The 144,179-nt window shown below is 35.0% G+C and overlaps 1 protein-coding gene across 1 annotated transcript; it reads right to left on the minus strand.

Moving 5' to 3' along the window:
• Positions 1–19,885: 19,885 nt before the first annotated feature.
• TNFRSF11B (TNF receptor superfamily member 11b) lies at positions 19,886–64,070 on the minus strand. The gene is made up of 5 exons (XM_051971017.1): positions 63,896–64,070; positions 31,743–32,112; positions 26,237–26,428; positions 24,344–24,568; positions 19,886–21,075 (listed from the first exon to the last, which is right to left on the minus strand). The coding sequence occupies exons 1-5, from the start codon at positions 63,923–63,925 to the stop codon at positions 20,687–20,689; spliced, it is 1,206 nt and encodes a 401-aa protein (XP_051826977.1). The 5' UTR covers positions 63,926–64,070; the 3' UTR covers positions 19,886–20,686.
• Between the last annotated feature and the right edge of the window lie 80,109 nt (positions 64,071–144,179).

Here is a 144,179-nt window from a genome sequence, read left to right on the forward strand (position 1 = left end):
GGCAATTCATTGATTCAATAAATAGAATGAAGGCAGATCTAAGTTCAAATCCTGACTCAGATATTGCTAGCTATGTAACTCTGGATAAGTCTTTTCAGTTTTTCCTCAGTTTTTCCCTCTGTAAAATGGGAACATTAATAGCACTTAGCTTGCAAAGTTGTGAGAACCAAGAAAAAAATCATATGTAAGGCTTTGCAGATCTCAAAGTACTAGATAAATTTTGGCCATTATATGACCTGGAGTAGCTCATGTAGTTCCAGGTACTATGTTTTAAGAAAGACACTGATAAATTAGAGAACATCTAGAGGAAGGCAAATTATGTGATAAAGGTGATCAAGATGACTTTGTATAAGGTTAGATTGAAAGATGTTTTTAAAATAAATCAGAATTTAAGAAAACCTTGAAACCACTATGACAATTGGTGCCATACAATTTTTAATAACCATAAGGCAAAATAGGCATAAAATAGTGAGATGATTGCTTTAATGTGAAACTATAATATATGTTTATAATTATTTCTATTTAAAGTGCATTTTCATACCATAGGAGAAAGAGAATATTTATTATCAAATATAGTTCCTTGTTAATTTATGTAGCTAAACCTTTTAGTGGGAACATGGAGATAAGAATTCTTAATTGACTCAAGACTTGAAAAGCTGAGAAGTAGAAAATTGTAAAACTTGTTTTAATTACTCAGAAAAAAAACAGAAGTAGAAATATGCAGAAGAAACTTTAAATAAGATTTCAAATTGAAATAAGGAAAAGTTTAATAGTTAAAGCTGTCCCAAAGCTGAGTAGCTAAAAATCCAAATAGAAAAAGAATAAAGATTTTCCCTGATCTCAAGGAGCATATGGAAGGTGTGGGAAGAGAGAAACAATATATAGAAGGAAGGTAAAAGTAGATTGGGGGAAGATATCCTGTGTGGGATCGTGGTAAAGAAAGTCCTGTTGAGGTGAGCAAATAATTTAGTCTCCAGAAGAATGTAGACATGTTTGGTCTCAATTTCCTTCAATTGTAAATTCTACAAAGAATCAGCCAAATAGGGACAGAAGTGAGAAAGATAATATAGTTTCCATAGGAATAATCCATGTGTAGAATGAACTTCCAAAATGAAGAATTTTCTTTCTTTTTTTTTTTATTAAAGCTTTTTATTTTTCAAAACATATGCATGGACAATTCTTTAACATCAGCCCTTGCAAAATATTGTGTTTCAATTTTCTCTTTCTTCCCCCATGCCCTCCCCATGTGGTAAGTAGTCCAATATATGTTAAACCTGGTAGAAATATATGTTAAATCTACTATATGTATACATATTTATACAATTATTGTGCTGTACAAGAAAAATTTAATCAAACCAATAAAAGAAGAAGAAGAAGAAGAAGAAGAAGAAGAAGAAGAAGAAGAAGAAGAAGAAGAAGAAGAAAGCAACAACAAAAAGAGTGACAATGCTCTGTTGTGAACTACATTCAATTCCCATGGTCCTCTCTCTGGATATAGATGACTCTCTTCATCATTGAACAATTGGGACTGGTTAGAATCATGTCATTGTTGAAGAGAGCCAGTTCATCAGAATTGATCATTGTATAGTCTTATTCTTGCCATGTATAAAGATCTCCTGGTTCTGGTCATTTCTTCAGCCTCTAATTCAGCTCCAAGTTGAATCTGTCTTGCCTCCAAGAGAGGGCTTCTGGCTCTCAATCTCCCAGAGTGCTCTGTGTCTGCACTAGAGTGCTCCTCTCCAATCTAATTCAGCTGAACTCTCTTGACTGGGTCTCTGCTTTCTTCTTTTATCTGAGAGAGTGGGATTATGGGTTTTCTACAAAGAAAACCCATATGGGATATGAGCCTAGGAGAAACACTGCTGGATCAAAGGGTATACATAGTTTGATAACTTTTTGAGCAAAGTTCCAAATTGCTCTCCAGAATGGTTGGATCTGTTCACAGTTCCATCGACAATGTATCAGTGTCCCGATTTTCCCACATCCCCTCCAACATTTGTCATTATCTTTTCCTGTCATCTTAGCCAATCTGAGAATGTAGTGGTATCTCAGAATTGTCTTAATTTGCATTTCTCTGATCAATAATGATTTGGAACACCTTTTCATGACTAGAAATAGTTTTGATTTCTTCATCTGAAAATTGTCTCTTCATATCCTTTGACCATTTACCAATTGGAGAATGGCTTGAGTTCTTATAATTTTGAGCTAATTGTCTACATATTTTAGAAATGAGGACTTTATCAGAACCTTTGAATCTAAAAATGTTCCTAGTTTATTGCTTCCCTTCTAATCTTGCGTGCATTAGTTTTGTTTATACAAAAACTTAACTTAATATAATGAAAATTATCTATTTTGTGATCAATAATGATATCTAGTTTTTATTTGGTCACAAATTCCTTTCTCCTCCACAGATTTAAGAGGTAAACTATCCTATGTTCTTCTAATTGCTTATAATATCATTTTTTTTATCTCTAGATTATGAACCCATTTCAACCTTGTCTTGGTATACGGTGTTAGGTGTGGATCAATGTTGGAAACTTTACAAATTGTTAAGTCATTAGAGTTGATAGAGACAATAATTATCTAATTTAGCATGGTTCAGTATCATTGATCTGATCTTACAAGGAGAGCTGAAACAAGGTACTAAGTAGAACTAATTGATACAATGCTTTTGTTCACACCTTTACTCATTGGAGTTCACACGTTTGGGAGATTTCAGGGTTTAGTATGAGATATCTGAATTCACACCTCCCTTGAAGTTCTTAGGGCCAGAAAGCACTATGGGAGAAAGCCCATAATCCCACTCTCTCAGATAAAAGAAGAAAGCAGAGACCCAGTCAAGAGAATTCAGCTGAATTAGATTGGAGAGGAGCACTCTAGTGCAGACACAGAGCACTCTGGGAGATTGAGAGCCAGAAGCCCTCTCTTGGAGGCAAGACAGATTCAACTTGGAGCTGAATTGGAGGCTGAAGAAAGCAGAGGCAGAAGAAAAGGACAAAGCTGCAAGAACCCTTGGAATCAAGCAGAGAGATAGGCCTCTAAGAAAAAGTAACCAGGCTATACTGGAAGGAGAAAATAAACATTTGCATTTTATCAGCAGGCTGCATTTTGGGTGATTATTTACTCTTAACTGAAACTAAGGCTGCCTCCAGAAAACCTCCCCAAGAAACCTTCTCCCAGAGAGAACCATTATTATTTTAAAGAAGAAAAACACCACAGGACAATGCCTAGTTTCCACCATACTAATTTCCAATTTTCCAAACAGTTTTTGTCAAATAGTGAATTCTTATCCCAAAAGCTGGGGTCTTTGGATGTGTCAATACTAGATTATTATAGTCATTAACTATTTTGTCCTGTGAACCTCAACTATTCCACTAATTAACTACTCTATTTTTTAGCCAGTACCAAATGGTTTTGAAGACTGCTGCTTTATAATATAGTTTTAGATCTGGTATAGCTAGGCCATCTTCATTTGATTTTTTTTTTTCATGAATCCCTTGAAATTCTTGACCTTTTGTTCTTCCAGATGAATTTTGTTGTTATTTTTTCTAGGTCAGTAAAATAGTTTCTTGGGAGTTTGATTAGTATAGCACTAAATAAATAGATTAGTTTGGATAGTATTGTCATCTTTATTGTATTTGCTAGATCTATCCAAGAGCACTTGATATTTTTCCAATTGTTTAGATTTTACTTTATTTGTGTGTAAAGTGTTTTGTAGTTTTTCTCATATAGCTCTTGACTTTCCCTTGGCAGATAGATTCCCAAATATTTTATCCTATCAACAATTATTTTAAATGGAATATCTCTTTGTATCTCTTGCTGTGGATTTTGTTAGTGATATGTAAAAATGCTGATGATTTATGTGGATTTACTTTATTAAGTATATCATCATATCATCTGCAAAGAGTTGTAATTTGGTTTCTTCATTATTTACTCTAATTACTTTAATCTCCTTTTCTTCTCTTATTGCCAAAGCTAACATATCTAATACAATATTGAATAGTAATGGTGATAGTGGGCAATCTTGTTTTACCCCTGATCTTATTGGGAATGGTTCCAGATTGTCCCTATTGCATAAGATACTTGTTATGGTTTTAAATAGATGCTACTGACTATTTTAAGGAAAAGTCCTTTTATTCCTATACTCTCTAATGTTTTTAATAGGGATGGATGTTGGATTTTATCAAATGCTTTTTCTACATCTATTGAGATAATCATATGATCTTTGTTAATTTGTTTATTGATATAGTCAATTATGCTAGTATTTTTCTAATATAGAACCAGCCTTGCATTCCTGGTATAAATCCTACTTGGTTATGGTGTATTACACTAGGGATGAGTTTCTGTAATCTCTTTGCTAAAAATCATATATATATATATATATATAATATATATATATATATATATATATATATATATATATGATTTTTGCATCAATATCCATTAGGGAGATTGTTCTATAATTTTTTCTCTCTGTTTTCATCCTATCTGGTTTAGGTATCAGTATCATGTCTGTGTCATAAAAGGAATTTGATGGGAGTTCTTCTTTCCCTATTTTTTCAAATAGTTTATATAGTATTGAAACTAATTGTTCTTTAAATATTTGATAGGATTCATATGTAAATCCATCTGGTGCTGGAGATTTTTTTCTTATGGAGTTGATTAATAGTTTGTTTTAGTTCTTTTTCTAAAATGAGACTACTTAAGTAATTTATTTCCTCTTCTGTTAATCTAGGAAATCTATATTATTTGTAGGTATTCCTCCATTTCACTTAGGTTATCAAATTTATTGGCATAAAATTGGGCAAAGTAACTCCTAATTATTGCTCTAGTTTCCTCTTCATTGGTGCAAAGATATCCCTTTTTATTTTTGAGACTAACAATTTGATTTTCCTCTTTCCTTTTTCTAGTAAAATTAACTAAAAGTTTATCTATTTTGTTGGTTTTTTCATAAAAGCAATTCTTAGTTTTATTAATTAATTCAATTTTTTTTTTTACTTTCAATGTTATTTATCTCTCCTTTTATTTTTATAATTTCAAGTTTGGTATTTGATTGGAGGTTTTTAATTTGTTTTTTTTTTTCTAGATTTTTTAGTTCCAGGCCCAATTCATTAATCTTTTCTTTTTCTATTTTATGCAAATAAGCATCTAGAGATATAAAATTTCCCCTGATTACTGATTTGGCTACATCTCACAAATTTTGATGTGTTGTCTCATTATTGTCATTCTCTTGGATAAAATTATTAATTATGTCTAGGATTTGCTGTTTCACCCATTAATTCTTTAGGGAGAGATTATTTAGTTTCTGATTACTTTTTGGTCTATTTTTCCCTGTCCTTTTATTGAATATAATTATTATTGCATTGTGATTTGAAAAAAAATGAATTTACTATTTCTGCCTTTTTGCATTTGATTTTGAAGTTTTTATGTCCTAAAATATGGTCATTTTTTTTTTTAGAATCCATGAATTGCCAAAAAGAAAGTATACTCCTTTCTTTCTCCATACAATTTTCTCCAAAGATCTATCATACCTAACTTTTCTAGTATTCTATTTGCTTCCTGTTTAACTTCTTTCTTACAAAATCAAGAATTTTTTATGGCAGAGTAGAAAAAGTCCTATGGAGATGCAGCCTGAAGAGAGATAAACTTTTCCTCACAACAGAGTGGGATCCTTCTTACAAAGATCTTTAATCAAAGTCTTAATAATCACTTATCAGTTGTATTTTAAAGGAAATGCTTGATCATTCAGGGTTTGCAGTAGATGGCCTCTGAGATGTTTTGTACCTCTGACATTCTGTGATTCTACAAGTTAGATGAAGCCTCTCTAGCAGAAAGGGCTAGGACTGAAATGTAAGGTCTTCAAATCACAGAAATCCACATTTTTTTCTAAACAATCTTATTGAATTTATCTGTGTGCTACTTCCTTTTTCTTTTCCCCATCCCTATTTCATTAACTCATCCCTGGATTAATCAGTCAGTCAAAATAGAAGTCTTTTATGAAGGAACAAAGCCTTTTTGTATATCTTTGACTATGGCAGATACACAATAGAAGAGGTAAAAATGAAATAGAAGACTCAATCCCCATTTACAGGAACATACAATTTTACTAGACTAAAGGCTGTACATGAAGGAGGAGGACATACAGGTTGACTCAGATTACAAACCTAATGACTGGAAATATGAGCATATCCTTGTTTGGAGGAGAAGTTCGGGGAAAGAATGAGTTTATTTTTGATATGTTAATGAAATTGTTAAGTGGAAATACCAACCAGAAATTAGAAAGACAGAACTGGAATTAAGAGGAGAGACTAAAGCTTCATATACATATAAACTTTTTAGTTTGTCTACATAGAGATGAAAATAGAAGTGGATAATATCATCAAAGAAAAAGGCAGAGATTAAGGAAGGAAAAGAGTCCATGATAGAACCTTGAGAAACACACACTTTTAATAAGTGGGAAATGTATATTAAACCAGCAATATTATAATATGCAGTGGACTAATATCCATCTATGGTGATATTTCCTTCAAGGATACATATCAAGACTGAACTATAACTGTCAATGCTATTTGACTTTTTGATACTACCCCCTCATAAATTAATAATAAATCATTAACCCAATGTGTTATGGGCTTTCCTAGAATTATTTTGTATCCCAAGGGTTGAAGTAGAGTGCCATTAATTGCTATTCCTTCTAAGAAAATAAGATCATATAATAAATAGGTAATCATAAAGTATAAGAAAATAAGTGTGAAATAAGCAAGAAAAGGAAGAGGCTATTGTTGACGGGGATTCATAAGAAAAGTATTGTGGAAAAGATACGTTGATGTCTAGGGTAGAACATAAATACGCGAATGGGAGGGAAAATTTGTGGGGAGAGGTACAAGAAAGGACAGAGACTGCACTGATTATTTCAGAGGATTTTTAGGGGATAGTGGAAGAAGCAAGATGATTGGTAGGGGGATGACATGATAAAATCTATATTCTCAAGAGATGAAAAAATAATCATTTTCCAGTATTACATTCAATTTTTCCTCCTCTACTTATACATGTTCAAAGGCTTACTTGGAGTTGACTCACTGGAGAGAGTAGTATCATTATTTTGTTACTAATAAAACTTTTGCAGCTATTTTTACCAACTTTTGAAATGACAACCTTTTCTTTTTCTTTTTTTTTTTTCACTTCAAAATTTATTTGTGAAAGAGGACACTGGAGTTAAAGAGAAATTTCTCTTCATCAGAAAATGAGTATTTTGCTTTTTCAGATGTATGGTTCTGTCCACCAAACCAATAATTTTTTTCCAAAGCAAAAAGAGTAATGATAAGTGGTTGGTACAAATTCCAAATTGTGTTTCCATCCCACATGGAAGACACCTTAATTGTCATCAAGTTCAATACACACAAATAATGACAACCTTTTCAAATCCTCTCCCTTGCTCAGTGATGGGATTTTAAGTGAACTGTTATACACACATATACATATAATATTTTCCTTGAATGGGGTCTCCAGCTTATAATAAGGTTGAGTGACTTAAACTTGTCCAAGATGACAGAAAGTTAAGGGCTGAGCCAGGAACAAAATTCACTCTACTAGCTCCACCAATTTTCTCTTGGCTTCTCCAGGGAGCTATCATAGCTCTGCTTTCACAACAGGTCATCTTTTGAGAAAACAGAGACTATGGCATTGAATCAAATATTTATCTTAGATGATGAAAATATACCTGAGAAAGTGTATGCCATCTGCTCTCTGAGAATACTCAAATGTTGCACATGAAATACAGTTGTACTGTACTTAATTAAATCTGGTGAAGTGAGAAATATAGAAGGCCGTTATTTCATATCTTCACCAATGTAACTTCATTGCATAATTATATTTTTGTCTGATCTTTCTTTGACTCCCTCCCATGTTAGCCTGTGCCCACAGGCAAAAAAAGACTTGCAAACATTGGAATATGCATAATATCCCAGAATGTGTTTCCAGAGTGATTCTTCTTTCTCTCCTCGTTCTTTCCTGGATATGTCAGTTTTCATTTTCTGCAGAATGACATTTCTACCTCCAAAAATGTGGGCTTGGTCATCACAGAATATTTTCCTCATATTGAGAAAGAATATAGTGGTCTGTCACACCCTCTTCTTCTCAATTTCAAATGACTTCACTTTCCTATCCCTGGCCTCAGATGCAAAACTGGGGTTTTAGGAAGAAATACATCCTGCTAGCTTTAGCTGAATTTGCTTCACTTGTGGTCTACATTAAGTCCTACAACTTACTGGCCTCTCTCTGGGTTGGGCATGCCTAATGGCAAAGCAATATCAAACTTTATTGGGCATGACAGAACTGATTTCCTCTTGATTAGAAGAAGGCCTTATACAGGCCCCACAAGTAGCAGGTAAAGTTTTCCACTGAGAGTCATTTCTGTCTTTGGTGTAATCAGAATTGAAGGAAAATTAGGGGGAAAAAGATGGCATTAGAGGGAAAACCATTGGCTACCTGAAGCATTTTATACGTGATACAAATAGTCATAGATTTGCCTATTTGAAGGAGTCTTCTTTTGAATGAAGAGGCTCTCTTATGACTGCTGGAAAAATCTGGGCCCTCTCTTGTACCCCTACTCCTGGAAAGAGGGAAACAAACTCTATTGTGTTTCACAGAGGCTCTTGAAAAAGAGGAAAAATTCCACCTTCCACAATAGCCAGGATTAAGTGAAAAATATGCTTTCATTTAATAGCTCCTGGTAAAGGAAAAATATGTATTTCCTTGGCTAAATAACTAGCATTTTATTTAAAAAGGAATACTAAGACTGAGTAGTTGTATTGAAGGATTATTATCATTACAATTGTCTCTCTTCATTCCAATCCATCCACCACTTAGCTTCCAAAGTGGCTTTGGAAATTTCAGAACTAACCATGTCAACAACACACTCATTAAATTCCACTGGCTCCCTATTGCCTCCAGGATTAAATAAAAACCCTTTGTTTGCCATTTAAATCCCTTCCCAAATGAATCCTTTCCTACCTACCAGCCTTTTTATACTTTATTCTTCTGCATTATCCAGTTAAGCTGGACTTCTCAATGCTAGTTGAAACCTCCATCTACATCATTAGTTCTTCTTCCTACATATAATAATTCTCCTCTTCAGCTTTGCTTCTTGGTCCCTGTTTTTCCAATGCCTTTCTTCTGAGGTTACCTCCCTTTTACACGAACTATATCTTGCATGCTCATAGTTATTTGCATGTTGTCCCTCGACAATAGAATACGGACTTCTTCAGGACAAGAACTATGTTTTTGCCTTTCTTTGTATCCCTACTACTTAGTACATAATAGGTGACTAATAAATGCTTTTTACCTGACTAGTGTGAAGTCCTGACTGGCTCCCTGGAGGCCTCAGAATCAGCCAGAGTCAGGATAAGCAAAAATCCTTGGTCTTTAGGGAGAGAAGTGAAGGAGATGGACAAAACTGCCAAGAGTTTTGCCAAGGATCCTTCCTTGATTCTAAAGTTCAGAATTTCCACGAATCTCCACACTTTTCTCCTCCTCCTCCTGAGGCCAAGTGAAGTTCTCTCGCCTCTCTCACTCCATCCCCTAATCCTTCCCTACAATTCTCTTAACCCCAAGCATTGAACTAGCATCAACTGTGAGAAGAGAAATTCCAAACATGCTAATAGAGTTGTTGTCCAATAGGTAATTAGCCTTAAGTGCTCGGTTGTCTGATTCAAGTGCACCTATTCAGAGTTTCAGCCCTTTATAGACTAGGTCATCGCTCAGAAAACCTATAAATTACACAAGGTTTGCTTGAGGAGTTCAAAGCTTCTTTTGACCTTCACACAAATATTCTTCATCATTTTTCCCTACTCTTGTTTCCTAGATTTCCTTATACCTTGTTAATATTCCATGAATATTTGTCAACCTCATCACAATCAACTTTACCTTTCCTGTTTATTTTGAATAAGATATATCTATCAAAAGCCATGGTCTATTCATCTGTTCGATTCTACCAAGTTTCAGTAATATCTATGAAATAAAATTTTCTCTCATATCCCATCTCTATGTGACAAAACCTTTTGTTTCTCTTTTTTCTTAGCTAAAATTTGAATACTTATATACTGACACTTGAGGTCCTGGGTTTTACTAATATTGCTTTAGTTTTGACTTCTTTGAATTTCAGGTGTCACATCCCAAGATATCATCCATATAATGTAATAACATTACTTTTGGAAATGCTTTTCTTACTGGAGTAAGAGCAGCATCAACATACATTTGACACATAGTAGGGCTATTTTTCATTCCCTGTGGCAAAAACAGTCCATTCATATCTTTTATAAGGCTCAGCTAAATTAATGCTGTACTGAAAAAGCAAATCTTTTCATATCCTCCTTATTTAGAGGGATAGAATAGAAACAATCCTTAATGTCCATAACCCAATGAGGCCATTCTTTAGGCAATTGAGTAGGAGATGGAATTCCAGGCTGAAAAGTCCCCATAGTTTCCATCTGTTCATTTACTTTTCTTAAACCAGTTAACATCCTCCATTTTCCCAATTTCTTTTTTACAATAAATACACTGAAATTCCAAGGACTTAGAGAAAGTTATAAGAGTTCTTGGTCAAGTTGCTCCTGTACTATATCTAATAAGGCCTGAATTCTATCATTCTCTAAGGGCCACTGTTGTATCCACACTGGTTATCAGTTTTCCATTGAATGGGAACAGGTGAGAGTGTTGGCAGGCCTTCAACAGCAGCCCTGTCTAAAAAGCCGAAGTACTCAATTGTAATTCTCACTGTTGTAAGATGTCTCTTCCCCACAGACTGATGGGGATTTTTTCAATTACAAAAGGAGAAAAAACTTCTGTTTCACCTTCAAATATCCATCTCAAAAGGGTGGCACTAATTGCAGCTGCTATTTATTCTCCCACCCCAGACATGTAGGTGTCTGCCTTAATCTTTGGCCAGTGACTGGACCAGTTGGCACCTCTAATGACTGTATGATATGTACTCGTGTCTATCAACCCTTCCAGTGGTAGGCCATTTATATAAACGATGAGGTCATAAGTAACATCTGCAGTCCAAGACCTTCCTGAATTCTGTTGTTGGGAGTCAAAATCTGGACAAATATCACCAAATTGTCTATTAGGAATCTGTATCAGTAAACCTGATGCTACTACTTCTTCTTGGTGATGTCACATATTGTCTACTTGTATTAGTGACTGGGATATTAGCTATGCATTCCCCAGTTTCCAAAATCAGTGTATGGATGGACACTGTTTTATAAGCACTCTCAGGAGGTGAAATGGTCAAGCCTACTGTGCCTGGAGACAAAGGATCCATAGGCTGGACAGGGACAGATTTCACTTCTCCAAGGGATGTCTCAGCAGTCCCAGCTGTAAACAACTCTATTCTCCCCAACTGTAATCCCTTTCTCCCATCAGGTTGGTTAGATTTACAAGATACTGGAAAATACATTTTTACAAGGATACTCCTTCTCTGGATAAGAATGAGGGATCATATATTCTACATTCTAAATAGAAATGCAAACCTTCTTAGATACCATAGTTTAAAATATCCATTTCCTAAATTAATTTTTATTCTCTGAGAAAAGATATCCCTTGCCATCAATGGGCAAGAATAGGAAAATACAACCTGTTGCCTATAATCTACACTTTCTTAATCAAGATTTTGTAATCATTGGTAATAATCATTAAGGCCTCTTCCTGTAACATAATTTGTTTCTGTATATATCAAGTCAACCATTTTGATACATTGTGTAAGGCTATATGTTACATCTTAGAGGCATAGTTCAAAGAGGATAATAGAAATTTTTATTATTTTTATCAGGGTGATAAATGGCTGCCTCAGTATGCTTGAACAGGAAATCACCAGGGATGCCAACTCTCTCTTAAAGGATGACCCTTCATGAATAGCTTCATTACAATAGTTTTAAGAGGATGATCTTCTTCAGATTATCACTTTCTTTACAAAAAAAGTTTTAAATTTCCTTAAAACTCTAATAATTGTATATATCTGCTTTTTTCTTGCTTTTCTTCTGCATGTAAATTTTTTTCTTGCTCACTATCCTCACAGAGATCATTTCTTCTTCTTTACCTCAGACTTCTGGGTTTTTTTCTCCCTTCTTTTCCTTTAGGAAGTTTTCATCCTTCTTAACAACTTGGAGTATGAAGAGCAGTTATTTGATTCCTTTAACTTTTGGTTGGACAAAAATCAGTGTCTCTACTTATAACACAGATAATAGTCACTCAGCTACAGGAAAAACATCTCGCTCAATAAAAGTTACTCAACAATTTCCCCTATTAATGACTAAGATTTCCAGGGGTTTTTTTCTTGTGTGATAATGCCCATGTGTAGAGTGCCTAGGTGGGGCACTGAATGTACTATGATTGCATATAATGCAGAGACATTAATTTTCCCAGGCTTAACATTTTTCTTTAGTGATTTCATCAGAAATACTAATGTAAATGACTCCATTTTCTCTAATTATTGGATCCTAAAATGTTTCCTCCTGTGATGTTTTTATATCTTATTCCAAATGTTTAAACTACCAATAAGAGCCAAACTATGAAGTCAACCCTTAAGAAAAATGACCCAGGATAAAGTGTTAGCATCTTCTGACAAATAATTGACTGTGAAACTTTAATTTAGCACAAATTTTTAGGTCCTGAGTTGAGTGTGGCTACTGTTCACAGTAGAATATTTTTTCCTTTGTTGAGCTTAGAAAATTACATGGCCTTGAACATCATGATCACCAAATAAACAATTTTCTGAATTCATTGAGTAGAAACAATGAAAAGAAATTCATAAATTAGATTGTCAGTCTTTGATATCACTTATTCTTAATTTTTATGATTTTTATTTTATTTTATTTTTTAAGCTGTCTTGTTTTCATAGTTGTTATTATTTTATATATATATGTGTGTATATATATATATATATATATATATATATATATATATACATATATTATTTTATAACTTTTTATTTACAAATTATATGCATGGGCAATTTTACAGTATTGACAATTGCCAAACCTTTTATTCCACTTTTTCCACTCATTCCCCCCATCCCCTCCCCCGATAGCAGGTTGACCAATATATGTTAAATTATAAATTAAATACAATATAAGTATACATGTCTTAACAGTTATTTTGCTGTACAGAAAGAATCAGACTTTGAAATAGTGTACTATTAGTCTGTGAAGGAAATCAAAAATGCAGGAGGACAAAAATATAGGCATTGGGAATTCTATGTAATGGTTCATAGTCATCTCTCAGGGTTCTTTCGCTGGGTGTCGCTGGTTCAGTTCATTACTTTCTATTGGAACTGATTTGGTTCATCTCATTGTTGAAGAGGGCCACATCCAAACTTTGATGATTTTTAACTTTAAAAAATATTTTTTCAATTACCAAACTTTTTTTCCTCCCTCCATAAAAAAAGAAAAACAAAAGAGCATTGTAGCAATATTTATGTAGCAAATGTAGCAAAATGTCTTTTCCATTTTACCAAAAAAAAAAAAAAAGTATTCTCTTGATATTCTTGACCTTTTGTTGCTCCAGATGAATTTTACAAATGAGCACATCAAGTAAATGTATGTCTCATTTGCCAAATGTAAGTTTCATTTGGGGTATTTAGTCCATCAGCACTTTTTGGAACTAAAATGAGGTAAAATTCTTAATCACTGGTCCAATCATAATTAGTCATTATATTGAGCAGAGTTTTAAAGTAATTTTAAAAAATAACATGTATAAAATACTCTATGCCAGGCACTTTTTTCTCATAGCAACCCTGAAAGACAGATGTTATTATTATTCCCATGTTACTGATGGGGAAACTGAGGCAAACAGGGATTAAGTGACTTACTCATGGTCACATAGTTATCTGAGTATGTGAGGCAATTTTAGAACTCAGCACTTCCTAACTCCAGGTCCAGCATTGTGCCATCTAACTGCAGTTTTTCAACATTGTATAAAATTTTCACCCTGCATCAGTTTGTATAAATCGTACCAGATTTGTTTCTCTCTTTGATAACTTCTTATGGGACAAAAATATTCCTTTTCAGTCATATGTTATAGTTTATACAACCATTCCCTAATAGATGGGAATCTTCTTTGTTTTTAGTTAATTGCCAATTCAAAAGAGATGTACAAAGAGAACTTTTTATTTATGTAGTTATTTTTTTGTTTATTTATTTATTTATTGTTTCTTTTAGGAATAGACCTGATAGGAGTGTTACTGGATTAATGAGTATGCCCAGGGTTTATTCAGATCAACTCCATGTGGTTTGTCTATAACTCTGGAAACATTCTAAGACAGTCAAAATTGACTTTCTAGGGGACTTTTACTGTGGGTTATTTTTATTAACAGGACTATGTACTGTGACTTTTAATGTTTTTTTTTCCTTCTAAAATATTTTTACAAAGTTTCAGGAGATGAGAGTTATTGTTTTATTTTAAAATGATTATGTAAATTAGAGGTACATAGGACAGTTTACCTCTCAGACTTGTGGAGGAGGAAGGAATTTGTGGCCAAAGAAGAACTAGAGATCCTTACTGATCACAAAATAGAAAATTTTGATTACATCAAATTAAAAAGCCTTTGTACAAACAAAACTAATGCAAACAAAATTAGGAGGGAAACAACAAACTGAGAAAACATTTTTACAGTCAAAGGTTCTGATAAAGGCCTCATTTCCAAAATATATAGAGAATTGGAAATGGAAATCAAGCCATTCTCCAATTGATAAATGTTCAAAGGATATGAACAGACAATTTTCAGATGATGAAATTGAAACTATTTCCACTCATATGAAAGAGTGTTCCAAATCATTATTGATCAGAGAAATGCAAATTAAGACAATTCTGAAATACTACTACACACCAGTCAGATTGGCTAAGATGACAGGAAGAAAAAGAATAATGAATGTTGGAGAGGATGCAGGAAAATTGGGACATTGATGCATTGTTGGTGGAGTTGTGAATTAATCTAACCATTCTGGAGAGCAATCTGGAATTATGCCCCCAAAGTTATCAAACTGTGCATACCTTTTGATCCAGCAGTGCTTCTACTGGGCTTATATCCCAAAGAAATACTAAAGAAGGGAAAGGGACCTGTATATATCAAAATGTTTGTAGCAGCCCTTTTTGTAGTGGCTAGAAACTGGAAAATGAATAAATGCCCATCAATTGGAGAATGGCTGGGTAAATTGTGGTATATGAATGTCATGGAATATTATTGTTCTATAAGAAATGGCCAGCAGGATGAATACAGAGAGGCTTGGAGAGACTTACATGAACTGATGCTAAGTGAAATGAGCAGAACCAGGTGATCATTATACACTTCGACAATGATATTGTATGAGGACATATTTTGATGGAAGTGGATTTCTTTGACAAAGAGACCTAACTCAGTTTCAATTGATAAATGACAGACAGAAGCAGCTACATCCAAAGAAAGAACACTGGGAAATGAATGTGAACTATATGAATCTTTGTTTTTTTCCAGGTTATTTTTACCTTCTGAATCCAATTCTCCCTGTGCAACAAGAGAACTGTTCAGTTCTGCAAACATATATTGTATCTTGGATATACTGCAACATATCTAACATATATAGGACTGCTTGCCATCTAGGGGAGGGGATGGAGGAAGGGAGGGGAAAAATCGGAACAGAAGAGAGTGCAAGGGATAATATTGTAAAAAAAAATTACCCTGGCAAGGATTCTGTCAATATAAAGTTATTATAAAAAAAAAAAAAAAAGAAATGACTAGCAGGATGAATACACACAGGCTTGGAGAGACCTACATGAACTGATGCTGAGTGAAATGAGCAGGACCAGAAGATCATTATACACTTCAACAACAATACTGTATTGAGGATGTGTTCTGATGGAAATGGATATCTTCGACAAAGAGAAGATTTAATTCACTTCCAATTGATCAATGATGGACAGAATCAGCTATGCCCAGAGAAGGAACGCTGGGAAATGAGTGTAAACTGTTTGCATTTTTGTTTTACTTCCCAGGTTATTTTTACCTTCTGAATCCAATTCTTCTTTTATAACAAGAGAACTATTTGGTTCTGCACACATATATTGTATCTAGGATATACTATAATATATTTAACATGTATAAGACTCCTTGCCATCTAAGGGAGGGAGTAGAGGGAGGGAAGGGAAAAATCGGAACAGAAGTGAGTGCAAGGGATAGTGTTGTAAAAAATTACCCATGCATATGTACTGTCAATAAAAAGTTATAATTATTTAAAAAAATAAAAAAATTATGATATAAAAACAAGAGACATCAATAAAAATAAAATTAAAACAACAAAAACACAAAATTACACTAAAATTTTTTTCCCTCATAAATTTCCTTGGCTTTCTTTAAATGTTACCTAACACTGAATTTTTGCAATAAGCCTCCCTGGTCCTCCATAACATTAGTCTCTTCCTTCTGAGATTATTATCCTATATGAATCCAGTTTATATGTTTTTATTCACTTCTTTCAGTTATATCTCATTCTTCATGGCCCTATTTAGGATTTTCTTGTTAAAGATAGTGTAGTAATTTGCCATTTCTGTCTCTAGCTCATTTTACAGGTGAGGAAACTGAGGCAAGCAGGGTTAAGTGTTAGAATCCTTACAAAGTGTTAAATCATTAGAATTGATAGAGACAATAATTATCTAATTTAGCATGGTTCAATATGATTGATCTGATCTTACAGTTATGAGCCAGGACTTGAAACAAGGTGATAACTCAGTAGAAGCAATTCTTGTGTGCTTGGGTTTGCACCTTTGAGAGTTCACACATTAGCTCATACAAATTAGTTCACAAGTTTGGAAAATTCACAAGTGTTCACAATTATGGGAGATACACAAAGTTAGCTTTGTAACTTTGTGAATTCACACTTCCCATAATCCCACTCTCGGAAGAGGAGCCAACCTTTGAAAGAGCATAAAAAGGAGCTGAGTCAGTGAATTCAGTTAGTTCGTAAGAATGACAAACTAGAGACTGCAGTCGGGCAGAACAAAAGAATTGGAGGACTTGGAAGGAGAAAATAAACGTTTGGATTTTATCAGCTGGCTGCATTTGGGGTGATTATTACTTGGAACTGAAACTAAGGTTAGCTCCGGAAAACTTCCCCAAGAAACCTGCTCCCAGAGAACCATCATATATTATACAAAAGAAGAGAACACCACAGTTAAGTGACTTGCTCTGCTTACTAGTTACTAATTGTCTGAGGCCAGAATGTTTTCTCTCCCTTTAAACTCTAAGCATCTTGAAATTAAGGATTGTTTGGTTTTTCTCCTACCTTAGAGAGATAATGGTAGCTCTACAGTACTCTTTGAATGTTCTATTTAGATAAATAGAAAGAGTATGAGGTCTGAGTATCATATTTGAAGGAAGGACATTGAGAAGCTGTAGCACCTCTACAAGATGACAAAGAAGATGATGAGAGGTTATTTAAAGGCCAAAGTTCCTTACCTTATGGAAGAGAGTATCTGTTTAGAACAGGAATTCTTAACCATTTCTGAATCATGAATCCTTTGGTTCACTCTGGTGAATCTATGGAGCTTTTCTTAGAACAATGCTTTTAAATGCAAAAAATAAAGTGCATTGGAGAAAAAAAAAACCCAAATATGATGAAATAAAGTTATTAAAATGTAAAAATTAAAATTAACAGATTAAGAGCCCTTGGTTTAAGAGGAACATAATAGTCATGTCTATATATTGGAGAAATCATCAGATGAAGGAGGGAATAGTCTGATTATCCTTTGTTCCAGTAGCCAGAACTAAAGACAAAAGGTAAGTATTATAGGAGGAAAAGAAATTACCTTGATATGAGAAAGAATCTTTATAACAATTAAAGATTTCCAAAATGTAATTGGCTGGCAAGAGAGGTTGTATTTTCTCTGTGTCTTTGGAGCAGAGGTGGGATGACTAGTTGTCTGTAAATATTATAGAGAAGATTCATGCTCTAAGTAAAATTTAGAGAATGTGACCACAAAAGTAATTTTTTACCTTTTTAAAAATACTTTAAATACTGAATACAAGTCATTGTAAATGTATGTATTTTGAGAAACCAATAGGATAATGGAGAGTGAGGCAACAGATAATTATAGCTCTAATCTGTGTTATAGTAGTTTTTTCCTCTAATATTTAATTGGATCTGTGATCTCATGAATTTGGGAGTTCCCTCCAGTAATACAGACTGAAATCAATATGTGTTTGCTCATACTGTGAGACTTGTCCATGTTTTTCCCAAAATTGGCCACAGAAGATCTCCCCTCCCAAATGAGGTGGAAACTTTGTTTCCACCTCCTGCAATTATGAGGTTTCAAGTGGGGTACTCAATCTTTGCTGTCCACCTGTCATTAATGTCTTGGCTGCAGAGTACTGAAGCATCACTGAAGAAGAAGAAAAGTACTTCATTTTACTGGCACTTCTGGTTTGCTTCTTAGGGTTGGTTTTTCAACAAATATTTGGAAATATTTACCAGCAGTTTCTGAAAGAAAAATAGTGTTAATTTTAAGAACTTGGAAAATGGAAATTAAGTGTCTCAGTGAGAGACAAAGTATAATTAATGTAAATAGAGATATCACTGTGTTTTGTTCATGAGGAAGAAATAATGATTGTCAATTATTTTATTAAAAAATCTACACACTTTCTTCACTTCCATCTCTTGAAATCTGTGGTTTCTTTTAAGATTCAGTTTAAGTTCTATCTTCTGTATAAAACCTTTCTTGATTCTTTCAGCTGATATTGATCAGCAATACTAGAATATTCTAGAGAGTAAGGTGTAAGGAGACTAGAGAGGTAAAAGGGACCTAGTTTATAAAAGACTTTAAATGCCAAATAGATCATTTTGTATTTGCTCTTGGAAGCAATAGGAAGTCATTAGAGTTTATTGAATAAGGGGAGCAACATGATTGGACATTCATATTAAGAAAATCACTTATTGACCAAATGGAATATAAAATAAGTGAGATGAAAGAGTAGAACTTGGAATTTGCTCAGGTGAAACTGAATCTTTTGCTAGAGCTGCTGAATAAATAATTTTTTAAAAAAGTTTATTGGTTTGATTTTTTTCCAGTCCTCTTATTACCCTTGATAGAACTGCTCAAGAAGGAATATTAAAGAGACTAGCCTAATCAGCTCCAGAAATTGAGAACTGACACAACCCTTTCCAATTTAATTGAGTATAGTACATCTAATCCAATGTGATGCAGTAAAAATATCATTGTGTAATTGGACATAGGTTTGATTTGTAAGTTTATCATTTGTTAGTTATTCAACCTTTAGGGACTTCTTTTTGGAAACTTAGTTTCATGCTGTGTATGTGTGTGTGTGTGTGTGTGTGTGTGTGTGTGTGTGTAGTTTGCATGGGGAGAAAAAGGGAATTTTCATCTAATATTCTCTAAGGTTCCTTCTGATTGATTATTTTGTCATTTATTTTGATGTAATAAAAGTTCAAAGAAGAAACAGAAAAATAAGCAAGGAAAGAATAGCCTGCTAATTGAGACCTTCTCCATCTGCTCATGAACCTCAGAATTTAATTTCCATCCTGGCTTCTATATCAAGTAATGTGTCTGCTCCTCTTGCCTTCCAAGCTTTGAGAATTTTGATCTCATCTTTGCTTGTTTTTGTGAATAAAATTGTTTGCCATCTCCGAATATTTGTGGATCCCTTGAAATAGCTGTATCTTCTATAATTGCTGAAATTATAGATTGTTATAAGTACTTTGATCAGTCTGGATCCTGGGCTCCTAAACAGTGGAAGATGAGATACAGTGGGTAGCGAAAGTAGAGGGAGCACAAATCCCAAATTGTCCTTTTTAGGCAGAAACAAAAAAAAAAGTGAAACATTGAAAAGTCCACTGAAAAAAAATTTAATGTAAGATTTATCAAGAAAAATCATAAAATCTTTTAAATAAGATACATTCACTTTCTCAGAGCAGATAATTTACATATCACACATTTTTCCCACATTAAAAACTCAGCTAAATTATACATTTTGCCTACTCATAGATATTATAGCTTATACAGTGAAAATTACATTATAAACAACACTCCATTGAAGGAGAATGGCAGGACCTATTAGGAAATGCTACATAATCTCCATTGAAAAAATATATACTTTATCACTTTCATTTGTCATAATAATAAACAGAATATAAATTTCTCTTTCTAAAATTAAGTCTTATACAATTCCCATTTAAGATGATAAATATATACAAATCTCCTATCTGAATGAATATAAATAGCAAATACTGCATTAGTGTTATCAGCACATTTGGACCTTTTATATATAATGGCCTTTGGATAAAAGCATCCAAGACTGCTGAAAACTCCAAGTTCTCCCAGTTAGACATTCCCATACATAGTAAGGCATGATGAAGTAAAAACACTTTCTTTCCGTGTTATTGTTTCCAGTTGAGTTACTTCTAGCAGTAAAAGGGAAAACAGAATTGATAAGTTGGGGTGCATTGAACTTAGGGGGTATACTGTCTCTTGCACATTATCAGGGTAGTCACTTATTCACCAGTTGGTCACATCTTGGCCCAACACAAGAGAATGCATCCCCAAGCACCCATCCAGATGTGCCTCATTGAAGAGAGAGGAAAAGTTTTACTCACATGTTCCATCATCTCATTGTATACATGAACTCTACCCTGAAGATCATGGCTGGTTATAAGCAGCTTATTTTACCTGACTGGACTTGGTTCCCTATCATTTCTAGAAATAACTTCTGGTATAATCTGTACATGGTGAAACTGTGCAGAAACTTGACTGTCTTCCTTAGACTCTGAAGGATTGCTTTGGGGAAATGGTACGTTTTTAAGTGTTTCAGTCCATGTGCCAAGCCCTTCAGAGTATCTTGATCACCATTTTTTATTCTCCACAAACTAAGCAACTTTAGGATCTGATCAGTCGATTTGCATAACTTCATAGTTTTTTCAACATCTTCCATTGCTACTTTCTTCCCTGGTAAGCTTTCCATCAGACTATGGAGATGTTCCAAGGTGAGGTTCCAGCGCCCAATATGTTTCACCACACTGTTTTCACAGAGGTCAATATCTGTGAATTAGAAATTAGAAATCAAAAAGAGATGCTATTGCGATTTACATTCCCTTATTCATCTCTTAAGACAATATGTGATGGTTTTGTTCTAAGGATAGCCTTTCTTTTCCTGCCATAAGTAGATATAATACAATATTATAAATATAATAATATATCATGTTATGTTAATTATTGTTTATGTTACACTAATGTAATATAAAGTATAAAAATTTAAAATAATGTGCAAATGATGCATAATAGTTGTAATTAATAAATAACAGATAAAAATGAAATAATGAAATGACTCAAATATAAAATATCATAAATATAAATACAAAAATAATAGTAACTGAGAGAAGTTAGTATTTTAGTCTGAAAAGAAGAATAAAAACACAGTGGAATTGTCTGATAGTCTAAATAATAGTTATTTATATTATTTAAGATTATTGGAATGTTGTGTTGTTTGGGGTAGGAGGTAGGAAGGACAGAGATATTATTTCTATAACATCATCAATGATTTAATAATATCACAATCTATAAAACACAATTATGAAAAACAAAACAGTTCTGAAAACCAATAGGACCCAAATACAGGAGTGCCATCATCACCAGGTATAAATTTGATGAATTTAGCCAAGGCAAAAAATAATGACAATATCGATCAGTGAGTAGTGTAATGTTCAAGAGTAGTCAAGTAACACTTTTCTAGTCTTTTTGATACTTAATCGTTCAAACAAAAATTAATTTCTATGGTATCATCAGTTCTCATGAGAACTCCCTAGTGAGAATAATCCCTGAAAGCATACAGAGAAATAAACAAGTAAAAGAGAAGACTTTAGAGAACAACTATGATATATCAATGGGGTAGAGAAGCTGCCCTATTTAAATAGAACATTGGTTTTTCACTTTTGGGGAGGCAATTATTCTTTTGAAAAGAATTTTTAATCTTCCTCTTCTGTCTTCACAAGAAATCTGCTATCTGCTTCAAATGAAAACAACCCATTGTTGTGTTGTCTGAGGCCATTAAGAAAGAAATTATCTTTAAGTCATTTGTTACTAATAACTTGTCTATAGACAAAATATATTCAGAAAACTTTTTTCTGAATTTTCCTTTTCAGAATGGATGCCCTTGGGGGCATCTAAGGGATGCAGTGTTTAGAATACCAGCCCTGAAGTCAGGAGGAACTGAGTTCAAATCTGGTGTCAGACATTTAATACTTCCTAGATGTGTGAACCTAGGCAAGTCACTTAACTCCAATTGCCTCAGCAAAAATAAAAGGTAATTTCAGAATAAATGCTCAATATCTGCTGGCCCAGAACCTCTGAACTCCATTTTTTAATCTATATTTCCCAAGGCCTAGAACTCACTTTGGATGCAATTTGACTTCTCCTTTAAAAAAAAAAAGATTGGGGGGATTGTATTGGGGTTTTCCTAGCATGAGCAAAGGGAAAAACATTACTCTCTCTATATTTTTAAATTCCTTATGCTGTTCATGAATATCTAATTTCAAAAAAACATCATTCATAGAATCATCAGTTGATAGTCAAAGAATATGAACAATTTTCAGATGAAGAAATTAATGCCATCTAAAATTACATGAAAAAAATTATCTAAATCAATATTGATTAGAAAAATGCAAATAACAACAACTCTCAAGTACCATTTCACACCACTCTGATTGGCTAAGATGACAGGAAAAGATAATGATAAATGTTGGAGGGGATGTGGGAAAACTGAAACAATTATGCATAGTTGGTAGAGTTGTGAAATGATCCAAACATTTTGGAGAGCAATTTGTAATTACACCCAAAGAGCTGTCAAATTGTACAAATCCTTTGATCTAGGAATGATTCTTTCAGGTCTGTATCTCAAGGAAATCATAAAAGAGGGAAAAGGACCTACATGTGCAAAAATATTTGTAGCAATTCCTTTTGAGGTAGCAAAAAATTGGAAAATGAATAGATGCCTATCAATTAAGAAATGGCTGAATAAGTCATGATATATGAAAGTAATGGAATATTATCGTTTACAAAAAAATGATGAATAATCTGATTTTAGAAAGCTCTGGAAAGATTTACATAAACTGATGTTGAGTGAAACAAGTAGAACCAGGAATATATTGTACACAATAACAGCAAAATTGTGCCATGATCAACTATCAAAGACTTAGTTCTTCGCAGTTATTCAGTTATGCAAGGCAATACCAATAAACCTTGAATGGAAAATGCCATCTGCGTTCAGAGAGAAAACTATGGAGACTGAACGTAAATCAGCACATGCAGTGTTCACTTTTTTCTTTTTCTTTTTTCCTCTCATGATTTTCCCTTTTGTTCTGCTTTTTCTTTAACAACATGATTCATAAGGAAATATGTTTTTTAAAAAATGAATGTACATGTATGACCAGAAAATAAAGAAAACAAACTCTTCAGCAATAATATCAACAAAAAGAATCATCAATTATATCCATTCATTTTACAGATTAAAAAAAACTGAGGCCCAGAGATACTAAGTGACTTGCCTAGGATTATACAGGTACTGTGTGTATGACAAGGGACTTCAACCTAAACAGTCTTTATGTAATATTGCTACCATATATTCCACTATATCATATTGGTTTCAACTGTCCTTGCTTTTAATTCCAACAAATTCCAACCATGGCATTCCTATGAATGTCAATACTAGAAAGGTTTTATTGAATTCTGAATTTAAACTGAAGAAATCATAATTTCAGATGTTGTCTTCTTAATTCTTACAACATAAATTCTTAAAATTCTGTCTTCAAAAACAGGTTTCATTATGAGGATTACTGAGATTATTCCTGTAAACTTTGCCTGATAAATGTGAGGTACTTTAACAAATAAATTCAACATTTTTCCTTGAGTAAAGTAGAAATGGAGGCTCATAGTGATTACATGACTTTTCTTTGCTAGTCAAATAAAAAAGCTAGTAATAAGTCACATTCCAGATTTTGGGAGGCAGGCTCTGAAATCTATTTGGGCTTTACCAGACTCTGAGAATTGGATATGGCTTTTTTGTATATTGTATTTGGCTTCTAAAAGAAACAACAGGAAAGCGAGTTGATCTGCTTACTTTTGGGAGAAATATTATCTTATATTACATTATTACAATATTATATATTGACCACATTATTTGGAAGTGAGAAAGGATTTAAGATGAAGGACCATTATTTCTTTACTACTCAACAGGGAAGCTGATTATTTCTCATTTCTCAATGAAAGTATTTATGTGGGATACCTGCCTAGGTGATGATTTGGAATACCATACCTTGAATAATTTTCTTGACCATATCTTGATCTTTATTTTGATGTTTCCATAACTTGAGCAGCTGGAAGGTTTGTTCTTGAGAGCTATGTCGTCGTTTTATCCTTTCTATGGTTTCTGCATTTACCTTGGTACCAGGTAAACTGTCCACCAGGACACTGAGCCAATTAGGGGTAAACTTTGTGGGAACAGCAAACCTGAAGAATGCCTCTTCACATAGAGTAACATCTAAGTGGAATAAAAGAGTTAAATTAGTATAACAGTGTTCTTAAACTCTTTGGTTCTTGAGAAACAATTGAATTCTGGAAACTATAGTTTTCTGTGACAAATTGTGTCAAAATTCAGTTGTACCCAACCATTATTTTAGCTGAAATTCTTTATTTAATGTCACACTGGTTAAAAGGACCAGTAGATGTAGTAGAACATAAAAGCTCCTTGAGAGAACATTTTGTTTTACTTGTGTCCTTGAAGAGAGTGAGCACTTAATTGTTGGTGAGGTAAATTAAATTTCCAAGTTTTCCAGGACACTTAATTTTTTTTAGTTAATTTTGAAAAATAATGATAATATCAACATGACTAAATCTTTGCCTCAAACTATTTTTCTAATTTAATTTAAATAACTAAATTCAATTAATGCTTATCTAGTATCCAGAGGGCACAAAATACACACACAGTTACAATGTGACTTAGACAGAACAAGTATATCAAGGTCCTACATGATTTATATGCAGAAATACATATCATATAGAGGACAAGTAAAAGGACTTATTGCTCTGAATAGGATCCCACATTCTATTTCTCTGTAAACTACTCATCTTCAGTTTTCTGAAAGAGCTGAGTTTTAGAGGGAACATGTGACAACATCTGACAGATCACGGTTATGATCTTCCTAAGTGTGGTACCAAGGGTCTGAGGTAATCCTTGGGAAAAAAAAAAATTATGTGAGGATCAGTTAAAAGTCTAGAATGTGATTCAAGTAGGAACATAAAACTCACAAATTCAAAATTAATTCATACATGGAGTAAGATCAAGGAATAACCAATTACCCATGTATTCTATTGATATGAATGCAATGTTAAGGGATGAAGAACAAGTCTCCCAGAATACTGAGTGGACTGTTATGCAGAATTTTGGGGGCCAAATGAGCATGATTTGAACAAAATGAGAAAGTGTGGATGCATCATGGTCTGCCCCACCTGCCCTGCATCATGAATGAGATAACATAGCCAACAAAAATTGAAGTCTATATCTGACTTTTATTGAGTAAAATATTTGGAAAAAATAAAAGATCTTAGGATTTAAGTATTATGAATATTTGAGCCTCTTTAGGCTATTACGAATTATAATTTTTCATTAGCTGACCTCATTTCATCTGTTAGCATCTAATTTATCAATAACATGCATATTAATTGAATGTGATACCAACTATCTTTAAAAATATTCCACTGTTTTAATTTTTTTTCCTTTTTTGAACTACCCATTCTATATCTTTCTTACTTCCTTTCTTCCCAACATATTTCCTTCCCTCTCTACCATCTAATGAATGATACTTGACTATAAGGCACAAATGGGAGAAGAATATAGCATAAGAGCAAATGAAGATGGAAAAAATTTGTCACTTAGGCCACAGGAATGCATGAGACAATAGTGATTTTTGAAGTTTTCTTCTTAAATTGGAGATGTGACATGAAAGATCAGAACCATAAAAACAATATTGAGGAATGACTATTGAATAACCTGAGGCAGGGAGGTTCTAAATGATATTGAATGAATCATGGAAAACCATAGTAGATGAAGACAAATGACTCAATAGGTAGAGAGCAAGAGATTTTAGGGCAGGCCTTATCATCCAAGATAATGCCATTGTACCAGAAAAGGTTTTTGCAACATAATTACCTATTCCACATTTTGGAGTTGCTTCTATGTTTCCAATACAGAGATTGTCATGAGTTGCATTTCCTTTTGATGCCATTTGGAGACCAAGGGCACTGCAATTTGTGTGTTTCCTGCATGCTGCTTTAGAGGAAGTCTCATTTGAGAAAAATCCATCTGGGCACCTTTTGCAAATGGTATTTCGCTCTGGGGTTCCTTCAGGAAAGATAACAGCCATTTTAGCACTTCAAAATCAAAAACTCTCACAGCAGGCATGGCATTAGTATAGTTCTGAAAAACCCCTAAAAAGTCCTCTGGTAAATTCTTCCCAATGCTGTATATCACATTATCCTTTAGACTGACTTTCTATGTTCACTTATACCACAGACAGAATGGTCAAGAAAGAATAGATGTCAACTGAATTCTTTAAACTATTGTTCTTGAAAAATCATGGACATGTTCTACCATTCCTAAGAATTAGTGTAATCTAAATGTCATGTCTTTAAATTCTTCCCAGACCCTACTGATGTTTTCTTTTGCTTGGAACATCAGCATATACACTGGCTAATAAATGTGTTAACCTCAGGAAGTAAAATTTTACACTATAATAAAGTGTTGAATAAAGGAAGGAAAATGGAGTTTCCTCTGAAATGCAAACCTGCCATTGAACAACATAATAGATGTTCAATGATATCCTATTTTGCTTTAGCTGTTGTGTTCATGACAACAGTCATTATAACTTAGAGGAAGTATGATTATATGCGCATTTCACTGCACTGTGGGAAGATTTGATATGTTTGGAGAAAACATTAATAGGAAGAACTTGAAACAACAACAAATAAAGATGCTATTAAAATAAATAATGTCAATACTGTCTTTTATGCATGGATATGTTACACATTGCACAATATATTTGCATATGAAAATATCTCCATCTAGTGTGGGTTAGCAGTATATAAACTATATTTTGCAATAATAGATCATTGAAATACATCAATAGCAACATGCTATACAATGATGACTTCTAGAAATATGTGAATGGGAAGAATTGTGTGATTGTCTTCCCAGTTAGAGACAGCTAGATGACGCTGTATAGAGAGATAACAGAGTTGTCTGGAAGAGCCGAGTTCCAATATTGACTGTGATACCTATCAGCTTTGTGATTTTTGGGAAAGCGACTTAAGTTATCTGTGATCCTCAGATAACTCTCTAGGAATAAATTACCAGTTATAGATTGTTGGCTCAAAGAGTCATTGGTGGGATTAGTGTTGGTAGAAAGAGCTTCCACAGAAGTACATCATTTTTCTATGATTTGTGCATAAATCTAAGTAATTAACACTTTTTCCTACCTCATTTTAAGCAGAAATACAAAGAATAATTCTTAGCATCACCAGAATGTGCAGAAATAGGCCTGTAATACATTTGGAGGAGACCACAATTCTGGTATAAGAAATTCCATGTGGCTTAGAAGTGTAGTAGGGTCAGGAGAAGAAAACAAGGTGCAAAAGCATTTCATTGAAAAGGGGATAGGAGTTGGGGGGAATTAATATTTTGGAAACTGGCATCCCATATCCTTCCTTCTGCTTATGTTGGAAAACATTTTCCAGTTGAGAGGATAGCCTGTGTGTTCAGGAAAAAGGGGTGGGATGGGGAGGGAGACAGAAGTAAATGAGGCCTTCTGTGGTGGGACCAAGTAGAATGGCTGCCTTTGTCCTGAGAATTCTGACCCAACATTTCTCTTTGCAAACATGGTTTCATGCTTCCTTTAAGTGCACAAACTTCATTATTCTGCAAATTTCTTCATTGAAATTTAAAATGTCCGTTTCTGCTGCAATCTAGATTAAATTATTTGTAGTACTTCTATGCTCAATACAAGATGGAGAAAGTTGGGTCAATATAATTCCTCCATCAAGTGTCCCCCAAAAACTCATTTTAGAGCCCTCATTAGAGAAAGAGAGAGAAGCAGAAAGACAGAAACAGAGATAGAGAACCAAAGATAGAGTCAGAGAAAGTGACAGAGACAGAAAGAGAGAGAGGAGAGAGAGAGAGAGAGAGAGAGAGAGAGAGAGAGAGAGAGAGAGAGAGAGAGAGAGAGAGAGAGAGAGAGAGAGAGAAATAACAGAGAGACTGAGAGGGATGAAGGGAAAGGGAGAGATGATGATGATGATGATGATGATGATGAAATAATATCATGTATGTTGAAAAAAAAAAGAAGATTCTTTTTCAGGGATGTGTTGAACTATGTAATCAATAAGGTGGTACATTCTACCTTTGAAATTCTGTGATTCTGTGCAAGTCATTCCCCAATTGATAAATGGTCAAAACATATGAACTGACAATTTTCAGATAAGGTAATTAAAGATATGTATAATCATATGAAAAAATTTTTCTAAATCACTATTGATCAAAGAAATACAAATTAAAATACCTCTAAAGTACCATCTTACAACAATCCAGATGGCAGGAAAATATGATGCTAAATGTTGAAGGGAATGTGAAAAAACTGGGACACTGATGCATTGTTGGTGGAATTATGACCTGATCCAGTCATTCTGCAAAGCAATTTATAAAACTGTGCATACCCTTTAATCTAATAGTCATAGGATTCCTATCCCCAAAAAAATCATAAAAGAGGGAAAAGGATTCACATATGCAATAATGTTTATAGCATCTACACCTACAGAGAGGACTGTGGGACTTGAGTGTGGTTCATATCACAGCATTTTCACTTTTTGTTGTTATTTGCTTGGATTTTATTATCCTTCTCATTTTTTTCCTATTTGATTTCTTGTGCAGCAAGATAACTGTATAAATATGTATGTGCATATTGGATTCAACATAATTCTCCATGTTTAACATATACTGGAATACTTTCCATTTAGGGGGAGGGATGGGGGAATTGGAACACAAGGTTTTGCAAGGGTTAATGTTGAAAAGTTATTCATGCATATGTTTTGAAAGTAAAATGCTTTAAAATAAAAAGATAAAATAAAATGTCTTTAGCAGCTATTTTTGTGATGGCAAAGAATTCCCCATCAATTGGGGAATGGCTGAATAATTAGGGTATATGAATATAATGAAAAATTATTGTGCTATCAGAAATTATAAGTAAACTGATTTCACAAAAACCTGGAAAGACTTGCATGAATTAATGCTGAGTGAAGTGAGCAGGACCTGGAAAATATTTACACAGTAACAGCAAGATTATGTGATGATCCATTATGATAAAGTTGGCTCTTAGCAATACAGTGATCCAAGACAATTTCAATAGATTTAGGATGGAAAATACAATCCATATCCAGAGAGAGACTTATGGAGTGTTAATGTGGATTGAAGCAGACTATTTTCACTTTTTTTGTTTGCTTTTTCTTTTTCATGTTTTTCCTCTTTTGTTCTCAGTTTTCTTTCACAACATGACAATATAAAAATATTTTTTAAATGATTGTACATGTATAAGTCATATACAGAAGTACAGGAGAGGAAAGGAAGGGAGGAAGAAAAAATCTGGAACTCAAAATCTCACAAGAATGAATGCTGAAAACTATCTTTATATTAAATTGGAAAAATAAAATAACTATTGAGAAAAAAAGAAAACTGTCCAAAAAAAATTCTGTGATTGTGGTAGACCAATTCTACAGGGACAGAAGTGGTACAGACAGATAAATGGTGTAGTGGATAGGGCACTAGAATCAAGGAGAACTCAGTTTAATCATCTACAAAATAGGAATAATAATAACACTTTCCCCTAGGCTGAATTTGAACTCAGTTCTTCCTCACAGCAGCTAGGTGATAGAATGATAGAGTACCAAGCCTAAGAGTTAGAAAGACCCATTTTCATGAGTTCAGATTCAGCTTCAGATATTTTTTTACTAGCTGTCTGACCCTAAACAAGTTACTTAATCCTGTTTGCCTCAGTTTTCTCATCAGTATAAGAAACTGGAGAAGGAAATGACAAACCACTTCAGTCTCTGCCAAGGAAACCCCAAAAGGGGTCACAGAGAGTCAGATGTGATTTCAAAAACAACTAAAAAACTTATTGATTCCATGTCCAGAACTCTATACATTGGAGCTATTTGGCTAAATATCAATTGTCTCTCATTTTCCCTTACTAGAGATATGATCTTAGGCATATCTCCATTAAATTTTATTGATCTTAGTTGGACTAGATAATTTCTGAAGGCTAAACTTAATTCTAGAATGCTATGATTCTCTAAAATTTTCCAAATTTTCAAGTGTTGTATGAACTATGTTGGAATTTCATAAATGTAGTAAGCAAAAAATTAACTTGTTCAAGGATTCCCATAGTATTTTATCCAAACAGATGTTCTTGAAATGAAGGATAAAAGAAATAGGGTTAGAACCTGTGCTTTAATTAATGTAGGAAATTCCAAGGTGAAGAAATTCCCCCTACCAATACAAGTGGATAACATTGCAATTTTCAATCTTACAGAAATACATATAAGCAGAGGTAGCAAACATTGTTCAGTAGGCAATGCCTTCAGCAACACTCCTAAGTACTGTGTAGGGGGAGAACAGAGGTGGGAGGGATGTGTGAAGGGGTAGATAAAATAACAAAATAAATTAAAAAATGATAAAACATGGATAATGTTAATATGTGGCTTTCTAAGTCAATTATGTGGCCTGCAAGGATTCTTACATACAATTTAGTGGTCTCCATTTCTACTTGAGGTTGATGCCACTAGTCTAGAGCACTGAAAAGTTCCATAATTTCCCTGGGGAACCTAGCCAATGTGTGTCAGATGAATCTAGCTTTTTATGTCTGTAAGGGCACTTCTCTAACCATTATACCACTGTTTTTCAGATTGATTTGATTTTTCAAAGAAAGGAAATACTTTGTTTATAGATAAACATTTATGTTTGAGTTTAACAAATTGTTTCATCTAAAAAGAAAAATAAAACTATTGAAGACACATTGCTCTAGCCTTTATCCTTTTCAGACACACACTATATGTTTGAATTCCCTGCCAAAGGAAGAACCAGCTTTCTTTTTAATAATAAAAATATGCACTCCCAAACGGCTCTCATTTTTTTGACATAATTTATTATAACTGTGCATTGTTACAGCTCTAGTGCCTCATTAATATTGGTATAATTACTCTCTTGGTATCAATTAACATTTCTGATGTTTGTCAAAAAGCACTGTAGCTTGAAGCAGCCAGCTTTCAAATAAAAAACGAAGTATTTATCAGGTATAAACAGTGTAACCCAGAGTGGGCTCCTTTGAAAAAAGGGCAATTCATCATGTTTCTCATTAGAGGGCAATTTGCTACATTTGAGACTTGTCACTAAATTGCATTTTATTACCACAGGATTCCTTAGAGAACTGCTCTTTTGGCAACAATCCATAGCAGAGGTATAGCCCAAGAAGCTTCTGCCATCCATTGTCTTTGCAGTTTGCTATCCTGTAATGTCATCAGAACAAGTTTGTTTCTTTATCTTTCACTGATGATTCTCCTATACTATGTACAACATTAATTAATTTTGCTGGGGATGGAAATCAGCCACCTACCTGCTTGTACTACACCAAATCCTGGGGGACAGCTGGTATGTCGTAGACAAAACTCTAGTTCCAGATACCGTCCTTCCACACATTCACATACACGGTTGTGAGTGCTGTTACACTCCTGTTTCACATATTGCAACTCTTTGCACATTCCACTGCAGTATAGACACTCCTCGTTAAAATGCCAGCTATTGGTATAGTAGTGATGGGGGCAGGGTTCACACTGGGTCTTTCTCCTTGTTGTACAATGCTGTTTCAGGTAAGTTCCTGGGGGACATTGGTCACACAACAGCTGACGAGATGTTTCAGGGTCATAATGAAGGTATTTTGGAGGAAAGGTTTCCTGTGTGGTCCACTTAACTGAGATGTCCAAGAACTAGCATAAAGGAAGGAAATAAATGTAGTTAAGCATCAAAGTTTGATTTTTCTTCTGGGTCAGTACCATTTTGGCTCAAATTTCCCCACCTCAGCCTAGTACTTAGCTCCATACCTCAAGGATCTGAAATCTCCTTAAGGTCATACATGTGACCTTATTATGAATATGACCTATATGTATGAATAGGGAGTTCAGAAGACAATCCTTTCATTTTTCAGATAAGGAAGTGAGGTTTAAAGAAATGATCATTTCTCTCCTATATTAATAGTCAATTATTGAATTACGATTGAGGTTATTTTTCCCTTCCTTTCTTCATGTAGAAATTAGTCCCTGTAGATTATTAAGGCAATCTTTAAAGCAGAGGGTTCATAATGAGATAAAATCTTGAGCAAAACTGACCTAATTGGAAAACTCAGATCTGTTGAAAAGGTAAAGAAATTTTAGTTTAGGTGAATTAATGGATTCTTCCCTATTGTGTTTTATTCACACAGGTATGGGTAGAAGCAGATTCCCTTTTTGTCTAGATTACCCTACGTGGAGTGATATTGATATCAATAATTCTCTTTGACTAAGAATGAGTAATGAGAGACACATTCCCAAGAATAAGCTCATCTCTCATACTATTCATACTCTCATGACTTTCTAACCAATCAGAGCTGATTGCTCAGGAGAAAGCTTTTCCAAGGGTATATAAGTGCTGAGTGAGTTCTATGAGGGGTCTTTGGCATTCAACAATGTCACTGACCCTTTTGTTAATTATATACTAGCATGATTAATAATATAATTATTTAATCAGAAACTATATCTCTTGTACTTTTTCTATATCACAGGCTCATAGAAATTAAATGACTCACACAAAATAAGATTAATAAATTTAAACCCAAGTTATCTGGCTGCAAAACCAATGCTTTTCCCTGTACTACCACATTACTTCTTCATGACTATAGCATTGCATTTCCTTACTTGATAGTCTCTATGAGTTTCTCTGCCTTTACAGTTTGATCACTTGGTGGCCAATCATTTGTTGATGGGCTTTTCCAAAGTGGGATGTTTGCTCTCCAACAAGAGATATTATTTCATTGCTAGGCTTGTACTTAGAACTCATCCAGCTGAGTAGGATCTTCCAAGGACTTTTTCTAAACTAGCATTTTTGATAACCAAAAATCACCTCCACAGCATGTTGAGGTAACTAGGTAACTGCATACTGGACTAGGAAATCAGAAATTTTTGTTTAAATTCTGCTTTGAACACTACCTATGCAGTGTTGGAAAAGTCATTTAACTTTCCTCAGCATCAATTTTCTCATCCATAAAATGGAGTTAGTAACAACATCTACCTTATAGGGTTATTATGAAGATTAGACAATTTAATAATTACAAAGCATTTTACAAATCTTAAAGTGCTTGATATGCAACTTATGTGTCATAAGAGTTAGGAAAAAATCATAGTAGCACTCTGATGGAAGAACCAGCCAACCAAATACTGTAAATATACCTATCCTTCAGAAAAGTTTGGGGGGTCTGTGGACTTAGGCATTTAAATATATATGTGATATAGTATTTAAATGGAGATGATTTTTTTAATCCCCATGCATTTTGTTTTATGTATTTAAAAACATTATTTTGAGGAGTCCATAGGTTTCAGCAAGCTTCCAAAGAGGATTATGACATCCTCCTTAAGGGATTACCATGTAGCATGCCAAACACTGACTTTACCCAACGTGTAATGAACATGGAGAAAACAACAGAATTTAGAACATTATGATGGAAACTTGCTTCTAGTCTGGATTTGCCTTGGACAGGTTAATTGTTCCTTTAGTTCCTCATTTTCTCATCTACAAAAAAAGGGGTTTGACTTAGATGATTGTTTAAGGCTCCTTCTAATTCCTATGGTCAACAGCTCTATGATTGCAACTAAAGCAAATAAGTAAATTAGTATTTGCAGTTTGTACAAACAATGGGGCAGTTCAATTTAGGAATGGGAAAGAAAGTTAGAGTCAGAGAAGAAATGTATGTTTATGCAGTCAGAACCATGCACAAAATCATCTCCAACGATGGGGAGGAGGAGATGAAACTCTACAACAATCAAAAGATATTTGTTAAGAGCCAACTACGTGCACTAGACATTATACTAGACAATGGAGATATAAAGACAAAAAAACAAGTTCTGAGCTTATGAGGCTTGCTTTCTACTTTCTACCAGGGTGGAGAGAATTGGAAGAGGAAGAAAAGATGATGGAGAAATAATAGAGAAATATAGAGAAATAGACCCACACATAAAGAGAGACAAAGATACAGAGATGCAGAAACAGAGAGAGATAGAGAGACACAGAGAGGGACAAAGAAAGAAAGGCAGGGATGGAGATATGGAGACAGAGACAGAGAAAGAATAATGTCTGCACAGATAAGTAAATTTTAAGCATATACAAAATAAGTTCAAGAAGAGAAAGCATTAACACCTGATAGACTTGCAAAAGTTTGCTATAAAAGACCTGAATTGTTTGACAGAAGCTAGGAATTTTAAGAGTCAGTTGTAGAGAGGGAGTGATCATTTATAAAGACATGGAGGTGAGAGATGGAATGTCTCATAACTGATTCAAGTCAACAAGTATTTATTAAGCACCTGCTATGTTCCAGAGAATGAGCTAAAGGCTGGTGCTCCCAAGAAAAACAAAACACAGTTCCTTTTCTCAAGTTGCTCACAGTCTAATGACTGCAAGTTAGTAGCAGTGCATAACTTAATGATGACAGTAATGGAAACTCTTGAGCTGGGAGAGAATGAGTTTGCTCAGGAGATGGGGACTGTCTGACATAAGTTGGATGGGGGTGGGTTGGGAGGAAGATGATGATAGGTTATGTGCAACTTCCTGTGAATAACAACTACAATTCAAACCAGTCAGCCTTATGGTTATGAAAATGTATATAAGAAAATAAACTAAAGACCCAGTTTTGAATCAGGCAACATTTTTTTCCTTAATAAATTTTAAAAAGTCTTCAAGGAAGTACTGGTATTGTTATTTATTTAAATGATAGAAGATGTGTATTTTGGTTAAAGAATACAGACATTAACTGCTTCAGGGAAGCAAAAGGCAAGAATATATCATTATTTTTTCCAGCTTCATATACTGGTTTGTTGAATCTCAAAATCTCACTGACATTACAATATGACATCTATCCAAAAAGAGATAAGATGTACTGTCTTCAGTATGGGACGAAATTATAAGCATGCTCATAAACATGTGGATGTTTCCAAATGAGTAACTTCATTCTCTTCTTTCTAGAAGACCACAAACTTCAAAATTCCAAAAAGGTATCATTACAGACATTACAGCAGAAAGGGTCTGCTATCAGATGCCTGACAATTACCCATTTTTCTTTAGTTTGACATCTGCATCGAACTCTGCATCATCAAAGAACATCATAGCCTGATAGTCTGATAATTCCCATCAGAACCTTGGACTCTGCCCCTTCTTGCCTAGATTTTTTTCCTTTATCACACTTTCAGTCCATTTATATGCCATCCTACCCCACATATTATTATTGTTATCCCTTTCCAGTTTCCATATATCAGTTTCCTTCCCACATTAGAATATAAGCTTCTTCAGACAGGCATTTTCTTGCTTGCCTCTATTTGTATCCTCAAAGCAAAGTGCTTGATATATAGTAAACTAGTAAATGTTTAATAGACTCTCCCTCCCTCCTTCTTTGCCTCTGTTCCTCCCACCTTAAGATGTTGAGGTTACTCTAAGTTCTAAAAGGGGATGAAATTTACTTTATATTGTGTGTGTGTGTGTGTGTGTGTGTGTGTATGTGTAGGTTTGCACTGTTAAGGAGAACCCTGAACTTGTCTTTTTGAGTTGCTATATTTTCCAGAAATACCAGCTACAGAGCATGTAAGCAGACCTGAATGTGTCAAGGACAAAGCCCTTCCCTACCCCCAAGCAGACATAATTTGTAGTTTGTACTCCAAGCTGGATTCCTTGTGTCTTCTTGGGAAGGATAGGCACTAGCCAGGCTGTGCCAGGCTGGGATAATAGTGCTGCATCTGGGGTCCTTTGCAGATAAGCAGACCATTCTATCTTCATAACTTAACTCTTCCTAAGATAAAAGAATGCCCTCCTTGCTCCTCCCCTTTGGGAGAACTTTTGTCGTCCTTTTTCTTTACTGCATCTGTCCCCTCCCATGCCACACTCCTTCCTGGTATCTCTTCCTTCTTTTGTCCTACTGTCCTAAAAATGCAAACTCAGTGTGACTTGTGAAATCTTTTGGTTCCTTATGATGTCCATTTCTCTCTTGTTTTCATATAAGTTTTGTGACATTGTGTTTACCTGTTGACATTTCTTATGTAGATAACATTTTTATAATGTAAGTTCCTTGTGACTGGGCTTTTTTATAGTCATTGTTATATAGCAGGTCTTTAACAAATGCTTATTGATACAGTGACTATCAATCACTAAGTCTGGGAAGTTACGATCTATATTATTTGAATATTGAAAGTTGGGGAAAGGACAACATAAACTAATTGATAAAACAGGGGACTGACCTAAAGAGGACTTGATCATTCGTCAGGCATTACTTAAATCACAAGATTGACCTCTGATACAACATAATTTCTTTCTGTATCTTAATTACATCCTCTCTTCTTGAACATAAATAACCTTGGCCATTAGAGAATTCATATTTGAAAAACTATTGCCATTTCATTAAGGAATAGTATTATATAAAGAATTATTTATACTCTCTAACTTGGATCAGAGTACTAAAACTAGGTTTGAAAGATTGACGTTCCCAGTTCTAATTGATTTTGGGGTAAGTCAGTTAAAAAGTTAGCAAAGAAGCAAAAGAAAATAATAATAATTCTCATTTCTGTGGAGTGATTTGTAAATCACAATTGAACCTTGTTTAAATTGTTAAACTAGGGAAAAGGGAGAAAAGTACTATGTCAAGGTGTCACTATAACACAATCCCTACCCAACTCTAAACACTATGTACCAATGTGAAAGTGAAGTGTGACTAGAGGAATGTGGCATGTGGTTAGTAAAACAGCAATTGGGCTAGTCTAGGTTTTTTCTGTTTTTGTATTTTTTTTCCAAAATGGGTTTTCTATCTAATTTAAAGACTAGCAAGTAAAAAGAAGGAAGGAAGGAAGGAAGAAAGAAAGAAAGAAGGAAGGAAGGAAGAAGGAAGGAAGGAAGAAAGAAAGAAAGAAGAAAGAAAGAAAGAAAGAAAGAAGAAAGAAAGAAAGAAAGAAAGAAAGAAAGAAAAAAGAAAGAAAGAAAGAAAGAAAGAAAGAAAGAAAAAAGAAAGAAAGAAAGAAAGAAAGAAAGACAGAAAGAAAGAGAGAAAGAGAGAAAGAAAGAAAGGAAAGGAGGAGGGAGAGAGGAAGGAAGACAAACAGGAAAGGAAGAAGGAAGAGAAGAAGGGAGCAAGGGAAACAAGGAGGAAGGAAGAAAGAGGAGAGAAAGGGTAGAAGGAAGGAGAGATCTGGGACTGTCTCAGAATTTTTAATTGCCTCAGGAGAAGATAACTCAAGGCATTAAAAGTGAAGGGTGAAGAGGAAGCAACTAAAATTCTGACTTGGTCAGGATCTCTTAGAACCAACTGTAATCTTTGGAAAGGTTTTATGAGGATACTCACAACTACCTTTTCTGATTCTAAGGGCTGCCTTTACTCGGAGTAGTTCTTTTAGGCTTACTGAAGTTGGGAAAATCAAAAAAATTATTCTATCTTTATTCTATTTTATTAAATTAAATTATTCTATTTTATTAAATTATTCCATTTTAAATCTAGAGTCCCTTGAAGCTACTTTATAATTCTAAAATACTCTATAGCAGTTATCTTCTGTAAAGTAGGATCCATTCTTCACCAGCTGCCTCCTTTCCTTCTCTCCCATACTGCCCTACCCCACATGGGAATAGAGGGCTATACCCTCTTTTTCTCTGCTACTCCCAAAAATTCTTTTATAAATGATCCAGTGATCACAATTGAGATCCGCTTTAAAAAAGTTTAAGGGCCCCTTGTTTAGCAAAATGATTGAGTATTGGATATACAAATAACAATTTGATAATTGGTCAATTAGACATTATTAGACATTTTAATGACCCTTTTGTGATTTTTAAATGCATTCTAAATCTCCTAAAAAGGCAATCTAGACACAGAGGGTGCCAAAATCAGTCAATTCTGGTTGTAACTTAAAAACTTGCAGCTGAATACAGAGGGGTGGAAGGAGCACTTAATTAAGTGCTTACCATGTGCTAGGTACCACACTAAGCACTTTACAATTATCTCATTTGATTCTCACCACAATCCTAGATAGCAGATGATGTTGTCCCCTTTTACAGTTGAAAAAACTGAGACAGAGAAAATTTAAATGATTTGCCAAGTGTCAGAGAGTTAATAAGTATATGAGACAAAATTTGAACTCAGGTCTTTCTGACTCCAGGCCCAGTGCTATTTGCACCATGGGACCACTAAGTCCCTCTAAGTGCTATTCTGAGTTTAAGACAGTCCATCAGAGTAAAAAAAAAAGTAATAATGGAGACAATTATAAGGCCTTCCTAAAGTTTGGAATTAGTTATTAGAGTTTTTGACCAAACCAAACTTCTCACTGCTTCTTCCTAACACTTCACTTCCACTTCTCTGAAATAACTTACTTTGACTCCATTGAAAGAGAGCTAAAGAAATCTCAAAACACAAAATAAATATGAAATGCTTTTTATCCTGTTGCCTTTCTATTATATTGGAAGCTGAAAGTAGTTAGAAGTTATACTTTCCCCCTGTCTTTTTCTTTTAAAGAAGGAGGGGTTGAAAGCAGATGGGGCCTTATTTTTTGCTGTCCTTACCCTTCCTAACAATTACCAGATACTGCTGGATATCTCTGTGGTCTTCACCATATGGTACTATTTAAGTACAATCTGTCATTGACTGTAGGTTCTATAAAACTTGTTATTACAAGGATTTATCCTATGTAATTCAACATTGTTAAGGAATGATTATTCCTAAAACCATATAGGGAAGTTAGGTGTCAATCAACTTCTTCTAATGAAAAGTTGAGAAAACTCCATGATTATACTCTATATTAAATGATTATAACTTTGTTAGTTTGCAATCATATTAGAGAAGAATTTTTTAAGACAGTTACATGGAATTACCTATAAAGGATAATCTGCAAATTACTCCACCGGCTGATATCACTTTACAATCTTGCCATTAATATAATCTATCCAAATTTTGCTATAATGTACCAAAATACCACAATCCCACTTACTATTTGTTAATTTGCCCAGCATAAAATAACATTTCTCTCTTCCCCATTCACTGTTAAGCTCTTAGAAAAAGCAGTCTATACTCATTTCTTCCATTTCTCACTACCCACTTCTTACCTATTCTCTTTTGATCTGGTTTCCATGCTCACTACTCAATTATAACTTCTCTCTCTAAGGGAACGAGGATCTATTTACCAAGTCTGTTGGCCTCTTTTCAGACTAAATTTCCTTGGTCTTTTTGCATTTAATACTCTTTAAGACTATTGACTAGGAATCCCTTCTTGATGCTTTCTTATTTTGCCTTCCATGATAAACTTCTACCTTCATTTCCTTGTCTTGACTGATTCTTTTTGTTCTCCTTTAGTAGTTTCCCTTTCTTCTCCCACCTAAGTATGGACTCTTGTTCTATACTATCTTTTCTTCTCTCTTTGCCTTGGGAAGCTCATCCACTCATCCATTCCCATGACTTCAATTAAACCTCCATTCAGATGGCTCCCAAATTTATATCTCCACAGGTAGCTTCTCTCATAACTTCTGGTCCCTTCTATTAGATCATCTTTCACAGTTGATATATTCACTCATCTTCAATACCCAGATCACTGGAATTTTCACTATGAAATTGTTCCTAATTGAAGTTATTTATCAGACTACTTGGATCTCTTCCATGTATTTAATCAGTTTATAATTTATAGTAATATAATTTGTCAAGGCTGGACAACAATTTGTCAAGTCAACAAATGGTAAGCACAATGATGTCTTTTTTTTTATATTTTCTAATTAGGAGTACAATGCTGAAATGTGAAATACTTAAGCTTCCTTACATAACTGAAGAGCTTTGTTTTCTCTTCTAATGTTCTTGTTGGAAATGTTTTTGATGCATATGTAGCTTATTCTACTAAAAAATTATACATATTAGAAAAGTACAGAGATTGCTGATGGTGATGTTTTTTCAATTGCTCTTTTAGCAGGCACATAGAACCTAATAATAAGCCCCCAAACTTATCATCTTTGATATCTTCATTTCCTTTATCTATCTTGAAAAGTCATTCCTTAATATACCCCAGAAATTATATCACATTTGGCACAGGCCTCCTCTGTGTATCAGTTGCTTTTCTTTTCTTTGTTTATTTCAATTTCATTTCTATCTTCTCAATAAGCACACACAGTACTGTATTGTTAGAGTCCAAATGTGATGGCTCCACTGTTCTTAATCATGAATAGATTTTTAAATTTTATTATAAAAATATTTGCAGATCTTTTCTATCTTTTTTCATTTCTGTATTGTCCTTCTAGTTTAATTTTTAAATGTCCTCTGGATGACTTTGCTTGGTTAAGTTTCTTGCTGATAAATCTTCAAACTTCAAGATTTTTGCTGTTCATTGCTTCCTTTTATTTTAATGAGGTGACATAAAAAAGGAAGGTGTATCCTTTTTTTCTTCTACCTTGTTACCATGGCTGCAGAATTAGAAGTGGATCTGCATGGAGCTGAGATTATTATAATTATAGATATAGTGATAAAAAGACAGATGATAGATAGATAAAAGGATGGATAGATAGATGAATAGGTAGATAGATATAGATAGATAGACCTGTGAGATATGGGTCTATATATCTATTTACATGCATACACACACACACACACACACACACACACACACTCATACTCACACAAATATTGCTCATACGGTACTAGTCTAGCTTTTGAACATCCATGGCTACTTCCATATTTCAATGTACCAGAAGAGTGCAACATTAAAGAAGAATTGGGCACAGATAATATAAAATATTTTAACTACCTGAATGAAATGAACTGCCCCCTGTATTCTTTTTCTGCATTTAATGCCATGTTTTCACAGGCCCAATTCAACCTACTGAACGTTTATTTGTCACAAATTAGTGTTGTTGGTCAGGATACACCTACATGTTTTAAAAATATCAGTTAGTGTTGAATATATTATAAATTGAGTTTCTGTCCTTGATTTTAAAATTTTCCACTTTAGTAAAAAGACAGAACACTGTGTGGTTGAAATTACACATTTGAGTCTCTATCTCTGGTTAGCTGAGATAACCACCAAAATTTCTGATGAATAGAACCAGTGAGAGTCTAAAACATGATGGAAAAAAGATTAATACAGCCTTTTATCTCAATTTTCTATTGCTCTCTTTTCAAGTCCCCTTCCAGGATTTTTCTCTTCCTCTTCACAGAAGCACTAAGCTCAAACACTGAAGTCACTTTTGTTCTAATACAATTATACATTGGAAATTGACACAAGATGATTTAATGGCTTCCCTAGAAATGCAATTAAAATGATGCTATGAAACAGATAATCTGTGTACTTTCATTTATACATTGCTTTTAAAACCAGATTTGAGGCTTAAATGAGAATATTAGTATCAAATATGTTCCCAGAAATCCTCCTAATTAGATGAGATCATAGGACCACAATTCCATAATGGAAGGGAGTTAAGAGGCTATATAGTCAGATCTACCTCAAATTTCAGTTGAGGAAATTGAGGTTGAGGGAATTTTATTGACATAGCCCAAAGGACACAGACAGTAGGTACGAGAAATGAGAGCTGAATAAAGATCCTATGAATCCAGCCAGTGCCTTTTCTACTATAACTATAACATACTGCCTTCAATTTTGTAAATTCCAAAATGGCAGGAACCACATTTTATTTGTTTTTATCTACATCCCTCTTACCCCAGCCCTACTGTGTAGAACAGAGTATTTTACATGTAGCATATACTTGATTATTGTTTGTCAAATTAAAAGGAATAAGCTCTGAATACCTAGGACACTCACAACCTCTATCTTTTCTGCCTTTTCATTATTTCTAACTTCTGAAAAATATTTTCCTTCACTCTTTATCTTATTATATCATTACTAATTCTTTAAAAAAAATCTGAAAGTGCAGAATGGACATTGTCATTCTTCAACTCAATAAACTTCAGCAACTCTCTACAGCCCACAGCAAAACCAAACTAAACCAAACCCAAAAACAAAAACCCCCCAAAATAAGCCAAACTCCTCTAATTGGCATTTAAAACCCTTCAAAAATGGCTTCTACTTATTTTTTCCAAATGTTTCTAATATCATTCTCCCTCACACAGGCCCATGTTTCAGTCAAGGTGGTCTAGTCCTGAGGTGCCTTCCATGACTGGAATGGTCTAACTCTTCACTTCTACCTTTCAGAATAGCTGGTTCCCTTCAAGGCTTACTTCAGGGACTACCTGCTACACATGGTGTTTGCTGATACCCTTTCTCCCAAATATTAGTACTCTTACTTTGAATACATATGGCTTGTATATGTTTTGTACTTATCTTCTGACTTTTTTATGTAGTAGAATGTATGCTCCTTCAGGACAGGGACTATTTCATTTCCATCTCTGTATTCTCACACCTAGCACAGTTCCTTGCTTGTAGAATTTAACTGAAAGCTATATTTATTCTGAGTTAAAAAGATGGTTAAGACCTCAACTGGATATCCTGTAGGCATCTTAAATTCAAAAAAGTCCTAAACTAAAGTCATTAAGTTTTCCTAAATCCCCTCTCTTCTTGTCAAAGGCATCACCATGCTCCCAGTAACCCAGACTTGCAACTAGCTCTCCTGTTCCAGTCCTCATTTTCATTTGCCTCTTCCCCATATATCTAATGTGTTGCCAGGTTTTGTCTATTTTATCTTGATAACTTCTCTCAAATGTATATATATATCCTTCTTTCCCCTTGACACTGTTACCATCCCAGTGATAGCATTCCTTTCAAATGCTTGAATTATTGCAATATCCTGCCACTTGTTCTCCCTGATGGTTATTTATTGATCAATTATTTTAAATGCTTAAGGGATTTGCTGATTGAGTAGACAATGATTGATCACTCAATCAAAAAATCATAGAGTAAGAACTGGAAGGGACCTTAGTGACCATTTAGTGTAGGGACTTTTATCCTGAGGTCCATGAACTTTTTTAATATCTGTATTTCAATATAATTAGTTTTCTTTGCAATCCTATATATTTTATGCATTTAAAATATTAATCTGAGAAGAAGTCCATAGGTTTTACCAGATTGCCAAAGGGATCAATTTTATGCAGAGAAAAGGGGGAAGGAGAAGTTTAAGAATTCTGTATCTATATATTTGGGCAACTCACTTAAGCCTATTTGCCTCAGTTTATTCACATGTACAATATACTGAAAAAGGATATAGCAAACCATTCCAATGTCTTTGCCAAGAAAACTCCAAATAGGGTCATAAAGAGTTGGACACAACTGAAATGAGTGAGCAACCAAGCTTTAAATCTATGATGCCATGACAAATATATAATGAATAAGGCCACTTTATACCAGTGAGAGAACAGGGGTGTCCCAGATTATAGCACAAAATTCTGGTACCATTTCCAAATTTTAGTGCAAAGGCTTATTTTGAGACTTATAGGAAAAAAGGCTTTTGGGCAAAGTCAGAGTGGACCTTTTAGATGTTAGTTGACTCCTGACAATACTCAAGCAGTAGGGCTAAATACTAGGCTATATTTTTACCACTCTACATGGTACAGTGAAAAAGTCACTGAGAGTTAAAGGGTCTGGGTTCCAGCTGCAGTTTGGATATTCATTTACTACATGAGCATAGTTAAGTCATTTAATATGTCTGTAAAAGATTTTATTGAGACCTCCATTAACTACCTTATAAGATACTTCGAAGATAAAATGAGATTTTGAAAACAACTTAGAAAAATTGTCATGGCATTAGATAAATATGCTATTAGGACTCAAATCCTAGGGAAACATTTCAAAGCACTTTACATTGGAGTTATTGCCAAACATACACTAGAAAATTTATTGCAACTTCTTTTTTAAAATTTTCATTTATCTATCATCATCTTTCCTTTACTTCATTTATTTATTGTAAATATTGGATAAATTCTATTTCATCTAGGATGCAAATGCAAAGGCCATGCATGGAGCTATCCCAGTACTGAAGTTTTGATTTAGAACATTTTTCTACCTTGGACTTGAGAGGAACACTCTCACTTCCCATTGACAATTTCCTTTTGTTGACCTCCATTTTCAAGATAGACTCAAACCATACTCCCTTTCCTTTCCAACTAAACTTCTGATTCTCTAGACTTTACTTCAAGCCTCAGTGAGTGCAGTTTCTCTAATTCCTCTGGATCTTTTTTCATTCCTTTATATGTCATCATCTCCATTAGAATACAAATTCCCTAAGAACTAGAATTGCCTTTTTTTGCTTATATTTGCATCTCTAGCATTTTGATAATGCTTGCTATATAAGCAGATATTGAAAGCACATAATAAATTATTTTTGGCTATTTGTTGCTTGTCTCATCCTCTGGTTCACCATATTTATACTGGAAACCTAATTGGTTTCCAAAGGATCTACCAACCTTTGCCCCTTAGTAGTAGGAAGTTTAAATCATAGCAAGTTTACTGTAACTACTGAGGGACAGGAATGTCCTTTAGGGAATTGTCAAGATCCCCCAGAATACAATGTCAGAAGCTTTTCTAAATCTCTAAATGGTAAGAAACAGTGGTCAAAATATTTTTATCTACTTTGACAACAATTTCTATTAAATGTTATCAAGATAGCAGTTTTCTAACAAATGGGAAAATAGAAAAACATAGGATGGCTTCTCCTGAAGAAATGGAATTTTGTCTTAAAGAACAAGAAAAAGAAACATCACCTTCCATTGAGAATATTTTTGTCTTAGGAAATACAAGTCCTTTGCTCTAGGGCTTTTACTCCAGGATGTGAAGTCATGAAGGGGCTAGTGGGTTTCTACTTTTAGAAAGTTCATTAAAAGAAGCCCACACAAACTCCTGAAATAACTACTGTGTTTGGGAGTTCCTTTGGTGTTCCTTCGTCATGATCTCTGCCACAGGGAAATTCTTGAGGATGATCCAGAGTTAACTATGTTTCTGGTCAGTCTGTGAGGATATGTATAGCTGAAACTCATTGAAGCTAAAACAGAATATACTAAGGCTATTCACTGTGGTGTATTGCTGAAAGTTCCATTTGTCAGAAATGTGTGTGCCTGTGACAATGGAAAAGTTTCTCCTTTGAAACACTTACCAAACAAGACCCTTGAAAAGGCCAATCATTCCTTTTACCTCCAGAGAGAAAAGTGATGCATTGGGGAGGCTGAATGAGACATTCATTTTGGGATTTCTCTAATGAAAGATTTTTTTGTTTAATTGAGTGGATTTGTTGCAAGGATTTTGCTTTTCTTTTTTTCTTCCAGTGGAGTGTGGTGGTGAAGGTATGAGGAAGAGAAAATAAAATTTTATTAATTGAAAAAACTAAATTAAAAAGATATCCAAAGAACTAATATTTTAAAAACAAAAAAGAACCTTGGAGAGTTTTAAGTTGCTCCCCCTCCTAGTTTTCCCATCTGTAAAATGGTGTTTAGAGGCAGCATGGTGGCAGAATGTTTAGAGGTATAGCTTTATAATCAACATGGAACAATGGAAAGAAATTAGCTCTAGCGTCCAAGAATGCAGATTTAAATCTTATCACTGCCACTCACTCTATGACCTTGGATTAGCTACTTAATCTCACTGGGCCCCTATTTCCTCCACTACAACAAGAGGACTACACTAGCTAGCTTTTGCTGTTTCATCCATCTCCAAACTCTTAGGCATCAAGAAGACCCAGACTCAAGCTCTTCCCTTTGATATTCCATTTGATTCTGGAAAAACCACCAAACCTCTCAGTTCTCCCAGTTATCTCTCTAAGGTAGATTCCTAATTTTTTTCCATGAACCCTGTCAGTCCAGTGAAGTCTATGGATGCCTTCTCAGAAAAATGTCTTTAAATGCATAAAACAAAATATATAGAATGACAAAGGAAGTTAGTTATATTGAAATATAGTCATCGATTAAAAAAACAAAAACAAGTCTACACCTCAGTTCAAGAACCTCCGGCATAAGATAAGTTGATCTACATTGGAGTAAAGAGTTACCATTGCAGAATTCCCTACACAAATGAATCATGAGTCCATGACTCCTCCCCACCTTCAATTCTCAATGTGGTCCAAAAAGTAATCATACTCAATATCCTCCCTACTTTATAGGATCAAATGAGATTATATATATAAAAGCACTTGTTAAAGCATGGGATTTTCCAGAGATATATGGTATTGTTACATGTTATAATTTTAAGGGGTAGAAGAGAGACTTAGGGAATAATTCACTTCAGTTCTATTTGATGTGCATTTAGTAAGTCCTTACAGTATGTGACATACATCCTAGATACCAAATCAGGAATAAAAACAGTTTTTGTGCTTTGAGGCAAATAAATAGCTCTGGAAGGATTCTCTAAAAGTCTCTTTCCTTTAAAAAGAAATATATCTAAAAGATAACTTTACCCATGATTGACTAGCTTTTTAATTGTCTCCAAGCAAGGGAGTTTCTAATCTGGCTTTGGGTCTTATTTCATTATGTGTACTATAAAAAACATTTTCATTGTTGTGATAATTTAATTTTAAAACAGTAAATGCCTGCCATAGGTACAGGTGAATTGCATGGCTACAAAATCATAACACTTTCTAAAGCACTAAAACCAAATCACTTTCAATTTTTTGAACTGTTAAAGATGTATAAAAAGCCATAGGTTTGTTTGTCTTATGAATTAGATACAAACAATTTGTCCTATTAGGCATTATATATATCACTACCTCCATGGAACAGGTCTGTAGCATGGTGGATAGAGAACTGGGCCTGGGGTCAAGAGGACTTGGATTAAATCTGGCCACATGAACATCCTAGCTGTATGATCTGCAGTGAGTCATTTATAATCTTTTTGCTTCAGCTTCCTCATCTGTAAAATGGGGATAAAATAATACCTACCACCAGGATAGATGTGAGGATTAAGTGAGAACATAATTCTAAAGTTCTCAACACAGCTTGATATACGGTTGGTATTGTTACTGTCAAAACCTCTTTGTTGCTTCCTGTTTCCCTTCACTAGAGATTTTTAAGCACAGGCTAGATACTATTTGTTGGGGGTATTACGCTACATGGGGATTCTCATTCAGGCATTGTTGGATCATATGGCATCCAAATCCCTTTTCAATCCTAACTCAATGATTAAAAGTATATGATTGTGGGCAAAACATTGCACCTCAATTTCCTCCTTTATAAAATACTATTTATGCTATCTCTCTTATAGAGCTACTATGAAAAACAATCCCCCTAAATAGGGAATGGACTGGTGATTTAATTTATTTGGGGAATTTCTAGCTAAAGTACCTCTTCTCTACCAAAGTAGATTAGTACTTTTTGTGCAACTTGTAATCAATTCTAGCCTAGAGAGGCTGGCTCACCTGGTTTCTTTTTATAAAGGCAGTATTTATTAAAACTAAGAGTGAGTTTATTCTTTCTGATTCTTCTTTCTGAAGCTGGCTGGCTTGCTACCCATTGCCCCACATGACCACTCAGATTTAAATGGGAATTATTAAATAATATTGTTATTAATTTCTGTCAATTCTATAATCACTCTTTAGTTCCTCCTTCTTAATCATTTTTAAAAAAAATCAACACTATTTTACATCCCCCCCCAACCACCAACCCAGAACATTAAGTGATAATGGAGGGGCAAATAAATTAAATCTGTTCATCTATAAAAAAACTGTTCTCATGGAAACAGTTTTCACAAGGTCAATAGGGGGGAAGAAATGCAAGCACTATGATTTATTATGTGAATTACTGCCCTATTTTGTACACATAAAATTTCAGTGAGGCTGAGAAATAGCCTCAAAGTTAAAAAAAAAAAAAGATGTTCTGAATGTGTGTTATTCCTTTCAAAAGTTTCTTCCATAAATACATAGCTTTTCCAATTAATGTTTTTGGTAATCAAAACTGATAGTGTATATACAAATCTCTGGATGTGTTATTTCAGATAATTTTTATAAATTTTGTAAATATTAAGGAAAAATCACTTAGAAATATTTTATATGTAAAAATGCACACAAGCATATCTATATTGTAAATATTTATATGTGAAAATACAAAGTGTCCTAAATGTTTTAGCACCATTTTATGCTTTAAACATTAAAAGTTTTGGAATAGTATATGTGGGTGTGTGTATGAATTAGGAATGCTAGAATGGAAAATAGCACTTGGAAACATCACAAATAAGTGTATGTATGTGTATATGTGTGTGTGTGTGTTTATATATATGTATTCATATATAAACATCTATGTGTATGTTCTTACATATATTCATACAGAGAGCTGGTAGTTACTATTGTTGTTGTCCAGTCAGTTATAACTCTTTGTGATCTCATTTGGGGTTTTCTTGACTAAGGTACTGAAGAGCTTTGCCATTTCTTTCTCCAGCTCACTTTCCATATGGGAAAACTGAGGCAAACAGGGTTAAATGACTTGCTCAGTGTCACACAGCTTAGAACTCAAAAAAATGAATTTTCCTGATTCCAGGACCTGCTTTATTCACTATGCTACCTAGATATCCATACATATTTTGTGTCTATCTGTCTGTCTATGTATCTATCTATCTATATGTATATAAATGTATTTGCACATAATTCCTTATATGAAAGACATTTCTAAGTGTTATATTCCAATGAGCATATTTCTAAATGAAAAATATAAATATACACACATATGTGCACATATATGTATACATATTACATCTGCATATGTATACATGTGTTTGTTTATATGTGCACACACACACACACACACACATACAAGTTTCTTATTCAATAAGAAAGCCCCAGCTTATCAAAGGGCCCAACTTGAAACCATCACTTATTATTCTGGCTTTTGTTTCTTGATATGTCTCCTTATCAATTTTTGCTGATCTGCAGAACATACTGCAGATTTCCAAAGCTATGTACATGGAGCTCAGTTAGCCTCAATACAGTTTTGGTAATTATGGTTCATTTTGAGTAAATCCATTGGAAAACGTGGCCTTGGTCCCCATGGCTTTAGCATTATATAGCTCAGCTCAGGAGAATTTTTTTTTTTTTTTACTTTTCAGGGATACTATAAAGGGGAATATCTATTCCAATATGTATTATACTAGATAACATTTATGGTTCTTCCCAACCCAGATATTCTGTGATTCTGAGTGTTTGCTTTGCCACTTATTTGTGGTAGATCAATTAAACCCTATAAGTCTTAATTTCCTTATTTATAAAATTATTATAAATCATATGAGCTATTCATCTCATGGGATTGTTGGGAGAAAAAACCTTGTAGCTGTAAAGCAGAGCTTCTTTTTCTTCTTTTCTCTCTTCTTTTTCTTCTCCTTCTTTTCCTCTTCTTTTTTATTTTATTAATGGCACAACTTGTCCAGCTTTTCTAGGGTTGTCAAGAATAGGGATAAGGATATCAGACCAGGATGATAATCTCTCATATCCTACTACAATGCTGCAAGGGGGTTTCCTTCCTTTAGCTGCTGCCTGCTTCAGCCTTAGAGCATCTTGGAGGATGCTTGGAGGAACCTTTAGCTGTTTTGAAATACCTCATTTATCAGGCTAAGGTGAATTAAGTTTGAACATAAAAGTTTTTAAGTTTCTTCCCAAAGAGATAAGCATTGTATTCCAGATGAAAGAAGATAAGTGGAATGTGTTTGGGACTGAGTAAAGAGGGATGGAAATATACATTAAGCATTTATACTATGAAGGACTCATAAATAGAACTGGTCACTGTATTTAAAATAAGCCTAAAGAAGCCTTGTCATATTAACCTTCGCACTTTACCATTTGGGAAATGTATAATCCTTAGTTATGTAGATAAAATGGTATAGACCTTTGACTGATATTTTCATACAAATGCAGCTGAGACTTATATGTCTTGGATGACCATGCCATCAGTAACAACTGAAAGTACAAATGACAGTTGATATTGATCTACTAGTCAGAAGAATAGCTATAGTTCTCATTTTCCATTTCTAGCTGATGAAAATAAAAAGGAGAAATTTGACAAAAATTCAGTGAACTTTCTTTCACTTGATGGATCCCAACACTGGACACGTTAGCTCCAGTGAAGAAGAGGGAATTGGACAAAAGACTATCTGTCCACGTAACCAGGTTGGGAAGAACAAACAGAAGTTATCAAAATGATTCATGGGATATCAAGGGTGATCTATTAACCCACTAATATTTTCTAAGTGCCTACTAGACTCCAGAAAGTGAAATTGTCCTTTTCTTTAGGAAACACACATTCTGAGACAACAGATACATACATTCAGATAGATAGATACACAGATACATAGATATACAGAAACATAGATATATAGATACATAGATAGATGACAGATATAGATATATATACATCAATCTATCTGTATCAAAAAAGAGAGAAAGCTATAGAGAGTGAGAGGAGAGAGAGAGAGAGAGAGAGAGAGAGAGAGAGAGAGAGAGAGAGAGAAAGTAGATACAAGCAGACTTCCATCAAATAACAAGTAAATGTGAGAATTGTTAGGAAGTTTAGCTGCCATCTTATTCCAACCACTATACAAACTTTGATAGTGAAGGTCTTAGCAATTAGCAGAGACCAAGAAAGATCATTGGAAGGTAGGTGTCATTTAAGCTATCCTAAAATAAATCAGAAATTCGAAACAGGTTAGGCATGAGTCCCAACCAGGGAATACAAAGAGCTATTCCTGCACCACTTCAAATGAGGTGTCCACTTTACTCATTTTACAGATGAGGAAACTGAGGCTTACAGAAGGCTTACAGACTTGCCCAAGTGATTATCACAAAGACCATAAAGAGCAGAGCAAAGAGATAAAATTTGGTTTTCTAGCTTCAAATGCAATTCTCTTTCTACTATAGTAGGTTAAAAAGAAACAAGGAAAGGGGATTATAGGAGAAAGCAAAGGTTCCTTATTAACCAATAAGGCCACTAGAATCCATGAGAATGCTCATCATGAGTGGATTTTTGAAAAACAGTGAAGTTCCTATTTTAAAGACCATGCGGCCAGAAAATTACTACCTCCATCTGGTATCCTCACATTGTGGTTGGAAACTCACATTGATGAGGGGAGACAAGACAGTAAAGATGAATAGTAGCTCTCATCCATTTGCTTTGCCTCTCCTGTGGCTTCCACCTCTGGGCTTAGTGTAAACATCCAGTCCACAAGGTCACTCAAAGAAAAGAGCCTGTCTTTGTAGTCTCCCTTGATAGAATGTAAGCTCCTTGAAGGAGTTGTTATTTTAGTTATGTTCAACTCTTCATGAGCCCTTTTAGAGTTTTCTTGTCAGAGATACCAAATGGTTTGCTATTTCCCTTTTCCAGCTCATTTTCCATATAGGAAAATTGAGACAAATGGGGTTAAGTGATTTGCCCAGGTCACAGCTAATATGTATCTGAGGCTGGATTGGAATCCAGTTTTTCTTGACTCCAGTCCCAATGCTCTATCTACTATACTATCTAGGAGGGAAGAGACTGTTTATTTTTATCTTTGTATTCTCTGTGCTTAGCACAGTGTCTAGCACATACTAGGTGATTAATGAATGCTTTTTTTTATTCATTGATTGAGTTTTAGAATGTTTGATTAATCTCAGTTAAATGGAAATAATAACAGCACTTACCTCCTAATGTGGCATGAAATAATATGTAAAGCTTTATAAACTATTACATGCTATATAAATACTAGCTATTATTATTATAATTTTATACATTTGAACTTATTTAGCAGATTATTTGTTGAGCTAGTAGCTTTTACAATTCTCTGTTTTCCTTTCAATTACTAGAGTATCATCCAGTTCTCTCGCGTCTTGCATAGGCATATCCCATGGTTCTCTTCTGGTTTCTTGGTGATCTCATCGGATTTCACATCTTCAATTACCATCTCTATCTGAAATACTTCCAAATCTACCTATTCATTCTTAATATTTCTCTGGAACTTTGGTTCCATACTACAAAATGCCTACATATACCATAGAAACTTCAAACTTAAAATATCCCCCAAAAGAACTCATTATCTTTCCCTGCCCCCCCCCAAATTTTTCTTTTTTTGATTCATTTTTCTATCAAAAGCTTTTTCAATTATCTAGGTTCACAGCAGTATCCTAGATATTTCCTTCTCCTGCATCACTCATAGTCAATCACTTGTTAAGTCTTGCTGATTAGATTTTCCCCAAAATTCCTTGCATCTGTCTCCTTATCTCAACTTCCATAGCTACCATCTTGTGTTTGGCCCTCACAACTTCTCACATGCTATCATTCTACTCTATTCTATTTTATCAGACACGCAATTTCCAAATTCATATTAAAACACAAGGTGGAGTATGTGAAGAAGCTTCAATGGCTTCTTATAGCCACTAGAATAAAAATAAAAATTTATATTTTAAGAGCTTGAAAGTACCATACAAATATTATTTATTTTTTTATCCTCATAACAGCTCTGGAAAATATGTATCATTGCTCACTCTAATAGTAAACTGAAGTTTTAAGTGATGCATCCAGGTTTATGATGTTGGATTTGAATTCAAGTTTTTCTGACTCCAGGATTCAATCTATTATGTCACCTATCTGCCTCTGACACTTAAGACCTTTTACAATATTGCTCCAAATTAATTTTCTAGACTTATTTCAAGTCATTTGTTCTCATCATTTCAGCAAAAATGGCTTAATATTCTCTATGCATTAGTGCATTAACTATTCTCATGTCTGGGATGCCTCTTCACTGTTGTCTCATGCAATCCCTAGAACCATTCAAGGCATAAATATCTCCTAAAAGAAGTTTTTCTCACCCTGTTGTTGTTAGCAGTTTCTTATTTTCTAGTTGTTTCAGCTATGTCCAAGTCTTTGTGATTCCATTTGGTTTTTTCTTAACAAAGATATTAAAAGAGTTTGCCACTTTCTTCTCCAACTCATTGTATAGATGAGGAAACTGAGACAAACAGGGCTAAGTGACTTCTCTAGGGTCACACAGCTAGTAAGTATCTGATACCAGATTTTAATTCAACAAGATGAGTCTTCCTGACTCTAGGCTTGCATATTCTATTCACTGTACCATGTAGCAACCCATTAGAATTTTATAACATAGTTATTTTGAATGGATTTTGCAAATAGTTTGTATTTTCCTATCTTTGTATAGGTCTCTCATCCTCCAGTCCCTTTGAGAACAGTAAGTGGGGAAGAAGTCAACACTAGAAAAACTATAGTCTTTATTATGCTACCTCTCTAGAAGGTGAAATTCAGAAGAACCAAAAGGACTGACAAAGCTCCAAAAGTCTCAAAAGATTCCACAAAACTGAAGAGATTCAAAGAAACTGATGCATTCTCTTGCCTCTAGCTCTTAACTTCACTCTGCCCTTCATGTTGGTTCAAGGCATTGATCTCTTCCAATGAGGAGCGATTCCCATAGGCTTTGGGACTTGGGTTACATAACTCAGTTTCTAGCACATTGCATAGTAAATAGATTTTCACTTGATGCTTGCCAAATTGGATTGACTTCAGGATTTGGAATTTTTCATTGCTCACTAAGAGAGTAAATAATAGAGTAGAAGCACAATTTTTTGTTATGAGCTCTGGTAATATACTTCATGGGAAAAGAGATAAAAGCTAATTTTATGTACCTAAATTGCAGGTTTAAATTACTTCTTATTTAATTTGTAATCTCTGACACCCATCACAGATCATTTATCAAGGATTGTCAGTAACCATAAAACAAGACTCATATCTTCCTCTTAGTCTTTGTTGGTTGAATTTTTTTTTACTCCTATAGAAGTCAAAGAAAAAGTGATCCAGGATCACACATACCTTTGAAGAATATCTAATCAATATGCTCACTTGTCCTAACATCTTGCTTATCTGAACATTTAATAACTCCTAAAAAGCAAAGTGAAGTTGTCCAAGTATATATATACTTTAAATATAGATGCACTCAAGAAAGGAGTGTATATATATATATATATATATATATATATAATACAATATTATATTATATGATCATGTTACCAGTGTGCCAGTGTGAATAGAGGATTTGCTTTAAAGACAGAAATGCCAGAATTTCTTTGCTTCCTTTTATATCCCAGCACTTAGGACAGTGTCAGGCTTATAGAAGGCACTTAATAAATGGACTGATTGATAGATATTATCTGTGGGAATATGGGCAACTCTTTTATCCTATTGCCTCAGTTGAACCTCTATGACACTCCATTGTCTAGCAATTGAAGAACTTCATTAGTGAAGAGTCTTTTGACATTTTGAGTTCCTTACTGGCTAAAATCTCAATTCTATACTACAAGAAGATTAAAACAATGAAAAATGCATTCTACCATAAAGGGTATTGGATATAGAGTAAAAAACCTGGTTCACATCCTGACTAAATTTGCTACCTCTGTGACCTTAAGCAAGAACTAATATCAAGAACCTTTTCCAAATCTAAATTTAGGCCCATGATATAACAATTATGGAAACAGCACTTTAAAATATGCAAAGCATTTACAAATGTTATCTTGTTTTATCCTCACAACAACCGTAGGAGGTAAATGCTATTATAATCCCTATTTTAGTGATGAAGAAGCTGAGGCAGATAGAGGTCAAATAACTTATCCAGCATCACACGGATCATAAGTCTGAAGTAGGATCTTCCTGACTTCAGATTTACCACTCTTATCTACTCTTAACTATGGCTTCATGTATTATTCTGTAATGTATTATTGTAAAATATAAAATAATGGCCTTAATTCAGAATAATAAATTTTAGATTTTTAGCAAATAAGATGTGATAATAATAAACCATGCTGGGTAGTACCAAGTATGACCAAAATTTCAAAAGTTTTCCACCAAAAGTTGGATCAGAATCTTTTACTCTGACTTCTACAGTTGACAGAAATAATGCCAACTGAAACAAAACCAATTTCATTTTCTGTGCTCTTAGCAGAAAATTGTTAAAAGAAAAACAAATCTCATTCATCACTTTGGTCTTTTACCAAAAGTTTCATAGTCAACATAATATATACCTTTACTTTTTAAAATTCAAATCTTAAATGTTGTTTCTACATTAGAAGCATTTATTCTAATCCCTTCCTTTTACAAAAGAGAAAACTGAATAAGTAACTTATCATCCAAGTTCCCATGACTAGTTGGTAGCAAAACTAGAACTAAAATCCAAGTCTTCCATAGACCTTTTTCTTATTGAATAAAAAATTTTAAAATTCTTTCAAGAATGTGTTATGCTAGGACTTTCTGAGAATAAAAGAAAGCATTTTCAGAGCAAGAAAGTAATATTTTATGGCAAAGATTTTGAGGTTTTGGATTAGAGTCCAGAGAACAAAATTGACTTTATTAAGACAGCAAAAGGGGAAAATGTCTGTTTTTAATTTTAAATGTATCTTGTCATCTGTTTTCCTACTTTGAAAATCTTATACAAATTTCACCATGTCAATATTTGAGAAGATCTTATAGAAAATGTTACCATTTCACAATGTGAATCCAAATGAAATTGTTTCTTTACTTTTAAAATAAAAATTTAAATTTAAAATAAAATTAATTTAATTTTAAAAATAAAATAAGATCATCTGAATGATATTTGAAACTCATTAAAAGTCATGACAATTATTATTTTTGGAAAAATGAATTTCAAATAACTTCTTTAAAAGAAACTTGATAAGTTTACCTCAGTAGCATATGACGTTTTTTAGAAAAATGACAATATCCTTACTCTGATAATGGGTTCATTTTCTCTAGTATTATATATACCCACTTATAATCTAGATAATTCAGGGCTTCTAAAGTTTGATTGGGTTAGGATGGAAGAGAAGGAAGCTACAGTCCACCAGTAATGTAACCTTGCAAAATGTTATATAAAAAAATTAAAATACTTGTGCATGCTTGTTCACAAGTTAATGCTCTAAAGCATAAATCCTTAGAGTTCAAGCATGAAATAAAAGGAGCTCATTAGTGCATATGGTTCACTGATGCTTTGTACAGAAATTATTGTCCTAAAGAAATGTCTAACTCCTTTTTTAGGTTTTTGGTGCTTCTTGCCCCAAAAATATTGTTAGCCAGTTCCAAAAGCTAATTACAGGTCATATAAAAATACCCTAGTCATATCTATTTCAAGTTTACCATATCTAGCTTCATTTTTTTCATAGATAGTTCACAGATGTTGCTGGTAATGTCAGTGCAACTAGCTCTTACAGTTGTGGGCCATTATATTTAACCCAATCTAACTGACATTGGAGTTGTACTGTCTTGAAAGCCATTTCCAAGGCCTAGCAGTGGTGCTCAAACTTTTGTTCTCAATATCTTTATCCTATTAAAAATCATTGAGGATCTGTCCAAAGAGTTTTTGTTTATATGGTTTATAGTTATAGAGATGGATCACATTAAAAATAAAAACTAATTATGAATTTGTAGACTCTCTGAAAATATTTCAGAGATTCCCAGGATGCTCTGGACCAGACTTTGAGAACCATTGCCTTAATGGGTCCTTACAACATCATTGTGCAGCAACAGCAATGGCAATACATTGGCTCCATCCCTCCTTTGTTGGTGAAAACCAAGGGACCAGAGAGGAGCGTGGTTTGGTGTAATCATGAGTATTGTTCAGATATAGGCTTCCATTGTCTTCATCATCTTTCCAGAGGGGCAAGTTTAAAGAATGCGGTTTAGATCACAGGATAAATATAAATTATCTAGTTTAACTCTATATATCTGCATATGTATATGCATGTATATAAGTGTGTATGGATGTTTATACACACATTCATGAACATACATACATAATACATATATGCTGATTTTGGTTGAATGTATATACTTACCAGAGGAAATGGGGATAAGATATTGGTTTCCTCATTGATAATCCATTAGTCTGGGTATTAAAATAGCTAGTGTGGGACAGAGGAATGAGCCCTGATCTTATAGTGTCAAAGACTTTACTCTAAGTTCTGTATAGGGGACTAAGTATATAACCTTACATAGGTTTCCCATTAAAATGTGAACTCCTTGAGGGAAGAGATCTTCTTCTCTGTATCTTCAGCACTTAACATAAAGTCTGGCACATAGTAGGTATATAAATAATGTTATTGACTGCTTAGTGAGTCACAAGTTTTCAGAATCTCAAACTCTTAATTTATTAAATGAGGAAAACATTACTTTTACCACCCTACCTCACACAGTTATTATAAGCAGCCTGGGTAAATTTTAAATGACTAATTACATAAATGTGAGTCATAAAGTTCCCTTACAAAGTTGATGTGAAGAAAGTGCTATATAATATAATATAAACTTTACCATCATCACCATTATCATTTATTAAGGATCATCCTCTCTTTAGCTATAAATTTATAGTAAAGAAGCCTATATATCTCTATATGTAGCAAGAGTGATTCTTGAAAAGTTGCCAATGAAGTAAAACATTATCAATGAATGATGTTTGAGTAATGTTCTGCTTATCTTAAATTATAATTTCTCCTTTAGGAAGACATCTCTAATTTTTTAAAAATGAAAGTCAGTGGGAAAATAGAGTTCAATATTTGGATCTGTACCTAAACAGGCAACTTTTTGGGAATGCAACTCTTTTTTTCTGACTGACCTGTCAACACAAGGACTCTGTAATTGGCAGTGCCATAACCTAAGGGTACCACAGAATTCCATAATTGAGTCTCCAGGTACTATATACTGAATCCATTTCTTACTTTATTAATTCCATAAGATTGACATTTCTCATATGGAACTATTCCCTGGAGGAAAGAAATAGCATTACTTAGACCAGATGGTGACCCTGGAAGCCTCTCTCAACTGACCTTCCAAAGGGAAGGTAATTAAAAACAGGGCTAGATTGACAGTAGGAGTGAAGTCAGGAATCACCAGAATCACTGGTGCTATCTTTTGATAAGAAAGACCTACGAGATGGTGTTTGAGGTAGGGAACTAAAGGATGTTAGAGCTAAAAACAAACAAACAAACAAACAAAAAAAGGCCCTTATAAGTCACTGGGTCCAACCTCCTGATTTTGCAAATGAGGAAACTGAGACCCAGAGAGGAGGGAATGTGACTTGTTCACAGATGCACAGTTAATTAGTAATCATTTCTTTTGAAGCATGCCAAAGACTCATTATGAGACTTGAAATAAGTCACTTCTCTATTTTATCATTTGAAAGAAAAGGCCCTTACTGTGGAAGTTATGATTTATTTTTCTTATGATGAGGCAACTAAGTCACTGCTTACCTTATTTCACTTTGTCTTCTCTAGAACTCTGAACAAATTTCTTTCCCATCAGACTTTTGATTTCATACATGTAGGAAGCTCCCACTAACAAAACTTCCTCTATTAATGCAAATTCTCACTTTTTTGTAACTCATAGAAAAATTCAGTGAGTTTTTTTTCCTCAGGATCATCTAACCATAGCTAAAATTCAAGTCCAGCTGGAGACCAATATTCCCTTCACTGACTCTGAAGTAAGTATGTGCCTTGACAATACTTGATAAATGCATTAATGGATTGTAGGAACCTGATTCACTGCCTGGTTCTTTTTTTAGGTCTTTTCTATACAATGGGAATTATAATACAGCACATTATAGTATGGGCTGGAGGGTCAGAGAGGTTAAATTAAAAACAGTAAACATTTATTAAGTGTATAATATGTGGAAGACACTTCGGATGCAAAAAGAAAGAGACTGAACTTCACATTTGAAAAATATGGCCTAGAGCACAATTTTTCACTTTAACAATACCGAAGAAGTCTATCATGCTGATGTACTTATGGAAACAGCAGAAATTTCACACAAGTGTGGAGGCTTGTCATTTAGGCTGCATGGAAAAGGTATAAGGTACTATCCAGTATGATCAAGTGAAACCTAGATTAACCTAAATTTAAACACATGCTTCAATGATATATACCCATATTCATAACTATGTATATGTACTAATATATAATTATATACACACATATACATGGATATTATAGGTACATGTGTATATAAGTATGGATGGATGTACATATGCTTGCATATATATTTGTGCTGTATACATATATACATACACTTTCCTTTCTATTTAAATATTGACTGGCTAGCTGAGGAAAAATACAGTATAATGATGAGTTCTGGTGTTGGAATCAATACCTGTTCCTAACTCAATGGATCTTTCCCTTACCTTTGGGTATTGATAGGTAATTTGGGGTAGTGGAGAGGGCTTGTCTTTGAACAAGGAAATGTGAATTTGATTCCCAATAGTTATGTGTCCTCGCCAAGTCTAAGTTAGCCTCAGTTTCCCCATATGTAAAAAGAGAATGATTATGATAGCATTTTCTCCTCAGAACTGTTGTGAGCATCCAATGAAAAAGTATATATATATATATATATATATATTTTTTTTTTCTTTGCAAACCTTAAAACACTGTATATATGTTAGCTTTCTGTTCAGTTTTAGCTTGAACACTTACAGTGATAGGGAAGTTCCTGATATATCATTAAGCTCATTATCTATATAAGTTTATTTTGAATGCAAAAAAGAGACTTTGATGACCTTTACTATACTTCCAAAAACAGAGATTCTATGATTTGATAAATTGCTATTGGATAATGAGATGCTAAAAAAATTAATGTATTCTTTAGAATGCTTTCAGCAAGGGAGGAAAGCAGGCAGGGGGTTAAGAGTAGCTGAAAGCAAAACCAAGCAGGCTAAATAGCTGTACAACTTCCAGAATATTAGCTGATGTCTTTGGTATAACTGCTTGCTAACACTAACTGGGTTGAACATCTTGGCAAGAAAGTTTAATTCTTCAGCTAATGATATTTGGCTGCTATGGTTTTAGCTGAACTAGTGAATTTAAAGTCTGTACTACAATGAAAAAATGCCTAGAAGGTTGCTAGGCAGGTACTTAATCTGCTTTTACATGTACTTTATGTACAATTCTCCACACACTTCTATGTTCTTTCTCTCTCTCAAAAAAAAGATAAGCAAATAAATGAATCCAACCATAAAAAATAAACCAAAAATCCCCAAAGGGTGGCACCATCATTACAACCTATATTAGAGAGGCAACCTAGAGAAAACAGCTCACAATAAAAACCCTATGTTCATAAACTTATGAGACAAACACAAAGATTAATTCTGAGCATTCAATGGATGCTATTGGTGTCTAGTTAAGGTCCAGTCTTTTACCTCCTATTAACTAGCTCAAACTCAAGCCAGTATTAGGATACCACAAATTAACCCACCCATTTCACATTCAACCATGTTGGTAGGAGATGATCTGGAATTGTTTGTAATATGTTCAGGGAAGTCGAACTTTACTAATGATTAGCCCTGCAAGGAAGCCATATTAGCCCTTTGCCATCACTCTTTTATGTGCAACCTGAACTAAAGCCAAAAGAGTTCAGTAGAATAAGATCTATACTGGGATTTAAAGGAACTAGATTTGATTTCCAGCTCTGACACTGATTACATTTGTGATCTGACAAGTCACTAGGAGCCTTTGTTTCCTGATCTGCAAAATGAGGGAGGGGATAAGGTGTGATGACATTTGAGGTCTTCTCACCCTTTCTCAAGTGTGTATCTTTTCCATATCTTACCTTTACTCATGTCATTCCCTCCAAGCCCCTCCCCACCCCCTGCCTAAATTCTACCTTGAGCATACCTTATGCCTCTTCTGTGCAGTCTGAATGACAATCTCTGTGAAATTTACCAGGTGATTGCTGCTTCCATATATGTATCATGTTAGGGATCTTCAGCATTGCTAGAATAAAAAATGTTACCCTACAAAATTGTATTTTTCAAATGCTATGTTCATTTTCTTTCTTTCTGCACCCAAAGTGCCTTGAACATAGTAGACATTTAATAAATGTTTACTGTTTTTAATTTAATCTCTCTGACTCAATTAATCCATGTTATACCAAAGCTCAATTTCCTTTTTGTTATTTAGTTTGTGTACAATTTTTCATGACCCTATTTAGCGTTTTCTTGGTAAAGATACAGGAGTAATTTACCATTTCCTTCTCCAACTCAGATGATGAAACTGAGGCAGAGTTAAGTGACTTGCCTAGGGTTATACAGTTAGTAAGTATCTGAGGCCAGATTTGAACTCAGGAAGGTGACTCTTCCCGACTTCAGACTTAGCACTACATCCACTGTACAACTTAACTGGCCAGTAATTCTATAAATATTAACTCTTTAGTAGTTACAACTCTAAAGGCATATGAGGTATATACTGTTAGTATCCCCATTTTATAGATGAGGAAACTAGGGCTGAGAGGAGTTGTGGCTTACCCAATGTCATATATCTGGCAAGTAACATGTCCTGATTTGAATTCTGAACTTCCAAGCTTCAAGTCCAATAAACTATCCTAATTAAGCAAATCACTTAATCTACAAATGCTAGTCAATTCAGTTTAGATTATATAGTTTTTAATAGAATGAATGTCATTTTATATGGCTTTGTATCCCTTCTCACATCACCTGCCAGTGCTTTTCTCATAGTGAGCACTTAACAACTATTTGTTACACCCAGGAATGAATAAAAGGAGATGTGTAAGCACAAAGTAGATATTGCTGTTTTTATTTTCAACAAAATGATAAATTGAACTTCAGAAAAATAAAAGGGAAATGAAAAATGTTCCAATCTGGAATGCTATCTACATTCAGCACGATATAATTTCTTTTATCTTGATCACATAATATATCATTTAAAACAACATACCACGTTTGGATGTTTATAACTGTGTCTATACCTAACCCTCCCTATTCCTATAGTGCCTATTATCTCAGTGTTATATACCTAAAAGTCTATAGACTGTAATATGAGTTAAGGGACACTTACTACTAGAGTACTTATATTAGGTTGAGATACATAGAAAAAACACTCAACTGGCACTAGATAAGTATTAAATAATTATTTACAGTCTGATGACCAATTTGACTTTCTTTCATAATTTTATTATTTATTTATGTTTTCATATCCCAGAAACTTCCTGGAAGCCTACAAAAGCAGCCATTCACTCTTTGTGGGCTAGAGGTTGTAATTTATGTAGCCATCCCAACAAGTCCAAAACCCTCCTGTGGTTTAAATATTTGTTTTTGCAGCTTTATGTAGTAGTAGTGAAGGTCTACTTCATATCTAGGTGGATATTAAACTTCAGGGAAGCATAAGATCAAGCCAGTAGTTGTATAATTCTCTATTTATGAGGGCTGTTATCATGATTTGGGAAAATGTATTAAAAGGTACAGAAGGATTCATGCTAGAAGTGAAAATCGAATCCTGTACAATATTATATAGCACTTAACAATAAACAGATCAAAGTGTACTTAACACACTGAAATACTTTCCTCAATATTTTATGGCTAATTTTTTCCCTTTTTTTAAATGAAAATTTTCACTATTAGATTAATTTCAGTTATTAAGTATCTTATCATCACAAGCTCATAGATTTAAAGTTGAAAAGGTAGCTAAGAATCACCTAATCCAACCCCATTACTTTACAGTTGAGGAAACTGAGGGCTAAAGAGATTTGCCCCCAGAATCCAAAAGTGGTAAGGCAGAGTTGAGACTTAACAGCTCCTTCACTGTATACCAGTCTGTTTGCACAATCTTCCCTGTGGTGCAATATATGAAACAAACCAACTCCAGTTTGAATGAAATGGATGAAAAGTACATTTATTAATGCAAACATTCAAGCTATTGTCTAATAATAATCTCTTTAAAAAATTGTTCTAATACAGACATTTATGGAGTGCATTTGTATTTTTTTAATTGCTTAGAACAACTCAGCAGGTTAGCCAGCACAAGTTTGATAACCTCATTACACAGATAGGAAAATTAAGATGAAGTGCCTTACATAAGATGTGATTCAAAGGCAGTCTTCAAGGCTTCAGAGCAGCCAATTTTCCACTTCAAAATCTTACGTTCAACTTCTTGCTTCCTCTCTTGAATCTTACCATGGCACAAAAAAAGCTATAGCAGGTGTAGGTAAAGATTAATAGAAGATACCCAAGTCCTTTTTAATCATATCCTTGAGGGAAAAGGCATAGGTACTACTGAACAAAAGAAGCCCATAAGAACCTGACTGCCAAAAAGAAAGACAAGGGAAAGGATGATTTGGGGTTAAAAAACTAATATGTGAAAACTACTTTAAAAGTCTTTGATGTCTTTCTCTTGTCGGCTTACCAAGGTTCTTAACCTATTTTGTATCACAGCAATCTGATAACATCTGTGGATTCCTCAGAATCAAGATTTTAAATGCATGAGATAAAACATGTAAGATTACATAGAAAACCAATATATTGAAATGCAATTATCAAACTATTAAAGAATAAATTTATGAGCTCCCAGATTAAAGATCCCTGGGGAAGCATCTTTTTCATGTTATATATTTCCCAAAGTTCGGTGTCATGGAGAATATGAAAAAGGAAATCGACGATCCCATGATTCTGGCTCTATGAACCTGAAAATTCAATGTACAAGACTGACCCAAGCCCCTCTGCCCAAAGGCCCGGAAAGGCTAATACAGGGAAGGGGACACGCAGTCTCCTGAATAGCAGGCTGCTAAAGCCTGGATCTTCCTTACTTGCCGGACTTACCACAAGCGTGCAGCAGAGGAACTTGTTCATTGTGGTCTCTAGGGAAACCCCAGGAGCTGGGAAGGCAGACAGAGGAGGGAGGGAGAGCTAGCTCGCTAGCGTCTCCTAGACTGGGCTGACATCCCCCCAACATTACCCAGGCACTTATATACAGAGCCTCCTACAACAGGAAGTATTGCCTCGGCTTTGATCTCTCACTCCCTGCCCGTGACCAAACTTTGAGCCTTTCTTTTTTTAGGAACCTGAGGAGGAGGGGGGAGAGGGGAGGGGGGAGGAGGGGAAGGGAGAGGAAAGTTTGGGGGAAGGGGGAAGTGGTTAACTCTTTCAATGCCAAAGCTCAGAGAGTGACCTAGAAGGGTGGATAAGGCGGTGGAAAGAAAGTCTGCATAGGAGCGGGGGCCAGTGGGGAGGAAGGGGGGGAGAAGAAAAAGAAATAAAGCTACTGCTTGGGCTGTGCACATGGGGCGGCAGCTGTCTGGGGACAGGCTGAGCCGTCCCAGTCCTTTTCCGGAGCAAGTCTGGCAGCTGCACTTAAAGGCGGGCGCGCCCAGAGTGTTTTCCTATTGCATGCGCTTCACAGAGATCCCACCCACCCCGCGATTTGCTTTGGGTTCCTCCAATCCCTTTCAGATTTAATTTCTACCTCGGAGGCCCGGGAATTCAACAAAGACGCGGCGCGCTGATGGAGCGCTGAACTGCAGCTGACTTGGGTTAATCGTAAAGTCCTAGATGGGAATTGTGGAGGGAAAGCAGCAAGGTTCTCTCCCCACCCCGCTTTTACACCCCCCTTCCCCAATTATCTTTTCAGTTTACTGCATGTTACAATTCATAGACTCGGAGCTAGAAAGGATTCAAAAGATGATCTAATCCTACACTTCTACTTTAACAGATAAGGAAACTGAGTTGCCAGGCGTCAGCCGGATACAGTGAAAAGTATATATAGTTATAACCTTGGGGTAATGAATTAAACTGATGAAAAGTGGACAAACTGATAACCTTGTTTCCCGTGTGTTTTATTTTATGCATTCAACAACATTGCGAAAAGAGCTCAATAGGATTCACCAGACTTCAGAACAGGTTCTCATCTAATCGAACGTTTTCATTTTACAAATGAGGAAACTGGGCCCAGAGAAAAGTTAACTATTTGTCCTAGATCACACAGAATCTGACCTAGAACCAGAGACTCTTGTTCATATCCTCCCCATAATGTTTGCTATTTCTATTACTTGATCAAGATGTTTTGACCTCTTTGGAATCAAGCTTCCTCATTTGTAAAATGTTGAGATTGGAGTAGCTGGTCTCTGAAGTTATTCATTTCTCCCATTTTACAGATAAAGAAACTAAGGTTGATTTGGCAAGGATCACATGGCTGATAAGTATGTGAAGCAAGTTTTAACTGAGGTTGTTCTGAAACTTCCACTATATCAATGTTGCCTCTCAATGTCAGGTCTCAAAAAAAGTCCATGGAAGTAAGTTTTATCAAATAAGTTATTTAGTTTGTTTTCTCTCTGCTGCTGACACAGCACCCAAACAAGGGTGTAAAAGAAGTCTCAAAAGACTGGTTTTCATTGTTCTTTCCAAGCAGCGTAGATGTGTACATTCTTTAGCTTCTGACTATGTGAGGTTGTTTGCCAAAGCTAACAGGAAAAAGGGAAGCCTGGACATTTGGGAAGCAAAGTTCCTAAGTATAAGAGTTCAATTATATTAAATAAAATAGATACTGGCCACCAGAGAAAAGAAAAACATTCTTAAAGCCTGCTATACACGTGAAGTGTCTGAAGAGCTTTGTACTTAATATTTGCTTCTGGTAACTTTATATAGGAAATATGAAAAGAGAAAACAGACTGTTATAGAGGGGATGATTTTGTGAGGATTCTGAGGAATGAAAATAATTCCTTGTTTGTATGTATTAATCTTGTCACTTATTATGGTTGTTTCAAATTTATTTTGTCCTGAAGCTGGGATCTGTATCTTTATCCCAGTTGGTGCTTTTTAATAACAATTATACTGCCAAGTCAACACTCCTAGGATATTTTAAGTAGCCATTCACCTGGATGCTTTGAGAAGGAAAAAAAAAAATAGCTTATATATGTAAGCAACCAATAATTCTTATCTATCTCCTTTTTTCTATATTAAAATTCCTGGAGTATGGGTATTGAGAATGCCTGGATAGGCAGGCCAAAAATTTCATAGTATTTCAGAGCATTAATGATTCACAGACATCATTTAGTTCAAATTCATTTTACAAAAGGGAGAAATGGGGCTCTATAAAGTAGAAGGACTTGTCCATCAGGTGTCTAAGACTGGATGGAATTCAGTCTTTTTGATGCTAAAGCTGATGCATTTCTCAATATACCACAAAGCCTGCAATTCTAATCTTTTGCTTGGTGGGGGTGAGGGGTGGAGGGAGTTTCAGCTGGGAAGAACCTTAGAGATCATTTAGGACAAACCCTTCATTTTAGAGATGACAACACAAAGGTCCAGAGAAATTAATAGCAAATTATAGAGTTATGATTGAAATGTGTCCTATGACTTAAAATCTTGTGCTTTACCCCACTGCATGCAGGAGATGACTCATTAAGTTTATAATCCATTAAAACATCTAAGTGTTATTCACATGAACCTTTGTATAGCCATGTCTCCCCTATCCTTTCATTAGGATTAAAGAATCATAGATTTAGAAGCAGAACTGACTTCCGAGGTCATTTAGTCTAACCCTTAATTTTACAGATGAGTAAACTAAAGCCTAGAGCAATTAAGTGACTTACCCAGGAGAGATCTGTTTGCTCAGATGGTATGTGGCCATCCCAGGATTCAGTGACAAATCCAGACTCTCTAATGCGATATCCACTGCTTGGACACTCATCTTTTCTGCCTTTTTTCTGTCCTTGTATGGTAGACTTCTTAAAAATTCAAAGGCAATCAGAATGTAGCCCAATGCTTGGCACAGAAAAAAAAAAAAAACACAACTCTTTTCTTTTGTTTTCAGATAATCATTTAAGAAAAGATTGAATGATACCATGTTAATTAAGTATGCTGTATTTATAGATTTTCAGTGAGGTCTAGGTTGTATTAAATAGCCCTGATCTCCTTCCAGTTCTCAAATTTTATGATTCATTGAAAACATTCAGAGATCTGGGAATTATTTTATATTGAGAAAAGTTATCTTCCCATCTGGTACCTCCTTGTACCAAGGTGACCTTCAAACAAAGGTATTAAACTTGGGGCCCACAATATCCAAAAGTCTTGCAAAATTCCTTAGTACAGGCAGGAAGCAGACTATAGTATAATTGGAAATTTTAAAGAAAATATATAAAACTACAATGCAACATAAATAATGTTAATTTATGGTTTTTCTAAGTCAATATATTGTCCACAGGGATATATTGTCTATATGGGTTTGACACCATTACCTTAAAGGATATCCCAGTTCTGGTGTCACAAGGGATAACTTGGTGGTGTTCATTATTTTTTTTTTTTAATTACTTTTGTTTTTAAAAAAAGAATACTTTTTTAATGTCTAAAGTTCAATTCTCTGATATGTGGATAGTTTTATGATGTCAAAACATAATAGAAATGGGGCAACTAGATGGAATCATGGATAGAGCACTAGCTTTGGAGTTGGGAGGACCTGGGTTCAGATCCAGCCTCAGACATTTAACAAGTCCTAAATATGTGACACTGGGCAAGTCACAACTCCAATTGCCTCACCAAAACAAAACTTAATACAAGTGTGACTCTGGTACTGGACTTGGAGTCAAGAATTCTGAATTCAAATCTGGTCTTGTATATTTATAAAGAAAAATAAAATAAATTATTCTGAGGACTTATGTTTAGCTGAAAAGGGAAGATAAACATATCTTTATTGCCTAACTTAGAGAGTTCTTGAGAAGAAAGTACTTCATAAACCCTGAAATCATTTAGGTCATTTAATTATGTTTCACTATTAAACACAAGAAGAGGGAGATTTTGCCTAGGAATTAATTGTCGATTGTCAGACCACCAGTAGAGAAATGGTTGAAGGATATGAATAAACTTGTCAAAAGAAGAATTTCAAATTATTAGCATAATGAGTTGTGAAAGAATGCTACATATCACTAAGAATAAGAGAAATTCAACTCAAAACTACTCTGAAATTTTATTTCAAAACCAGAAATTTGGCAAAGATAACAAGACAGGAACAGTCAGTGTTTTCTTAGTAAAGATAATAGAGTGAATTGCCATTTACTTCAGCTCATTTACAGATGGGAAAATTGAGGAAAGCAAGGCTAACTGATTTAACCAGAATCACATAGTAAATTCTAAGACCAGATTTAAACTGGAAGATTAGTCTTCCTGACTCATCCTGATGTTCTATGCACTGCATTACCTAGTAGCCCTGAAAAGCTTCATACATACCAAAATATTTGTAGCAATACTTTTTGTGTTTGTAAAAAACTGGAAACAAAGTAGATATCTATTTATCATTTGGGGAAAGGCTATACAAATTGTGGTACAATATGCAAATGGATACTACATGCTGGAAGAAGCAATGAGCAATGGGGGGTAGGGGGGAATCTCCATAATTGATATAAAATGAAGTAAGAAAAGTTAGGAAAACAATATATATGCAATGACTACAATACAAAAACAAACAAAAAGTCCCAAATCCAAAGCCCACTAACCACAAAACAATTAAATCTGAATTTTGCAAATTATAAAAAACAAACCTGCCACAGAGAAAAGATATATGACACTCTTTGTAGAAAGGCTGGGTCCAATGATTGTGGGTTACTATATGTATATTTAGTTTTTTTTTTAATTTAGTATTTTATTTTTTCCCAATTACAATAAGTTTCAATATTTGCAGAAAGGGGGGGGGGAGGCAGCTAAATGGGGCAGGTAGGTGGTACAGTGCATAAAGCACCAGTCCTGAAGTCATGAGTTCAAATGTAACCTCAAACACTTAACATTTCCTAGCTGTGTGACCTTGGGCAAGTCAATTAATCCCAATAGCCTCAGAAAAAAATATTTGCTGAGCAACAGAGTCCTGCTCAGTGGTAGCAAAGAAACCCCTGTAATCTCCTTTTGACCATTTGTTTAACCCCCTTACTATCAGTGGGCTCAGAGCTCTGGAAGCTGCAGCTGTTCTTGCTATTGATTCAGTGGCTCCCAGGGCCTACTCCTGATTTGCTGGGTCTGTGCTTATGTAGCCTGTGTGGTACTGTGCTCCACTCTCACCAGCTACAACAAATCTTTCTTGTTGACCTTCTAAATCATCTTTGGTGTCTGTGGGCTTAGATGTTTCAAAACACCACCACTACTACTGTTTCGTTGGCTCTCAAGACTGGTTCCTGGTTTTCTGGAGCTAGGGCTATACTGGAGTACTAGACTGTACTCCACTCTCTCCTGGATGCAATAGACCTTTCCTGCCAACCTTCTAATTTGTTCTTGGCTGGAAAATTGTTTCACTCTGTCTTTTGGGAATGGTTCTAACACTCTAAAATTTGTTTAGAGTTAAAATTTAAAGGTATTTGGAGGAGTTTGGGGTAGAACTTGAGAGAGAATCTCTGCCTTTACTTCTTCACGTTTGCTCCATCTCTTCAATTTTGGATATTTTTAAAGTATTAATAATTTTATTCATTTTTTTTCCCTTTTCCTTTTTTTCTTTTTAAATAAATTATTTGCTTTAAGGGATGGCTCTCTGGGAGGAAATGAGGAAAAGGCAGAGATGGTTAATCTAGCTAATATAAAAACAAACTTTACCAATAAGATATATCTTTAAAATAGTTAATTGTCTGCAATGTAATTAAGGCTAACATAAGAAACATAAAGAAATTTGGACTTTATACAAGAGTCACACATGAGATCCAGTTTGGACAAGGATTGTTGCAATTTTGTTTTTCACAATCATTTTAATTAATGTACTTTTGAGTTGCTATTTATTACAGCATGGCATCTGATGCTCTAGTTCTCTCCCATTCTAGACTCTAGGGCTTGTCTTCATAATTCAAATAACTTCTAAATGGAAAAAATAGAGCCTCTCTTTTTGGGAATTCTGATGTGTTTGACCTTTCAGTAATGAATGTTATAGAAACTATATGGCACAAGAATGTGTTCAATTGAAGGAGGTAGTGTTGCTCTATAAGTGGAACCTAGAACTTCAAGTCAGGAAGCCTTCAGATACTTACTAGATATGTGACCCTTAGCAAGTCACATTACTTTTGAGCTCTAGTTGTCTCATCAGCAAAATGGGGGATAATTATTATTATCCTCATCCACAAAATGGGAGTAATAATAGTCCCTACCTCGTGAGGTTATAATGAAGATCAAATTAGTTATGTAATCAGTGGTAGAAAGAAGAGGAGGAGGAGGAGGAGGAGGAGGAGGAGGAGAAAGAGGAGGAGGAAGAAGAGGAGGAAAAGGAAAAAGAGGAGAGGGAAGAGGGGGAGGAGGAGGAGGAGGAGGAGATATATAGTAAAATGGTTAACCCCCTTTCAAACCTAGTATTAATCTAATCTTGTGGGTAGGTCATTTATATATGTTGTGGCTTTTTCTCTTAAAAATTAGTTTTATGTGTTCAACTCCAGTTAAGAATAATTCCAGGGGAAACAAAAGAATATTCGTATCTTTTAAAAACCATGGTAATTTTGGGGATTAGGGGTATACCACAGAGTAGATTGACTCATGGATGAATAGTTAGATGATACATATAAATAGATAGAGGAAGCTAGGTGGTTCAGTACAGAGAGTACTAGGCCTGAAATCAGACATTTACTGGCTATGTGATCCTGGGCAAGTTAATTAATTCTGTTTGCATCAGTTTCTTCTTCTATAAAAGGAGTTAGAGAAGGAAATAACAAACCACTTTAATATCTTTGCCAAGAAAACCCGAAATGGGGTCATAAAGAATTGGACATAAGTGAAATGACAACAATTAGAAACTAACTGAACTAATTGAACATAACATAACTGAAACTAACAACATAGATAAATGGATAGAAATAGAATCTTAGATTGTTATTGAGCATTAATTATGTGTCAGTCACTATGCTAACTTCTGGGGATACAAATACAAGCAAATAAGATCTCAACAAGATCTCATTCTGATGCAGAAGACACATGTCACATAAAGATAAGCTAGAATGGGAGAAGAAAGGGAGATCAGAATACGTTTGGGGGAGGGAGCAAAGCCACTCATGAGGAGATAAATTCCAGAGACTGAATTCAACCTAGAGAGAAGTGAGTATGGCTGATACCTTTCATGAAATGTTGTCCAGACTAGGGACTTATCGGTCAGGAAACTGGACCTCAGGAAAAGTTAGAAAAGATGCCTTCTAAAATATAACCCCTATTAGTATGGCACATTAAAGTTACCTAGGCTACAGAATATCTTCATAAAGTATGCAAAAAGTGACCTAGGATAATCTGGATTTTTTTCTTACTCAATTTTAGTGAATTGTTTACTTGGTTAGTAATAGTCATTTTTCAGATTTCAGTATTTATCTTTTCCTCATTTTCATTCAGGATTTCTAGTCTGTATTTTACAATGTTATGTAATAAAGGACTGGGACAAGTCTGTTTTTCCTTTCCATGCATCATTATACTAACCAAATCTATAAATGGGTTTGCTCTTTAAAAGTCTGTCTGCTTGACAGAACAGCTCAAAACTCTAAGCAGATGACTCTGGTTTGGCAGGTGGAGTTTCTATTACTGAATCATCCCAATAGGTCAATATGATTTTGTCACTCTTGCTTGGTTTCAATGTCCTACTCCCACTTCTTCTCTAGTAAAGACAGAATGTCTCATATTGTGCTGTCTCAGAGACAAGTCTATGAGCTAAGAGTCATCACAGACTGCTGACTTCAATTCACTCACATGGAATAGACAACTAAAGATCTTCACCCCTGCTCATGCACATAGACCAGTGAAGCCCATGAGAAAATTCATTCATCACATATTTGTTCCAGACTGTGTTCCAGATACTATTTATGCCAGAAATACAAAGATAACGTCATAGTTTCTACCATTTTCCTTGTGGATTATAACTTATACACAGATAGCTATAATATAAATCAAGGTGTATTGGTCACAAAGTATTTTTGGAAAATTTGAGGAAGGATCGAACTTTTGTCAGGATCAAGTAAAATATCACAGTAGATCATAAACTGCATTTTGAATAAATGACAGGATTGTGAAAGGCAGAGATGGAAAAGAAGTGTCTTTCTGAAGATGGAATGGCTTACAGTTATGAGCAGAATGGAATATGGGTTGTTGAATTCAAGGAACAATTTGGCAGCACAATTCAGTTGAGCACAATACCTGAAAGCTAGTATGCAATAAATCTGGAAATAGAGTTTGGAGTCCAATTTTCCATGTTTTTATACTTGATTAAGGATTTTGTACTTTATACTAAAACAAAACCTTGGAACATTTTTGAGAAGAGGAAAGACATGCTAAAAACTTTGCCTTAGAAAGATTATTTGTATGAAGCTATGAATTTTGGTAGGAGAGAACAAAGTTAGGGAGCTATATTAGGAGACAATTACAATAGTTGCATACATATAGTGATGAAGGCATGATAATTAAGCTGGTAGTCTGAATGGAGAGAGAAATTGAGAATTTGACATTAAGGAAATAGATAGACAGACCAGAAAGAACAAACATTTAATCTAGTCTGTGCCAGGCATTGTGCTTCATGCTGAATATACAAATATAAGCAGCCAGGGGTTTACATATTAATTGGATAAAACAACCCATAAAGAAGAGTTAGAATTTAGAAAGGTGTAGTAATTATGTATTTCCTTAAAAGATCGGACTTGGCCACTGGTGAGAAATGGGGGAAATGAAAAATAGAGAAGTATAAAAGATGAAATGGATATTTTAAACCTAGGTGACTGGGAGAATGTTGGTACATTGAAAAAACACAGATAAGTTAAAAAAAGCAGAAAGACTGGAGGGGAAGAAGTTCAGTTTTGGACATGTGGGATTTGAGCTGATAGTCAAATATCCAGGTGGCAATATCTATTAGTAGTTGAAAATGTGTCTCAGAATTCAAGAAAATATTAAGGACACATAAAAACACACATTAGTGATAGGCATAGAGGTGATAATCCATAGAAACTCATAACCTCCCTTCCCAATACCTGGGGGGCATATTATTCACCTCAGTCACTGGAGATCAGAGGGGATTGGGTTTGCACTTTAGTTCCACCAGACAAGTTCTTAGTTCAAACCATGTCTCTTGCCCCAGGTTCTCTGACTTCTTACAGTTTCCTTTCTATACTAGCTGCAACATCTGGCCTAAGAATCTTTCTTCCAAACTTAACATGTACTGATTCCAGATTGAGGAATGATTCTACCTGAACGTAGAATTGAAGTGGACAAATAAAACACATTCAAATCCCAAGTTTGATTTTCTGGACTACAGGGCCTAAAGGAAAAAGGAGGACAGTTCAATTCATGCTTTCCAAGCTGTGGTTAAACAGGACCTTCCATCTTTATGGATACCAAGAGAGAGAGAAAGAGTAAGAAGAGGGAGAGAAAGAGGAAAAAGGAGAGAGAGAGAGAGAGAGAGAGAGAGAGAGAGAGAGAAGAGAGAGAGAGAGAGAGAGAGGGGCAGGCAGAGAGAGGAACAGAAAGAGAGACAGAAGAGCATTCCAAGCTAGTAGTTTTTATAGATGCAGCCTGTTCAAAGTATGTGGCCAATAGAAAGAGACCATTCCTATCCATGTGTTAGAGGATCAGAAAATGTCTTCTCTCAGAAGCTGGTCTTTGATGTCTCCAACATGGCTGCTTTCATGTTAGGTTATCAAAGTATGCTCCAAAACTCTGTTACACAAAATAAAAGAAATGAGGCTCTTTTGAACTCTCTTCAGTGTTTGAATACATAATTGAAATCAAGAACTTCATTCTTCTTTCTTTGTTCCAAATGGAAGCAGCTAGTGAGACAGTCAATAGAGCCCTGAGCCTGGAGTCAAGAAGACCTGAATTCATAACCACCTCAGGCACTTAGAAATTTTGTGATCTGAGCAAGTCACTTAACTTTTGTTTAGCCAGATTTGAACTCAGGAAAATAAGTTTTCCTGACTCTAGACCCAGTATTCTGTCCACTATAATATTTAGGTACCTAATAAAGGAGTTAGGGAATGATTAATGGGGGCAGATTCCTTGAGAATTTGTTCTGAAAAGGACCACATCCTATGAGATTGGAGCTAAGAAAGAGAGAATATGTGAAGTTATAGAAATTTTTGAGGTATAGAGAAGAGGAGATGAGGAATTGTATCAGAGATGACTTCATTCTACTAGTACTAGGAGAAAATGTACAGACCATTTAAAAAGTAATATAAGATAATATATGGCCAAATAATTCATCCTTATACTCTAAGATGGTCCTATGGTCCTTTCAGTCAAACAGTAAAAAAGTATTTATTAAGAATCTATTATGTGTTGGCCATTTTTGAACCATACTAGTTGCATTTTAGTCATCTTCATGTATCACCACCAGAACTTGGACTCTGCCCCTAGAATCTTAGGCTATGATAGGAAGACTTGTGCTTTGTTTGGCCTAAAACCAGGGCATCGTACCACTTCCTACCCATTCCCAAACAATGTATGCCTTTGTCTGTATCTCTTTCCCCTTTTCCTTCCCCCTTTCCTTTATGTATTGTCTTCACAGAGTACCTAGCACTTGATTGGAATTTAATACATGCTTAGGGATTCAACTTTCTTTCCCCATTAAAATTCCTTTAAGGCCCTATGCTTAATACAATATCTCACAAGAAGTAAGTTCTTAAATTCATTCTTTCATTGAACAAGATGCTGAAGATACTACCAAGTATTATACAGTAAATGTAGTTTAGACTTACTGGTCATACACTGGATGATCTCCAAGAAATGAGGTCAGATTTCTGGTGAAAGCCACTTAGTTGTTTTATATCAGTCCTATCCTGAAGTGAATTGGTCAGTATTATCTCAAGCTCTGCCTGATTCCTTAATCTTTAGTATTATTTTCCATGACCTCAAACCCTTTGCTAGATAGTGGTCAAATAGTCCAGAAGGGAAGTAAGTATTAATTACTTCTGAATTATATGTATAAGTGAAAACAGCAAAAAGGGGCAGGATTAATTCAGCTCCTTGGCTATGTGCACTCTATTGTATTGCTGTTTTTATTTGAAGAAAGCCCAGTTCAAAGGGAGGCTGTTATCATAACCATTGGAAAAGCAGAAGTCTCACAGAGGGAAGGAAGGGGATGAGATACTGTGGGAAACAACAAAGGGGATTTTGTGTCATTCTGTTAAAATATTAAGTCTTTATGGGAAAGGAGTATAAGAACCATGGGGAACTTGGGGACATTTCTCCATTTCAGTTAACCTGGGCCTCAGTTGGAATCTTTTTAGCTCTACATCAATGGTTCTAATTCCCTGGTTCTTCCATTCAGTTATTTATATAGTGATGAGGGGAGATCCTAAACTGATTAGTTTCTGCTATTATTAATACTCCAATATTTCCAGAGTAACTGTATGGACATTTTGTATCCTTCTTCTTGGTTACTTGGAACCTTCTTCTTAAGTTCAGTCAAAGGAAAGGAGTAAGAGCATACTCTCACTGACTGAATGAGATGTCAATCAGCATCCTTACAAATTGCAACTAAAGAAAACTCTTTTTAGCTTCCCTCCTCTTGATTCAACAGGTAAATATAGTTACTGACATTGGTGGAAAGGAGACATGATCCATCTTTTCTCTATATATTTTTAAACTCTATATTTTTAAAAATTAATTTATTTTAATATATATTGCTTTATGAATCATATTGGAAGAGAAAAATCAGAGCAAAAGGGAAAAACCATGGGAGAGGGAAAAAAAACAACAGAAAAAAGAAATGAACATAGCATGTGATCTTTTTTCAGGAATGCAAATGGCATTTTCTATCCAACGTCTATTGGGATTGTCTTGGATCACTGGACCACTGAGAAGAACCAAGTCTTTCATAGCTGATCATTGCCCATTTTTGATGTTATTGTGTACAATATTTTCCTGGTTCTGTTTGTTTCACTCAGCATCAATTTGTGTAAATCTTTCCAGGTTTTTCTAAAATCAGCTTGTTCATCATTTTTATAGAAAAATAACATTCTATTTCCTTCATATATCACAATTTATTAGCTATTCCTCAATTGATGGGTATCTACTCATTTTGCAATTCCTTTTTTCCACAAAAAGAGCTGTTATCCCTACTTTATGATGTTCTTAGGATATTTACCCAGTAGTGGCACTTCTGGGTCAAAAGCATAAACTCTATATTTTAATGTGATTTATAAATAGTTCTCCAGTAATACAAAATTCCTTCACATAGTCCAGGGTGAAGTGAAGAATAAGCCATCTTCCAGTTATTATGATCAGTGTCAACAGGTATTTGAATCAGTTCAGACCAAGATATGTACTTATTCAAACTATATAAACATAAATATTCTAAAATATAAATAAAAGATATATAATCTTAAAATTTATTCATATGTATGTATACATGTAGATAGACACACAGTATTATATATATATATATACACATATATATTTATATATTCTGAATAAGTAAAAATCTTGATCTAAATTGATCCAAATATTTATTTACACTAATGGTGATTTGGCAGTCATTTAGTTCATTTGGGATGTATATGTATGTGTATGCATGAATTTATGTTTGTATGTATGCCTGTGACTATATATGTTTGTGTAGGTATGTGTATATATCTGCATGTGTGTGTATATATACATGTGTGTATGTGTGTGTATACAATTTCTAAATGAACTGGATGATTGCCAAATCCCCATTGTACTAAAAGTTTTGTAGTATAGTAGATTCTCTCTAAGAAAAGCAGTTTAAAATTTTTTTGATCATATGAAACAATCATTTAAATGAAACAATTATTTAGTACCTATTATAGGTGAGCCAAATTTCCTACCTCTAAAGCATTTATGACTCAGTAAGGGGGGAAGGAAGTACACAAAGAACAATTAAAGGGCTATACAAGGATAACTGTGTCTAAGTGTTTCAGTGAGTGGACACAGTCAGTTATCAGTTGTTATGTGATAAAAGGTCTGACGAAGGAAAGGTCACAGTAGACTAAAGGAATAAGAAAGTTGTTGAGGGAGGTAAGGCTGGAGATAGGTCTTACTCATTCTGAGAAAGAGGGTGAGGGATGGCATTTCAGGCAGGGGGGAAAGCATGAGTAAAGATAAGGAGATAAGAATTTGACCTATCTGATTTAAATAATGAGATAAATCAAGTATTACTTGATATAGCTATACAATTTCCCTGACAAATTTACAATTAGACATCATGGATTACACTTGGGATTGTTTCAGTAATGGATGGGTAATATTTGAAGCAGTAGAATGAATTCTAAATTCTTAGTCAAAGGATATGGGTTTAAATTTTAACTCAGTCATTGAATGTCTCTGGACTTCATTTTGTTCAAACCTTAAAATGAAGGGAATGAACCAGATGATCTTCAGTGTCTCTTCTAGTTCTAAGCCTATGATCCTATACTCCTTGATTTTTTGATGCATTTGTCATGAATCCCTCCATCAGAAAAGAACACAGCTTCTCCAAACCTTTGCATTCTGTGGTCTTGTTCATCTCCCAAGGCAGGACAGTACTAGGGCTAGCTTGGACTAGTTGTGAGAAATAATTATTAATTTTTTAGAGTGAACATTTGTACCTGAGAAATTGGAAGATGGTCAAATGGTGAGTTAATTTATGATTTTGTTTATGGTTTAGATTTTTTTCCTTTTTGTTATTTTTTATTGAAACTTTTTATTTTCAAAACATATGCAAGGATAATTTTCCAACATTGACCCTTGCAAAACCATGTGTTCCAATTTTTTCTGCCCTTTCCCTCCCTCTCCCCAGATGTCAAGTAATCCAATATATGTTAAACATGGTAAAAAAAATTATGTAAATTGAATATAGGCATAATATTTATACAGTTATCTTTCTGCACAAGAAAAATCTGATCAAAAGGGAAGAAAAATGAGAAAGAAAATAAAATTCAATAAAACAACAATAAAAGAAGTGAAAATGCTATGCTGTGATCCGCAGTCAGTTCCCATAGTCCTCTCTCTGAAAGTAGATGGCTCTTTGGGCCAGGCCTGAATAATCTTATTGTTGAGAAGAGCCATCATCAGAATTGATCATTGTATAATTTTGATATTGCTGTGTATAGTTATCTGGTTCTGCTCACTTCACTTAGCATCAGTTCTTGTAAATCTCTCCAGACCTCTCTGAAATCATTCTGCTGATTTTTCTTATGGAGCAATAATATTCCATATATTCACATACCATAACTTATTCAGCCATTCCCCAACTGATGGGTATCCACTCAGTTTCCATTTTTTTGCCACTACAAAAAAGGGCTGCCACAAACATTTTTGCATACGTGAGTCCCTTTCTCTCCTTTAAGATCTACTTGGAATATAAGCCCAGTAGAAACACTGCTGGATCAAAGGGTATGTACAGTTTGATAGGCCTTTGACCATAGTTCAAAATTGATCTCCAGAATCAGTTCACAATTTCGCCAACAATTTGATCCCAGTTTTCTCACATCCCTACCAACAATCAATGACATTATATTTTCCTGTCATTTTAGCCAATCTGAGAGGTATGTAGAGGCACTTTAGAGTTGTCTTAATTTGCATTTCTCTGATCATTAGTAATTTAGAGCACTTTTTCATATGACTAGAAATGGTTTCAATTTCTTCATCTGAAAAGTGTCTGTTCATATAATGGTTTAGATTTAAGAAAGTGATAGGGGCAAGAGGAGAAAAGCTCTCTGCTTACATTTTCCCCTGAACTTGACATTAAATTAAACATTTATCAAAACTTTTGTTGTGATCCCAGAAATATTTCACATAGACTCTAGGTAGAACAGTGGAATAGAATCAATGCACTGAGTTCTAATTCTGCCTCAGATATTTAATAATTGTGTGACTATACATTATTCACTTGCTTAACCACTCTGTCTCAATTTCCTTATCTGGAAAATAGGAATCATAGCAACTATCTCACTGGGTTATTGAAGATAAAATGGGAAAATATTTGTAAAGCATTTTGGAAACTTTATAGTGTTATGTAAATACTAATTACTATTGTTGGTACAATTTGTTCCTTCCTTGGCTTAACATTTTATGCATACTACTGCAGCATTCAACCTATCCCTCTGTTAGCACTCACAACCTGATTAGCCCATTTCTTTTATCTAATCATTCTTGCCATGGATGATTTCTTTAAAATAATTTCTTATTTTGAAATATCTCTTATTAATAATTGTCAATGATATAAATAAATATCATATTGTGATAACTGATCCTTGATACTAAATATTATATTATGAATAATTAATTATCAAACTGGACTTGTGATTTCCTAAGCATAAAGAGATCCCATTATAGGAAAAGTCTACCATTATAGGTTAGTACCTTTTCTATGACATAATCTTAGAAGGTTCCCTAGGATATTGAAGGTTTGTTCAAGGTCACACAATATGTATCAGTGACTATTTGAACCCTGGTCTTCCTAGTATAGAAGTTACTTCCCCGTCTACTATATCACTCTGTTTCTTAATAATTGTGATTTATGTCACCTTGATAATAAGGGCAACCTACTTATACCAATTATGTAATTTAGCATTTGCTTCTTAGATCACTCACAATTGTTTTATTCTTTGGAAATCATTGGATCCTATGGATATCAGCCATGTACTATCTCCAGGAAAATATCAGAATAAAAACAATACGTTTTTATGAAAGGGATAAATTTGGGATTATTGAAAATGCTGCTCAGGGGGCAGGTAAGTGGTTCAGTGGATAGAGCACCAGTCCTGAAGTCAGGAGGACCTGAGTTAAAAATGCTTCCTAACTGTGTGACCCTGGGCAAGTCACTTAACCCCCATTGCCTCAGCAAAAAAAAAAAAAAAAAAAGTGAAAGTGCTGCACAATTATACAAATGAAATACATAAACCCTTTTCTTCTTTTTACATATATCTGTACCCCACTTGTTGCCTCTTTTAATGTACATCCAAGACAGGTTACCTCACTGATTTGCCAAACCAATTGCATATGAGCATGCCATTGACAGTATATATAGTGCATTCCAATTAATTTCTCACTGAATAGTTGTTAACAAGACTTTGTTAACCATTGTTTTAAGAACCTTCCCCTGCCCTTTGTTCCAGTCTTAGAGATGAGAAAATGATTAAGGAAACATTGAAAGTTAAGGTCATTTGACATGGAATGGGGATTAAGGATACTTGTAGAGGGCCTGAGAATACTTACAACAAGCTGTTAACTCAGTGGAATTGATGAGATGATGGTTCTCTAATATATATACACTTAGTATTTAGCATGGTGATATAATAGTTCTCTAGTTCACACATAATCAGTATGCTATAATGATGGAATGGTAATAGGGTATTTAAGGCCTGAGAAGGACTGGAAATGAGACTTTCCATTTTCGACCATCTTCCTAGTGGCTCTCCTGTCTCCTCCACTCCTCTACTAAGATCAAGACTGGGCCAGAATAAAGATTCTAAACTCTATTCCTGACCATTCTCATGGTATCTATCCTGCTGAGACCAAGGCCCATCCAAAGGACCTCCAGAAAGGTAGCCCGAACATTACAATTAAATAATTGGTCATCTGTGCCAGTAAAGTTTCCTTAGTGTGATGAGTAGATGCCAGATTATAAGAATTTGAGAAATAAGTAGGTAGTAAGGAAATAGAGTCAGATGTAAAAATTTTTTTCCAGTGGTATAATAATAGAAATGAGAAATATGAGACTGTAGCTGGCTGAGATGCAAAGGTCAATTCAATATTCTTCTCTAAAGTGTAATATTCTCTGGGAGCAGGTTTCCTGGGGGGCTTCTGGGAGCAGTCTTCATTTTAGTTTAGTGTAATCACCCCACATGCAGCCAGGAGTTAAAATCCAAATCCTTTATTGTCTCCCTCAAAGTCTTATCTCTTTAAACATCTTCACAGTTAAAGGTTCTGATAAAGGCCTCATTTCCAAAATATATAGAGAATTGACTCAAATTTATAAGAAATCAAGCAATTCTCCAATTGATAAGTGGTCAAAGGATATGAACAGACAATTTTCAGATGATGAAATAGAAACTATTACCACTCATATGAAAGAGTGTTCCAAATCACTATTGATCAGAGAAATGCAAATTAAGACATCTCTGAGATACCACTACACACATGTCAGATTGGCTAAGATGACGGAAAAAATAATGATGAATGTTGGAGGGGATGCGGGAAAACTGGGATACTGATCCATTGTTGGTGGAGTTGTGAACGAATCCAACCATTCTGGAGAGCAATATGGAATTATGCCCAAAAAGTTATCAAACTGTGCATACCCTTTGATCCAGCAGTGTTACTTCTGGGCTTATACCCCAAAGAGATACTAAAGAAGGGAAAGGGACCTGCATGTGCCAAAATGTTTCTGGCAGCCTTCTTTGTAGTGGCTAGAAACTGTAAATTGAATGGATGCCCATCAATTGGAGAATGGCTGGGTAAATTGTGGTATATGAATGTTATGGAATATTATTGTTCTTTAAGAAATGACCAGCAGGATGAATACAGAGAGGCTTGGAGAGACTTACATGAACTGATGCTAAGTAAAATGAGCAGAACCAGGAGATCATTATATACCTCAACAACAATATTGTATGAGGATGTATTCTGATGGAAGTGGATTTCTTTGACAAAGAGATCTACCATGTTTCCCCGATAATAAGACACTGTCTTATTAATTTTTTTGGACAGAAAAAACACCAGAGGGCTTATTTTCAGGGGAGGGCTTATTTTAATGAACATTGACAGCAATTTTAATAAACAGGTAAATGTGAACAAAAAAAAGTACCTTTATTCAATAATGATCATGTCATCTTCTTTAACAACATCGCATAAGTGTCCATACCTTGAATTCCGTCCTCAATGTCTTGTGCCTCTATTTCCTTCAGAAGAAGTGGACCCAATCTGTCATGTCCAGCAATATAGCTCTCTTTAAATGAACATGTCTTGTCCAGGTAACCTGCTCGTAGTGCCTTGGCGACACAACTGTCAGTAATTTTATCCCATGACTTCTTCACCCAAGTCACGACTTCTTGCAGACAGGGCTTCACAAAGTTTCCATGCTGATTTCTTTCCATTCTATTTTCAATGTAGTCATTGACTTACATGCGCAAATGGTCCTTGAATGGCTTGTTTATTGCAATATCAAGGGTGTGGAGATAGGCAGTCATTCCTGCAGGAATCATTACTTGATCTATTCTTCTCTCTGCAAGGAAGTTCTTCATTTCTTTAGCACGATGAGTGCTGGCTGAGTTCTTCTTTTATCCTCCATCATGCCCCTTTAATCCTCCATCATGCCCCCTCACTCCCACTTACATACCGGGTTTTTATGTTGTCCTGCCTCAACTCTCCTCCACGGCACTGCTCTCAATGGCACCAGCAAGCAAATCACTGGGGAAGAACAGGATGATGTGCTCACTGCTGCAGCTCTGACTAGATGCAGCTCGGAGCGTGGCGTGTGTTTCACCAGGGCGGGAGGGAGGGAAGGGAAGGACGGGGGGGGGGAGATGGTGCATACAGAGGGTACTGTAATGTAGCGTGTAGCACAGGGGATCACCTTCACTACAGTAGTAATCTCAATAGGGCTTATTTTCAGGGGAGGGCTTATTTTAGAGGAATCTTACACAGTAAGGGGAGGGCTTATTTTCGGGATAGATCTTATTATCGGGGAAACACGGTAACTCAGTTTCAGTTGATCAAGGATGGACAGAAGCAGCTACACCCAAAGAAAGAACACTGGGAAATGAATATAAACTGCTTGCATTTTTGTTTTTCTTCCCGGGTTATTTATACCTTCTGAATCCAATTCTCCCTGCGCAACAAGAGAATTGTTTGGTTCTGCACACATATATTGTATCCAGGATATACTGTAACCTATTTAACATGTATAGGACTGTTTGCCATCTGGGGGAGGGGTGGAGGGAGAGAGGGGAAAAATCAGAACAGAAGAGTGCAAGGGATAATGTTATAAAAAATTACCCTGGCATGGGTTCTGTCAATAAAAAGTTATTTTTTAAAAAAGTCTTATTTCCTTCACTTAGAGCTTGGCTAGTTTTCTGGAGGCCTTCAGGATCTTGCTTTTGAGAGCTTAAGGTGCCTTCTCTGGCTTCTGAATCTCCTTGACTGAATCCTGGCTGAGACTCTAAGAGCTCCAAGGACTTGTCCTTCTGGCCCTGAGAACTTCTTGTTTATATGCCCCACACTGACTATACACCAGTCATTATATCACTAGGAAACCATTATTTGTTGTAGGATTAAATCAATGCTAAACTAGATTTAACCACTGTCTCTTCAGTTCGACTTACTTAGCACCTTGTTTCAAGTTCTGGCCCATAACATCTCCTTATAGGATCAGATCAATCATACTGAACCATGCTAAATTAGATAATTATTGTCTCTATCAATTCCACTGACTTAGTACTTTGTAAGAATCCTAATAGGTGAACGGAAAACTTTTTTATTTATTAAAAACTGAGGCATCATTAACCATCTGTGTGACTGCTGATAAGCCATTTAAACTTTCTGAGCCTACGTCTTCATCTCAAAATGAAAAGGTCGGACTTTATCTCAAAACAATTTGGTAGAGTGGGAAAACACTCTCTAGAGTCAAAGGATCTAGTTTCATATCTTGTGCCTCAGTTTACTCATCTGGAATATGAAGAGATGTATTGGATGTTGTCTGAACTCCTTTTCAGTTCTAGATCATAATCCCTGTGATGCAAATAACTTTTACTTAGGTAAAATCATCAAACTACCAACCTCTTGTTCTTCATACTCCCAGAAAACTAGCTAAAGTACCAGTAGCGAGATTGCCATTTGAGAGAAAGAAAAGCTGTCATTTTCAAGAATTATCTCAACTTAATGAAATCTTTCCTTGATTCCATCATCTCCTGAAGTTAAAATCCTACAATTCTCATTCCTTTAAATGCAAACTAGAAATAGCTATTTGCACTCATTTACTCCACTTTGTTTAACTTTTATTTTACTTCTCTAAAACAGTGATCCTCTTCTTTCTTTCCTTTTTAAATTTTTATTCCTCTATCACTACCCACTAGTTCTCTTCACTTCCCAGAAGAAATTCATAAGTAGACAAAAGTATAGTCAGGAAAAACATATTGGGCCATGTCTGAAAACATCTCATTGTGCAACCTTAGTCCATGCCTCCTTTGCCAAGAAGTGGGAATCATTAGTCCTTTGAAATTATGACTCATTACAATATTAATTGAAACTCTGATTCCAGAATTTTTTACCTTTGCTTTCCCTCCCTTCTCCTCTCCTCTTCTTTTTTCATGACTAGGTCTCTTTATTTTCCTCAAATTGGAACTGCAGGGGCTACTTACCAACTTGATTGCACTAAGACCGACATTTGATCTGATTCTTACTCAGGCCAATTCTATTTTTATTAAGGAACCCCCCTTCCCATTCCTCTAAGTTCACCATAATCAATGACCAAATTGACTTAGCCTACTTCAATTCAGAATTTCTGAGTTACAAAGCTCTACCAAGTCCCACATCCCCAGCAGTAGGAATTATAGGTATGTTAATGCACCACACCTGACTCATTTATTTCTTAACTTTTTGAAATCTGCCTTCTAAGTTCACCACTAAAATAAGGCTGTTCCCTCTAAGATTATATTATTCTTTTCATTACCAGTGGTCTTTTCTCATTCTTCCTGATCTCCCCACAGCAATTGGTATTGCAAACCATCACCACTACCATGATACCACAACCACTTCTACTACCCAGCCATTCCCTTTGGATACTTTTTCCTCCCTGAGTTTTTGAGGCATTGATGTCTCCCAGTTCTTCTTCTACTTGTCTTAATTACTCCTCAATTTTCTTTGCTCATTCATAATCCATGTCACACCCACTAACTGTGGATGTTCCCCAAGACTACTTTCTGTCCTGATTTCTCTTTTTTTCTCTAGACAACTTTTTTAATTGACCTTTTGAGCTCCAATGAATTCAATTATAATCTCTATGCATATAATTCTTAGATCTAATTTCCAGGTTCATACTTTCCTCTGAATTATTGTCCCATACCCTCGACTTCCTATTATACTTTTCCAATTGGATATCAGTAGACATTTCAAGTTCATCATGTCCAAAATAGATCTGATTATTTTTCCTTTCAGATCTTCCCTTCTCAGTTCCTTATTATTGTTGAATGCATCACCACCTTTCCAGTAATCCAGAATCCCAGCCTCAGAGTCTTCCCAAATTATTCTCCCTTCCTTACCCATGTCCACTAAGTGGCTAGTCTTATGCCTTCTAACTCAACATAAGTCTTGCCAGTCCTTTCTGTATTCATCCTGCTGGTCATTTCTTACAGAACAATAATATTCCATAACATTCATATACCACAATTTACTCAACCATTCTCCAGTTGATGGGCATCCACTCATTTTCCAGCTTCTAGCCACTACAAACAGGGCTGCCACAAACATTTTGGCACATACAGATCCCTTTCCCTTCTTTAGTATCTCTTTGGGGTATAAGCACAGTAGAAACACTGCTGGATCAAAGGGTATGCACAGTTTGATAACTTTTTGAGCATAGTTCCAAATTGCTCTCCAGAATGGCTGGATGTGTTCACAATTCCACCAACAATGTATCAGTGTCCCTGTTTTCCCACATCCCCTCCAACATTCCACATTATCTTTCCCTATCATTCTAGCCAATTTGACAGGTGTGTAGTGATATCTCAGAGTTGTCTTAATTTGCATTTCTCTGATTAATAATGATTTGGAGCATATTTTCATATGGCTATAAAGTTTTAATTTTTTCATCTGAGAATTGTCTGTTCGTATCCTTTGACCATTTATCAATTGGAGAATGGCTTGATTTCTTATAAATTAGAGTCAATTCTCTATATATTTTGGAAATGAGGCCTTTAACAGAACCTTTAACTGTAAAAATGTTTTCCCAGTTTATTGTTTCCCTTCTAATCTTGTCTGCATTAGTTTTGTTTATACAAAAACTTTTCAATTTGATATAATCAATATTTTCTATTTTGTGGCCAATAGTGATCTCCAGTTCTTCTTTGGTCATAAATTCCTTCCTCTTCCACAGGTCTGAGAGGTAAACTGTCCTATGCTCTTCCAATTTATTTATAATCTCATTCTTTATGCCTAGGTCATGAACCCATTTTGACCTTATCTTGGTGTACGGTGTTAAGTGTGGGTCAATGCCTAGTTTCTGCCATACTAATTTCCAATTTTCCCAGCAATTTTTGTCAAATAATGCATTCTTATCCCCAAAACTGGGGTCTTCGGGTTTGTCAAGTACTAGATTATTAAAGTTATTGGCTGTTTGTCCTTTGAGCCTAACCTATTCCATTGATCAACTAGTCTATTTCTTAGCCAATACCAGATGGTTTTAGTAACCACTGCTTTAAAATATAATTTTAGATCTAGTATAGCTAGGCCACCTTCATTTGATTTTTTTTTCATTAATTCCCTTGAAATTCTTGACCTTTTGTTTTTCCATATGAATTTTGTTGTTATTTTTCCTAGGTCATCAAAATAGTTTTTTGGGAGTCTGATTGGTATAGGGCTAAATAAATAGATTAGTTTAGGTAGTATTGTCATCTTTATTATATTTGCTCTCCCAATCCAAGAGCATTTAATATTTTTCCACTTGCTTAGATCAGATTTAATTTGTGTGGAAAGTGTTTTGCAGTTTTGCTCATAAAGTTTCTGATTTTCTCTTGACAGATAAATTCCTAAATATTTTATACAATCAGTAGTTACTTTAAATGGAATTTCTTTTTGTAATTCTAACTGTTGGGTTTTGTTAGTGATATATAAGAATGCTGATGACTTATGTGGGTTTATTTTGTATCCTGATTTCTTTCTATTTATATGGACATTCCCTGCCCCCTAGTTCTGGACTACACTATTCCTCACCCATAGATGTTATTGTTATTGCATATTGTTATTGCAATAGCCTCCTAATTGTCCTTTTCCCTCTTCCATCCATTGATCTTCAGAGTATCCAAATTGGTATATTTAAGTTACAAGTATTGAGGGTGCAAATACAGAAACAAGACAATCCATAACCTGGAATAGTACATGCCCACTGCACATGCTAAAGACTCATATCAACCACCACACCTATTTGAGGAGCTTCAGTATTTCCTCAATAACTCTAATATGAAATTCGATTCCTCTAGCATTTAAAGCATTCCACAATGTGTCCTTACCCTAGATTTTTAACTGACTTCATATAACAACTCCAAAGAGTCAATAAAGGAGCTCAGAGACCATTTAATCCAGTCTCTTCATTTTAGAGGGGAGGAAACTTAAGAGTTTCAAATTCTAATTAGGATGATCTATTTTTTGTTCTTCATAATTGATAGTCTAACTCAGATAGTTTGTCTTTTTGCCTTTTATAGTCTATTTCTGAAACACTCTTTTTACCTCCATTTCTTGGAACTTCTAGCTAACTTTAAGGATTAGCTTAAATGATACTTTAAGAGATTTTTCTTGATTGACAAACTAGATACCCATTCTGGTAAAAAAGGACCTATTAGTCCTTTCCCCTTTCCTGAGAAATTATTTTTTAGTATATATGGAGAGAAGAAAAGAGAAGGATGAGAGAGACAGACAAATAGATAGACACACACACACACACATAGAAACAGGAGAGAGAGAGAGAGAGAGAGAGAGAGAGAGAGAGAGAGAGAGAGAGAGAGAGAGAGAGAAAGAGAAAGAGAGAGAGAGCAAGAGAGAGAGAGAGAGAGAGAGAGACTCATTAAATACTACTTTGTGTCAGAAAGAGTGTTAAGCACTGGAGAAACAAAAATAAGCAATTAAAATATTCTTTCCCCTCACTTTTTAATGGTGGAAAATAACATATAAATGGAAATCTCAAGGCAAGCTAGTAGGAAGATGAGGATATGTGGAATTCCTATAAAATAATTTTTTCTCACTGAATTCCTCTTTCTCATAGTTAATTAAAAATATATGACCATTGATTTAGATTTCTACTTGAATACTTGATTAATTTCATAAACTCTTAAGAGTGTTAGAGTTTCAAGTTACTTTAATTATCCTTTTAAAAATCTGTTTTAGAAGTGGATGCTGAAGTTTAGTAAAATTAAATAACTTTCTCAAAATGATACTAAGAATCAGTGGTCAGGGAAGGTTTAAAACCCAGTTCTAGTTCTCCTGTACTTTCTATTGCATCACACTGTCTGTCTAGGCCAGATTGTAAGCTAAATTAGTCTAGTTAAAATCTTTACTCATTTTCCTTTTGGACCAAGAAATGAGTCTACTCACCAGTTTGTTGGTTAAGGATGTTTAGTACTAAGAATACTCAAAGGAACTGGGATTTTTTTTGTTCCCCAATTCTCAAAAACAATGGTGTACTTGATCTTATGGAATCTGATTCTGATAGGATCTCATGGTATATACCATGAGGAGGCAGAGTACCTGGCCTACATTTTGTTCAGTGTTATGGAATCTTCTTTGTCTTTGTTTTTTTGTTTGTTTGTTTGGTTTGAACCTGAATACTTCTCTCTCATCTAGGCTGGAAATACACCAGCCTATCGCAATACTGATCAGCATGGAAGTTTTAATTTATTTCACTTTGCCCTCTCTTTAGGTCACTTGTGTCCTTCTGCTCCTAAGAGATTCATCATATTAATAGTGAACTTAGTGTGGACACTGGATAAGCTCCTAATTGTAGAGTTGTGATCCATTTTATGACATTCTTTATGACTCCATTTAGAATTTTCTTGGCAAAAATATTGGAGTGGTTTGCCATTTCTGAGGCTGAATTTGAACTTATCTAGGAAACCTGAGAGCAGCTAGGTGGTACAGTGGATAGAGTGGCAGGAAATCTCATCTTCATGAATTCAAATGTGACTTCAAACACTTACTGGCTCTGTGAGCCTATAGGAGTCACTTAACCCTGTATCTTTGCCATGATAACTCCAAAAAGAATCAGATAAAAACTGAACAATAAGGGGCAATCATTATAGGATCCTTTAATAGGATTTTTCAAAAGAAGTTATATTACACATAATTACATGAATTACTTAAGCACATAGTAACACGGGCTAATAGTGGTGTAACAAATAACATGAATCAACATGAGGAATTATATATGTCCATAAGACCTAGAAATAGTCCAAAAGGAATCCATTGTTCATTACTTCATGTGTGTAGGGAATCCAATGATTCCTGCAAGTTTTGAAATTTTGCAATAGTCTCATGATGTGTCAGAGAATCCAATGATTTCCGCAGATTTTGAAGTCCTGCATGAGTCTTATCATGTCTCACAGAATCCAATGATTCCTGCTGGTTTTAAAGTTCTGCAACAGTCTTATCAACAATTTTTTATCTCAGGAAATCCAATGATTCTTGAAGGTTTTGAAATTCTATAATAGTCTCATTGTCAACTATGCTCTTTCATTGTCAGATGTTTCTTAGGTCTTCTCCTTTGTTTAGATGTTTTTCTCTTTTTTCTGTCTCTATTCAATGGACAAGGTGAACATGACTCATTGGCACCTATCTGATTCCTTCTCCATCTATAGAGATACAAGCAAACCCTCTTTCCCAGGCAGTTAATCTATTTGGTCCCTTCCATTCAGCACTTTCTGGATCTCTCCACATCACCTGGCAATTATCAAAAGATAGTGGAGCTGCTCTCCCTGGACACTGACCTTCTGGGAGATTATAAAACCTGTCTGCTGGAGCCAGTGCATCTTTATCAAAAATTAAAAGATTAATGGTATAGAGAGTTAAATTTAGAAGTTCTCTGGGGTTGTCTGTAGCTCCCCCTTTTTTTTGTTTTTGGAGGAGTGTCTTAATGTCTCTGTTTCTCCTCAAATAATTCTGTATTAATGAATTTATCAATTTCTTCCTCTTTCTGGAAATGTTCATCTTCATTTTCAAGTATTCATTTTCATTTTCAAGTACACAATTGTAATTTTGAGGATAATATGAAGAAGGTGAAGAACTCTCTTTACAGCACACATGCCAACTAGGAAACCTGTTCATCAATGCTGCAACCATCTACTAAGGTATCATGTTCTGGTGCACTAAGCATGGTTGAGTCCATATTTCCTCTACTATTGCCTGACCTTAAGGATTAAAAGCTTTGCCAGTGGTGTATAAAAATCTGATACTGGGCACAAAAGTGTGCACAATGTTTAGAAGTATATGCAGGTCCATTATCTGTTTTTATTGCTTGTGGCACAACCATAATTGTAAAAGCTTGTATAAGGAATTCAGTGACCATTCAGTCTGTCTTTTTGGCCGCTGGTATTGCAAAAGTAAATCCTCAAAAGGTATCTACAACAACATGGATAAAAGACAGAGAGCCAAAAGATTTATAATGGGTCACATCCATTTGACAGATTTCATTGGGTCTCAAACCACGAGGGTTATTCCCTGGAGGGAACGTAGGAGCATGGAAAGGAAGGCAAGCTGTACAGCTTTTTACTATCCTCCTAGCTTCCTCTTTTGTAATTGCAAATTGTAAACATAAAGCTCAAGCAGCCTGATGATATTTAGAATGAGATTCTTGGGCTTCCTGACATAAAGGAGTAATGGTTAACATAGTTAAAAGGCTATCTGCCTTTGAATTTCCATCAAAAATAGGACCTGGAAGTCCACTATGTGAGTGGACATGCAAGATATAAATCTTACCTGGATGCTTTCTCACTTGCTCTTGAAGTTCCTTAAAGAGTCCCACATTGGGCGCCAAAATGTAATGTTCTCTGTTTCAGTTGTCTTGGGGTCTCTGGAAGCAGCCTTCATTTCAGTTCAGTAATCACTAGAAGAGGAGCCAGGGATTAAAGTCTAAATCCTTTATTATCTCCTTCCTGGAGCTAGGCAGATTTCTGGAGAGCCTTTCAGACCGGCCTTGGTCTCAGTGGGGGAAGTGCAGGAGGCCAGGCCAGCCACCAGGAAGACAGAAGATGGAATTGAATTTCTCCCTTTGGTTCTGAGAGCTTAAGTTCCTGCTTACAGTCCTTTGTGTTCTTTGTGTCTGCCCCCGAGAGTTTTTTGAGTCCCAGCTTATATGCTCTACACTGAGTATAAACCAATAATTATATCACCAGAAAACCATTATTTGTTGTAGGATTAAATCAATCATACTGAACTATGCAAAATTAGATAACCATTGTCTCCTCAATTCCACTTAGTACCTTGTAAGGATCCTTGTTTCAAGTTCAGAGTTTTAGCCCATAACAAAGTTATTTTCTTGTAGTTTTTTTTTTTTTTTTTACAAAGTTCATTAGAATAAAGATACATCTGGAAGGTTTTAGAACTGTGCAGAACATTATACTTTATGTTGGGTAATTAGCTTCAGGCCTCAGTTGTTCTGAGGTGAGGATGTTATCCTAACATGATGCAAGTGTATCAAGGGATCATTTCCAGCAAGTGTGGTTCAAAAGTCCTGGTATGCCAAACCACAGACACAGATAACTCATCAGGAATATGTGTCATGGGTAACAGTGGCCTGTAATATCTAGTTCCCTTGGATCAATATACTTTCTTATCTTAACACTTTGGAATATTTTTTCACATACTCTTTATATACAAATTTTATTTTTATATCATAATTGTTTCCATTTCTATCCATCCCTTTATCCCCCCTATACCCATTGTTCCTATCCTGGTAACAAAGGAAACATTTATATAAAATCACAGTGGCCATCTGACATTATCTGCAACATTCCAAACCCCTAGTCCTTCATCTCTAGATAAGAAGAAAATGTTTCATCCTATTCTCTAGATGCGATATTGTTCATCATCATTACTTAGAATTCACCTGCTTTTTATGTTGTTTTTCAGTATATAATTGCAGTCATTGTGTATATTCTGTCCTAGATCTGGGTAATTCACTCTTGATCTTAGTATTAATCATTCCTTACAGTACAATAACATCCCATTTTGTGAAATTCCACAGTTTATTCAACCATTCTCCAATCAGTGAGCACCCACTTTATTTTCAGGGTGCTTTTTTAGCTTCACAAAAATCCTTCTATGAACATTTTGGGTTATATGGAGCTTTTCTATCTTTGAACTTCTTAACATATGCAATAGTGGGATCACTGGCTCAAAGAATATGGATAGTTCTGCATAGTACCCTTTCCTTGTGAAATGTTTCCTCACCTTTCTTCCCTCTCCTCTTCACCACTTGACCTGTTTTATTAAAGCATTTACACAGTGAATCACTGATCTGACATCCTTGGACCTAGGAGCACAACAGGGAAGTGCTGATAATAGAGGGAACTAAAACTCTCTGTAGTGACTAGACTGACATCATGAGCCCTTTATTAGAGGAAGCCACTTTCTGAGTCTGTAAGGGACAGTAGAGGACAATGAATATAAAACAAAAAGAAACAATGGGACAAAAAGAAACAAAGGGCAGGGACCTTGAGGAGTTTACCTTTTAATGGAGGAAACATCATACACACAAATCTAAACAAATATATAAAGAGGAAACTGGAAATGATTAAAAGAGGGAAGATAATGGAATTAAGAAGTTTGAGTGAAGCTTCTAGTAAATCAGTAGTCATAGTAAAAGAAGGAGAGTATTATAGGAATGAAAGACAACCAGAGAAAATGCCTGGAGTTAAGAGATGGAGTATCTTTTTCATGAAATAGTTAAGATTCAGGAATATATTTTTAGAAAGTAAGGTGTAAAAAGAATGTAAAGGTAAGAGAAGAGGGTAGGTTATGAAAGATTTTGAATGCTAAATACATCTTATATTGAGCCTCAAAGCAATGTGGGACTACTGAAACTTATTGAACAGACATGAGATAATTGGACCTGAGCTTTAGGAAAATTACTTTAGTGACTGAATATGACATGGACTGAAATAGGGAAAGAGGGGTAGCTAGATGGCAAAGTGGATAGAGCACTGGCCTTGAAGTCAGGAGGATCTGAGTTCAAATTCAGCCTCAGACATTTAACACTTATTAGCTTACTAACTACTTACTACTACTACACACACTTACCAGGACTTTGGGCAAGTCACTTAATCCCAATTAACTAAAAGAAAAGAAATGAGGAAAGGGTTGAAATAAGCAGACCGCCCCTCCACCCCACCTCCCACCTCACAAGCAGGCTATTGTAATAATTCAGGTCTGAGGTGATGAGAGCCTTCATGGAAGGGATAACAGTGTCAGAGTCCAGAAAGTGGACATATTTGTGAACTATTGCAAAGGTGAAATTGGCAAGCCTTGGTAATAGACTGGGTATAGAAACGAATAATAATAATAATGAATTGAAGATTAGGTTGTAAAGGACTTGGAGGATGGTGTTGTCCTCTATAGCAAAGTAGGAGAGAAGGATTTAGGGGGAAAGATAGTAAATTCTTTTTTGGACATATTGAGTTTAAAATGTCTCTTGGACATCAGATTTGAGATGTCTGAAAAGCAATTGAATAAGTTATGTCAGTAGAGAGTTTGGGACAAGATATGTAGATTTAAGATCCATTACCATAGAAATGGAAATCAAATCCATGGCAACTGATGAGTCCATGAAGTGAAGTAGTAGAAAGTAGTGGTTTTCAATATGTGGTCCTGAAAATCCTTGGGCTGGGGAGGCGCAGCTCTTCAAATCCTTTCACAGGGTTTACAATTCAAAATTAGTTTTTATTTTTAATGTGGTAAATATGTACAAATATAGCCCACATAAAAAATTCTTTTAACAGATCCTCAATAATTTTAATAGTATAAAGACGCTGAAGACAAAAATTTGAGGATCATTGATATAAGAGGGAGAAGAGAATACATCCCAGGAGAGAATCCTATGGGACTCATTTCATTAAAGAACAGGATCTGGATGAGAAAACAGCAGGAGTCTAAAAAGGAGTGATCATTTAGGCTGGAGAAGAATTAGGAGAGAGTAGTGATCCACAAACCCAGAGAGCAAAGTGTCAAGGAAGAGAGAGTCAATAGCTGCAGATAAGTGAAGGAGAATGTGAATTGAGACAAGGCCATTGGATTTGGCAACTAAAAAAGATCATTGATAACTTTGAAGAGAGTATTTTTGGTGGAATGGTAATTTTGGAAACCAAAGGCAATGAGAAGAAAATGTGAGTAAAGAAAGTGGAGGCAATTTTTTCAAGAGTTTAGAACAAAAACTGGAGGATATGGAGGAGAATAGTTATCTGAGGAGGCACCAGTTAATTTCAAGTCACTTTAATTTACCTGAAAGAAATCTGTTTTTCTTCTCTTCTGCTAAAACTTCCTTTTGACCACTTATGGACAACATACTTTGGTAGGACATACTGCCAACTTTGAGTTGCCCAGTATAGACTCCCCTATGGTTTTGGTTGGAGATTTCATTCAGAATAATCACCCCATTCTATCCCTACCAAAATAATTGTTGACTATTCAAGCCAAAAAATCACTGACTCACAGGTTGAATTACTAATAATATTAATTTTCCATTTGGCTACTTTCCTGATTTTCATCATCTTCAGAAATTCATTATTCTTAGGATGAAATAAACTCAAAAACTCACATTATCTGTTATTTTCTTTTATGTATCCCTACAATTAGATTGTGAGTTCCTTGAGGTCAGGGACTGTATTGTGCCTTTATATTTTCAGCACTCATTACGGTTCCTGGTATATAGCATGAGCTTAACAAATGTCTGTTGATTTTTATTGAATATCCAAGGTTTACTTTTCATTTTACATATATTACTTCATTAGAGCCTCATAACCACGTCACAAAATCTCTGTGGTAACTAACTTAAAAATTTATTAGTATCCATTTTACAATTGGAGTAATAGAGAAACGTAAGCTAACTTGCTCATAGTTCCAGAGCTAGTAAGAGTGAGAGACAGGATTAGAATTTTGCCTCACTGAAAATACATCACTTCATTGTGTCATGCTTCCTTTCATTGGGAAAAAAACTGTTCTTCCTTCTTAATGAAAATAGAAAAACAAAAAACAAGTTATTCTTAGTAATAATCTTTCTAAACTTCTCCACCAGAGTCAGCTTAGGCTTCTTTGTGAGGGCATAGATATGATTCATACCAACTTTCTCCAGCCCTTTACACCTAGCAAAGTCAAGTACTTTACAGCAAGAACCCAATGGATAGGAATAATTCTCTGTAACCTACAGTGATGAGTAGGTTTTTCTCTCCCACTCTAATTTTTTGGTAGTTTTTTTTTTTAAGTTCTCATGAATCTGAGCAAATGATAGAACTATAAGTGACTTCTCAGTATACAGAAAGAAAGAAAAAAACCCTGAAGTCTCTCTAGCCTGTACTTAGAAAGATCTGCTATGGTTCGGGCTTCTGATATCACAGAATCAAAGGTTCATAGAGATAGAGTGGATTTCAGAAGTCATCTTTTCTTTATTTTAAAGGTGAATGAGACTACATTGTTTGCTTTTTTTGTATTATTGATGCAATGATAGTGTTTGTCTTAATTGATGATATTATTTCATAAAGTTAAGGTAATGAAAAATTGATGACACATTAAATATCAGTACCAATAAAACAAGACTGAATTTAAATGGGTAAAGCATGGAACTATTTTTACAATTTATTCATCATCTTAAAAGACAAATTAACTGACACATCATAAGTGCTTTAAAAAGCCTTATATTGCTAATTTTCTATTCATCAATAAAACATTTTCTTAGAAAGAACTTCAAATGAAATGGCAAATCAACATTTTTTCACTTAATAGTATTTTAGTTTTTCCAAATTAGGATAGTTTTCAATATTTATTCATTAAAATAAGGCTTATTTTTGGACATGGACAACACATTTTTTTGTTTGACTATCCACAAGCAGGGACATGCTGGTAAATATTTAATACCCAGTTCTCTGGAAGGGGGTAAAGGGAGAGGGAGATTCATTCATTGTACTCATTTTACAATTTAATATACATTACTGATATTTTCTCCATTATCTTTTTAAAATCTACAAAATCAATAATGGATAGCTAGGTAAAACTGTTAATAAAGTACTGGGTCTGGAGTCAGGAAGACTCATCTTCCTGAGTTCAAATATGACGTTAGACACTAGTGTAACTCTGGGCAACTCACTTAATCCTGTTTGCCTCAGTTTCCTCATCTATAAAATGAGCTTGGAGAGGAAATGGCAAACAACTTTGTAGAAGGTCACAGACAGTAGGAAAACTCTGAGAGAGGTATAAGACCCTTCAGCCCAGAAGAAACCAACTAACAATGTCTGGTTCAGCTCCCCATCTCCCCTAAGGGTTCTCGGCTTTCCTGAGAAGTCAGGGAGCGTTGACAACCTGTGTTGTTACTGAAGCAGAGTGATACTAGGTGGAAGAGTGATACCAGGTGGCAAACTACATACAAAAGCAAGTTGTTTATGTGGTCCCACATGCATAATATATACTGGGCACATGCCCAGTGTTGTTACATAAGGATATGTGGGTATAAAAAGGGGAAAGTCCTTGTAATAAACTGACTCCATATTTCCACCATCCTCAGGAGTCCCACCTCATAACTTCTCCACTAGGATGGTATATTTTATTCATCCCAGTGTGAGGACTCTAGGAAGCACAGTACATTTTGTCACCCCAACTTGGTGGCTCTAAAAGCAGGACACAATATTTTAATCACCCTGGTGTGGGGGCTCTAGAAAGCATGGTATGTTTTGTCACCCCAAATTGGGGGATCTAGAAAGCAGGACACAACATTTGGTGTCCAAACATGGGGCTCTAGGTGAGGTCCTATACACATCAGCTCAACTAATCAGCCTGAGTTCAGTGGGAAAGTCTCTGTGACCCGGAATAGGGTAAGTATAAAAATAGGCAAGCAGGAAGAAGACAAGGGCTAAACTAGTCACTTCCATTTTTCAACTGAAATGGGGCAAATATTAAGAAAATAGCTTTCCCTCCAAGGGAAGTATGAAACATGCTTAGTTAGGTTAACAGAGAAGCAAGGTTTGTTGGTAACTCAGAAGCAGATCACTGAGTTCTCAGATGCTCTGGAATGCCATTCTCTGTGACTTTGTAAGAAGGAGAGTTTGGAGCCAGAGATGTGGAAGTTAATGTGAGAACAACTAACTGAATACAATGGAGTAAAATTGGTTTCAATGAATCCCACAAGTTTTAAAAAGAGGAAAGATTTTAACTTGGGCAGCCAGACAAGGAAGTATGAGGAGAAAACAAGCTGAGAGTTGGTGGCCATAGCCCCGGAGGGTCCAGCATGTGGCATGGAGCTAAGGAAGTCTTTTTTTTTTTTTTTAACATTTTATGATTTATTTTGCTAGTTACTACTGTAGGAAATTTGCAGGGCACAGACAGTTAGTTGAGAAAGTAGTTAAATACCTTGGCCTGTTGGGCAAAAAAGAAATTAAGCACCTTAAGTACCTTGCTGATGAGCTTGCTTTTCATCTTCAAAGCTTATTTTCAATTCTGCCTACACCTGAGCATGCACCCTTAAGGTATTCCCCATCTCCTGACCCTTCTCCCTCAACTCTGCCTTCATGGGCAGGAGGAGAAGAAGGAGAAGGAGGAGTTGGAAGGCAATGGCACCTTTGATGCCACCCATGAAGCAGTTTTGCCCATCTCCTATGTCCTCATTAGAAGAAGTGGGGCTCAGCTCAAGGCCCCAGGCAAAAAGCTCTTGGGGTTTGATGGCAACTGCTATTACACCCAGAGGGTTTTTAAGCAAACTGGTGTGGGGAAGGGGATTGTAATTAGGGAGAATAGAGTCCCAGGTTGCTGGGACTACTGAGACATCTCCTAGAGAACTTCTAAACTAAACTTTATTTTTATTATTTTTTTTTGATGGAGATGCACTGTCTCAGGTGGACAGGTTTCATAAGCTGTTGGAAGGGCAGTGTCCAGTGCGAGCAGCTCCAGTATCTTTAGATAATCACCAAGTGATGTGGAAAGATTCAGATTGTGGTGAATGGAAGGTGCCAGATAGGTTAACTGCTTGGGGGAGAGAGTTTGCTTGTATCTCAACAGATGGAGAAGGAACCCGATGGATGCCAACAAGTCATATCCACAAGGAGGATTGCCATTGGAGAGAGATGAAAAAGAGAAAACCCTCAAAATAAAGGAGAAGACCCAATAAACATGGGATGGTTCCATTACTGACTGCCCACCACTGAAAGAGCCTGGCAGTTAGTCATTTTTGTATGGTAATTGACTCATGAACATCAAAAATAATTCTTAATGAGACTGATACAGGACATCAAAACCTGCAGAAGTCATTGGATTCTCTGAGATATGATAAGACTGGTGCAGGACTTCAAAATCTGCAAGAATCATTGGATTTCCTGACACATGAAGTGATGAACAATAGATTGGCTTTGGACTATCTCTTGGCTGCTGAAGGAAGTGTATATGTGGTTGTGAATTGATAGTTGATTTTTTTACACCTTCCTTCTGGGACACATGGAAATCTTTTATAGTATTTTGTGTATTCACATTAATTGTTATGTTACTACTTGCTTGTATGATATTACAACTTGCCTTGTGATTCCTCCCATGGTGATGGATTTAACCACTGATATATACCTACCTCAATTAAAACAAAAGAAAAGGCGAGATATAGAGAGTCACAGACAGTGGGGAAACTCTGGGTGAGGTATAAGGCCTTTCAGCCCAGAGGGAAACTGCAATAATGTCTGGTTTTGCTCCCCATCTATTCTAAGTACTTTTGGTCTTCCTGAGAAATCAGAGGACTGTGACAACCTGTGTTGTAATTAAAGCAGAGTGATACCGGTGGAAGAGTCATCTACATACAATAGCAAGTTGTTTATGTGGTCCCACATGCACAGTATATACTTAGCACCTGCCCTGTGTTATTTTTGTTACATTAGGGTATGAGGGTATAAAAAAGGGAAAAACCTTGGAATACAGGGATTCCGTATTTCCATCTTCAGGAGTCTTGCCTTATCACTTTTCCATTAAGATGGTATATTTTAATCACTCTGGCATGGGAGCTCTAGAAAGTATGGTACGTTTTGTTATCTCAACTTGGGTGCTCTAGAAAAGAGGACACAACACAACTCCAGTAACTTTGCTAAGAAAACCCAAATAAGGTCATGAAGACTAAGAAGTGACTGAAAAACAACAATATCATCAACAAAATAAAAATCCAGTTTTGTCTATTTTGGAGTTATGAAATGCTTAAACAGAAAATTTAACAATCCTGACTGATATTCTCTGGAGGATACTTGAGCTGGCTCCAGTACACCTATGAATTTACAAAGATTATGTTTTTCTTCTTTTTCTCAGTTGGGAGAGAGTGGGAGGGAGGAAAATAAATTTTTGTTAATTGAAAAAATAAATAAAATAACCTTACCCACCCATAAAAAAAGTGGAAGTAGATGGTAGGGTGGGTAGCCAAAGAAAATAAGTCTTCAGTTGAGCTCAGAATTTGTCTTTAAACTAATTATAGAAGTGATATTCTAACCCAGAGAATTACCCAAGAGAGCATAAACACTTTCTTATGAGTCTAGATAGAATTGGGAGGAACTTTTAAGGTCAACTAGTCCATTCTTCTCAATTTGCAGATAGGAAACCAAGACACAGAGAGTTGAAGTCAATATGAATTGAAATTGTTTCACTATGGACATTGTGTAAAGTTACAGATACGTTATTGGTAGGGAATAGATTGAAGCCCAAATTTCCTGATTCCTTCCCATGGTTCAGTTCTCTTTCCAATTTGTCACACTGGCTTCCAATTCTTGGAGAAAGCACTTTAGCAACTATGCAAAGTAAATGAACCTTTTATTAGTTTCTAATTTTTCTGTTCCATTACGTACAAACCCTTATTATTCTGCAAAAGGATTTGACAGGCTTAAAAAACCATGGAGAGGAGTTATTTAGATGAATTAGTATGCACTGGCACACTTACCTGTTTCTCTAATCAACTGATTCTTGGTGTCTCATAAAAAGCTTTGCTGGCAGATTAAATTTATTTACAACAATTCATCCTCTTCCAAATAATAATGAGTGTCTCTCAGTCTCTATTTAATTTTTTTTGTCAGTAATACCCCCCCTCCCCTTCTCCTTTGTTTATTGCTATGGTAAAAGCATTGGCCAGTTAAAAAAAATAGAAAATGATTTGTCTGTTTGGATCCACATATTTTGGGAGGAGAAAAAAATGTGAAGACAGTTCCCTGGACAATTGGAATGTCTTCTTCTATTTCCTTTCTGTGAGTTTTCATGTGTATTCATAGACAATGAGAACTTTAATAGCACTTGAAAAATATTTTTTCATCACCAAGGGGGTCATCTTACACTTTGTTATATTCATTAGATCCTCACACCAATCCTTCTAAGTAAATTTTCATTTATTAGTCATCTGTACTTTCTTTTTTCAATTTGACTCAGATTTCACCCAATTTGGTTTGTAGACTACATAAATTTCCAAGAGAAGGCTGAATTCGGAAAAGAAAAATAATAACAATTAAAAAAACTGTCTTTCCACTAACTTCAAATCATTAAATAATGAGCATTTAATAAATTCCTACTATGTACCTAATAATAATTAATATTTATATAATACCCCTGCTAATCAGTTTACCAAGTGCTATAAAATTATTAATTCATTTTATTCTTATGATAATCCTGGGAGATAGATGATATTATTTTCCCCATTTTATGGATAGGAAACTGAGGCAAAAAGATTAAGTGACTTGCCCATGGTCAAATGGTTAGTAAGTGAAGCCAGATTTGAACTCTAATTTTCTGTTCTGGCCAGAAACATTGAAGAACTCCTCCCAAAATGATATTTTTACAATGGACAATCAGATTATCTTTTGTCTCAGTTCTTACCTAGACCTTAGACACTGAATGGATTTTGCTTTAGCAAACTGTGGCCTGGGAGAGATATTAAATTAGAAAGGCCATGGTCATCTACTTCATTCTAAGCCATCTCCAGTCTTCTTGACTTTTCCCTGACTCTGGAGAACAGAGTGAGGCTGATGACTTTGCTCAGCTCTGCCTCACTTAAATCAAATTCATCCTTATGATATTACTGGCTGTTGGAAAAACAACAAATTGTTATCATTCCTGACTGTTAGTCCAGATATAAGATCTAGCTGCTACTGTGCTAAGTGTGCAGGACACAGATTAAAACCAAAGCGATCTCTACTCTCCAATCAATATAATTAGATAACCATTCATAAAGTGTCTCTAATGTGTAGTTCATGATACTGGAGAAAGGACAATCATTGAGACATAAAGTCAAAATTCAAATAGGAAGTGTTAATAAAATGTGCAAGAAATTGTGCTGGTTGTTGGGATACAAAAGTTAAAGCAAAAATCTCTCAAGGAGGGAGAAAAAGGGAAAAAACCATGTACACAAATAATTATATTTGTATAATGGATTTTTGTTGTTGTTTGGGGAGATGTCTTCAAAAAATTTACAACTTATAAGAAAGGACAGGAATAAAATATGTACTTGACATAAAGCAGATTGTGATGGAGCAAAAGAGCGGTCCATATTGTTTTCAGCATATCATCTGCTAAGCTTTCAAGCAAGTCACAAGATAATTCAGATAACATCTAAAAGAATTCTACCAACATTTAAAGTGCATCACTCTTTGTTCACAAACATTTATTGAGCACCTTTATGTGTTAGGCATTATGATAGGTGCTGAGAATACAAAAAGAGGCCAAAAAAATAGTTCCTCTACTCAAGGAGGGAAGCTCATACATCTTTTTTTCCTGATAATTATGATGATAATTCTTTAATCCTCTGTTTTTAACTCAATTCACCAAAACTTACTGACATCCTTACTTTGTTTGAGGCTCTCTGCTAGGTGCTATGGGAGACAGGAAGAAACATAATTATTGAAGACTAAAAAGTATTGGTAGAAGAGACCTGGTCACTTCATCTGGTCCAACTTACTCTTTTTAAAGATGAAAAAAATGGAAGTTTGGTGAGTTGTGACTCACTAATAATCACAGAGCTAATTGGAGACAAAATAAGAATTAATCTAAGCTCTTAATTTTCAGTCTTTGTTCTATAGCAAACATGATTCCTTCTTCCCTTGAAGAGAGACAAAAAGACCTAGGCAGAAATGTTTGACTTAGTTGTGGTACATGAGTACATGCACATATACAATACACACTCATATAGTTACATACCTATTTATTTAGATGTATTTTTAATAAAATGCCTAAAGCAGCATATAATGGTGAATTATTTTTCTTTTCTCGAGGAGATCCAGCTAATTATATTGTTCTTCCCCAGATTTATTGCCACACTCCAAACCCAACCCTCTCTCCATTGCACCATGTTCCCTGAATCAAATACTGATTATGTACTCTTTTTTTTTCTTAGGCTAAATAACCTTTTGTTTCTTAAACTGATTCTCATATTAAAGTGTACAAAGTCTTTCACCATTATGATTGCTCTCCTCCAGATGCTTTTAGAGGAAGCACATTGGATAGAATGCTGGGGCTGAAAAGAGGAAGACTTATCTCAAGAGTTCCAATCTGACCTCAGCCATTTACCAGTTAGGTGACCCTGGCCAAGTCACTTAACCCTGTTTGCCTCAGTTCCTCATCTGTAAAATGAACTGAATAAGAAAATGGCAAACAATTCCAGTGGCTTTGTCAAGAAAAATCTCAAATGAAGTCATGAAGTGGTGTTCATTACTGAAATAACTGAACAACATCCAACAACAAAGATGTCTTAACTCTTCAAAGCCTTTCCTAAAATGTGCCATCTAGAACTGAATACAATATTTTTGTTGTCAGATGACCTGAGTTGATTATAGTTCTTCTGGTTTCTGGAAGACATTTATCTCTAGTGCAATATGGGCGATAATAGTTTTATTGTTGAGGTTTTTTTTGTTTTTGTTTTTATTGTGTGTGTGTGTGTGTGTGTGTGTGTTTAGGATGGGGTGATGAACCTATGATTTGATTAGTGGAAGGAACTTTCACTGTGAAAATTTCTTCCATTGAGGCATATCGACAACTTTTTTTTTTTTTAACTTTCAACTTTAGAGACATTCCCGTGAGTCCTGAGAGATTCAGTAACAGAAAAGATACTGAAATTCAGAAATAGAAAATAAATTACTCAAAGTTACTCAGTAAGTTAATGGGAGAGCTCAACTTTAGGTTGTCTGATCTTGGTCTGGTATTCTATAAATGTTTGTCCTTCTTTTGTTATTGATAAATCCTTGCTAGAAATCATGATTGGCTTGACATCAGAAATGCATTTGGGTTGGTGGAGTGAGGAAGATGGATAAGTGATGAATAAAAGGAATGAGAATCTCAATGATAGATGATTTTGGGAGATAGGGACTACCATCAAGATGCCTCAGGTTCCAACCCAGCTTCCTTCACCTACCAGCTTTTATCAACTCAGTTAAGTCATTCAACTTCTGTCTCAGTTTCCTCATCTATAAATTCAGGACACACAGCTAATATTTGGTAGAGCACAATTTGTGCCTAGGTCTCCTTTACTCTAAAGCCATCCCTCAATCTATAAGGTTGCCTTTGTACTCATAACTACAGAATCATAATATTCTTAGTCCTGGAAAGAAACTTAAAATATTTTCTAGTTCAGGCTCTTCATCTTATGTATAAGTAGTCTAATCCAGGCTGTACTTGATGATTTGATTCTAGAGTCCAAAAAATCCTTAAAATGAAATATCTAGATCCCCAATTGAACAGATAGTTTGATGATCTCATATTGGAAAAGCTGTTGTGATAAATAAGTTGCTATTTTAGAGAGGGGTTTTTATTCCATAAAAATGGCCCATAAGTTGTTGATTGTTTTAGCAATCTAAATACCCACACTAATCTGACTGTTTAGGAAATTATGAGTCTAAGTCTAAGTGGAAGTGAGAATATTAATTAGTCACTGATTTTTTAAAATTTCTCATGTCTGAACTGATCAAGTTCTGGGAAGAAGTTACTACTATGAGCTAAGTTAAATAAACTCTTTAAGAAGCACTAAGATGTGGTGCATAGACTGTTGGACATGGAGGCTGGAAGAATTGGATTTAAATCCAAACTCTCACACTTGTTAGTTGTGTGATTATGGGAAAGTATTTTTTCACCAAATCTCTTTCTTCATTTGTATAATAGGAATAAGAAGGATAACGATTGAAAGAGTCATTAGGTTTGGCAATTTAGACATCTCTGATAATTTTGGAAAGAGCAGTTTCAGTTGAATGATGAGGAGAAACCCTATTGTAGAGAATTAGAAGTGAGAGGGGTAAGTAGAGGCATCCATTTCAGATGGCTGCCTCAAGGAGTTTAGTATCAAAAGGAAAAAAGATATAATATGATAACGAGTAGAGATTGTCAGATCAAGAGGATTTTTCAAGGATAAAAGAGATATAGGTTTGTTTATTTATAGCACAGAAGTATTCAATAGATAGGTAATAAAGCTTAGTGAAAGACTGGGAATGAGAGAGGGGATAGTGTACTGGGGAAGATAGAATGTAGAGGGCTTTGCCTTAGCAAAGAGATTAGGCACATTTTAGTATTAGACAGGGTTAAATGAACATCTGAGGGAAAACATGAATGATATGAGTTGAGGAAGGAGAGAAAAAAGAACACTTTTAGCTAAATTTTTAGAGGAAAAATATAAGTCAAAGTTCTGAATTGAAAAGGTTGGGAGAAAGGGTACCACAGGGGACTTGAGAAGGAATGAGGTTTAGAATGTCTGCTGTGGTGAGTGGAATTGTCAATCAGGAAGTGTCAAAGGATTGTGCTGGTGCACAAAGGTCCCAGTTTGTTGCTATTATGATTAGAATGCTAAACTTAAAATCAAAATAAGCCAAGTTCAAATCTAACAATCCAAACACCTACCAGCTTTTCTCACTTCAACTAAGTCATTTATTGTCTGTTTTACAGATAATGTTATCTGTAAAACATGGATAATAATAGGACCTATCCTGCAGGATTGCTGTGAAGATAAAAGAAATATGGAAAGTTTTTTTTTTTTTTTTTGCCAACCTTAAAGTACTATTTTAATGCTAGTATTATTGAGTGATGTAATATATTTTTTGTAACAGTAAGCACTATTTCATGATCTTCTTCAGCTCTGTTCAGAAAAAAGTGAGGAGAACAGATGATGAAATAATCCTAAGCCAGAGATTCAGGAATCAGTTCAGAAATAGAATATTATCAAGTACAACTACTTGACAAAGGGATTTTTATGGGGAGGGTAGGAATTTTTTTAGATATTATAGGGGTGATGACCTGGGAAAGAACTGAGAGGAAAAGAAAATGGAGGCCATTTGAAAATAAAAATCAGAGTTAAGGGATATAAGATAGAAGGAAATAATAGAATAATTTTTAAAAATATGATCAGATAAAAGAATTTTGGAGTTCATAAAATGGAAATGGAACATTCATGAGTGCTGGCATAATCAAGTAAGTGTATCTTTATCATGGAGAAGGAGTAGGTCACAGGAAATGTGTAGATGGAGGAAGTGGGAAGCGTTGGTATTTGAGGGAGTATCAGTATTTATATTGAATTCCTTTCAAGTGAGGTCAGGAGTTGTAGGGCAAAGTACAACTGTGAATCAGGCACTTAACTCATTGAGGAAGGAAGGAAGGAGAGATTATAGGGCATCAGTAGATACTAACTACTTGTTTCTTTCTTGAATGATAAATTTGGTTTCAACAAACCTTAACAAGGGCAGAAGTTACGCTGTGGGAGAGTCTAGATGTGGCAATGGGGAACAGGGAGTGTTCTGACAGTACCCACAACAAGTAATTGGGGTTTTGAGGGAAAGTGTAACCAGTATTGGAAAGGATGGCCAGTGAGGCTGTGTCATGAGGATGAAGGCAAGTCTCAGCAAGAGACCGAATATGAAAGGATTTGAAAAGGAAAAGATTTAAGATGAAAACATCTTTGTTAACTATGGAGTAGGAATTCCAGAGAGCGAAGGAGGAGGAGGAGAAGAAGAAGAAGAAGAAGAAGAAGAAGAAGAAGAAGAAGAAGAAGAAGAAGAAGAAGAAGAAGAAGAAGAAGAAGAAGAAGAAGAAGAATGATGAAGATATGGAATGAGGGACATTTGGGGCATAGAGTTAAGAAGGATGGGAGTAGGCATTTAGGAATGGATGATTTGTATAATTAGAACTAGGCTGTCACAGAGCTCCCTAAGTCTTAGATGAAAAGATGCCAGAGATAGAATCTCATGTTGATGACGGATTGGTAATTCAATAAAACTCATTGACCTGAATTGGGCTTGCAACTAAAAATGCTAGAAAAGGAACAAATTAAACCCCCCCAGTCAAACACTAAACTTGAAATTCTAAAAATAAAAGGAGAAATCAATAAAATTGAAAGTAAAAAAAAAACTATTGAATTAATAAAACTAAGCGTTGGTTTTGTGAAAAAAAACCCAACAAATAGACAAACTCTTAGTAAATCTGATTAAAAAAAGGAAAGAGAAAAATCAAATTGATAGCCTTAAAAATGAAAAGAGAGAACTCTCCACTAATGAAGAGGAAATTAGAGCAATAATTAGGAGTTACTTTGCCCAACTTTATGCCAATAAATTCGACAACTTAAATGAAATGGAAGAATATCTTCAAAAATATAGCTTGCCCAAACTAATAGAGGAAGAAGAAAATATCCTAAACAGTCCCATCTCAGAAAAAGAAATAGAACAAGCTATTAACCAACTCCCTAAGAAAAAATCCCCAGGACCAGATGGATTTACATGTGAATTCTACCAAACATTTAAAGAACAATTAACTCCAATGCTATATAAACTATTTGAAAAAATAGGGATTGAAGGAGTCCTACCAAACTCCTTTTATGACACAGACATGGTACTGATACCTAAACCAGGTAGGCTGAAAACAGAGAAAGAAAATTATAGACCAATCTCCCTAATGAATATTGATGCTAAAATCTTAAATAAAATATTAGCAAAAAGATTACAGAAAATCATCTCCAGGATAATACACTATGACCAAGTAGGATTTATACCAGGAATGCAGGGCTGGTTCAATATTAGGAAAACCATTAGCATAATTGACTATATCAATAACCAAACAAACAAAAACCATATGATCATCTCAATAGATGCAGAAAAAGCATTTGATAAAATCCAACATCCATTCCTAATAAAAACACTTGAGAGCATAGGAATAAATGGACTTTTCCTTAAAATAGTCAGGAGCATATATTTAAAACCATCAGTAAGCATCATATGCAATGGGGAAAAACTGGAACCTTTCCCAGTAAGATCTGGAGTGAAGCAAGGTTGCCCACTATCACCATTATTATTTAATATTGTATTAGAAACACTAGTCTCTGCAATAAGAGTCGAGAAAGATATTAAAGGAATTAGAGTAGACAATGAGGAAACCAAACTATCACTCTTTGCAGATGATATGATGGTATACCTAGAGAACCCCAGAGATTCTACCAAAAAGCTATTGGAAATAATTCATAATTTTAGCAAAGTAGCTGGCTACAAAATAAATCCCCATAAATCCTCAGCATTTTTATACATCACCAACAAAACCCAACAGCAAGAGATACAAAGAGAAATTCCATTCAGAATAACTGTTGATACCATAAAATATTTGGGAATCTATCTACCAAAGGAAAGTCAGGAATTATATGAGCAAAATTATAAAAAAGTCTCCACACAAATAAAGTCAGACTTAAATAATTGGAAAAATATTAAGTGCTCTTGGATCAGCCAAGCAAACATAATAAAAATGACAATACTCCCTAAACTAATCTATTTATTTAGTTCTATACCAATCAGACTTCCAAGAAAATATTTTAATGATCTAGAAAAAATAACAACAAAATTCATATGGAACAATAAAAGGTCGAGAATCTCAAGGGAATTAATGAAAAAAAAAATCAAATGAAGGTGGCCTAGCTGTACCTTGTTGGAATCTTTACAAACTGCTAACTAATTAGAGTTGATCTAATCTTACAAGAAGATGTTTTGGGCAGAACCTGAAACAAGGTACTAAGTGGAACTAATTAGTACAATGCTTGTGTTTGCACCTTAACTCATTGGAGTTCACAAGTATGCCAGCTTCACAAAGTAAACTTTGTAATTTTGGGAATTCACACCTCCCTTGAAGCTCTTTGGGCCAGAGAGCACTATGGGAGAAAACCCATAATCCCTCTCTCTCGTATCCCACAATTCATCCCTCTTGTATAAAAGAAACAGACAGAGGCTCTCGGTCAGATTTCAGCGGAATTACGCCAGAAGCCCTCTCTCCGAGGCAAGGCAAGAGAGATTATATTCCACTTGGCTAGCTGGTCGCAGAAGAGAGTTCAGCGGCATTGGAGAGGAGCACTCTGGTGCAGACACAGAGCACTTTGGGAGATTTCAGCGGAATTACTCCAGAAGCCCTCTCTCCGAGGCAAGAAAGAATATTTGGCTGGCCGGTGGCAGAGGCTGAAGGACAAAACCCTTGGATTTGGAGTTCAGTGGACAACCAGATTCATCTTCATCTCACGCCACTGTAGTTGGTGGCTGGGCTCCTGCACTTCCCCCACTGAGACCAAGTTGGTCTGAAAGACTCACCAGAAAGCTAGCTGAGCCCCAAGTGAAGGAGATAAGAGATTCATTCCATCTCTGTGTTGGTTGGAGGCTGAAGAAAGCAGAGGCAGAGGCTGTAGGACAGAACCTTTGGATTTGGAGACATTCGGCTGTGTTTTGAGAAGAACAAGAACTCCAACATTTGAACCCCAACAGTACCTGATCTAAAACTACATTATAAAGCACTTGGTATTGGCTAAGAAATAGATTAGTTGATCAGTGGAATAGGTTAGGTTTACAAGACAGAATAGTCAACTATAGCAATTTAGTGTTTGACAAACCCAAAGATCCTAACTTTTGGGATAAGAATTTATTATTTGATAAAAACTGCTGGGATAACTGGAAATTAGGATGGCTGAAACTTGGCATGGACCCACACTTAACACCATATACCAAGATAAGATCAAAATGGGTCCATGATTTAGGCATAAAGAACAAGATTATAAATAAATTAGAGAACATAGGAGAGTTTATCTCTCAAACTTGTGGAGGAGAAAGAAATTTGTGACCAAAGATGAACTAGAGACCATTACTGATCACAAAATAGAAAATTTTGATTATATCAAATTAAAAAGCCTTTGTACAAACAAAACTAATGCAAACAAGATTAGAAGGGAAGCAATAAACTGGGAAAACATCTTCACAGTTAAAGGTTCTGATAAAGGACTCATTTCCAAAATATATAGAGAATTGACTCCAATTTATAAGAAATCAAGCCATTCTGCAATTGATAAATGGTCAAAGGATACGAACAGACAATTTTCAGATGATGAAATTGAAACTATTACCACTCATATGAAAGAGTGTTCCAAATCACTATTGATCAGAGAAATGAAAATTAAGACAATTCTGAGATACCACTACACATCTGTCAGATTGGCTAAGATGACAGGAAAAAATAATGATAAATGTTGGAGGGGATGAGGGAAAATTGGGACACTGATATATTGTTGGTGGAGTTGTGAACAAATCCAACCATTCTGGAGAGCAGTCTGGAATTATGCCCCAAAAGTTATCAAACTGTGCATACCCTTTGATCCAGCAGTGTTACTTCTGGGCTTATATCCCAAAGAAATATTAAAGAAGGGAAACGGACCTGTATGTGCCAAATGTTTGTGGAAGCCCTGTTTATAGTGGCTAGAAACTGGAAATTGAATGGATGCCCATCAATTGGAGAATGGTTGGGTAAATTGTGGTATATGAATGTTATGGAATATTATTGTTCTTTAAGAAATGACCAGCAGGATGAATACAGAGAGGCTTGGAGAGACTTACATGAACTAATGCTAAGTGAAATGAGCAGAACCAGGAGATCATTATATACTTCAACAATGATACTGTATGAAGATGTATTCTGATGGAAGTGAATTTCTTTGACAAAGAGACCTAACTCAGTTTCAATTGATCAATGATGGACAGAAGTAGCTACACCCAAAGAAAGAACACTGGGAAATGAATGTAAACTATTTGCATTTTTGTTTTTCTTCCTGGGTCATTTTTACCTTCTGAATCCAATTCTTCCTGTGCAACAAGAGAACTGTTCGGTTCTGCATACATATATTGTATTCTGCATACATATATTGTATCTAGGATATACTGCAACATATTTAACATATATAGGACTACTTGCCATCTAGGGAAGGGGGGTGAAGGGAGGGAGGGGAAAAATTGGAACAGAAGTGAGTGCAAGGGATAATGTTATAAAAAATTACCCTGGCATGGGTTCTGTCAATAAAAAGTTATTTAAAAAAAACTCATTGACCAAGTCATAGAACCAGACCAAATATCTAACGTCCATTTTTTTTCATACTAACTTGTGATTTCATTTATGTCAGGAACTTAAGATGAGAAAATTCATTCTACCAGTGCAACAACTGCTCTGCAGCTTGTAGTCTCAAAAAGTTGTTGAAGAAATTATCCAGTTAAGTGACTAGTTCCAGGTCATAAAACCACTTTTTGTCTTTGTCAGAAGTAAGACTTGAAGCCAGGTATTCCTGAATAATAAACCAGCCCTCAAAACCCATTCTAAGTTGCTTCCTTCTGAGATTAAGAAGATGTAAACATTTTAAAACCCAACCTTCCAACCATTTGTAGCTCTTTGTTAAGAAATGGGTTGTTGTCGTACTTAATTCTTTGTGACCCCATTTGGGATATCCATCCCTCACATCATCCTGTCAGTCATCCTGCCACCAGCCTTAGACTTCACCATCATTGACTTCACAGTTACATTTTACACCATCCATGTATCTTCAGAATCCCAATACTTGTTAATTTTCATCTGGAAAGATTGCCAATATAGTAAGACTGTTTTGCCTGTGGGGTATATTGAAAGCTTCTCTTTTGTCAGATACTCTGCTAGAATCTGAACTTTTTTTCTATGAAACTCTTTCTCAATGGATTCTGTATTCTTGAAGACAGATAGCCAACTCAAATTTGTGTTTTCCTAAGTTTTAGTCCTCTTGTAATATGTAGGTGATTTGCTTCTCTGCTCCACAAGTGCAGAGGCTTGCTTGATTCTTTGTTTCTGCTTCAAATATTCACTCAAAAGGGACATGAGGTTTTTCAAGAAAAGTTGCAATTTGTAGAAATCATGTTAAAATCTCTTGTTCATCTTTTGCCTCAAGCAACCATGACTTTGGTCACTGAAAATCTTAAAGGCATTGCTGCCTTCCATGAACCCAAATTGAAGTGACAGCTTTAGTGTTTCCTTAGATTACAGGGTATTGCACTAGTGAACTCCATATTTTATGCTTATCACTAAGCCTCTTTATGATCTGCCCAAAAATGTTGGACCAAACCCTTTCTCTATGGATTCTGTATTCTTGAAGGCAGATAGCCAACTCAAATATGTACATATGACTTCTCTAGTCTTGAAACCACCCAATTATGACCTTTCTTTTCATCTCCTTGTTGACTCTAAGGGGTATCCCCTGCTGGTGCTCTGAGTATATTGTTTGGGGAAATAACTCTCCCCTTGGTTACTATAACCTAGTCTTTGACACAGTTGTGCAGGGCTTTCCTACATGTTTATGCAGTGTTACTGTAGTAACAGTACTCCTCAAATATACCAAGAACCTGATCTTGGGTCACAGACTCACTTTGCACCTCCCATATATTATGGAAGCATTGCTGTATTCTCACTTTTCTCAACATCTCTCAACTAGCCAATTCACCAATTTGAAGGTCACCCTAATTTCAGTTCCAAATATCACCACAGTTCACCATGGGTTATTCAATCTGGCTACCTTGTTGCCTAAAATTCCAAATATGGATATCCCTGATGACCAACAAGGCTGCTGATTAGCTGGCAAAAGGTATTTTTTGACATCATTCATTGTGACATCACTATTGTCTAAGGCTAGAAGCTAGGTAGATAGGAAGAAATTTCACCACTGATACCATAATGCTCTCCATTGATGGTACAAATCTTTGTCCATTACCCAAAGAAAAGAACATCCAGGGCTATATTTGATAGTCCTACTTAGCACCGCAGGTGAGACTATTCCTACATATGCCAACCATTTTGCCCATATCATAAATTTGAAATCAATACTAGTTCCCTAAAAGTTCCTACTTATGTTTTCTTATGTGGAAATGATTATTTTTTGGCTTTGCCCCCCAAAAAAAGGATGGTGGAAGGGAATCTGTACCCTTGTGTCCATTTTTCCTGATGTTCCAGGACAACTTGTCTGTCATCAAAGAAATTGACATCTTCAACCTAGGCAATCCTTTGGATCCAAACCAAACCTTTGTTTGGCTAGGTCTTGTTCATAACTGAAATTGTAAATATTCTCAAAATGAGTGTGACAGAGCTCATGACTTTAGTCCCTCTAATGGAGACAAATCCACCATTGCTTTTTAACACAGTTACCTCACAATTTGAACCTTTCTGGATATGTACTAAGGAATCATAACATGTAGTCTATTCACAGAAATGCAGATCCACCTAGTTATACTCAGCTCATTATATTCATCAGATACCTAATCTTGACCACAGCTGCTTTCAATGAGACCATCACAAGCCTAGAAGTTCTCACTTGCTCAGTAGATTCCCTTGTCACAATGGTCCAGAAGAACTGCAACACTCTTGATATGCTCCTTGTAGATCACAATGGAGTTTGTGCCTTGTTGAAAATCAATAATACTTCCATGTAAATGAGAGCTCCCAAATTGAGCAATCCCAGCTGTGATTCAAGAAAATTATTCACTCCTTTTGGAAAGGACACAAAAATTGGGGAAAATTGTAATGATCACATATTTAAAATCAGCTGGAGTCAGGAATTCAGGTTAAGGGAAAAATCTTCAATCTTTATTGAAGTGAAGAGGTGAATAAGGATTGCGATAGCAATATGGGCAAGAAAGATTGCGATAGCAATATGGGCAGCTGCGACAGGGAGCCAGCTAACAGAGGTCGATCTGAGCTGAAAGGGCCGTGGCAATGGCAAATGCAAGCAGTCTCTCCTTCCCCTTCCTTTTCCACTCCCCTGCCTCCACCCACCAAAATCGTCATTTCCTATACAACACATCAGGACTTGCACAAAGAGTGGGCGGGGGCCATTCTTTCTCCAAGCTTATGTATTAATAGAGTATGGTCCAATTACTATTTAGCCTCATGTGCTTGGGACCTCAGTGCATCAACTCAAGCCTCAGCCCATTACAGAAAATACTCCAATCTTTTATCTGATATTTGAAGATGTGAGAGTTCCTTGAACTTTCTAGAATGCTAGAGGCTATGTTTGAATGGGTCTGGGAAGTAGTAGTGGGTCCTCTCTCCTCTGAAATAATTGTGGTTTGGTCTCAGGATTCTTATACTTGTTATTGTGGCAAAACTTCCCTCAACAAGACATAGCCATCTCCATTATCTCTTCTTTTTGATTGGGTATTTCAACCTTAAAGTGCTTAGCCATTAATGGAGTTCATCATATGTGTGCACCTCAAATGAGTCTCTCCCCTCCTCCCCTTACACACATTTACACTCTTCTAAGATTATTTAAAAACCCATGGCTTTGATTTCTGGCTACCAATCCTTAGCCAGAACAGACAGGATCATCCAAATTGACTCACTGGTAGAGTGGGAAAGTCCACCTGACTCTGTTCATAGGGAGCCACAGTCCTCTGTAGCCCTAACAAGGTTATCCTGTACCCTTTCTACACAGTCTGTAGCTTTACCTCCTCAGTAGTAACTCTTGCCAGGAAGAACAGTGGCCCAGTTCTGCTTGCAGCTTGATGGGACCTTCCTGTACTCCTATAAGCATAAATAGTTCTAATTGGTCTTGTCCTATACCATATCTATTTTTAGACATTTATATTTGGTATTGTACCAAAGAGTTACCATATGCTGAGCATCACATTTGATTAAACCTGAGTTATTCGTGGCATTAATGCATCATCTTTGACAGAGGCAATAGGAAGCCAAAGGAGTTCACTGAATAGTAGAGTGAATTGGAAGATGCAACACACTAGTTACTGTGAGAAGCTATTTTCTGGGGGAAAAGGTAACTCTAACTAATACTCAAGAAGGCCTTTTAATGTCTGGCTTCAAACTGTGAATTTATTTGTCCTGATGAAGAAATTATCCATAGCAGGTCTTCACTTATTCTGCAATTATTGTTATAGAGAGTTGTTTTGGACGCTTAGTGTTTAAGTGACCTAACTCTGTGTGAGAAGTGAGATTTAAACTCATCTCACCTTATTCCTAATTCTGAGACCAGATTCCTATCATATAGATATAGATATGGATATAAATAGACAGACAGACAGACAAACAGATATAGTTAATCCACAATCTCTCCACCTTCAGGGGAAATGGAAAGAACATTGGACTTGTAGTCAGAGGATCTGAATTCTTATTATACATCTCATTTACTACCAGTGTGACCTTACATGTGTTACTTGACCTTGGATGGCCTGAGTTATTGCCTCTTTAAAATTAGAATAAGCAATGAAGCTCCAACTTTAAACCTAGGGTTTTATAATCTTGTGATCTCTTAGCATGGCCAATATCCTAATCTATCTTCTCCAAAACAGATTCCCTTTCCCTTCAGTAAAATGAGTGTTGGAGTAAATTACCTCTGTAGTTTGCTTCAAACTCCAATGATCCCAGGAGCTAAAAGCTACTGAGTTCTTCACAAGGCAAATACATATTTGCTACAATAATTATTAATAAGAGCTGATAGCAACAATAACACCATTGTTTTAAAAAATTATAATGTTTTAATTAACAAAACTCTATTTTCTCCCCTCCCATCTATACCTATTTGGGGCAGAAAAAGGAAAACACAACTCTGCCACAAATATGCAGAGACAAGCAAAACATATTCCCATGTTGGCCATGTCCAGTAAATATATGGCTCATTCTATGTCAAGAGTCTATCACTTTGCTTTTAGGGATGACTGGTAAACATCATCATCAGACCTCTAGAATCATAGCTGGTTATTGTATTGATCAAAGTTCCTAAGGCTTTTAAATTTTAAAGTTTTTGTAACAATTTATTCTCCTGGTTCTGCCCACTTCACCCTAAATTAATTAATATAAGCCTTCTCAGTTATTTCCAAAACCACAACTTTCATCATTTCCTTTAGCACATTAGTTCATTACATGATTAAATGACTTAAACCATAGATGAAGCATTTACACAGTACACAGTACGCTACATTTTTGTTTGACCAAAGTATTCTTTCTCTCACATTCGCTTTCACCTCCCTCCTCTTTCTCTCCTACAGGGAATTTATAATTATTTTCTATGTATGCTTTTTTCACTTGATATAGATTAATGAAAGGGAATGTTTTGCTTTTAATTTGGGCATCTAAGGGCATGAATATTGTGGTCATGGGGAATATACAGAGATAGACAATAGACAAACTAACTTCTAATCTCAGATCTTTAACTCTTTTCACACACCTCAATCCGAATGTCCAATGTTCATCTTAAGCTCAACATGTCCAAAATTGAGTTTATTATCTTTTCTCCTAAACCCCACCTTCCTCTGCTCTGCTCTCCCACTTAACTTCCTTATAACTGTCTAGAGCAATCACATTTTCCCAGTCCCTCAAGCTCACAACCTGAGTGTCATCCTTGACTCCTCTCATTCACTTATATCCAATCTATTGTCTGTCAATTTCACCTTTGCAACATCTATAGAGGGCCATAGATAGTGGGGGAACCCATCAGCCCAGAAGGAACCTGCTGACAATGTCTGGTTTGGCTCCCCATTTTCCCTAAGGACTCTCAGCTTTCCTGAGAAATCAGGGGGCAGTGACAACCTGTATTGTGATTGAAACAGAATGATACCATGTGGAAGAGAGATACCAGGTGGCAAAGAGTCATCTACATACAATAGCAAGTTGTTTATGTGGTCCCATGTGGGCAGTATATACCTAGTGAATGCACAGTATTGCTTTGGTTTTATAAGGGTATGAGGATATATTTTTTTTTTTTGGTTTTTTAAGGGTAAAAGGGGGAGAGAATTTGGAATAAATGGACTCCATATTTCCACCATCCTCGGGAGTCTTACCTCATCATTTCTCCACTAAGACGGTATGTTTAATTTAGAGCCCCAACTTGGGGGCTCTAGAAAGCAGGACACAACAAACATCTATCAAATATATTCCATTCTCTCTTATGATACTGCCACAATACTGGTGCTACCCTCATCACCTCAGGTTTGGACTATCATAATCAACTATTAAGGCTACTACCTGGTATCACAAGTATCACTGACCTTGAGGGAGAGGATGATCTATGGGATTCTCATTCATCTAAATAAAGTAGATAAATCTTCTCAATGGTAAAGCACCTCTTAGATTCATCTATTTGGAGACCAGTTCCCCTAAATATTTATAATACACTTAAATTTTCACCTTATTCTAAAATTAAGTAATTTTTTCTCCTTCTTAAAAAAATTCTTTGTCAAATTGTATGCCTACTTTATCTAAATTACATACCAAATACACCAAATGTATTGGTATGCATTGGCTCTACTGATGCAGAAAAATATGATTTTAGTGAAATTCATTATTCTCTTTCCCCCATTCATATCTACAAACTTGAAGGTACTCCATTTCCTCCTCTCTCCATCACTTATCACATTAAAAACAAATTATATATTTAAGATTCCTGAAGCAGGATGAGTGGACAGTTTTGTTAATCTTTAGGAGATGGTGTTCAGAGGAAAAATCCACCCTACAGGTCCTGAAACAATACTTTCCAAAGAATGTGAAATTAAATTTTCATATCTCTTTGGAATGAATTATTTTTCTGCTTTCTATGGAAAAACAAACCAAATCAAAGGAATTAAATTTAAAAATGAGGTGAAAAAAGAAATACCTCTGTAACTTTGGATTTAGAAAATAAACATAAGAATCTTGATGGAGAAAATGAAGCTGGTCTCCTCTTTGAGGAAAAAAAGCTTCATTTGCTCTTATGAATAAAGAGCTATGGATACCATCAGAAAAAGGCCATTCATTATAAATTAGCAAAAGAAAAGATGAATAATGATGGTTTTGTCTGATTTTTACCAAAATAGATATATGTTAATTTGACATCAACAATATTATCCATTACTGTATTTTTTTCAGATACATCATTTAGGACATAATCAAAAGTCTTCTGACCTTCATCAGATTTAATGATTACTATTTACTGATTGTCATTAACTTGTGGACAAGGATATCATAGGAAAAGCCTAGAAAATATTACTGGGAAGTATGAAGTCTTCATCAAGGAACAGAGAAACAGATGGTGTTTTTATGACCATTGCTAATGGAAGGGAAGAACTTCAGAAGTAAAATGTAAATTTGGGAAATGAATAATAAGTTAACAAACAATATCTAAGAATGGGATTTGTATTTCTGGATGCATAATGTATAGAAATTAATAGGATGTGAAAACAAAGGTCTATTGGCCAGTAATGTAGTACATTTAATTAGAGTCACTAAAACATATTTTCCTGGAGAGTTGGAAATGTGATGAGAATTTAAACTGAATAAAGAAGATATACAATTGTTCACATCTTTTGGCTATTCTGAATGTCACCTTAAAAAGTCTTCTTTAGATAGGATTAATAGTTTACAAAAGTCAATGTCTAAGGGGAGGGCTAGTAATAAAACCTCCAAGCTCAAATGGTATAGTAGATAGACAGGAAGACTAGTTCAAATCCTGTATTATGCAGTTGCTATTATATGATCCTAGACAACTTAAAATGTCTCTCATCTGTAAAATGAAGATAATAGTAGCAATCCAATTGCTGCTGGATTCCTTCCAATCATGGTTGTATAGAAACAATGAGATAATATTTATAAAGTGCTTTACAAACTTTGAAATATAAGTACTAAGCATTATTATTATTACCAAATACAAATAATCTTGGCAACTTACATGACGCCCTCTGGATTTCAAACTGCCGTTATGAATTCTACTTGACTGATATTGTTTATATTCAGTGAAATTCATAATTGAAATATGAGTTTGGAAGGCCACACCTTATTTTTTAATAGATTAAGTAAAAATAGTAGTGAAATATCCTTACATGACAAAAATATATTGATGTTAAGAAATCTCCTAATCAATGAGGCGAATCATGATAGAAGGCATTTTGGATAAGAAGCAAAGGACAAAGAAGCATTAGTGAGATTATGGAGGTACTGTCACAGAAATGTGCTGCTGACTACAAGGATGGAAAGATAAAATAGTTAAAAAAAATTTAAGGATAAAATAGATAAATTTAACATAAGAGTGATAGCTAATTTTTAATTTCTGAACTCTGCCCATGAGCTATCTTTCTGTCTCCTCTGAATACAAAATAGATATGTTTTAAATTTTACCCTAATGATAATTTCATCCTTCAAAACATGAAAGAAATGATGAGGAGATTTGCTGTTCTGGATCATATTCTGAATAATAGCTTATTGTTAAAGTGCAAATGATGGGAGTCAGAGAAGGAAGTTCCTAATGTGTTCTTGAAAGGTAGATTAAAAAGGAGACATTTGGGAATAGTCTGATGTGCATCATATATGTGGGAAGAGAAAATTTCAAAGAATTAAGAGAATAGATAAATAGTATCTGCTGACAATTTGGATTAAAATTAGACTCTTCTGTTTACTATTAGTATGACTTTTGAGCAAATTGCCTTTAACTATTTGGAATTCACTTTCCTTTTTTGACACTGATGGAATTAGATTGGCCAGTCTCTAAGGTTTCTTTCATCTATAAGTACATTATCCTGGAATTATCATTGAACAATGCAAATTTTTAAAGAGACATGTCCAAAAGATGGAAATAAGGACAGACTAATAAGGAACATTAAAAGAGCAGTTCAGTTTGGCAAGGAAAATGTTAGGAGGACTTATTTGCCTAAGCTATCCCCCAGGCCTGGATTTCTTCTGCTTCTCTCTGCCTTAAAGAATTTTTATCTTCATTTAAGCCCCGCATAAAGCTTTCCTTGATCTTCCCTCTCCCAATTGTTAATGACTGTTCCTTCCTTAAATTATTTCAGTTTAGTTCAACAAAGATTTATTAAGTACTTAAAATGTGCAAGGTACCACACGAAGGACTGAGGATGCAAAGAGACAAGTAAAACACTTCTTGCCCTCAAAGATTTTTGCCTGCTACTGGGAAGAGAAAGTGTCTTGCAAAGAAGTACAGAATGAAGAATATTGAGCACTAAAGATCCTAAAACAACTAGGGATTTAAGGCAAAGTTTCCAAAAGGAAATAGCACCTGAAATGAGGTTTTAAGAAAGAGAAGGTTTCTGGGAAGCAGAGATGAAGAAGGAATACATTCTAAGCATAAGAATTCTTTTGATTTATTGCTATAATTTATTTGCTAGTATTTTATTTATTTTTTCAATATCTTCAATTATTTATTTATTTAAATATAAGTTTATTTAAATAAATACAAAATAGAGAAAAGAAAAACCATAGTATGTGCATAGCAGAATATAAGAGAAACTTCAACATTTGTAACAATAATTTTTCTTTGCTTCCTTTTAGGCTTTCTTTTGTACTAATCTTAGGCATATGGTTTATATTTCCATATATAAAATCGTAATACTTTTCCCTTATTTGAAACCCTTAAAATTAGTATTTGATGTTGACTTTTATATGTCAAATTTTCCATTAAGTTCATATTTGTTTGTTAAAAATTCCTGAAAATCTAGCAATTCATTCAATATCTTTTTCTTCATTCAGTATTATACTTAATTTTCTGGATATAATATTTTTGGCCACAATCATAGTTCTTTAGATCTTCAATACATGGTATTACAAGACCATCAGTTTTTTATTGTAGCTGCTGATACATCTTATGATTCTGATTATGGCTCCAGTGTATTTTAATTGGTGTTTTTGTTCTTGTTGCGGCTTGTAAAATTTTCTCTTTAATCTTTAAAAAAACTTCTAATTTCAAAATTAGCAATAAATGTTGCTGTAAGTTTTTCTTGAAGGATTTCTTTGAGGTCATGCTTGATAGATTTTTTTTTCTATTTCTACTTACTTTTCTTCTTCTAGCACTTCAGGACAGTTAAAAAATAATTCCTTTGTTATTGTATCTAGATTCTATTTTGATCATGGCTTTCCAGTAGTCCAATTATTCTTATGCTTTCTTTTCTTGATCTGAACTCCAGATCTATTGTTTTTCTTATGATATATCTCACATTATCTTCTATTTTTTCATTCTTTACATTTTGTTTTAGTATAACTGTTATAATAAATTTTTATAAGTTTTAAAACTCATAACTTTACTGGCTTCCCCTTTCCCAATTCTAATTTTCAAAGGCCATTTTCTTCCTCAAGAATTTGAATCTCTTTTTCTAATTGGTTGACTTTTTTTCATACTCTTGTTTTTTTTTTTTTTTTAATTGTTCTTTTATTTTCTCCCTTAATCTCTCTCATTTGATTTTTAAAGTCTTTTTTGAATTCTTCTATAAATTCTTTTTGGGCAGGTAACCATTTAACATTACTCTTTGGGATGAGAGATTTTTTTAAAGAGCTTGTTATTGTTATCAGCTTGGAGGGCAGGATGTTATCTTTAGGCTCAGGTTCCCATCAGTTCTTATTTCTGGACTGGAATCCCAAAACAAGAAGTTTACCTTCCTGAAAGTGCTGGCAGACAGCAGCATCCCTGCCTCATTGCTTCTGCATAGTTTATGCTGGCTCCTTAGGTCTCTGAAGAACAGCTGGACCTGGCATTCCTAATTGGTAGAGATTCCCTCAATCTTCCCGTACTCAAACACTCTACTCCCCACACTGTCTGGGAAGTGAACGTTCATGTGGCTGGGGTGAGGCTACCTTCCAACCAAGCTAACCCCAGGATTCACTACTTGTTTTTGCGGAGCTAGCTTGGAGATGTTTACACTTTATAGGGCCAAACCTCGCTCCTGGTATCTTTCTTCAGATCTTTTCCAAATGTCCCAGGAGGATCACTGTTCTTCCCCAACTTCTATTTGTTTTTAGCAACTCTGTGTTTGTCCAGAGACCAGTTTGGTCTTGTTTGTGGGGGAAATCTGAAGAGTTTGGAATTTTCTGACCCACTCCGCCATCTTCCCTGAATCCTCCCCTTGCATCAATATTCATTAGGGAAATTGATCAATTCTTTCTGTTTTGGTTCTTCCTTGTTTGTGTATCAGCATCATACTTATGCCATAAAAAGAATTTGGTAGGACTCTTTTTTTTTGTCTATTTCCCCAAATTGTTTAAGTAGAATTGGGATTAATTGTCTAAATGTTTGGTAAGATTTGCTTGTAAAATCATCTGATCCTGATGATGAGGTTTTTTCTTAGATGGTTCTTTGATGGCTTGTTCAATTTCTTTTTTTCTTAAGTTGGGTTATTTAAGTATTTTATCTTTCTTCTGTTAATCTGGGTAATTTACGTATATTCATTTAGATTGTCAAATTTGTTGTTGTGTAATTAGGCAAAATGGCTCCTAACAATTGCCTTAGTTTTCTCTTCAGTGACAGTGAGTTCACGCCTTTCATTTTTGACACAAGTAATTTCTTTTTCTTCTTGCCTTTTTATAGTCAAAGTAATTAGTGGTTTATCTATTTTATTGAGTTCTTTTTTATACAATCAGATTTTCTAATTTTACTTATTAGTTCAATGATTTTCTTACTTTCAATTTCATTAATCTTTTTTCATTTTCAGGACTTCCAATTTGATATTTAATTGGAACATTTTGATTTGTTCTTTTCCTGTTTTTTTAGTTGTATGACAATTCAGTGATCTGCTTTTTCTCTATTTTGATGTAAGTAATCAGAGATATAACTTTTCCCCTAACAATCACTTTGACTGCATCCCATATATTTTGCTATGTTGTCTCATTGTTGTCATTTTATTCAATGAAAGAATTTGTTATTTCTATGATTTGATATTTAATCTTCATTTTTAGGAATAGATTCTTTTATTTCCCATTAATTTTAATTTCTCTTTTCATTATTTATTATTGCTTATAATTTTTATTGCATTGTGATCTCAAAAGGATGTGTTTACTATGCTTGTTTTTCTGTATTTGGTTTTGAGGTTTTTGTGTTGTAATACAAGATTCTTTTTTGTTCAGGTGTCATATACTGAGAAAAAGATGTATTCCTTTATCCCATTCAATTTTCTCCAAAGATTATCATATTTAACTTTTCTCGAATTTTTTAACCTCCTTAACTTCTTTCTTGTTAATTTTTTTGTTAAATTTATCTGGTTCTGAGATTGGAAATTTGAGGTATCTCAATATTATAGCTTTATTATCTATTTCCTTCTGTAACTCATTCAACTTCATCTTCCAAAATTTAGGTGTTATACCATCTATGTATATTCCTTATCAATGCTCTTGTAGCAAAATAGTTATTAAGAATTATAAATATTATCTTGCCATATAGCAATACAAATAATTTAACCTTATTTAATTTCTTATATTTTTTCTTGTTTCTTTTTTAAACTTTCTATGTTTTATTTAAATTTTGTGTTTGGAGGTCAAATTTTTTATTCAGCTCTGAACTTTTATATAGAAATGCTTGAAAGTTCTCAATTTTGTTAAACATCCTTTTTTTTGGCCTTTTTATTTTCAATTCTATTAGATATGTGATTCTCTTGCCTTATTCTCATTTCTTTTCCCATTTTTCTTCTATATTTCTAATTTGCTTTTAAAATCTTGTTAAAACTCTTCTAGAAATTCTTTTTTGGGGACCAGAAATAAAGTTACATTTTTCTTTAGGCTTCACATATAGCCATTCTGACAGTATTGTTCTATTCTGTTTGTTTCTTGAGCCTCCCTATCACCATAGTAACTGTCTAAAGTCATACTCTCTTTTGTTGCTTTTGCTCATTTTTTTTGCCTTCTTATAACTTGGCATTTTTATGTGAATGTTAGGCTATTTGTCCTGCACCGTCCCAAGCCTTTTGTATTGGGACTTTGGATCTTACTACTGGCCTTTATTAGGTTTCAGGGCTTAGGTTACATGCTTTCTCTGGAGGATGGGCTTCCTTCTGGGTTGCACTGGGTGGTGGGACCACCTGTTGGGATCCCCTGGATATGGAGTTTAATTGCTGGCTTGCTTCAGATGTGGGGCCTTGCTGCTGAGTTGCTATGGTAATACAATCTCTCTAGTGGCTGGCCAGGGAGGAGAGAGATTGTTGCTGTTCTGCCCCAGGCTCCAGGATCATAGTCTGTTGTTGATCATAGCCCAGAGCAGGATTTCAGCACTGGTCAGCAGTGGAGTCAAGATTTTGCTGTTGGCTTGTACTGCAGATGGGGTCAATGGGATGGGACCTTGCTATTCTGAACAGTGCTCATTTGCCTATAAGGGTGCTATTTTGCAGGAGAAGAGTCACCTCACTGATTGAAGCTGCAAGTTTAGAATTCTGTTGAGGCCCTGAGGCATGTCACAAGCCCCCTGCTGTGAGGCTAACTATGCTGCTATTACTATATCTTCTTCTTCTGCTGCTGCTGCTGTTACTTCACTCAGACTAGCTCCTGTCCCACCCTATTGAGACCTTTCCTGCTAAACTATTTGCAGCTTCCCTGCTCTTAGATCAATTCTGATGTAATTTTCTACCTCACACAGGGCAATCACTTATGTGGTGGACAGAAAAAGTGATGTAAAGACACTCTTAAGAATTTCTCAATTCTTTGCATTTCCTAGCTGTGTGACCCTAGGCAAGTTATTTAACCCCAATTACCTTGCAAAAAAAAAATAAATAAGAATTTCACAATTGATTGCACAACTTGGAAGATGCTAACACAGGACTACCCAGTATGACATGTTCTCATCAGATAAGTGCTGTGCACTTCGAGCAAAATTCTGAATTAGTTCAGAAGAAACACTATATGTGCACAGTTAGAGAACCCACCCTAAATAATCATGGGGATTATTTGTTCCTGAATGGTGATAGAGCATTGTGAGCTCATATTGATCTCATCAGCCACAGCTGGACATACTGTAACTTGAATTGAATATAGGGATATCATTTTGGTTCCCTTTGAGAATGAAGTACAACAAATAAGGAGGGAAACTTGGGGGCCCTTCAGAGAGTTCCTTCTTCATCCTACCATTTTGGTGCCAGAAGTCCCTAGGCTTTATTTATTTATTTATTTATTTTGAAAACAGATACACACACCCATATCAACAAACACATATATTTGTGTGTGTGTGTGTGTGTGTGTGTGTGTGTGTGTGTGTGTTTGCTAAGGCAATTGGAGTTAAGTGACTTGTCCAGGGTCACATGGTTAAGACATATTAAGTATCTGAGGCCAGTTTTGAACTCAGCTCCTCCTAACTTCAGGACTGGTACTCTATCCATTGTACTACCGAGCTGCCCCCAGCAGAAGATATTTTGTAAGAACTTCAGGAAAGAACTCTCAATTGGTCAGGGAGTGATGTGGCTCAGTGCAGGTGCAGAGCAGGGAGACCTAGGGTGAAGAGGCCTCCTCACACAAGGGGATATCTAGTGAGAGTCTCTTAGCCAAAATACAACAGCATTGGCTATTCTGTCCTGGTTCAGAAACCAGTAGATCAGCAGACTAGCTGTGAGACTTCCAGTGCAACTAAAGAAAACAAATTGTGAGCCCCTGAAGCCGCAGCATAACATGAGATTTGGTCACACTGACCCAGCATGGGAAGAAAGTCAGCAGCATCAGCTCCAAGGAAGTATAAAGTCACTGTTGCCTGTAGAGTAAATTTGGGACAATTTCCCCTTTGCCCTAAGAGCAGACCTCAATCATTAAAAATGAGCAAAAAAGCAAAAAGAACTTCAACCATAGATAACTTTTATGGAGACAGAGAAGAACAGAGCTCAAACGCTGAAGACACTAAAGGCAAAATGTCTCCAGATGAAGTCCCAAAAGGTGATATAAGTTAGCCTCTAAATCAAAAGTCTCTCTTGTAAGAATTCAAAAAGAATCTTAAAAGAGAGTTAGAAGAAAAATGGGGAAAGAAAATGAGAGCTTTTGAAAAGGAAACACAGAAATTTCCTGGTGAAAATAACTCATTAAAAATAGATTTAGTGAAATGGAAAATTAAAACAACCCCTTACAAAATATAATTGATGAACTGGAAAAAGAAACCAACTCCCTGAAAAACAGAATTGGTGAAACAGAAACAGAATACAACCCTCTAAAACATAGAATTAGTGAAATGGCAAAAAATCTAATGAAAAAACAACTCGTTTAAATGTTCAATTGGCTACATTTAAAAGGAGAAGAAGCATAAATTCATAAAATAATTCATAAAAATTAAGAATTGGACAAATGGAAGTGAATGAGATATCAAGAATCAGTCAAACAAAACCAAAAAAAAGAAAAAAGAAAAAAATAAGAAAATGTAAAATGCCTCATCAGAAAAACAATTGACTTAGAAAATAGATCCAGAAGAGACAATCTAAAAATTATTAGACTACCTGAAAACCACAATGAAAAAAAGAGCATAGACAACACCTTTCAAGAAATCATCAAAGAAAATTACCCTGATGTCTTAGAATAAGAGGGTAAAATAGCCATTGAAAGAATCCATCGATCAACTACATCAAAATGAAAACTTCAAGGAATATTGTAGTCAAATTCCAGAACTATCAGATCAATTAGAAAATATTGCAAGCAGTCAGAAAAAAATATTCAGACATCATGGAACTACAATCAGAACCTAGGACCTAGAATATAGGACCTAGAAACTGCCACTTTAAAGGATCAAAGGACTTGGAATGTGATATTCTGGAGAGTAAAGGAGATTGGAATGCAGCCAAGAATCAACTATCCAGCAAAATTAAGCATTATCTTTTAGGGAAAAAGATGGACATTCAATGAAATAGGGGGTTTTCTTTGTTTTTGATGGAAGTAGCAGAGCAAAACAGAAAATGTGATCTTCAAACACAGAACTCAAGAGAAGCATAAAAAGGGAAGAAAAAGACATTTTTATTTTTAAATTTTTATAAAAGCCTTTTATTTTCAAAACATGCATAATTTTTAACATTCACCCTGGCAAAACTTTGTGTTGCAAATTTTTTTCTTTCCCTTCAACCCAACCTCTCTCCTAGACAGCAAGTAATCCAATATATCTTAAACAAGTACAATTCTTTTATACATGTTTCCACATTTATCTTGCAGCACAAGAAAAACCAGATAAAAAAGAAAAAAAAAGATGAGAAAGTAAACAAATAGCAAACAAACAACATCAGCAAAAAAGTCAAAATACTATGTTGTGATTCACACTCATTCCTCACAATACTCTCTCTGTGGCACTCCTTACAAGAAGGCCACTGGATCTGGCTTGGATCACCTTACTGTTGAAAAGAGCCATGTCTGAAAAGAATTGATCACTGTGTATTATTTCTCTTGTTATATACAATATTCTCCTGTTTCTACTTACTTCACTTACCATCAGTTCATGTAAGTCTCTCCAGGTATCTCTGAAATCATCCTGCTGATCATTTCTTATAGAATAATAATATCCCATAACATTTATATATCATAACTTATTCAACTAGTCTCCATCTGATGAGCATCCGCTCAGTTTTCAGTTTCTTGCCACTACAAAAAGGGCTGCAACAAACATTTTTGGACACACAGGTCCTTTTCCCTTTTTATGATCTCTTTGGGAAACAGACCCAGTAGAGACACTGCTGGATCAAAAGATATGCACAAAAACTATATTTTTAAAGGTTAAAATGTTTACATTCCTATATGGGAAGATGATATGTTTAACTCTTGAGAACTGTATCTTTGTTAGGGGATGTAGGTATAACTTAACTTTATTATGATGATATAAAAAGAAACTTGGTGTGGAAAAAGGGTCTTGAAGAAGAGGAAAGAGGAGACAAAATTGGTTAATTACATCACATGAAGAGGTAAAAAAAAAAGACATATTACAGTTGATGAAAAGAAGAGAAGGGAGTGAGCATCATATGAACCTTAATCTTATTGGATATGGCTCAAAGAGAGAATATCAGACATATTTAATTTGATATAGAAACTTGTCTCACTGTTGTAAGAGGGGAAAAAGGAAAGGAAAGTGAGAGGCTAAAAGAAGGGAGAATGGAAATAGAAAGGGAAAGGGATGAGAAAGGGGGAGGGGACGTAAAAGGGGAGAGCAGATTGAGGGAGTTGGTGGTCACAAGCAAAACACTGTGAAGAGGGAAAGGGGGAAGGGAAAGTGAAATGCATAACTTGAGGAAAGTAAGAGGGTGGGGATATACAGTTAGTCATTTTGGCTGTGAATGTGAATGGGATGAACTCTCCCATATCATGGAAGCAAATAGCAGACTCCATTAAAATATAGAATCCTACAATATGTTGTTCACAAGGAACACATTTAAAGCAAAGTGATACATTGAGAGCAAAGGTAAAAGATGGGAGAAGAAGCTATTATGCTTCAGCTGTAATAAAAAGAAAAAAAAAAAACAGGGATAGTGATCCTGGTCTCAGCTCAGGCAAAAGTAAAAATTATCTTCTAATTAAAAGAGATCAGAAAGGAAACTACATTTTGCTAAAGGGTATCATAGATAATGTAATAATACCAATATTAAATATATATGTACCGAGTATAATTGCATTCAAATTCCTAGGAGAGAAGTTAAGAGAATTGCAAGAACAATAGAGAGCAAAACTGTACTAGTGGCAGATCTCATACTTGCTCTATCAGAACTAAATAAATAAAATCACACAATAAACAAGAAAAGAAGTTAAGGAGGAAAATAGAATTTTAGAAAAGTTAGGTATGATAGAGAAAATTGAAGAGAAAAAAATAGAGGCAGAAAGGACTTTTTTTTCTTGGCAGTATATGAAACCTATACAAAACCTGACCACATATTAGGGCATAAAAATCTCAAAATGAAATGCAGAAAGGCAGAAATAGTAAATGCATCTTTTTTAGATCATGATGCAATAAAATTAGATGTAATAAAGGGTCAGGGAAAAATAGACCAAAAAATAATTTGAAATTTAATAATCTAACCTAAAGAATAAGTGGGTAAAACAACAAATTATAGAAGCAATTGTTCATTTCATCCAAGAGAATGACAATAATAAGACAACATACCAAAATTTATGAGATGCAGTCAAAGCAGTTTTTAGGGGAAATTTAATATCTCTAGATGCTTACTTGAAAAAAAATAGAGATCAATGAATTGTGAAAGCACCTAAAAACACTAGGAAAAGAAAAAGCTTAGTTTTATTGGAAAAAAAAAAACCAAAAATATACATAAACCTTTAGTTAATTTGATTAGAAAAAGGAAAGAAGAAAATCGAATTGCTAGTATAAAAAATGAAAAGGGTAAACTTTCCAGCAATAAGGACGAAATTAGAGTAATAATTAGGAGCTATTTTTCCCCAACTGTATGCCAATAAATGTGATAATTTAAGTAAAATGTAAGAGTACTTACAAATATATATATATATATATATATATATATATATATATATATATATATATATATATAGCCTAGATTAACAGAGAAGGAAATAAATTACTTAAATTATCCCAATTTTAGAACAAAGAAATTGAACAAGCTATTAATCAGATCCCTCAGGGAAAAAAAATGTCCTAGTTAGATGGATTTACAAGTAAATTCTACCAAACATTTAAAGAACAATTAATTCCAATACAATACAAATTATTTGGAAAAATCAAAAAAGGAATCCTATCAAATTCCTTTTATGACATGGATATAGTGCTGACACCTAAACTAAGTAGTGTTAAAACTGAGAAAGAAAATATAGACTAATTTCCCTAATGAATGAAGCAAAATCTTAAATAAGCAAAATCTTAAATAAAATATTAGCACAGAGATTATAGCAAGTTATCACCAGGATAGTATACCATGACCAAGTAGCATTTACATTGAACCAGGGGCTGGTTCAATATCAGGAAAACTATTAGCATAATTCACCATATCAAGAACCAAACTAACAGAAATCATATCATTATCTCAATAGATGCAGAAAAGGCATTTGACAAAGTCCAACATCCATTCCTTTTAAAAACAGTAGAGAGCCTAAGCATAAATAGAATTTTCCTCAAAATGATCAGTAGCATCTATCTAAATCTATCTAAAACCATCAGCAAGCATTCCCAATAAGAGCAGGGGTGAAACAAGGTTGTCTCCTATAACTATTACTATTCAATATTATATTAAAAATGTTAGCATTAGCAATAAGAGAAGAAAAAGAAATTTAAGGAATTAGAGTAGGTAATGAGGAAACAAAATTATTTCACTTTGCAGATGATATGATGATATGCTTAGAGAATCCTAGAGAATCAATTAAAAAACTACTAGAAACAATTAACAAGCAAAGTTGCAGGATACAAAAGAAATCCACATAAATCATTGACATTTTTATGTTACCAACAAAGTCTAGCAGCAAGAGATACAAAGAGTGATATCATAAGCAAATTAGAAGAACAAAAGATAGTTTAACTTTCAGATCTGTGGAGAAGGAAGGAATTTATGACCAAAGAAACACTAGAGTACATTGTGAAATGCAAAATGGATAATTTTGATTATATTAAATTAAACATTTTCATACAAATAAAACCAATGTAGACATGATTAGAAAGAAAAAGAAAACTGGAAAAAATTATATTCAAGAGCCTCATTTCTAAAACATTTGCAGAATTGACAAATTTATAAGAATACAAGCCATTATCCAATTGATAAAGGATTAAAGGATATGAACAATTTTCAGATGAATAAATTAAAGCCATTTCTAGTCACATGAAAAAATGCTTTAAATCACTATTGATTAGAGAAATGCAAATTAAGACAACTTTGAAGTACCACTTTACATTTATCAGATTAACTAAGATGATAGGAAAAGATGATAAATGTTGGAGGGGACATGGGAAACCTGGGATACTAATACATTGTTGGTGGAGTTGTGAACTGAGTCAACCAATCTGAAGAGCTATTTGGAACTATGCCCAAAAGTCTCTCAAATTGTGCATACACTTTGATCTAGCAGTATCTCAGCTGGGTCCATATCCCAAAGAGATCATGAAAAAGGCAAAAAGACTCACTTATGCAAAATATTTGTAGCAGTCCTTTTTGTAGTGGCAAGGAACTGGTAGAATGGTTGAATAAGCTATGTATATTAATCTTATAGAATATTAATGTTCTATAATAAATGATCTGCAGGATGAAGTCAGAAAGGCCTGGAGAGACTTACATGAACTGATATTAAGTGAAGTAAGTAGAACCAAGAGAACACTGTACATAACAACAAGAACATGGGATGATCAATTCTGATGGATGACCCTTTTCAACACTGAGATGAATCAGGACAATTCCAATTGACTTGTGATGGAGAGAGCCATCTGCATCCAGAAAGAGATCTGTGGGAATTGAATATGGATCACACCATAGTGTTTTCACCTTTTTGTTCTTGTTTGTTTTTTGTTTACTTTCTCATCTTTTTTTTTTTCCCTTTTTGATTTAATTTTTCTTGTGCAGCAAGATAAATATAGAAATATGTATTAAAGAATTGTATTTGTTTAAGATATATTGGATTACTTGCTGTCTAGGAGAGACGTTGGGGGAAGGGAAGGAGAAAAATTTGAAACAAGGTTTTGCAAGGGTGAATATGTAATGGGCCAGAACTCTGGAGAAATGTACTTGAAACAAGGATTCTTATAACAAGGTGTTAACTCAGTAGAATTGATAAGACAATGGTTATCTAGTTTACATGTGCTTAGTACTTAGGATGGTGATGTAATAGTGCTACAGTTGATGTAATTGTAATAGGGTATTTAAACTGAGGAGAAAGTCAGCCACAGACATTGCCTCTCCCACCATCCTCATGGCTCTCCTGCCTCCTGCATTCCTCCACTGAGACCAAGGCCCGACTGAAGTCCCCCAGAAAGCTAGCCCAGCCCCAGGTGAAGGAGACAGATAATAAAGATTTTGGACTTTATTCTTGGCTATTCTTGTGGTGATTATTCTGCTGAAACCAAGGCCCATTCAGAGGATCTCCAGAAAGCTAGCAGAACATTACATGAATGTTGAAAACTATCTGAATATATTTTAAAAATAAAAATAATAAAATTTAAAAAAGGAAAAATAATAAGGATTCTGTAAAACATATGTTAATGATATTTTAATCAATAAGTCTATTGTGGGTTTAGATAACATAAATCAATTTTTTTTATACCCTGATCCCTGATTAAATCCTATTCAGGTCCTTTTCTGTAATGATCTATTTAACAGGATAAGAGTAGAGAATCCAAAAGATTGTAGTTGTAGTTGTTATGCCAATGATTATCCCAAATTGTGTCCTATATTCTTTACATTATTGAACACTTTTTCTGTCATTTGGATTTTATTATAAGATATATTTTGGTTTTTAAAATATGTGTATATGCATACACACACACATTATACAAATCTTGTTGAAATCTTGTTTTCTAGGTATTGCATTTTAGAAAGTAGCACATCCAGACTAGAATGACTAAGGTGGAGAAGATACTGGTGACTATGCCTTCCAATCAGTTAAAAGCACTGAAGATGTTGAAGATTTAGATTTGACAGCATAGTTGTCTTCAAATATTTTGAAGAGTTGTCTTGTAGAGGAGGAATAAGCCTTGCTGTCTTAAGTCTAAAGGGCAGAATAAAGCAATGGGGGAAACTGTAAAATTTTAGGCATAATGAAAGAGAAGATGATGGAAGGGAAGGCATGGACTGACAAAAATGAGAGCTATCCCAAAGTAGAATGAGTTTCCTTAGGAGTTAGTGGGCTCCTTCTCATTGGAGGTTTTGAACCAAAGGGTGGTTTCTATAAAAGCAATTCCTGTTCAGATGTGGAGTTGTTTCTGAAGCCCTACTCAGCAAAGTAACACTTTGAGATCCAGTCTACAACTGTTAGTGATGGATACTGAAATGATAAAATGCACAAAAATGAATCTATTCTCACTTCCATTTTTTCCAAGTCTCATATAATGTCTCATCTTGCTTAGAAAATCTTAGTATAATAAACCACTACATAGAATTTCCAATCCCTCTATTTTTGTCCACCTGAATTTTTTATTCCTTCACAGGCTAATTGTACACAATTTCAAAGTCCGATTCTTTTAGGACAGAAAAATAACTGTTTGGACATGTATACATAATTTAATTTATACTTTAACATATTTAACATGTATTGGTCAACCTGCCATCTGGGGGAAGGGGAGGGGAAAAATTGGAACAAAAGGTTTTGCAATTGTCAATGCTGAAAAATTATCCATGCATATATCTTGTAAATAAAAAGCTATAATAAAAAATAAAATAAAAAATAAAATCTTAGTATTCTTCATCCCCTAAAATTATCTTGTACTTATTTAATGTTTCTATATTGCATTTGGCAATTGAATATAATCTCCCTGAGGGCAAGGACTGTTATTTTTTCTTCAACTTCAGCTCCAACCTTGCAGTGTCTTATACACAGTGAGTGCCTAATACATATTCAAGTGAGATGACTTTGAATTAAATGAACAGAGTTTTTTTTTTTTTTTTCCTAGAAGGACTGAAACCAGCACTTCCTATTTGTTCTAAAAGTAGATTTTATTGCAGAGAGTTAAGAGGATCTTTACCTATAGCCTGGGTAAATAGGTCTATTTAAAACTTTAAATCCACAGACTTGATTTGGATGAGATGCAGGAAAATAGAGCAGAACAAAATATTGCAACCATTTTTTCTCTCAGTAACTTCTTAATAAAGTATAATCTGGCCAACTTCCATGCCCTTCAGGGTTTCAGAAACTCAAATAGGAAATTAACATTTCTATTGCCATGATGATTCTATGTAAAATCTGAAACAAAACAATAAAATAAAAAGTTAGGAGAGAAACAATTTATACTATATTAACAGCCTGAGTGCATGTTAACTATTAAAATTAAAATGGGGCACAATTTGGAAAGCATTTGTCATCAAATTACATTATTCATCTTTAATTACATATCCTTTAGCACAGTCTAAGTACTAACTCAATCAACGTGCCAAAATTCCCCCAACTTTTCATTGCTGCTAAAACATTCTGCTAAACCAGGTTTCCCCGTTGTTTTCAAGGGTAATTATCCTTTGAGTTAGAAGATGAGATAACAGACATGTTGGCAGTTGGATTTGATCAACATCTAAATTGCTGAGGAATTCAATAAATAAATGGACCAAATCAAACTATATTGGTTGCTGGGAGGTGGTGGTGGTGGTGGTGGTGATGGGAATGTTATTTCCAAGAGGTCAAGTTTTTATAGAAGCCTAACTTTTCTAGACATGAAAATTTGTCATTAATGTTTTTAATAGTTTAGAATTCAAGATCTTTATTAACAGCAAAAGCATCAATCTTTGGATAGGCAACATTTTAAGATGTTAATAGTCACTGAAATTTAATGGGAATAAAATTTTGAAAAAGACATTATTTTGTTAGCAGGGAGAAAAGTAGATGGGTAAAAGGCTTAGAATAGTCTCTAAGTTTTGACCACTCAATCAAGCTGGGTGGTGGTGATATCATAAAAGCAGGGAAAGGATACCAACTGGGGAATCTAGAAGTATTCAAGATAAATGACAATTTTTCCATTTTATTTTGCCATAGAATTGACAGTAGAAAAAAAAGCATTGATCAAAGAGAACATTTCTCTCCTGTTCCTTTTTTTTTTTTTTTTTTTTGGACTCTTAGAGTTTTACTTCCTCACTCTGAAATTTCTGTCAGTAGTGTGGACTTTCCACTGCTAAAGCCCCTTCTAAGATTTTTGGGGAGGAATCTAGGGTGTCCTTCTTCCCCTAGACTCTGTTCCTGACTTCTTTTCAGCTCTCCTTTATGTATTGCCTTCCCAAATTTTAGTGTAAAGTCCTTGAGAACTGGGATTATAGCATTTTTGCTTATATTTGTGTTCTAATGCCTGACCCATAGTAGGTGCTTTATGAATGCTTGTTGATGGATTTTTAATTCAATAAACATTTATTATGTTTCTAATGTGTGCTAAGCACTGTGTTAAGTTCTGGATGACTTCTTAGAAAAGAAAACTTAAGGATACCTATTTTCCAAAACTCTTTAGCAGTTCTGAGGAAAGGTTCTAAAGAATTGTGTCTACTTTTCTAATTTACACATATAGCAAATAGTAACAGAGGCTATTTTCTTTTGCACCTGCTCCTCTTCCAAATCTCTCAGGTCTTTGCTGCTAAGATTGGTATAAACAATTTAAATCCATTATCATGCAGTCAGTATAGTACAAAATCCTGCTGCTTTAGATAGCATTAAGAAATGATATTACTATGAATTCAAATTGCACATGCTAAAAAGAATTTCAAAATTATGCAAGATTTCAAAGTAGGTAGCTTGTCTTATACTCATTAGTTTTATGCAATGAAATAACACTGTACTATTAGTATCAGTAAAATCAGGTGGTATAAAAGAAAATGGGTAGAAGAAGTTTTTAAGTTCAATATTTACGACTAGCTGTGTAACTTTGGTGGATCCTTTAAGTTCATCAGGCTTTAATTTCCTCATTCATAAAATGAGAATATACCCACTTATTTACATTACCTTTTTCACAAGATTACAAAGGGAACTAAATGACTATCTATGTGATATTTGAAGTACTATGGAAATGTAAGTTTTTGTCATTTTTACAAAAAGACAATAATAGATTTTATCCCCATACTTTATGAGAGGTATATAGATGGTAGAATACAGACAGTGGCAATCCCAATGTCAGGAGTCATCTCTCCTCAGACATTTTACTAGCTGTGTTGATGATGTCCCGAGTAACTAGATTTGGTTGGCAAAGAAAGACAGAAGTACTGGTGGAATTGCTTCCTGAGATTGGTTGGAAAGGGAACTGATGAGGATCAGTTTAGCTTCTTGGTCCCAACCTCTGTGGAAGTCACGAGTAGCCTCACTTTGCTATGTCCATCAGAAATCTGAGTTATATCAAATCCCTGAGGTTAAATTTCACCTACAAAATGTCAAAGGCAAATCCCTCTTGAGGTTATAGACCACCAAACACTCTGGTGTCTTTTCCCTCCTTCCTCCTTATGTCATATAATGTCTCTCCTCTCATCCTCCATCATGCCTCTATGCTCCATTTTATGATTAACTAATTCTTTTAGGGTGTTAAACTCCTCTATAGATTTAACCTGCCAGCCAAGGGCATATTCCATCCTCATGGGATGATTCCTTTGTCTGGGATAATTGTGAGTTTAGATAATTTGTCTTTTCCATTACTAATTGTTAAAACCCCTTTCCTTGAAAACTATGTGCTCTTCCAATTCTTATAGTTCTCATTCCTGGTGTCTATTGCATCTCTTCATGTAATCTCTTTTTCTAAACAAACTGACCTTTTGCCAAAGAGAATGGCCACTGTGAATTCTTCACTGAACTCCAACATTGTGGTGCTAAATCCCAAACACATCTTTTGGAACCAACAATAGTTGTCCTAAATTACATCAGTGTGACTCAGAACAAATTACTTTATTCTGTTCACATCAATTTCCTCGTCAATAAAATGATCTAGATGAGGAAATGACAAATAATTCTAGCATCTCCGTCAAGCAAGTCCCTACAGGGATCTGAAGAGTTAGACACAACTGAAAAATGATTATAAAACAAAATTCTTTGTAAATCAGTTGATAGAATTTATTAATAAATCATTTTGTATTAAGTTCAGAAATAAATAATAATATAAAATAGCTTTGGGGAAAGGGGGACTTTTGTGATATGTATAGAGTCATTACACATTATTGAAAGTGATATGGGATTTCTCATATGCAACATACTTTATTCTCTTATCTCAGAACTCATGTTATTAACTACAAAAGATGTCTGTTTTTAGGACATTTATCACACATATATTCTTATTCTCTCTCTCTCTCTTTCTCTCTCTCTCTCTCTCTCTCTCTCTCTCTCTCTCTCACACACACACACACACACACACACACACACACACACATACACATATAAAACACACTCATGCAATTAAGTAGTATTAATGAATAAAACATGGGATTTTCTAGGCACTTTTTTAGGTTTTAGGAATACAATTTCCATGAATGAAATAATCCATATTCCCAATGAATTTATATTCTAGTGAGAGACAAGTACTCAGAAAATATATATATAGCATAAATATGAAGTTAATAAACACACACAAAGTAATTAAGTGCAAAATAGTTTGGAATAAATACTTTAGCAGTTGGAAGGATCAGAAAAGAAAATCATCATCTTAGAGAAGATGATACCTGAGCTGTTGTGTCCAAGGAAAAGAGGCAATTTGTGAAGTTGTCATTTGTAAGGAGCACATCTTAGAAATGGGGAATAGCCAATCGAAAACAGAGTAGCAAGAGAGGGTAGGAAACAGTCCCTACTTTCAAGTCTAAAGAGAGAAATAAAATATATACGTGGAGATAATCTTAGAAGGAAGGCATTAGTATGAAAATCTGCAAATAATTATGTGTAAATAAGATATACACATGATAAATTGAAGATAATCTTAGAAGGAAAATATTAGCATTAAATGGGGAATGAAGAAAGATTTCTTGCAGAAGGCCAGATTTTAGTTGGGTCTTAAAGGAAGCCAGGTAATTCAGGAGGCAGAGATGATAAGAAAGAATCTCAGCCATGGGGTAAGGTGGAGCCTCTGAAAATATTAGTAGTCAAGAGATGGATTGTTAAAGACTAGGGTAATACAGTTAGTAAAGTAATTATCTTTTTTTCTTTTTTTTGTAAAGTAATTATCGAGGCTAAGACTCAAAGTCAGATCTTCTGATGTTATCAGTCCTGTTTCCACAATATCGTCCTCTTCCACTTCCATAAGAGCCTCAGGTCTGTTCTTTCCATTGCTGCAAGTCTATTACAATGATGCAGTTTGATGATATATTGATAATGCATGGTTCAGGGCTTCTGCTCTGAAGTGATATTGACTAGGTTCTGGATTTTGGAAACTTCTCATGAATTCACTAGTGCCCCTAGCAATGTCTTCTGGGAGTGCTAATCTTAATACTACCACATCCACAAATACTAACACACACACACACACACACACACACACACACACACAAATACAATAGAAATAGGAGAATCAGGAAAACTCCTAACATGAGTGTTACAGACCAGCTTTTGACATCAATCTCTCTGCTGAGATACATCCCAATTTGTTGTGATTCTCTGGAGTGAATGTTCAGATAAAAGCTGGCATTTCCCCACATGGTTATTACTTGTACTTCTATTGTGTAACATTTCTGCTTTCTTTTATTAGTTCTTTTATTAGCCCCCAAGCTTCTGATCATTTTGCCTTTCTGCAATTCACAACTTTCAATCTCCTACACATGTGCTCCTGACCTCCTGAGATTGCCCCAAATGCTTCTAAATTTCTTCTTCTGGGCAGTATAGGCATACTATGAACTCACACATAAACTGCAGCTTTCCCCAAAGAGGGGGAACTCTTCTTGAGTCTTCTTGACTCTAGGATTTATGAAAATTGAAGTAATCCTAGGCATATTCTTCCTTCTCTCACTCCTAGAGGGTAATTCTTAACCATTTTCAGTCTTGGTTTCCTCATATAAGGTTGAGAGTAGGGACTTGTCCTGCTCCATTAAATAAAAAAAAAAAAAAATAGGTACAGTGTTTCTTGTGCTACCTATCTCTTAGGACTATTTTAAGTTTATATTATTTTATACATTTTTAAAATGCTATAGAACTTAAACTATTTTTATTATTGTTATAGTCATAAAGAGCCATATAAATATGAGCTATTATTTCTATAACAAAGGTCACCAATTTTATTATTTTGGTTGCAACAGTATAAGTCACAGTGTACTTACATTTCTCAGAAAAATCTCTCTGAATTCATATCCCAACCTGAGTCTCTAGATTCAAATATCTGTCTTGACAAGTGAGCTACTCTAATAAATTACAATGTAGAGTTGGTAGGGAGGACAAGAATTTTATTCTCTACTTTAAATAAAAAGCATGCTTGACTTAGTGAGAGGCAGAAATGTACTTTTCTGTTGCCTGTAGCTATGACCAATCTCTGCATTCATATTTAAAGCAGAAAAATGATCTTCCCTTAATGCAGCCCTCTGGGATTTAATGACCAGAATCCAATGCTCATCTGTGTCAGGTAATTTAAGAGAAGGTTAGTACCTTGGAGGACACAGTGTTAAATGAATGTTGCCCTCTTATCATTCCACATATTCCTCATGTCCAATGAATGGATGGCCAATATTTCTGGGTAGGCTATTTAATCACAGAATGTTACAGCTGAAACAAATCTTACTGAAATTGAATTGAAGTTGAAAGAAGTAGGTTAGAACCTTGGTTTTAAGGTGCCTTAGTTGCATGACCATGAGTTGTGGATTTGCATTAGCTGAGGAAGTTTCTAACACAGAGGTCCCTCAATACTGATGGAATCACAGGTACAAACTACAAAATCCTCTTCATCTATCTGTCTGTCTGTCTGTTTGCCACTCTGCTTGTCTGTCTATGTTGTTTCCACAATCTGAAAGAAATTCTTTTGATTGATATGAATTGCTGTGTGTAAGGGAGGTATCAATGACTGGAGAATAGGGGAATTGACTGGAAGACTGAGAGTATCTAGGGCATCAGTCCAAGGCAGGCAGGGTAAAACCACAGTTCTCTTTGGGTAGGTCTAATTACAATTCCCCACTTCTGAATACCCACAAACCATTCCAGAGGGAGGACCTCCTTGTTTCTTTCCTTCTGTTTTAATTCTTTTTCTCTTCGTAAGCCTTTTCCACAAACCCAAAGTAGCAGGTGGGGAAGGGGTCTGGTCAAAAATGACCACTCCAAGTTCTTTTTTGTTTTTCATCTCAGATCTTTGGAGGACTCCTCTGAATGTCAGGAGGAGCAAACATAGGTAATAAAAGCACATGGATTTGACTATTAGAAAAATTTTCAGAAAAATTCTGATCCAACTCTATGTTGTGCATAGGCTTTAATTAAATACCCTTCATTTTATTGTTGAAAATATTTTTGTGAAATTTGACCAACATATGAACAGGTTTTTTCTTTGTTTTAAGAGTTAACACAAAGAATATCACCTTTTCCTCTCATTTTGTTTTATTTTATTTTTAAAAATACACACAAAATTTGGCATTTCAATTTTTTTCTTCCTTCCTCACCCATATTGCTCCTCTTCAAGACAGCAAGCAATGCAATATAAGTTAAACTTGCATAATTCTTCTAAACATATTTCCATATTCATGCTGTGTAAGAAAAAATAATTAAAAGGGGAGAGAAAAAAACAAGCAAACAAACAAAAACAACAAAGGTGAAAATACTATGCTTTGGTCCACATTCATTTTCTATAGTGACTTTTATATATAACTTTTAAAAGCATATAGAACTTAAGTGATCATTTTCAAAATTCCATACCATTTTTATCCATGATTTTATGAACTTCTGAATAAAGAGTGGCAATTTTCAAAAGAACATTAAACATTCTTCTTTAATTTAAAACTGCCCCACCCAATTTAAAATAACATCATAAAACAAACCTTATAATAGTGGTCCTTAAAATGAGACAATGCTGGTTAATCTGAGATAATGGTGGTTGTCCGTTTTCAAAGAAGAACAAAATGATATCACTGTGTTAGAGTTGAGTTACAGTGTGTCTGACTGTGGCTCATCAGACCAATACAGTCTCTGAGTGCTCTGCCACACAGGTTAGACTCAAATAGTCTATATGAACATGTAAGATATATATACATATACATGTATATATGAGAGAGAGAGATGATAGATACATGATGGTAAAATGGTTGTGGAGATGAGGTAAAAGAATGTGAAAGGGGAAACAATGGTATAAATATAACAATGTTATAAAAAAAAAAGGAGATGGGGGAAAGATAAGTGAATGTCAAAGGCAAATTTTTCCTTCACATTTTGGCCAGACACAGCCCTGGGTTCAGTAATGGGGATGAAAAGAACTGAGACAGTATTCCTTTCAAGTCATCTTGCTAACTTTATAAATTGTCCTCTAAAAAGATACCATTTTTCATGTCTTTGCATAGGTTTGCGTATATGGCCAAAATGCCCTCTCTCCATTTGCTTCTCAAAATTTTTACCTTCCTTTAAGACTTTCTACAATATTTTCTCCTGGGGGTTGAGTGAGGTCCTTATCAGCATTAGTTTTTATTTTCCCTTCCTCAGATTATATTGTATTTATCTGTTTAAAATAAGTAAAACTAGTAAAAAAAAAATAAGACCATGAAGATAGATCCACTGAATTTTTTTTCCTTTGCATGTCCAACACATGACACAGTTCAAGTAGGCACTTAAGTGATTGATGAATAATGAACAATAGAATGAATGAATTTAAAGAAAATGTCTGGGTTACTCCTACCTACTCCCAACCCATGCTTTATTTAAAATACAGGGAACAAGAATTAGCATGCAAGAATATGAAAAAAAATATCTTTCCAATAAAACTTTAAATTTCATGATATCAAATATCTTCTCAAAAGGAGAAGAAAGAGCTGAAGCTGGAAAACCACCAAGAAAACTCCAGCAACCCGAAATCCAAGAAGTGCAAGAGGGCCCAGGCAGAAGGGGATGCCGGGAGGGAAGAGAAGCCAGAAATCAGCAATGGAGAAAAGCGGAAAAACAAGAAGAAAAAAGCCAAGAAGGAGTGCACACCGGACGCCGAGGTGAATGGCGACGGAAGGGAAATAATTTGTCCCGGGAACATATTTTGCATTTAGATGTGGATGTTGTTTTGAAGGAAAAAAAATGAATGTAATTTGACCCCACCAACTTCATACTCACTCAGGTACCACAAATATTATATAAAACCATGAAAGAAACCACATCAATGCCGATCAAACCCTTGAGAACTTCAAGGAAATCACATTAGCCATATGTCACTTGTCTGTGGTTCTTTCCTAGGAAAAGCAAACTTACTAGGACCTCAGCTAATTATGAAAGTCTTCAAAATAGAACAAGTCATCCCATGACATGGAACAACAGAAATCCACAAAGCCCTGAAAATCCCAGAATTCCAAAATTTTAGGGTTTCCCTCTTTTTGTTTCGGTTTTGCAAAGCTGTCATTGAGTTGCTTAAACACATTGGTAGCTGCCTAGACTTCAATCATTTTGTCCCTCAACAATTATGTACTTAATTTTTATTTGTTTATATTGGACTATTCTTTGAGTTCAGAGTGGCATACATGGAGTAGCCTCCAATCAACCAAGTTCATTTCCAGGAAAACACTTTGATATGGGAACTTGGGGTGGTGCTGAGAGAAGCAACCCAGTAGCAGGAATGATCAGCAATCACGGGAAGAGGTAAATCTGTAACTAGAGTAGGGCAACCTAGTAGTTGTACCAAGAGAGGCAAGGTTGAGAGAGTTCTAAAAGAATATTAATGAGCCATGCTCCCTACTTTTGGCAGCCATAACCCAGATAAGCTTCCCTCATTCTTCTTCCTTTGCCACTCAGCTTCACCAGACACAAAACATCTTGGTAGTTATGGCTCTGAGGAACATGAGGTAAGTTCATCCATGAGTAATAAAAGCATAATAAAAAAGCTGACCTACAAGCACACATCACCTTTGAGAAAGAGAGATATATGAGAATTACTGACCAAAATATTAGAGTTGATGAGTAGAATAGTTACTTGGCCTCTGTTAAAAAGTACTTACTGACAGAGCTGTTATTGCCATCCTAATTCTCATCATTCTAAAGTTATATGGAACAAAAAAAGCATTTACATAGAATGTTGTATATGAAAAGATCAAAATTTTGTGTAAACAGGATGAAGTTCCATAAATACTCATTGTTATGCTCTGATTATCTTCTGTTATTGTTGTTGTCATCATTGTTATTGTTATGGTTATTATTGTGTTGGTGACTGTTGTTGCTGCTCAGTTAGAATGCTCTCAAACAAGTTTCTATTCTTTTATTTTATGTTCAGTGTAGAAAAAACTGATGCATAGGTGGATGAAATGGCTCCTTTTTATAACTGGATTTGAGGTATTTGAGTTCCTCTTTTGTATGTCTACTTAAGGTATCTTTTTAGTACAATTTAAGTTGCACTTTGGACAATTCATAAATCTTTTTATGTCTTCTGCTAGACCTCTTTTGAGAACTTTGAATTCCATGTCAATTTGTGCAATTATTCCACCTTCAATAAAATATTGTTTTTCATTCTTCATTTTCAAAGAGGACTGATATCACATGGTGATATCTTGATTTGCACTTCAATTGGATTTAAGCAAGGCAGAGTTGCACAAAATCATCAACCTTTTTGTTTTCTTCAGAATCATCAAATTCCAGTGGCAAGAACAATTGGCAGTGGCCTGGGATAGAGTGCATGACATTGGCATCTTCAAGGTCTGACCAAGCTCTAAGTGCTGCACAGTGACAGCTTTAGTTGCTTTCATGGTTATTGGAACAAATTGTTTTTGTCACCATTCCACTGGGGATATCTTCATGTGCTTGGGACAGAAATCCTCCTAATTTGCCAATAGGTTTGAGTGTTGATTGATGCTGGTTAACACCAACATGGTTTAGCCCATTGAGTATACTGGAGTATATTTGCTGTGCATGCTACAGTTTCTTGGAGCCTCAGGTGAGAATGACAGTCCATGACATGTCCTTGCCACATCCACATTGATGATCAAGTCCAGGCTCCCTAAGGATAAACTCAGCAATGAACTGATATTGTATTGCTTTAATGAATGCTTCCATTTTTATAAACAGGTCTTTTAAATTTATTTATTTATTTATTTAATGATTCTTTGTTTTGAGATCTTGTGTATGTTACCCATATAAGGTCTATTAGCTCTACTTTTGCTCTTTATAATTTACATACATTTTGTTTTTTATACATTTGTTCTTTATAATTATATCTGGTGGCAAAGCAGTAGCAATTGGATATTAATTTTTTTTGTGATGATGGTGTCTTCATGCTGCTGCTGCTGCTACTGTTATCATCATCATCATCATCATCATCATCATCATCATCATCATCATCATATCCAGACCATGATTTCATTGGTCTGGGAAAATCTTAATATCAATATACTCTCCAGAAAATTACTAGAGGCTCATAAGTTTTAGAGTATAACTAATTAGCAGCTAAAAGTGAAGCACAAGCAATTATATTTTATGTTTCTATCCAGTTCACTTAGAGAATGGTACAAGATATAGGATGATCATAAAAGTTTAAGGACATTGATAAAATCTTGCCCTGGACTTATTTGCTTTGTAATAAATAGGAGATAGACTTGAGGGAAGAAGTGTTGTTATTAAGCATTATGACATTTCTAAATAGAGCTGTGTGTCCCAAAGAGGTTGAATTCTCCTTAGGGAATCTTTAAGGGGAAAAATAATTAGTAAGACTCAGGATACAATTTAACCACGAACCTAGTTACAGAGACAGTACATCATCCTATCTGCCTATTTAGAGACAAGTAATAAGAGACTTCATTCCCAAATCAAGTTCATTTTTAGATTTCTTGGGTTCTTTTCATGGGGTAATGTTTTACCAGTATTTTGAAAAGTCCTTCACAAAGGCTACTGTATCTACTTTTGTTTGTTTTGTCTCTGCCCATTGTTGAAACATTTTGCTCTATAAATTTCAAGCATAGATATCTATCTAATACGACCAATTCCTGGTTTAGAAGCTCCTTCCATCAGTGCAGATTAGCAACTCACATATAACCTGTCTTCTTGCCTTTAGTGTGGAGAAGTGAAATGATTTGGTAGTTATCACAAAACTAATTTCTGAGATAAGATTTTTTTAAAATTTTCACTGCCTTTCTCAAATGAGGCTTTTAAAAAGGTAATATTGACACATGTATCAAATCTCATTGCTTATGTATGTTGTCCAATTTGGGAAGGAAACAAATTGTAGTGGAAATAGGCTTGCCTGTTGAGTCAGAGGACCTGAGATCAAATTCTAGCTCAGCTAAAAGTCTTTGTGACATTTAACAACTCATTTCACCTCTTTTGGGGGTTTCAGTTTCCACAATTGTATTTCATGAAATATTATTACTAGGGAAAAAAACCTATAGCACATCTAATATAATCTCCTTATTCTATAGATGAGGAAACAGGCCTTGAGAACAAGAGAGTTGCTTATATCACACAGGTAGTAATTCTTATACCAGGGCAGTTATTCAAACCTAGATGATATTCAAATCCTACTGCTTCTTCCACTCCCCCAAATGTCACTCTAAAAATGAGAAAGTATAAGTAAATGATCTCTAAGTTGCCTTTGAGCTTTGAA

This window comes from Antechinus flavipes, chromosome 1 (assembly GCF_016432865.1).
Source record: "Antechinus flavipes isolate AdamAnt ecotype Samford, QLD, Australia chromosome 1, AdamAnt_v2, whole genome shotgun sequence".
NCBI classification, from domain to species: domain Eukaryota; kingdom Metazoa; phylum Chordata; class Mammalia; order Dasyuromorphia; family Dasyuridae; genus Antechinus; species Antechinus flavipes.

Coding starts and splice junctions, on each gene's coding strand:
- TNFRSF11B (XM_051971017.1), bottom strand. CDS start 63,925: ATGAACAAGTTCCTCTGCTGCACGCTTGTG. Junction 26,429..31,742: donor ATTTGGTGTAGTACAAGCAG/GTAGGTGGCTGA, acceptor TCTTTCCTGAAG/GAACCCCAGAGCGAAATACC. Junction 21,076..24,343: donor GGTCAAGAAAATTATTCAAG/GTATGGTATTCC, acceptor TCTAATTCACAG/ATATTGACCTCTGTGAAAAC.